Source organism: Silurus meridionalis, chromosome 12 (genome assembly GCF_014805685.1).
Source record: "Silurus meridionalis isolate SWU-2019-XX chromosome 12, ASM1480568v1, whole genome shotgun sequence".
Lineage (NCBI taxonomy): Eukaryota > Metazoa > Chordata > Actinopteri > Siluriformes > Siluridae > Silurus > Silurus meridionalis.
This window is the reverse complement of record NC_060895.1, coordinates 10,800,634-10,922,529: the sequence shown is the minus strand read 5'-3', so window position 1 is coordinate 10,922,529 and position 121,896 is coordinate 10,800,634. Positions and strand designations below refer to the sequence as shown.

The window sequence follows — 121,896 nt, the reverse complement described above, 5'->3', positions numbered from 1 at the left end:
GTAATTGAGATGGACATGTTCAGAGGAGGGACATGCTGAGGATGGAGGCAAATGTAGAGGACAGGGGGCGGAGACAGATGATCCGCTGTGGCGCCCCCTAATGGGAGAAGCCGAAAGAAGAAGAAGAAGATATATATTTATATATATATACTTGGATTTCCCTTTTGATTTTATGTATGAATTGTTTGGCCTGCGAGTGTGACAGTAATTAAGCTGTAATAAAACAAACAATCAACCGCAATTCATGAAATATTTTGAAGTATTGTATGTTCGCAAGCAACCAACAGAAAAAAAGGAAAAGGAAAAGGAAAGAAAAAAAGGTTCAACGAATCAAAGTGCTGTTTACATGGTTTTGTTTTGTAATCTATTCTAGACAAAGTCCCGCCTCTTACATTTTGGATTAGCTGGTTAAATGCATCCGTGTGGACTTCCTTGGCCAATGTTTGCACGCGAGGCGGGGTTTTGATGCACATGCGCGTGGCAGTGACGGCGGGGGGGGGGATGTGAAAGGTGGTGTGTGTTCGGCGCGAGAAGCATGTCAGGACTTGTTACGGGACACGCAGAGACACAAAGGGCGTGGCCAAAAAAAAAAAAAAACCCAAACACGAGCTTTTCGCGCGAGTGCGCGCGAGCTCATGTCATTATTTGAAGCTCGACTTTCGGCGCTCGACGCGACACCAGGCGCGCGGTCACGTCGCGGGACACGTCAGAAACCACTATTGCGCACCATGAACGGAGTTTAGTACGTAGTTCGAGCGGATCGCGAGGAGATATAAGGAATAAGCGTGGTGTTGATTTTTTTTTTTTACGCGGAAAGACCCGAGTGCAAAAAACAAACCACCGAAGTGTCCTGTCGACGACACACACGCACCAGCACTGGACTGATATCTACACACAGACACACTTTCACCGGTAAGAGTCACACATTTTATTGCAAGGGAAATGTTTTCAACGCTGTCCTCACGTGTCCTTGTTTGTCTTCGCGTGCACTTCTGCCTGAGTGTGTGAGGTGAAGGTGTACCTGTAGTTTATTAGTGTTTTGATCATGTTGTGGCGGTGTGTCTAACACGCAAACGCGCGCGCGTCACTGATCGTGTTAGTTAAAGCTGTCAGAGTCCTGACTTTGATGCTTATTTCCATACAGTCGGACACAGTGTGAAAGTTCAAAGCCTGCACCATTGCAAAACAATTCCCGCGCCCAGCGCGTGCATCCGTAGCGGAGCTCTTGTGTAGACGCACGCACGCGCTGGCCCCGGGAATTGTTTCGCAACAACCGTATCAGGAGATGAACGCACGTCAAAACAATTACAGCCAAAGTCTCGTTTGTATTTCCACTTGTAAAAGTTTCCTCAGTCCCGTCTCACTGTATATAATAACCATAATGCTCTACTTTTCCATCACTTCAGATTTTCCAGATCGGGCAATCTATAGGTAAAAAACGCTGATAAATATCTCAGGCAGTGTTGCAACTCGGAAATGTCTTATCTCAGATGATTTTACTTTCACAAGCGTGTAAAATGATATATTTTTGGTTGTTCATGTGTAAACGCACCGAAGCCGCGCGCGGTTCTGATTACCGCTACCTGCACGGATTTGTTTACAAACAAGCCGGTTCGCCACTCGCGCTCGCCCCCTAACGGCCATTCTGTGTACAGGGCTGGAGCCAACAGGAGGAAAAAAAATGTTGTTTTGAAATAGTGATGATGTATTCCTTCCTGCGTGTGTTTTTTTTTTTTTTTTTACATTGTAGTATTTTATTGTTCAGAGAAATAGTGGGTTAATTTTGGACTTTTAAGCATTAAATTCAATTAAACACGATTTACATTTTAATTACATTTTATTAGAAAAAGGGTAGGATTTTACAAAACAGATATTGCAAACTACTGTCCTCTAGTGTGAACGTAATATTTCTAAATCGACTTAGTTATGGCTTGATTTTCTTTGCAAATCCAAAAGGACCAGTAATTGAACTATCCTGAAAACAATACAAAATGTAAAAAGGGTTCTGTATAGTCACAATGCTTAATTATTATTATTATTATTATTATTATTATTATTATATTCACGCATATTGTTGTTTGCACATAAATGAACACTGTAATTGTTCCTTCATCTTTAATAAAGAGCCATGTGTTTAGGAAATGATTTTGTTTTTTCATCACTTGCTACAGCCGCTTTTCTTTGCCATGGCACGGCCACATCCGAATAGTAGGGTGGATGGTCAGAGCCCTGTGCAAACTCAGACCTGCAGAATGGAGGTACTTCGGCCCATCGGAAGCCAGATTCTGCCATCCAGACAACGACGCAGGACAGTGTCTACTCATACCAGCACTGCATCAGCACCTGTTATCCCTACACAGGACACCGTGAGCACGGAGTGTCCCCCCCAACAGGAAGGTCCACTAAGAGATAGCTCAGGTATTGTCAGCCTGCATCATATACAATTGACATACTAAAGTATGCTTAACAGTGTGTTTAATTGAGTAGAGTGTCTGTCATGAATTCCTAGATCCAGAAAACACTAGCGATAATAATTATGGTTGAGATTCCAGGAAGCGCTTTTTGCCACTCAGTGACAATGAGTTTGGAATAAAAGGACATGTTTCAACTTGCCCAGGGCAAATGGCTTCCTGCAGAGCACAACCCTACACATAGTGTCAGAATGCCAGTGCTGCACTGAGCAGCGTCCTTGCAGTGTGTTGGTCTGGCAGTTATTGTTCACGATGTCTTTCCAAAAATTTCCACACATCGTCATTCACTATCGTAGCCTTAGTTGAACCCTTGCGGCTCTGCTCTTTTGGCACCTCCTTTTAAAAGCTGCAGGCTTTTGGCCTGCCCCCCCGAACAAACACATAAATACTGTCCATCCAATCACCACACCGCTCTTGTTCATGTCCACCAATGGCTGCATTTCATCTCAGGCTGCATGGGCTTACAGTTACCCTGGCAACAAGCCAGAACACCACAGCTCTCCCAGTGTTACTCGCTCTGTTCAGTCACCTGCTTGAAGGATTAGCAGAGCTCAGCCCCACACACATAAAGTGCACACTAGTACAGAAAATGAAGAACTTTAACGTGAAACATATAATTAAGGCATCATCCTTTATGTGTAGTTACTATTTTATAATGCAGCTATTTCTAATTAAAGACTTTTAATTTCTAGACTTGGATTAAGAAGATTATGAGATAATCCACAAACCTTAAAGGAGAAAACTTTAAAGTGCCTGCTGAAATTCTTTGACTAGGGCTTGACCTTCTCATTCAGGCTGTTCATGTCCATGATTGTCAGAGATATGCCTGTTTAGTTGAGCTTGCGAAGTCCTGTCAGTTTCCTTTGGAGATAATGTCTTTACACTGTACAAATGTTTTATGTCAGAGTTTGTGGTCAGGGCAGCCAGTAACCTGAGGGAGCAAGGAGGCTTGTTCCTATCTACAAAATCATACTGGGTTTTATAGAATGAGATGGAACTCTCTGATAGTAATTTTATATCTTTTTCTTATCCTTCAGGAACTGAGCAGGAGAGGTCATGTCCCAGCAGGAGGCAGCAGCCCTTGCCCGATCTCCTTCCCGAAAGCAGTAGCTCCTCAGGACAATCAAGCCGGCGTGGATCTGGGGCTGTTGAGGAGTCTGTGGAGGAGGAACAAGTGGTGGGCAGAGTGGCTATCCAGTTGAGAACCATAGGAGATGAGATGAATGCTGTTTACCTGCATAGAATGGTGAGGAACCAGCTTGTTTTCAAATATCTGTAATGCTGTATAGCTCAGTCTTTGCCTTGTTTTGTAACAGTGATTGGTGTGACGTGTGTCAGCGACAGTGTTTGTGAAAATGTGCAAGTGTGTGCGTGCATTTAGCCTCCAGTGGGGTTTGTAGTAAATGGATCAATGTGGTATTCACCATGGCTAGTGTTTTGACTGGAGTCAGATTTCCTGTAGTGGTTGAACCTGATGCCTTCTCTCTCTTTCGTGCACTCGCTCTCCCCTGTTCTCGCTTTCTCCCCCTCTCTCTTTTCCTCCCTCCTTCCTTCCTGCCTCTGTCTTTCTGCTGCTCTCGATCTCCCTATCGTATCGCGTGAGGATTCTGCTCGTGGAGCAGGCAGGGAGTAAACACAGTCTAATCTCTCCCTCCCCCATGCAAACCAACTCCCCCTCCTCCCTTCTCTTCGCCTCTCAGACAAACACACATGATGTCACCGCACTATTCCAGCACTCTCAGAGTGCTCCAACCTACACACCCTTGTATGTACACACACACAGAAATACACAAACATACCCAGTAGACACACTTCGACACCCACCCACACACACACACACACTGGCACGTTCGTCATTCTCACAATCGTGTACCCAAAGTGCATTGTAGCCCTTTTGTGTAACACTTTCACTTGGTCTGTTACACAATCACAGAAGCAATGCTTTGTACAAAAAAAAAAAAAAAAGCAATAATACCGGTATGTTGTATGGTTAATCCTGCTGCTTGGGGAATCACATGCGCAGCATGTTTTGTTGCTTCGCCGAACTCTGATACCAGGATGCTTTCACGGCACACGACGCAAATCTTGTTTACTCAGGACCTGTCAAAAATTACAGGTACTTCCTCAAGCAATGGAACAACAACTTGGCTGTATGAGGGTGTGCATGTGGAGGGGAATAAGTGTATATACTGAACGCATGTTTCCTTTCACTCTCACTGCTCTTCTAACTTGTTCAGATTTTTCCTTTGTTTAGTTTGTTTCGCTCACCCGCATTGCATTTTCTCTTATCCTGTTTAATCACTACATCGAAAGATACACAGAACCGGGATACACCTCTAAGCAGTACATAAACACTTTATATATATATATTTTATAATTTTTTTTTTAACTACACTGATGCAATATAATAAACTGTACTGTCTGAGAAAGACAATACTCTATATAGACAACGATTATTTGTTTTAAATCCATGTAATTTTTCAAATAGATTATTAATTCTCTAATAGCCAACAATGCAGTAATGTGCACCACACTTACAGAATGTAACATTTTTGTGTCTATACAGGACTTTTGGTTTATTTCCATAGCTTCTATAATAGTCCTTTGCTGTGACTTTGTACAGCATCCTTTTCAGTGGGATGCTCAAAAGATCCCAGGTTTTACTCTGTGTTCTTCAAACGAATCTCAGTGTGGCAGTAGAGTAGTGCGTCTGTTTGGTCATTTCTTCCTGGACCTCTTGTTGCTTCCTGTAAACTTTTACAATTATACACAAAACAAAGCAGAGAAAGGAAGCTCACTGAAGCAAAGAGAAACCATTCACAGGTTGTTATGGTAAAAATAAGTGCAGAAATGATGAGGAATTAATATTTATAGGATATTGGAATAATATATTTTGTGGTTAGTCACGTTAAAAAAAAAAAAAAAAGATTTTTATTATATTACAATGAAATATTGTTGCTATACAGTTTTTTGTTGCACAAGTCATTATTGATTGAAGTTCCCATCAAGGTGGTTTAAGTCTTTAGCTTGCTCATAACACCGACAGATCAGAGGTCGCTCGTTGTAGAATCTGCAACTTAAAGAATCAATGACCAGGAGCTTGTTTACTTACTGCAGCCTGATTAAGGTTATAATGATAGGGTGGACTCTGTTGTGGCAACTGTGTTGTAGTAGCAGTTCATGACCTGTTGGTTGTCTTTTGATCCTGTGTACCCGTATAACCCCTGTGCTGACTGCTCACCGTGCAGTTACTTCTGCTCCCCTTCTGTACATGCCCTAGTGATTTCTTTGCCACTTTTTAGGGACTTTATAAGTGATCTGTCAGTTATTAACTAACTGTCTGACTCCTGATGTCTTTTCACTCAAGGCTATTTTTAGATGATGACTCACAGCAGTTGTTGAATAGCATCTCACCAGACTGTTGTTGCAGACATTGTCTAGCAGGGAATGCTTTGCAAAAAAAATTTCTAATACGTAGACATGCACGCACGCACGCACACAAACACACACAGATACGCATCACTTTCTTTGTTGTTGCTGTCTCATTGTCACCAGTGCACACACATAGAGATGGGAACATCACTGTTTTGTATTTGTGAGATATGTGTTTGTTGTGTCTAGCTGTCACTTAAGTGGAGAAAAGTTTGGTCTGTAAGCAGTTTTATTAGAATTTTGCTTTGCATATGATTTTACTTTAGAGTTGATGCTGAGGTTTATAATCTTAAATAAGCACACTGTAATGGGATGCTAACTATCCACTGTTATCACACTCTAGCATTACCTGACTTCACTGTGTCCAAGGTATTTGTGCTTAGTCAACTTCCACTTACTTCCACATTCTTTGCGTGTGTTTCAGAACGAAGGCGCACAGTGGCAGAACTGGAGAGGCCTGTACCGTGGCCTGGTCGCCTTCCTATCCGACACAATCAGCACCCTCTACCAGCTCAGATAAACGGACGGGTATTTGGCACTGCAGGGGGGGGTGCCGGCGCTCCCTAACACAGTCTCTAATCTACTGCACTGGCTCGGGGACATTTCTGCAGGCCCAGAATGCACTGTGGAGTTTTTTTTTTGCTTTCTTATATGTTTGTGTTGTTTCTCGGTTGTATATGTTGTATATTTTTTTCCTGTCTCTTTTGGGAGGAGCTTCATGTAGCAAGTGACTGAAGTGTGTGTCGGTGTGGGGGCATGGTAAAGGGGAGAAATGTTTGTGGCTGTAAAGATCTGTGACGCTGTAAAGCACAATCGGTTGGATATGTTTAATTTTTTCGGGAAATTAAGTTTTTGTTTTTGACCAACCTGAAGGCCTGGGTACTCAAAGAATCTGATGGGTCAACAAATGTGTCAAAAAAAAAAGCATATTTAGAGAGTGGCCAATTCATGAATATAGATCATTCATGGTTATGATCTAAAATACATTTGCGTTTTTTTTTTTACTCTAAGCCTTGTGTTTACACTAGCAAGAAACAGAACAATATGTGATTGTTTATTTTCTACATAAGCATGCAACACAGATGTGCGTGCTGAAACAGGGCAGCATTTAATGCAATATTTTTTTCAGTGCTATGCAAATAAGCAATTACAGTAAAGTGACAAAACAAAAAATGGATCAGAAGCATCCTGTGCCACATGCTTATTTGTCCTGCAAACCTCTCTTTTTTAAATTTCACTTCTTGTTTCCCTATTCAATCATTTTCCACTCGAAATATTAAGAAAAAGCACAAATTCAATTCTGGCGGTCTTAAATACAATATAAAATACACTCAAGGGAGATAAATGGGTGAGATGCATACATTTTAAAATTTTACAAACTGTACGCAACAACAGTGCCTTGCTAGTGTGAACACTGGGTACCAAGTATGACAACCGTTTTAAAACCAAATGCCAAAATTCAGTCTATCCAGGTCTTCAGAAAGCACTAATTGGAAGGATGGGTTGTACCTCAGGCACTGAAATGCTGTATCTGCTCTTAGCTGCCTTACAGAACAATACTGTGTTACAGCACAGGAAAAAAAGGCACTAGTAAATGAGATGGTCAGGTGACTGAGACAGACAGGCCTTTCAAAACCACACACTTCCTCAAAAGCGAACTCAGTGTGGTGAACATGCCTTACATCACCCTTTAAAAACCTACATGTGCTTGATTTAGCAGGGGCAGTCAGTGAACGGTGTTTTGGGTGGGGTGGGTGGCGGGGTAAAGGGTCAGTGCCTTGGTGCTCCCACCTGTACGTACACTTTGGAACACAACATTCACCACTCATTTCAAAGAATGATCACCTCCAATGGAGGCACTAGAATTGTGGCCGGAAGCCGCGTGGACCCACCAGACCACAGGCTATCCAAATGGCTGGGTAGCAGTGTTAATATTTGTAATGAACTTGTATGTACATAATTTGGGAGATAATGGCAACAAGCAAGAGATGGAAGGAACTGTCCGTTCTCATCCCGTTGTATCGTGTATATTTTGGGGAAACTAAAGTACTTAGCAGTTCCTTGTTTTTGTTTGAAAACTGTTTGCCAGATTCACATTTCCTTAAACGTTTTATGGACCAATGCAGGGAGGTTAACAAAATCCAAGAACTAGATCTAAATGTTCGCCGAATTATTTCGATTTGGACATTTTAATTGCGTCAAGATTTTAAAACAGGATTAGTGTATTAACATTCCCATTGAAAATACTATAAATACCTATTCTGAGAAACAAAGCAATTGATTTATTTTTGTCCCTTTTTTTTATGCTTGGTCCTTAGTGAGAAGTAGAGACATAGCTAATGTATTTGGTTAAAAATGATAAGCTACTGCTGTAAACTAAAGTTATTTTCATGAATTATTTGGAAGATTACTTTTATGTCCTATAAACAAGGCTTTTAAAGATCAACCAGATTGAACGAGCATGGAGATAAAGTTTAGTTCTCTGGGAAACACACTGTATGTATTTATATTACCATTTGTTTTGTAAAAAAAAAACTTTAAAAAACCCCAATAAAACTACAAAGAAGTATGAAGCAAAACATGCTATGTTTATTTCTGCTGTAATTTAAATTTTCATGTCTTTTGCTGCAATAAGATTATAGGAGAAACTGAGCCAGACCCCCAAACTTGAAGACAAAAGTTTTGATATGTAGGCTCATTAAAAGGTAATCCTCTGGGGCCTTCAGTTAGATTGCTTGCATGTTGCCATTGTTCTCACATGGAGATCATAGCCGTGTATCTAACAAACCGCATACGTGATGTCTGTGGGTAAACCATGTGAAAACTGTTAGCACTCTCCTTTTTTGGTCCTCTTTTTTTCACGTGGGTACTGTACTGTATTTCTGAGCATACTGAGTACCAGCGGTCTGTCTTGTGACTGCCTGTCTTATGATTTCCTGTGTAAAGCTGTGGCATATACCACTTCCTGTGGACAGTGTGTGTGGCTTCTTGTGGATAGGTGTATTCTCTGATGCACTCTCTCCCTAAGGGAAAGGCCTTAAGTGTGAACTGTGATCATCACACTATGCTCAAGCTTATGTCAATCTCATTTTCTAGCCTTGTATATTTGCTGTTTGGACTTTTTTCTATAAATTTTCTATATGAATTTTGGTATGTTTTTTCCCCTTTGCCTTTTTAAAATAAAGAGAAATATGACTATTTTCGAGTGATGTGTTTAAAAATATAGACAGTGTTTAAGATCACATAATAGCAACTAGGTACACTGCCCAAATTTAGTTTACTAGTTAATTTAGCATTGTCAGGATCACAATCACTAACCCGTTAGTATGATTTTATACCCGCCAGGCGTGTTAGCCCAATGAATATCTCAATGTATTAATATTCTGTTTGTGTCTTCTGTTACAGTGTAAGGCTTACGTGCAAAGAAGGACTAATTATTTTAAACAGGAAAGACGGGTTACTTTGCTCCATGATAAAATTGCTGGTCAAGAACCCGATCTGTTTTTTTAATGCAGTCGTTTCCTTATACGTGGACTTGTTTTTACCCGGTAGTGTTTGGTTTATGCACTGAATATCAGAGAGGGACAGTCTAAAAATAAGTGTTGTTTTGTTCTATGCTAATGAGTCATCATAATTGGTCCTAAACATGCAAATAATGAAGGGAAAAAAACAGCATTGTCATGGCTCATACAGAGGATCAATCAAGTCAAGTCAAGTAGCTTTTATTGTCATTTCAACCATATATAGCTGACACAGTACACAATTAAATAAACCAACGTTCCTCCAGAACCCTGGTGCTAAACAATAAAAAAACAAAGCTACATAACAGAAAAACACAGAGCAAAGGTTTCAAGTAAGTTTCCTCGCCAAATAAAGTGGCAACCTGGTGCAAACAGTGCAACACAAGACAGTGTAGGACAAATACACAAAACATGAAATAGTGCCACCAGTATACCTACAGTGTATTGTACAGTGCAGTGTGCAAGAGAGAACTGGACACAGGAGTGTACTTGTAATTAAACACAACATGTAAACATAGCAGGTTGTGCAAAACAACAATAGCAGCAGTCAAATGGATGTGCAAAAAAACCAGCATGTAAATAGTTGTAATAAAATTATATAATACGGGTGGTACTGAAGACATGGATGTGTGAAATTAGTGTGTGTGGGGGTTTGGGTTCAGAATTTAGCAGTTCAGTAACGCACGTGAGTGTGCGCACACGTGAGTTTCAGTTCAGTTTTTGTGTTGAGGAGCCTCAAGGAACTTGATTGTAGTTCGAGCTGTGCATTGCTACACAGTCAGCAGAGTTAACTGCAGTGGGCCAAGCACACAGCCCTGAGGGGTCCCAGTTTAGTCCCAGTAAGCTCAACTTCTCAATCAGATGCTAAGGGATGATTGTGTTAAATGTTGAACTAAAGTCTATGAACAGCATCCGTAAATATGAGTCCTTATTGTCCAGGTGGGTGAGGGCCAGATGGAGGGTCGTGGAGATGGCCTCGTCCGTGGAACGGTTTGGACGAATCAGAGCTTAGTTTTCCTTAAAATAGGTCTGGTGACAGCGTAATAACTGGCCACATTAAAGCCAGAGGAAATAGCAGGTAGCTATGAGCACTATGTGGAAAGGGGACATGACTCCTCAAAGGGGGCTTTGAGGGGCTATTTTGGTAATTAATCCTGCCTTCTATTAACTGGGTAAAGTGCAATCTACCTCTTACGGCATTGACTTTCCCCATTTAATGCGTCCTTTCACCTAAGGGAAAACATTTTGTTTATTTATCCAGCGGTCATAGTTGCCAAGCAGCCAGAATGCTGACGTTTTTTTTCAGCTCATCAGAATCTATCCTACAGTACAAAGACCAGTTCATAGCCATCATATCTATTCCCATGACACTGCTCCAGACACAACAGATCAAAGTCCACAGCAGAGGAAAATAAAGCAGTTAACACATGACAGCATTTAGCCTATAATACCTATAATTTTATTAAATGTCTTGTCTGTGTAAAGACAAAAGTGTTTTGTTTAAGGGCCACGCCTCCTCTGCACCTGTCTAACTGGTGTATCCTGTTCCAGTGTATCCTGTTCCAGTGTTGGCAACACTGAACCACAGACTGGTGGTATCTGGTGTCGAGGACTCCTTTCTGGCCAATTTATCAGCTAAATCGCTTGCTTTGCATGTCTCTAGCACAACTGGTTGCAATCGCTAACAATTGACAATTGTGTTGTTTTAACCATTTTGTTGGAATCTTAGCAGACCAGACTGGACAGACCTGATTCTCCAGCTGAGGAAAAAACTTCCAGATCAAAACATTTATTATTTCCCCTTCTGCTGCTGAGTCACTGAGAATGCTGTGCCAAAAAACGTCATTGTATATACACCTCTGCCAAGGTCATAAATGAGTTACCTGACCACAGATGTTCTTCTTGGTATATAAATGTGCTCACCTTGGCTTTTCTCTCACTTCACTTTTTAACATCAACTATAATAATTACTTATAAAGTTGAGAGCTACATTTCCTTCAGTTCAAATATTACACACAAGAATGTCCAGATAATAAAGCAGATCAATTTTATCTCATACAGAAAAGCACACACTGCCCAGGTAATCCAAAGAAATGTATTTATTTAAATCATGTCAATACAAAATGGGGAAATTGCTAAATTTTCCATGAAACTTCACAATCTTGTCATAATAGTAGGCAGAAATAAGTAAGTGTTTGCCTGTATAAACCCACCAAAAACAACAACAATGCTCTTTAAATGAAGACTTATTGTTCAAAGCATGTTTTGCAACACTGAAATGTGTTGTTCTTTCCATACTGCTTCAAGTGCCTACATTATGTCCCCTCCCCCTTGTCCCTTGGTCTTCACCATGATCATTTGGCTCCAAAATAGTCCACCACTCCACTGCCCTTCAGGCCATCAAAAAAGAAGAAGTTCCTGTGGGGGGCATCTCTCTGGGACAGCGCCTGTTTTTTATTTATTTTTAAAAACACACACACACACACACACACACACACACACACACACACACACACACACACACACACACACACACACCAAACATGACAAATGTACCCTTGGCATCACAGGGGCACGGCTGCTAATAGCTTTTCAGAGTTATGCATTGGGGTTGTTGTTTTCTATGGTACTTGTGGTTGATAGGTGAGGGACAGCAAAGGACCGTGCGTGAATTACAGCCCGTTTCATCATGCAAGGAGATGGCGAGACAGCCTGGCTTCTCTCCACCTCCACCATGTGGGTGTGAAGGCTTGCCCAGCCAGCACTGTACCCACTGCACTCACATGCTTCACTAAGCTTCTCTAGCTGACTCAAACAAAACGCAGAAAGTATGATGAGGTTGACCTTAAACAGGCACGTACATCTTTATATTACATCATTAATCTGACTTTGTAGTTTACCAGCTTTCAGTGTAAACATGAATACTAGCCACATTAAACACTACCCCAAGAATGACTAATAGGTAGGTAATAGTAGGTGGGGCTTCAAGGGCAGTTTATAACCATATATGGATTTTATGCCAACATTTCTGACAGGAATTGGATTCCAGTGACCGGAATATTACCTTTGAGATTCTGGCATTTAAAATGTTTCGGCAGCTAAAAGGTTTAACATATACTGCCAGATTCCAATGGGGAAGGCAGATGCCATATGCCTGAAACAGACCCTTATCAGGAAAACCACCTTCACAGCTCATGAATGTTCCACTGTATAGGAGCTTAGGATTTTTAAAAGTGAAAGCCTTTTTTTTTTCTTTACCAATTTACAAATTCTTAACCAAGGTAGTTAAAAAAAAAAACTAGTCCCAGTCCCATGAAAAAACAAGGTTATTTTTAAGTTTCGTTACATACATACATAACAGTCACTGGTCACAAACTAACCCTTATTTTCACATCAGTGCTTCTACCGAAACTCTATTCCTTCTTGTTACCAATTTGCATTTATAGAATGCCCTTACATTCCTCTTTAAACAAGTCTGGCTTTGATGTGACCTTGAACATGTTTGGATCAATTCTAGGGCTGTGACATCTAATCGATAAAATCGATAATAATCTATAATGAAAGTAGTCAACGAATGCCATTATCGATTAGTTGAGTTGCTCGAGTTACGGTTTTGCGTGACGGAAAGATAAAACAGCTGTGGGAAATGGCGGAGAGTTCAGGGTCAACCAGCAGCAGGAAAAAGTGTGCGTCCCAGGTCACAGATGAAGGCGAATCATCAGCACGATAAGCAAAAACTGTATAATCATCATGTAAAAATGGTACAATTTAATGAAGTGCAATTGTGTAAACCGTTTGTTTACTAACTTCGGGACAGTCGCACTGGATCTGTTTTGGTGTGAATCGTGAGCATCGGGTTGTGCGATCAGCTCGCTCACGACATATTGATGAATTAAAACAGTGCGAACAAACACTAAATCTCAAAGCAGCAAATAACAGCAGCAGTAAACAATTACATTTTTAGTCACTGTTGTATTTTCAGTGAATGATTATGCAATTGTACACCAGTGTATTTTTTTTTCTTTTGTTTAAATCAAGCCTGTTAACTTGCTGCGTTTCGTTCCACTCTCTTTTTAAAGCATTTGTCTACTACCTCAGTTAACTTCTGTTTTTGAACGTGACTTACTGCGGCTTTACTGCTTTCAAATGCTTGTTTTCAATGTTTGTATATTTAATTTATGCATTTATCATTTAAATAATATACAAAATTACATTTATTATATATTCTAGATGTTTATATCGTCACAAATGAACAAAATGTCTTTTATAAAAATTGGCAAAACAATGTATTATATTGTATATTGAGTCATCTGCAATTATCATTAAAAACAATACAAATGTTATGCAAATTACTTCACCTTGCATTCTCAAACGAATTATTTTCTTTTTATAAAACAACAACCCAGCATGAGTGAATTTGTTCCTGGAGAAATCCCCCATGCACTCTAACAAGCAGCTACTATAAACTTAAAAAAATGCAAAAGCCACATATTGAGTTTAGCCATCTCTAATTTGGACATTTTATAAAGTATACTTTAATACATAAATACCCTGAATTAAAAATTAGATTTTTTTTTATCTGATTAATCAAAAAAAGAAAAGAAAAGAAAAAATAAACGTCTGATTAATCAGAAATCAAAATAATCCTTAGTTGCAGCCCTAATCAATTCTAACATCTAATCTGTTCATCTGCTGGATACAGTGATGAATACAATCCAACATTCAACCACTTATTTTTGAGATATGGAGAAAAACTGTGATAGACATTGGACTGTGGAGTGGTGGTTATATAACGAACTGATGTTAAAATCTTTTAGGCAAACTGATTAGATGCAGGTTTACGTGTACACACGCCAAAGATAAAATTGCGTAACATGGAATATGTTGGTGGAATGTCTTTATGCTCGTTATGAAACACTCTCTGAGGATTAAAACATATAAAAAAATTAATGAAAGCCTACCTTGACTATTTCCTGACCAAGTACTCCTCCCACTACAGCACACACCGGAGCCATCTCAGAGAAACAGTAGCTGTTGAGACAGAGCATGTACACAATTGTTATTCCTGTAAGTCAGACCTTGAGATACAAGATATGACCATGTATAAGATAGGAGATGTGATTGAACAGTTGATATATTAGTTAGGACCTGAAAAAGTTGTCCGGCAGTAGCTCCGGATTCACCCCCATGGCTTCGAGGAGATCATCTCTAATCTGCAAGAGCAACTGCGAGTCCTCGGCAAAGCTACCTGGATGAGGGTCTCGACCTTTATCTGTGCGGAATTTAAGCAATACTGGAGGAGAAAAATAAAGAGATAAGTGAGAAGAGATGACGAGAAAACAACAGAGCATTTGCATGCAATTGTTTTGCTAAATAAAAAAATCTAAATCAATTTAAATGTGAATGCTTAAGGATCTTTGTCAGGTATTACATAATCATTCATTCACATGCACAATTGCTAAACACTGAAAAGTGTCTTTCTTGACCACCCACTCACCACACCATCAGCTGAGACACAATTTCCACCAGACACAAAGTAAACCACAAACACCATAAAGCACCGAGGAAACATTATTTCGGTTTTTAGACACGTCTCCATGAAATGTTTCCAGATAGATGTACTAATGTGTTTTCAGATAGGTGTGTAATTTTCTTCCTTGTCAAATGTATCTTATCTTTTAAAAACCCAAATTACAAAACTACTTAATTACAAAACAATTCCTGTGTTTGTCAGAAATCTTTATTTCATTATGTTTCCTTTCTAGTTTTATCATACTGTTCAGGCCATTAGTATTATACCTGAATCAAAATTAGCTATGAACAAACCAAACCAGTACATTGCATGCACTGTATTTCAGAGTGACTTTCATGTTACTGCTTCAGTTTAAAATAAAACTACTGAAATTGCTAAAAAGCCAGAATAGTAAAAATCAGTAAAAACCCTTGTTGTATGTTGAATGTCACTTTGCGTGCATCCATTTCTATGTCTAAAAAAACGTTCTTGTGTTATTGTGTGGGGGGAGTGGTAGCTCCAGCAGTTAAGTTGCTGGGTTACTGATCGGAAGGTCGGGGGTTCAAGCCCCAGTATCACCAAGCTGCCACTCTTGGGCCCTTGAGCAAGACCCTTAACCCTTTGTGCTCCAGGGGCGCTGTATCATGGCGGACCCTGCGCGCCGACCCCAGCTTCTAAGCAAGCTGGGATATGCGAAGAACAAATTTCACTGTGCTGTAATGTATGTGAGACAAATAAAGGCTATTCTCTTTCTTTCTTTCTTTCTTTATGTGTAGGACCTTTTCCCGGAGGAACACATCCAGTACATGCATACATTTCACCGTATACTGTATTGTATATGGCTGAAATGACAATAAAAGCCACTTGACTTGGTCCATTTCTTTTTCTAACCCATCTTTTTGTTACCGATGAAAATTAAATACTAAATTAGACTGATAAAATATAAAAATGCAGAGCAACATATAAAATGAACAAGATTTATACCAAATCAGCTGTTACATTTTGCTCCACACTGCATTGTGAAATTACATCAGACCTCACATGAAGGTTGAAAGGATTCAAATCAGTGGCACACCATCTGTCTCTGAACCCCATCAGTGAGCTGACATAACCTCAGATAAATCAGCGAGATAACATGAAGGAAACAGTTCTTCCTCAAAAGCCGCTCAGCCGTTGAATGTCATTTATAAGCACTCTAATGTACTTAACCTTTAAATGCTTCAACACACAAATAGGACTTGTTTTTGTTTCCATTAGTTCACAACTATGCATGAAGTACTGGAGCATGTAAAACCCTTTTTTAGTCATCTGTGTATTTTTTTTTTTAAAGAAAGGCGGACAGTGTTTTCAGTTTTAAAGTCACTGCACATGACTGGTCATGGACAGCCGGTCATGAAAAACGAGCTGTCTTCTATGAGAATGCCAGGTGACTTTATATAAAAAGAATCAGAGCAGACAATGTTGTCAATGAAACCAGCACAGCGTAACCACACACTAACCATTATTTTGATGGTTTCTAAAATTAGAAGAGTGTGAACACAATGTACAGAGAAACATGTTAAAAAAAATAAAGTTGATTCCATTCAATTTTTAGGCAATATCAGAATCGATTGCGTAATGCACGACCGAGCTGAAAAACAACAGCAAAACATTTTTACATTAAAAGGCTATTTATGGCATTTCAGAAAATTTAGAAAATGGATAGGTTGATATAGATACTCTAGGGGTGTAACAATGTTATTATCTCTTGTGTTTACTGCACAAAATATTTTTAACACTTGAAAATAACAGACAGGCTGGAATAATTACAATATCACATTTTTTAAAATTACATTCCATTATTCAACTCCTGAACCAAACAATTGTTTGAACCAAATGCAGTATTCTCAGTCGTAATTATCCACATTTGGTGCGTCTGTGGCTATGATAATCCCAGATTCTTGTTCTTCTTTTAGAGTGATTTAGTTACTTCTTCTAATGGACTTCTTATCAGCCCAGGCCAGTCTGTCTATTGTCCTCTGATCTCTCACATCAACAAGATGCTTCAACCTGCAGACCCTTTGCTCACAGGATGTTTTTGTTTTTCGCCCCATTCTGTTTAAACTCTAGAGACTATTGTGTGGAAAATCCCAGAAGGTCGGTAGTTTCTGAAATACTCAAACCAGCTCATTCAGCACCAACTTTCATTTATAGTCAATGCCAAAATCAGAAGTCAAAAAGATCACATTTGTCCCAATTCTGATATTTCATGTGAACAGCTACACTTCTTGACCCGTATCCGAGTTCTATAAACTGAACTTCTGCCAGGCGACCAAACGATTTCATATGTACATAAATAATCCGGTGTACAGGTGTTCCTATTAAACTGACCAATTACAATAACAATTTGACATTCTTGTGTAAACATTTGTATGAACATGATACAAATAAAACTGTTTGCATCATGCTTGTGTGTCTATTTTATTATGCTGTAATTACTTATCTGCCTAACTTCAGCTGCTGCTATTGATTATTTTAACGGTTATTCCACTGATTAATCGAGTAAATCAGATAAGAAGTACCTAATAATTAAAAAGCGATACTAAATAAGAGAAAGAAAATAGGACAGGTCTCTTAAAATAAAGTAATTTGTTTTTATTGCTAAAATTGCATACAAGAAAATCTGTGAAAACTAAACCCATTTAGTGCATTTGATTTGCCATATTACATTGAAATACAACTACAGTGCGTACAAAAAGTCCCTCTGCAGTGGCCGTGTATATTAGGTTATGGGAAAATATTTGTTTCATGAAACAACTATTCTCACTCTCGTATTTATTTAACTCTCGCACAGTATCGTGATGTGGTTTTCTCGTCTCCGGAAAAGCTACTTGAAATTTTCCACTTACTAATTTGGTGTATTTATTGCCAGCTTTACAAACGTGCTCCACTACTCTGCTCTACGTGGCCTTTTTGAACGCACGACATATAAATAAAAATACAAAAATCACTTTTAAATGACTTTCAAACCGGTAACCGCACTGTAGTGTGTTTTCTTTATGTTTTATTTTTCTTTGGCCTGAATCTTCTCCTTGCCCTCGCTGGTTTCTCCCTGTTCCCCCATTTTTCATTCTGCAGCATCATCTGTGTTACCTGTCCAGATCGCCCCAGAATTTAGCGGGTGATGCATTGGTAAAAATGGTCCGTGGGAAACAGTGCTCCTTGTTTAGTTAAATGGACTAAAGAAGCGAATAATTTGCCTCGATTAATTTTTGTAATCGAGTTACTTGAATCATTACAGCCCTAATATGTACATGTTTATTACCTTGTAGTAAGAAGTAATCTGATGGCGTCCGCTTGAGATTTCGTTTGGCCTCCTCACTCGTCCAGTCAACCTCTAGAGACTCTTTTAGAGAGCAGAAACTGGCCGTCTTCACACAAAAAAAGGAATAAAATGCTTAAAATAAAGGAAAACATGAAATGATTAATAATTTGCAACTTTGTTAACATAAGAGACAAACCTTTTTGACCATGGTAGTCTCATTGGGATTAATTTTAATTTTCTTCACTTCAGGGCCATCATTATTTTCTTCTGATGTTTTCACCACCTTCGGTTTCTCTCTGAGAAAAACAGACCACTTTAAAACTGCTATGCACAAAATCCTTTTTGTTATTGATGCCACTATAAGATAAAAAAAAAATTTGCCATAAATCTCGCACTCCACATAATGATGCTCCAAGCCAAGGTCAGAGAACATGTATCCATGGTAACCAAAGACGTCTCCACAGAAGACTTTAATGTTCCTGGTGGTGCAAAGCTGGTCAACACGCACCATTAGGTCTCTGGAGCATCTTGTCAGACACACCTGGGAGTAAGAGGAATGAGCAAATGATTTCAGTTTTCAGTTCTACTTTGAAATTCATGTGTCTGCTTTTTCAGAAATGTGTGAGATGTATGAAAATGACTGCGGCTTTCAAACAGAATGCCAGACTCAGACACGTCATCCTAATCATCCTAATCAGCTCATGTTTGACACGCTGACTACAGATTAGTTCATATAATTTAGGTCCAAATTTCTACTATAAATAGTTGATTAAATCAGGTTCATTGACTATAAATGCTACAATATATAATACTGTACTAATGTATAATCCCCTCCAAAACTATTGGAAAAGCAACAATTTTTTTTTTTTTGCTGTAGGCTAAAGACATTTGGGTTCAAAAAAATGAATGATCTTAGAAATTAAACTGTATTTTGAAATTCTGCTTCAGGTGCAGAAGCTGCTTCAAAATAAAAACAGACGCATGAGTGCTGCCAGCATTGCTTAGAGGTTGCAGAAGTGGAAGGTCCGCTTGTCAGTGCCCAGACCATACGCTGCAAACTGCAACAAGTTGGTTTGCATGACCATCATCCCAGAAGGAAGCCTCTTCTGAAGCTGGCTAAGAAAGCCCACAAACAGATTGCTGAAGACATCCTATCCAAATGCATAAATTACTGAAACCATGTCCTGTGGTCTGACAAGAAAATTGTGTCTTGCCGACAATCAAGCATGGTGGTGGTAACATCATGGTCTGGGGCTGCATCAGTGCTGCTGGTACTGGAGAGCTGCAGTTCATTTAAGGGATGTACTGTGACATTCTAAAGCAGAACATGATGCCCTCCTTTTAGAAACTGAGCCGAACGGCAGTTGTCTAATAAAACAACGACCCCATCACACCGCCAAGATGGCAACCGCCTTGCTGAGGAAGCTGAAGGTGATGGAGCGGCCAAGAATGTTTCCAGACCTGAACCCAATTAAGCACCTGGGGGCATCCTCGAGTGGAAGGTAGAGAAGCGACATGTGTAACATCCAGCATCTCCATGATGTCATTATGGAGGAGTGGAAAAGAATTCCAGCAACAACCTGTGCAGCTCTGGTGAATCCCATGCCCAGGAGTATTAAGGCAGTACTTGATAACAATGGTGCTCACACAAAATATTGACACTTTGGACACAGTTTTGACATGTTCACTTTCGTTGCCAGTTATTTTGACAATAATGGCTGTATGTTAAGTTATTTTTAGAGAACAGTGAAATATGTACTGCTATACAATGCACATTGACGACTATAAAATATATCGAGGAGAACATCTAATAAAATGGTTACTGAAATGTGAGTGGTGCACTCATGTTTGAAAGAGATTGTTCCCAACGTAATGTGGAGATTGTCTTGGTTTGGCTATTTTTTTAACCAAGAATTTCAATTCTGTCTTCAAAGATTGTGTTGAGTAAGAAGCCAGTTGGCAACACAGCGGTAAAAACAGTCAGTATGATTAATATCTAAAATCTGTTAGCTAAATGTGCTTTTCTCCCATGATGTCAGAAATCTTGCTATGCAAGTGTGCTTCTCTCACGCAATAAATTCAAGTCTCTGATACAGTTGCTGGATATTTACGATTCAAAGCAAAAAGGTAAAATGCTTAAATCAAGCAGATACCAGCCATCAAAAGCGTATCACGGTAAATGCACAGATAAATGCAGAATTGCTGTTTTCTTTAATTAAATTAGGCTAGATGAGTTTAGGCTGATAGTTTCTTATATTCATAATCTAGCAAACCAGTGTTGATTTATTCATTGATGGAGACTTAAAGCACTTTCGTCCATCGCTCTGGATAAGGGCGTCTGATAAATGCGGTAAATGTACATGTAATAAAATGTTCAGGCATGTAGGAGGAGGTGAAATATTCCTTTTCACTTTTCTGGGCAAACAGACTTACTGTGATTGATATACTGTATATGACTATGCGAAAAGCCTGTAACTAGAAAAGCTTGGGCATAATGTATTACATGTTTCTTATTCGTTTATTCTTTTACATTTTATAAAGTTGGTCATGTGAAGGGTTTTCCCCAAGCAGGCACATGTTTCACATTATTTTCATTACCAAACCAGCAGGCTTGGTCCATCTTATCCAGGACACCAACCCTTGCACACTCCCATTCTGGATAGATGATAAGCCTGTTTACATGAAATACCCACCATTTTAAATACTGCTTGGATATTGATATACACAGTGCCAGATTGAAGACACTGGGTGGCTCCTACAAGGGCATGGTGAATCGTCATTTTATCGGTTGACACTGAAGGTTGTTTACAGTTACACATTTGTCATTAACCTCCCTGGCTAGAACATCAGTACAGCACTATGTGCTGATAAGCACTGAACACTTAGAACATGGAATCTGCTTTGGTTCCAAAACACTAAGAAAGTTATATAACCCAATACTGAATATCAATAACACTTCTCAAAACACGAGTACGTGACCCAAGAGCTTTAAGGAAGGCTGCATTGTCACATTCTGCCACTGTCCAATCATCAAGTGTTTCTGTTCAATAAAAACAAGTATTTCCTCCTCTTTGCCATGATGTAACTAGTCTAAGGAAAAAGAAAAGGAATATTGATATGACCGGTTTAACAAGATGTCATGATTTTGTGTAAACATCAAAAACAGTGAAACTGATATGAACTATGCATTATGCATATGAACTCGCATTCTTGCTCACCAACACACCAAACGGAGTTTATCAACATAGTTAATATGCCCCTTGAGTTAAAGCTGTCAATCATTGGTCTCAGTGATGTACAGCAAGAGCCATCTGGTCAAAACACACTCCCGAGCACGCCAGTCTTTTCCCCTCATATTTCTTTGAAATATCAGTGGAGGCAGATAAAAGCGCTGCGCTGTCTGTAACGAACCCCCTCCTCACAACACTCCTCTCACCCTCCTTATAAACTCTCACTAGTACTCCCACTGGGAGAATTCAGAGACAAACACAGACAGGCTGGAAGGCAGATCATCTGAGCTTTGAACATTCATATGTGGACGGATTCGCTGATAAACAAGAATGAGCCAAGGTCCAGTTTTTAAACAAAACAGTAAAAATACTCCATTGATTGGGAAGCGTTATTTTTCCATCTCAGGACATTAATAAAGATTAATTTGTGTCACTTATACACTGTTTAACATGTTATAATTCGATTCACTATTACATACTGAATTATGAACCATAATAGAATGATCAAATATTTTATACCCAAGCATCTTTTACCATGTGCAAGTGCAATAATATGGCATTAATACACCATCTACTGGCCACTAAGAGAACGGTATTTTAATTACTTTTATTCTAATAAAATTATTCTAATCACATTCCTTCACTTCTCCTTCATAAGATTTTAACAAAAGGTTTTTCAAACTATTATACATTTGACTATTGGTTAAGGATCTGGTGAAAGTGAAGCCATGATGTACAAAAGAGCATGCTTATACTCATGAGTATTTATCTAAAACAAATTTCTTTACCAAAAGATGCTGAATTTTCAAATCTGATTAGTCAGTAAGTTAATTAAATAATTTTCTACAACATGCAGAGCACAGACATTAGTGCCAGCTCTTATTCAGATCATGACCGTATATAAACCACATTACAATTTGTAAACAAACAATCAAAGGCATGCATTTAGCACTAGTTCACTACAAACTTCAGCACCAAATTCATTTACAGATGACCCACAGCACCATACAAAACTATAAATGAATAAAGAGTAGAATATGTTCAAGCCCTTGAGTTTGATTCAATCTCATGATCATCTTATGATGATACACCTATCCACAGCCCAAAGGCAAGGGGGACAGATTTGCTATGCTTTCTAGGTAGGAATACACTTTATCCTGTCAAACTGTAAATCGCAGGTGTCTGTGAGCTCATAAATGTTTATAGCTTTCTTCGACAATAAACTTAGTGTAATGTTTTCACATTTATTAATTAATCAACACTAATGAAATGGTTAATGTACTGGGTTACTGATCAGAATGTCAGGGGTACAAGCACCGGTATCATCAATCAATCGTTGGGCCCTTGAGCAAGGCCCTTAATCCTTTCTGCTTCATGGGGTGCTGTAACCTGGCTGACCTACACTCTGACCCCAGCTTCCCAACATCGCTGGGATATGCGAAGAAAAAAATTCATTGTGTTATAAAGTTAATGTGACAAGTATAAAGCTTTCAATAAAACCCCAGAAACTTTAGCCTTTCAGTATTTAAACTAAGAAATATTCAACTGCTTTTTAAACACTTACTGCATCAAACTGAAGAAAGAAGTCATCTGGCTTGCTTTCCACTTGATCTGTGTCAGCCTTCACTTCTACCATTGGATTGAGGAACTGGGCTCGTTCCAGGGAAGCCTGAGCATGATTCTGACCATCTGCATCCACCGGGATGAGGAACTGAGCTCGTCTTGATTCCTCAGTAACCTGAATATGAATGTCATGATTAGTTTTTCATTGAAGGCACAATTTTTTCCAGTATGGATCACAGGATTTGGTTCTACTAATGAGCAGGAGGGGTTTGATGAATGTCATACCTGCTCATGGTCCAGAAGAGTGAGTGCTTTTACTCCAGCTAGTATGAGGTTCTTTGCCACTTCAGCACCCAGTCCTCTAAGTCCAACCAGTAGCACTCGAGACCCTCTCAGCCTGAGACACAGCACTGACATGTTAGTTAGCTGTGTGACCAATCGTTTCATCAGAATCAGGAAAAAAAAAAAAAAATAACGTTTTATTGCCAATAAAGCAAAGAGCACTTTACAGTACAAGGAATTTGTCTTAGTGTCAGGTGCAAACCTATACACAGATATGAAATGTGTACACAGTTTTTAAATAACTATAATTAATTAAATACTGTATACAGAAGGTGGCTTTGCATGAGAAATAGTGCAACTCAGAACGTAAAATTGACTGTCCAAACATATATACAGACATGAAGTATAGGTTAAGATAAACCTTTATTCGTCCCACAGTGGGGAAATTTCTGTTACAGCAGCATGAAAAAAAATAAAAAATAAATGCAAATATATAAAAGATATGTACATATATATATAAAATATATAAAAGGTATGTACATAATCTAGAATTAAATAAATATTGTATACAGTAATTAAATTACTATAAAAATTGTATACAGTGATTAAATAATTTAGAGTGTTAAAGTGACTGTCAGTTAGTTGTTTTTTTTTTGTAGGGTTGTAGGGGTGGGGAAGAATCTGTTCATGTGGTGTGAGGTCCTGGTCCTGGTGCTGCATGAAATACATCCTCAGAGGTGCTGAGGTGCAATGCTGTGGGGGTAATCCAGGTACGGAAATGTAGGAAAGGAGGGCTACTGCTGATCAATGGCTGGTGGGGGGAGGACTGGGGGAGGTCAGGTCTGTCCCGTTGTCTTTCAAAGCATCAGTAGTACTCATAGTAGTAGTAGTACCAGGTGCAGGTTGCAGAGTGGGGGCTCTAGACTTGTAATTGGTGATCGCCTCCCTTTCCAGACAGAAAGGTTTGGAATTGTTGTTCCATTCTCTCACCATGCTCTGTTTTAGCTCTTCTCACCTCCTCGCCAAATCTGTACTTAGCCTTCTTCTATTTTCCTTTGTCCCCACTTCTGATTGCGGCCTCTTAATCTTACCCAAGCTGTCTGAGTTTAGCTGTGAACCACGGTTTTTCATTGTTAGAACTTATGGTGCGTGATGGAATGACGCTGTCTTCAAAGAAAACAGTGTCTGTGTGCTCATCCAGACTGTTGGTGACAGACCTAAAAACATCCCAGTCTGTAAAGTCCAAAAACCCCTCAAGTTCCCCCAAAACCTCACTGATCCACTTCTTTGATGTCCTCACAACAGGTTTGCTGAGGTTTAATATCTGCCTGTATGCAGGAATTAAATGCACCATGATGTGGTCAGACTGGACCAGTGTGGCACGAGGGACAGCACGATAGGCACCGCTGATGGTGGTGTAGCAATAGTCCAGTACGTTCCCCTCTCTGGTCGGGCACTTAATAAACTGTTTGAGTTTGGGATTAAACCATAAATAAAAATCATACGATGTGTTTGCTTTATTGCATTTATTTGCTGTAATTTTACAACATCAACGGATTTATGTTCTCGTCAAAAAATGCACTGGACTCTAAATATTACATAAGAATGTATTACACTAAAATAATATAGTATTTGGGTTACCAGTCATTTTAAAACAACCTTAAATATATAATTTAGGAAAAGCATCCATAACACATGAATATAACATTTCTAATATGCACAGCGAACACTTAATCAAGAAACAAAAGCCAGAGAAACAAATTGATATATTGATTAGCAAATTAGCCGCTTAGCTAGCAGAGCTCAAACCTCTTTTGTGCGTCCAGACCCCAGAGCCGAATCTGCCGGTCATATTGAGCCGCTTCTTCCTCGCTTATGATATTCTCGTCTTTTTCGATTGTATCAATCATTTCAATGTGCTTCAAAAACAACACGATGTTGCAGATGCTCGGTTAATAAAATGTCGCTTTCGGTACAATTTTCCTGCTGCCCATTCAACGCGACAAAACTCCCGCTTGGTCTCAATCAATTGGGCGCATAATTATGACGTGAACGCCGGGGGGGGGGAGGGGGTTTAGTTGTGAGACACATTTAAAACCACTGCGACCTGTTCGAGCACATGTAATTAATAGCTAAATAAAACATAGAAATTCCCATTTAGAAAATTAGATTCGTGTGAATGCAAAACGTGTAGACAAGACACATTTTAATAAGTTAAATCACACGGATCAGTTGAGAACTCATGACTTTTTCCACCAAAAAGGAGAGACATTTTGATAATTGTTATTTTAAAATACTACAGTAAACAATGCTTTGTTCTTAATGTATCTGAGTAGTTGCATAAACAGTATGCATTACATTCAGTAAGTTCATTAATAAACATAGGAAGCATTCCTTCATGCAGTCTACTGACTATATATTAAAGTCCTCTGGAACAGTCTTCTTACGTTTCTTTTCAAATTAATGATCATTTATAATGAGAACTGTCAACTCACAAATATCCCTAATTATTATTATATAAAAACTAGTGCTCTTGTCCTGCTGCTGCATAAATATTTATTCTTTTTCTTCTTCTTTCGTCTGACCATCCTCAGCAAATGAGATGTTAAGTAAAAAAAGCAAACAAACAAATACAAATACAGTAACAGATGTCAAATATTAATTAGCCAGTGAATTAGGCTCAGTAGTGTTTCTAAGCTTTTTAAATCTCAAATTTAATTCAAAAACAATTACAAATCTGTTTTACAGAACTTGAGAATCTCACAAAGATTACACAAGGAACATCCAAAGGCAAGCCGTCCTCTTTTGGATTACACAGGATAGCAGAATTAGAAAATATACTACTACTTCCACAGTACTAAGATATAAATGTAAGCAGTACAGAGTGTACTGGCATGATGTTGAGCGGCAAAAATTCTTAGGTATTGGGGATCAAGTAGCTAAGTACTATCTATAGGATTGGACTACTGATCAGACAGTTGCAAGTAAAAAAAAAAAAAAAAAAAAATCAAACTTCATGGACTTGTAGGCCTGCTGTTGATGTTTCATTCATTCATATACATTATATATATATATATATATATATATATATATATATATATATATATATATATATATATATACACACACACACACACACACACACACACATACATATATACACACACACACACACAATACTTAGTAGGGGATCCTTTTGCTTTAATTACTTCAATTCGCCATGGCATGGATGTGACCAGTCTGTGGCACTGCTGGAGTGGTATGGAAGCCTAGGTTTCTTTGACAGTGGCCTTCGGCTCATCTGCACTTTATGGTCTCTTGTTTTTCATTTTTCTCTTGACAATAAAAGGGCTGGGGAGTTTGCCAGTCAGTCAAGCACACCAACACCATGGTTATTTTACCAACTTTTGGTGCTCTTGGGAGTGTGGGCAGGTGCCAATTCCTGCTGGAAAATGAAATCAGCATCTTTAAAAAGCTGGTCAGCAGAAGGAAGCATGAAGTGGTTTCTTGGTAAACTGATGCAGTAACTTTGGTTTTTAACAAACACAGTGGACCAACACCAGCAGATGACATTGCACCCCAAATCATCACAGACTGTGGAAACTTAACACTGTACTTCAAGCAACTTGGGCTATAAGCTTCTTCACCCTTACTCCAGACTCTAGAACCTTTTTTCCAAATAAAAAAAACAAAAACTTGCTTTCATCTGAAAAGAGGACTTTTGACCACTGGGCAACAATCCAGTTCTTCTCTTTAGCACAGGTAAGACGCCTCTGACATTGTCTGTGGTTCAGAAGCGGCTTAAAAAGAGGAGTACTGCAGCCAAATTCCCTGACGTGTGTGTGTGTGTGTGTGTGGTGGCTCTTGATGCCTTAGTCCATTGATTGTTAAGTTCTCCCAAATTCTTTTAAGGCTGCAGTTCTCTCGTTGATTGTGCATCTTTTCTTCCACACTTTTCCCTTCCACTCAATTTTCTGTTAACACGCTTGGATTCAGCACTCTGTGAACAGCCAGCTTATTTGGCAATGACTGTTTGTGGCTTACTCTCCTTGTGAGGGGTGTCAATGAGTGTCTTTAGCACAGCTGTCTTTCCCATGATTGTGTAGTCTAATGCACCAAACTGAGAGACCATTTTGAAGGCTCGGGAAAACATTGCAGGTGTTTTGAGTTGATTAGCTGATTGGCATGTTACTATATTCTAATTTTTGGAGATTGGTGGGTTTTTGTTAAATGTAAGCCAAAACCATCACAATTAAAGAAACCAAAGACTTAAACTACTTCAGTCTATGTGCACTTAATTTATTTAATACACAATTTGAGTTGAATTTCTGAACTTTTCCACGACATTCTCATTTATTGAAATGCAGCTGTATTTATGAACTTGTGTACTTGTGCTTGGTCTGCTGATTGTACTGAATGACTATTCAGTTTAACATGACTCCAATCTCTCACACACTCACTTACACACACATCTATTTCTGAATTTTTTGATTAAAAAAAACCACATCATTCACAATAATGTCACTTATTTTAGCGTTATATTAATGTAAATCCATTTAAAAACTCTAACATATTCTTATACGGCATTGGAAATGCTACAGGATGCGGAGAGACTCCGCCCCTCGACCGTCACCGCGTAGGAAAAGTCAGCAGTTGTCGTGAGAACGTCATCTTTGGTAGGCCCCGCCCCCTCCGCGTCGGAGAAGAACCGTCGCCATTTTGAGTGACTGAGTTTCATTTCACCTCGCAACTGTAAGGACGGAGAGACCTTCAGGAACGTTTCAGCATGTTTCTCTTTGAAACTGTAAATGGGAATTTAACTGCTATGAACTGAAACTCTTCCTAAAACCAATCAACAAGTAGATCAAAGTCAAGTAACGCATAAGCCAGTTGAATCCTGAGTCGATTTTTTTGCACTGAACTCTAGTCCGTTAGAGGAAATGGCTGTGGAAAGCATGACTGTCCATCCAAACTCCCCACCAGCCAACCACGAACACAACAGCCTTCTCACTGACGAAAGGTCGAGTAATATCATATTTCTCTCCAACTATTTATTTATCCTTTGCTTTTTAAGTACAAAAAGCATGGGTATTCTGCTTTTTTTTTCTTTCAAAGGGATTAAAGTCGCCTTTTTTTTCTGGGAACGAGCACAGAGGTAACGAAACGCCATCTTGAAAACGTTAACACGCCGCAAATCTGGAAGGTCATATATCCGAATCACGGACATATTCTGAAACGTATTTACAAATCCCGACAAATCTTTTTTTTCGACGCTCTTTTTTCATCACGGAAGGACCAAAATGGCCATAAAACAAAGAACATCGATCATGTATTACAGTCTTCCTCAAAGTAAAGGGAAAAAGGATCAAACTCAACATGGGCGAGCTTAAACACTTTATAATCTCTTATTAGCTGTCAGTAAGGATATATGTATATATATATAGCGTATCATTTTAAATCGCAGCCTGTGTATACTGCTCGGCGATCATAAAAACATCCAAAAACGGTCGCTGAAACAATTAGCTAGGACGTTAGCTGCCATGTATGTTAACACGGGTTAGCATCTTCTAACTAGGCCTTGAAGGAAGCTAATGCAAGTTGCTGCGTTTTTCAGTGCTCACATGAGCTAGCGCGCTAGGCTAGCGAACTTAATTCACTTCTTTAAATAGCTTCTAATGAGCTCGTTCCAGATAAAGCCCGCGTTAAAACCCCGTGTTATGCGTTTTTATATTCGATATAAAACAAGCATTAAATATAAATGTAACTATTTATAATCAATAAGCGCCTCGAGTCGCTAGCTTACTAGCCGGACTTGTCTGATTAGGCTAGGTGTTGCGCACTATTCTTTACACTTCCCTATTTTTCATTCAAGAACAGGAAGGTTGTATATAAAATACACATTTGAGTACGCATAGAAAACAAAGTTTTTTTTCAAACAGCTCACTATAGGCGGCTAGTCAATAAATTAATATGTATAGGCGGTTTTATTTCTATATAGGATTAAAATTGCCCCCCCCCCCCAAAAAAAAGGGACAAAGCGTGTTATTATAAGGATTAATAAACAAGTTCTTGCATATTAATATCAACCCAGACAGTGATAATTAAACCAGATAACCAAAGGATATTTATTAAACAAAGGACACCCCCCCCCCTTCTGAAAACTAATGCATCTTCAATACTTTTTTATTTTTGATTTATTTTTTGTTTCAACCCAAAGTCCCAAAAGCATTCAATATCCTAAATGTGAACTGAAACACAAGTTTTACTAATGTCACTCTTTCCCAAATCCAGTAAGGAACACCTCATGCAGACTTGACCAGCCCCTTTCTACCTATGCAGAGTCCAAAAATGATACATTTTCAGTACTTTTGCTTTTAGGTGGACCGTGTCACAACCCAGTAGTTTTATTTGCCTTGAGTGGTTTCAATGTTGATTCTTTTAGGTTGGCTGTAATCTACCGTTTATATCCACATTTGATATGAAGAAATGGCTCACAGTGTGCCGGATGGGATGTTTATAGCTTTTGCTAGAGGGTGACCTGATTTTTCAGCTGTCTTGTCACTCAGTGCATGGCCAAATAAGCTCAGATGTCCTCGTATTACTTGTGTTAAGACTATGATGAAATGTTTATGATGCATTACATTGTTAAAATGACCAGCCAGAATGGAATCCTATTCATTTTGCCACCTCCAACATAACTTTGGAAAGGTAACAATTAAACAGAGTTTATAGTATTTCCTTTTACATGCAGTTATGAAAGATGATGAGAATCATATGGCTGAAATTGGAGGTCAGCTCATGACCTGGCAGCTGAGCACCAAGCACTCACTATTATAGCAGGAGGCTAGTGGACACAGTGCAATGAGTCCACTTTATAGTCTATGTTTTGCAATTATCCAAAAGATCTGTTACACTTATTTGGTAAACCCAGACATATACAGTATGTAGTTGACATTAAGCAGGCGTCTCCCAGTTCAAGTTTAAGAAAGTGTCAGGAGCCTGATTTTGCATGCAAGTACACTATGTAAAACTTTCGAGCCTCAAGTTACGATGACGTGAATACTAAAGCACTTGTCACTAGATTTATTTGTTTTGTCACATTGTAAGTAAAATTGTTCAGAATATCCTTCATTAGGTTGCGGCATCTCATTTCCAGTAAGTCAGTAGATAGACGTTGTATAAATAGAGCACTTTCTTTGTTCAGTACCTAGTCCTGATCTGGTGCTAGCTGTGAATAGATTGTGTGGTTCATTAATCTCGGTAGACTCTAATCCTCATTTAGGGCAAATCTGTGCTACAACCAGTGTTAAGAACCTGTCAGCTGATATCCAGTTATTATTTTAGTTAGAAAGTATTTCCTCTAATTTATTTATATTTTTTTAACATGAACGCATGATTTATTATTTTTTTTTACAAAATATTTATATTATAAAACATTCTTATTGTGTTTACAATCTTTAAATAGTTTCTATTAAATTTATAGGTGTTTATATTTAAGGGACATTTTATTAATTAGCTCTGATATTTGAACTTTGCAGACGAGAAGATGAAGAGCTGGAAGAGGGGGAGCTGGAGGATGATGGAGGTGATGTGGAAATGCCCAGCACTGAGGGTCAAGAGCCAGAAGAGAAGCCCAAGAGTGGGAAGGAGAAGCATGGAAGCGAGTCAGATGACGAGAAAGCCCACCGTCGCAAGAAGAAAAGAAAGAAAGAGAGAGATAGAGACAGAGAGAGGGAGAAGGAAAAACGGAGAGCCAGAAAGAGGCGCAGGTCAAAACACAAGGTGTGTGTGCGCAAGAAAATAAGAATTTTATTTTTAAAGATGTTTAAGATTCTGACACAATTGATTTGTTGGTTTAGCGCCATGCATCATCCAGTGATGACCACTCAGACTTCAGTGATGAATCTGACTACAGTCCTAGTGAGAAGAGGAAATATCGGGAATATAGCCCCCAGTATCCACCCCCAGTGAGTGTAGTATTTTTTAAATCATTTTAATTTTAGGTCTTTCAGTAATTAAACACCTACAATTCCAGCATACAATTTGTGTAGTATACATTTAAATCATAAGACTAACATAAGGGTGTCATTAATTTCCAGTCTCATGGAGGCTATGGTCCTGCACCTCCTTCAGGACATGGAGGACCAATGCCGAAAAAAGGCAGCTACATGAAAATGGACAAACAGGGGTATGGTGGCTATGATGAATATGATGATGAAACCTATGAGGGTGAGGAGGAAGAGGACATAGTTGATGATGACTATGATGACTTTGCCAAGGAGCTTAACCAGTACCGCAAGGCCAAAGAAGGAGGTGGACCAGGCAACCAACGTGGCAGAGGTAAAATCTAATGCTCCCATTGGCAGAAATCAGACATGTCTCTTTTACAGATCAAAAAGTATCAGTACTTTGTCATTTTGATGTCATTTTTAATAACGTGTGCAGGTCTTAAAGGCCGGATGAAAAACCAGAGAGGCCGAGGTAGAGGAGGGATGAGGGGCCGTGGGGGAAGAGGCGGAATGAGAGGAAGAGGACGAGGTAAAATGGGTGGCGAGAATGATGATGGGGATGGCATGTATGGAGATGAGATGGAGGTTAGTTCCTGTTTTTCAATTATTTGTTTTTTGATAAAGTAATTGTGCACGAGTTGACAGATTTTTTTTTTGTAATTTGCATTATACAGTATGGAGAGGATGACTATGACATGGTCGAAGAAGATTATGATGATTACTCAAAAGAATTGAACCATTACCGCAAATCCAAAGACAGAGGGCGTGGTGAGTTCGAAACCGTACATAACCCTTTCAAATGTTAAATAATTGTAGGTTAGGCAGAATGTTTTAATTTTTAGGCTACCAAGGTTGCCGAGGTCGAGGACGGGGGAAAGGGGGCAGAGGCATGAACCGCGGCCGGGGAAGGAATCGAGGAAGGGGTCGTGGAGGAGACCAAGGCCATGATGATGACAACATTGGAGAGATGGACATGGGGGTAAGAAATAAAATCAGCACAGTGTCCAGTTTTGCTTTCACATAGCACAGTTTTACCAAAAAGTCTTTGTACACTTCTTACACTTTATGGTAATTGAAAGGCACAAAAAGTCTGGCAAGTTTTTTTGTTGTTGTTGTTGTTTTTTTTTTTTAAGTCATGAATAAATACTCTGATGTAATCCATAGTCAGGGCTGTGTCTTGCTGTTTAAATTGGCAGATGATTTGTACACAAGGTAGGCTCCAGCTGATTAGTAAATTTGGATGTGATAATTGGAACTTGGTCCTCTGCAATCCACGCTTCATAAAAGCTGCACACAGCTGAGAGTAAAATTAAGTTTTAATTAATCTTTTTTGTAGGATGGATCTGGTGGCCTGAGGAAGCATGAGCAGGAGAAGCATGGGCAGGACAAGAAGGGCAAGGCCATTTGCAAGTACTACATTGAAGGTCGTTGTACCTGGGTAAGAACTCTTAGTAATCTGTGATATTTAGGTTATTGAAAGATTTCATAATTATGAATGTACACATTTAAACATGTTACCAAAATATGATTTTTATAATTTTCAAAGTTACTTCTGTGCTTATTGATTTACAGGGAGAACATTGCAATTTCAGTCATGACATTGAACTGCCCAAGAAGAAAGAGCTCTGCAAGTTCTATATCACTGGATTCTGCGCTCGGGCTGAAAATTGTCCTTACATGCACGATATCCTTTACAGACTTTTATAGGTGAACTGACGATTGTAAATGTGGCAGTTGGTTAGAAACTAATCAACTCTGATGTTAGTGATTTAGAATGATTTAGAGTATGATGCTTAGGCTATTGCAGATTGTTCCTTAATTCAGCAGCACGTGACTTCCCCTGCAAGCTGTTCCACACCACAGGCAACTGCGTAAATGGAGATGACTGCATGTTCTCTCATGAGCCTCTATCAGAAGACACACAAGAACTGCTAGATAAAGTGAGCATATCTGTTGTTAATAGAAAATCAGGTATGTACTTGTTCTCACAAGAAACCTTTCTCAATCTGTAAGGTTAAATGTTATTACAGATGTTGGCTGAGGATGCTGAAGCCGGTGCTGAAGATGAGAAGGAAGTAGAGGAGCTGAAAAAACAAGGCATCAATCCCCTCCCCAAACCCCCACCTGGTGTGGGACTTCTACCAACACCCCCAAGGCCTGGCCCAACAGATTCCTCAACTCCTCTGGAGTTTGGGGCACCAGGGCCACAGCATTGCAGCATACCTTCTAATGGTTCCTCATGTCCAGGCACTGCACCGGTATCGGGGATTGAAGGACCACCTCCCCCGTGCCCCGAAGGAGGATCTTTCCAGGGTTCACCAACCCATGGTCCATCTCCACCAGCTGTTGGTCCACCACCTCCATGTGGGGGTAACTCAGGAAAGAAGATACCATCCTTGTTTGAGATTGTTGTAAAACCCACTGGACAACTAGCACAAAAATTGGGCGTCAGGTTTGAACCCTTTTCTTTTTTTTTCTCTCATGAACTATAAACATTTTATTACAAATCCCTGATGTCTTCAGAAAATGCTTATCAATGTATGTATCTGTTTTCAGAGGTCCAAATCCTGGCACTGCTGCTACAGGTGCGGCAGGAACACAAGGCCCACCTACATGTCCTCCAGGTGGACCTCCACCTCATTTCCCTAGCGGACCCCCACCTGGTCATTTGCCACCAAATGGGCCTCATGACCTGCCACCAAACATAGGACCTCCCAACATGAACCAAGGTCCCCCAGGAATGATGCAGAATTTTGGCCCAGGAGAAGGGCCTCCAACCCAGGCAATGATGCCCCCTGGGGGTGGTTCTGCTCGCAATTTTTATGACAATTTCTACCAGCAGCAGCAAAGCATAGGAAAAGAAGGTGGAGAGGGTGAGCTAAAGTCCAAATAGAACATTAAATGTCTAACTGTAAAAAAATGAGATTGTGTTGTGAGATTGTGGGAATTTTGCAGTAAATCAGACTTTTTTTCCTAATATAGATGATGGTTACATGCCTGGCTCTGGTGGAAACTTTAGTGAGCAGTGCTCAGGGATTCAAAATTCTGGCAATATGGAAGGCCCATCCAATGGAGGCTCATCTAATCAGACTGGAATAATGGTGCCAGACTTTTTGCCTCCAGCACAGCGTGTGCTATTTATGAGGATTCAACAAAAGCAGCAGGAAGAAGAGGAGAGGGCCAGGAGGCTAGCTGAAGGAGGACCTGAGCGAGACAATGAAGGTACTTCTCATTTTTCTGCCACACAGTATTATTTAAGCAACATAGGTAGACAAGCACAGAAGAGTTCCACTTCACAAGTTGGAAGTATGTGACCAAATTCTATGCTCAGCTGAAATATAGCTGTAGTACCTTTAGATCTGTTCATAGTAGATGTAAAAGTTCCATTTCCATTTTCTAACAAAGTCTTACCACAACTTTTAAAGTTCTGTTAATCCCAATTATGTAAATATATATGTAGAACCAGTTTTATGAACCAGCTAATATCAATCAGTTCCCTATATGTAAACATATGTGCTGTTTTTTTTTTAATGCTGGAGGGGCCAGTTCTGGACAGGAAATATTTCAAGGACACGTTTTTTTTTTTCTGACCCTGTTCAAGGCCTCTGAAGACTATAAACATCCTCTGTTTTTTAACCATTTCATCAGCTTCATTTACAGATTTGAATTGTTCTCTCACTAGATGGCAGTGTTGGTCGTCTTTGGAATTTTTAATATTAGGACATTTATCAGGCTCTGTATAAATGCTAGTGTTCATCTAGCAATTTGCACTCTAAAATTCAACATACATTTTATACATTCTATTGCCTTATTTTTAAGGAGATTCAGCAAATTGGTATTCTAGTGAAGACGAAGACGGTGGTGGCAGCGTCACATCAATCTTGAAAACCTTACGGCAGCAAAGCCAAGCCCAAGGTCCCACAAAAACGGAAAGTGCCCCCAGTGACCCTCGAATACAGAAGGCTCAGGCTGCTCCAGTGCCCAGCAGACCAGCTGACCCCAGGCTGGCCCGAGATCCTCGCTTATCACGTAATGCAGACTCTTCCCAGGTTCCAGAAACTAATCTCTCATCACCTCCATCCTCCTCTGCTCCCACCGACCCACGACTTGCACGTCAGGCTGCTGCACCCAAACCCGAGCCCGCTCTAGTGTATAAACCACCACCCCTTACATCTGCTGCTGCTGCTGAGGAAGAGGAGGGAGAGAGAATGCTGAGGGACAAGCCTGTCCCTATACCCTTGGATCCCTTAATGGGCATGGCTCTGCGTGACCCTCGCTCACAGCTCCAGCAGTTCAGCCATATCAAGAAAGATCTTGTGTTGAATAAACCTTCTTTTGCTAAGGCTGTGCTTTGGAGTCCTGAAGACCTAATTCCCATTCCCATCCCCAAGCAGGACTTTCTTCCACTCCCCCCAGGTATCCCTCCCGTTTCATCTATAGATCCGCGTCTCTCGTGCCCAGCAACAGCTCCATACAGCTGTTACTACGCCTTTGCCTGCTCCACCTCCCTCTGCTGAACCACCCAGCCAATCTTCGTCCTCTTCCTTACCAGACTTTGAGCTGCTTTCTCGTATACTTAAGACTGTTAATGCTTCTTCTTCTAGTCCCTCACAAACCTCTTCATCTGCGGTTCCTCCTGCATCCGTCCCGGTTGAAAAACCAGTAGACCCTCGCATGGCACGCAAAGTCACAGACCCTCGGCTTCAACCCCAGAAATCCGCTCTCAAGCAGCCCACAGAACCTGCAGCCTCACAAACATCATCTCCTGGACCTCCTGCTTCATCCTCACCCACGCACACTATTGCACCCTATGACCCACGATTGTTCTCAGTGGGTGGAGCAGGGCGAGGTGGTACAGGGGGTACTGCAGGTTCTGGCAGCAGTGTCCTCAGTAGCATCAGTCTGTATGACCCACGCACACAAAGTTCAGACAAACCAGAAAATTCAGAGGTCACCACTACAACAACTGAGTCAAAAGCCAGTGAAAGCGTGGCTTCTACAGCAAAGCCAAAGTCCAAAGAGCCGTTGTTTGTCCGAAAATCAGCCCTAGACCAACCCGAACCGGAGAAAAGCAGCAACGAGCAAACCACTGACCGCTACAACAGCTACAACCGACCTCGGCCTAAACCTTCACCCTCACCCAATGCAGGAGTTGGAGGAGCTCCCACAACAGGAGGTTCCTCCCAGAATCCTCAGGGCACTGCCGGAGCTACAGAACCACCAGCAGGAGTCCACAACCTTCCGGTTTCTTCTCTTTTTAGCATGGTGAAGCAAGCCAGCAAGCCCAGTGGCACCAGCAGTCCGTTTGGTGGCAACAGCCCAGCACAGTCAGACACTGCTGAACAGGACAATGCCTCCTTAAAGGACGTTTTCAAAGGCTTTGACCCTACTGCCTCACCATTCTGTCAGTGAACTTAAACCCTGCAGCTCTGATACTAAGCCAGCATGGGGCACCTTGACACCATGTCTCAGTATTCACAGGAATTTATATGGGCTGGGGTCTATGGTTGAGTGAGAATACATCAAAGATATGTGGTGAGGGAGGATTTAAACAAAATCTATATAAATATTGTCTATTTTAAAACCAAAAGGAATAAATATAAAAAAAAATTTCATTTTAAAACCTTCTCAAAGTGTAAGAAAAAACTTTGGGTGTTTGAAGAGATAGTTCCCTTAGCTAATACTCACTCTGTGCTTAAGCTGAAGGACAACCCATACGCCATTGTGAAATGCCTGTCCCTTCTGCCAGTCCCTTCTTTTCAGCAGTGTAGATTTCCAGATCTTGACTTTGAGTACAAGGTGTGGTACATCAGTAGATTCAAGCACTATATAATATTTCCTCTACTGCAAGACCAACGTGTGTGTGAGTGCACTGCCACACCCATGCTTTAACAGCATTCGGTTGCCTGTCAGTGCTTAAAATTATTTTAAATCTCTTTTTTAGCTTCCTCCTTGTATGCATTCAGTCAAAATTCGGGCTTTGCTTTGCTTTTCATCTTTAGTTTTTTTTATATTTGTTTATAGGCATGTTCCTTTTGCTTGGGACTATGAACCTCTCTTTGTGAATAACAGAACTGTATACTGAAACCAACATCTGTTAATAGTGTTTGTGAAAACTTTTAATTTATTTTTTTATACTTATGAGAAATGTTTGTTTTTCATGTGGCAGTAGAATATAATCATATAAATATATATATATATACACACACTGCATACAGTACATTTATATACATATATATATATATATATATATATTTTCCCACCTGTATTGTAAATGGACATGTGATGTGCATCATTTAACGGGCACAAACAATTAAGTAATGCTTCTGCCTTTCAGCAAAAAGAACTCTGTTCGTTCCGACTTACCTGGAAACACGTTTTTTTTTTTCTTTCTTAAGGACTGCTTTAAAGAATCAACTGTGTTTTGTTTTTGGTTTGCCCGTGAAAAGGACTCTGTATATTGATAAATGTCCATATTTGAAAACAGGTAACATTTTGTAATCATTCAGTGTAGGTAAGGTTGTAAAATATTTAATAAAGGAAATACAAGATTCAATGTGATAAAGGCTCAGGAATGGGATAAATGAGTTTATAATACAGTGCTGTTTAGTTCCTGAATTTGATGAGTCAGATGTTAAATTTGTCTCAACAGCATGGCTCAAACAATAGTACCGGCTACTTTTTACACGCATTTCTTTGTTAGACACTTCATGTATTATTCACATATAAATAGTGTTATTTCACAAAGAAAAACTTTTCCCCCCGCTGGATGTTTTCTGGTTGTGTGTTTGGTACTATAAATTAATGGAAGAAAAGAGATGCAGGCATGAGAACGAATGCTTGTAGCTGCTATAAGTGATAAAGGGAACTACAATGTCTCAAATGTTCTGCAAAGTCAAAGGTTACTTTAAAAGGTGAGCGTTTGAGATCCTGTTTATTAATAAAAGAAAACTGTTGGCAAACTGCTGTGGTTCAAGAGAAATGCAATCCTTCAGAATTTTCTGCTTTTGGAAAAGAATCTAACCCGTCACCCCATTGTTGATTAATTTTCTATTCTTGCAGCCAATTTCATCATTATTTTAAGAATGATTCAGTCTTTTCCCATATTTCTGCTCTTTTGGGCTCAGTTCAGGTCCATCACTGACTTAAGTGGGACTCGTCTCATTTACAAATACTCAGCCTTCATATTAAGCAAATCATCTGAGAAGTTTCTCAACATGATGGTAAAGCTAACAGAAATGTTATCCCACTGGGTTTCAAATTTGGCTGCTTCTAAATATAGTCATTTATTCAAAACATGTCCCCACCCATGGCAGATTTTGATGAGGGAACAATAAATTTTAAGAGGAACGTTTGGTATTCAATAGCATCTAAATTTAGTTAGTAGGTCTGTAAATTTGCTTAAGGATTATTTTCAGATTTTTAGTTTCCTTTTATTTAAACTTCATCCTTGTAGCTGCTCAGCATGCAACTCTGTATCTCAGAGCAGAGGCTTTCATAAGACTTGGGTGTTTATTTTTACCTGTAATCCTCTTTCCCCTCATTAAAAGGAGGAAGGCTTGAACAAATATAGCATTCTTGATCTTCTTTGAGGTGAAATGGGCCATTCACTTATAAGCAGTGCTTGCCACTGTGAACTGAGTAATGATCTGTCTATCTATAAATGCTACACGAGGCTGAAAACTGAGCAAAACAGCTTCAACTCTGTTTGTAAAATGCTTTTAAAGAAAATGCGGCTTGTTTAGACAAACTGCATGGTGATACTGAAAGATGAGCCACAACGAATGTGTGTATGACTTAACAAAATCCAAATATTTACAGTGTGTATGCAGTGTGAACTCTTGTACACATGGTGTTCATCAGCTCTAGTGTGGATTAGAAGGAAGAACCTGTGTGATTTGGACAAGAAGCAAATGCATCTGACCAGATTTTCATCAACATTCTGAGACCATTCTTGCTTTACAAAACTGTGTATGGCTGATCTTGAGATTTGGTCTTCACTATTTGGACAAAAGTTTGCGGACACCTGAACATAAGATTTATATAGGCCTTTTGATTTGGCATCCCATTCCACGTTGAGTCTCCATTTTCTGTTATATTAAACTCCAATCTTTTGGGAGATATGTGCTCATACAGCCACCAGTGTGTTAGTAAAATCAGGTGCTGATGTGGGGTGAGGAGGCCTGGGGTGCAGTCAGCAGAATTAAATTCTTTCACATCCAAATATGTGCAATTGTGTGCCTCCAACGTTTTTGGGGAAAAATTCATCTATAGCTGAAAATGTCAGGCGTCCCAATCCCTTTTTTTTCTCCAGATAGTGTATTTCCTTCCACTTTAATCCAACACTAGGCACTATGTGCGCCTGCAAAGCCGACCCTTGTGTCCTGCCAAATGTCTTTAACTATCCTGTCTGTAATTCCCATGCTATCTTGGCTTCAACCCTTCCTACCAGATCTCCCCATCCCATTTCCTGTAAAATTCTCTTTGAGGAATTCCACCTCATGCGCACTTTCTCCTATCTGTGCTGACTCGATTCTGCAGCCGGCACTGAAGCACAGACTTTGTGTCTGTCCAGGAGACTAAAAAACAAAACTGTGGCTTCCTCCAGTGGAAAAAAAAAATCAGCCCTTCCTTTCCACGCAGAAGTTGTTCTTTTTCGCTTTGTGGATACGAACTGACATGAATAAACAGAACAAAATAGTTTAAAATAGCTGTTATGTAATGTAATGTCATGGAGACGGTGAATAAAATGTATGCTGTGCTAAAAAAATGCTTTTCCTTTAAAGTTTTCAGTATCTCATACTGTCATCCCAAACCCCACACCCCCCACCCAGTGTTCAGTGAGTTTGTGTGCAGTTGATGCTCATCTGGGAGTTATCAGTGTTAAATGGGCCATATACTTTGTTTGCTCCTCTGTGCAATGAGCTGTGGCTTTTCTCAGGTCCTCTTTCATTATGTGAACCGTGATACCCATACATTAAAGTCAAGGTCCTTTCTATCCAATATTACACAGAGCTGTTGTCTGTCAAGAAACTGTACTTGGGATATAATATTAACTCTCCAATCGAACTCTATTTTTGCACACGTTGTGTATTGTACCCATATCCTGTGTGTGCAGGCTGAGTGTGTTCAGCGTAGAGAGGAAATGTGAAGGATGGCCTAGAATGAAAAATGGGCACATTCCCAGAAACAAACTGTTTTTGAAACAGCCGGCTATTTAGGGATCAAGAGCGTATGCGTCAGGAGTTGACCCATGTTCAACATAATGCCATCATATTTTACATCACACCACAGAAATACTGCATTTTTATAACAGATTTTGATTTATTTTCAGTAGCAGGATTGTTGATAGTAGTTACAGCTGCAAGGCAAATCACAGCTTTATACTCAAGCTGGTATATTATTATTTCTTACTTATGCAAGGAATGAGCGAGAGAACATTTTATATTGTAAATGATTACTTTGTTCCAGGGACATTCACAACATAAAATATAGTTAATGGTTGTTTATTAATAAAGAAATGTAACAAATTGCTGTTGCATAAGAGAAATTAAACACTTCTGTATTTGCTGTAATAGGAAAATGATAGTCTTTGGAGTGATAACAGTAATGCGCCAGTCTGTAGTTCATTATTTTCCTTTAACAGCATGTCCATTTGTGTTTTATTCCTTAATCCACCATTCTTTTTACAGTCCTTATTATTTGGTGTATTAAAAAAAAAAAAGAAAGAAAGAAATGCTTTGTTAAGACTGTCACACAATTCAAGTAAAAGATTGTAGATTTTCCTGACTATTATGGTTTGGAGGACTAAGTGCAGTGTGGTGTTGCAAATGTATACTGGTCTCCAGTACAACACATTCATTATAAAAACCCTTCACTCACAAAAACAATTTATATCTTTTAGTAGTCTGTGACTAGTTAGTGGAGAGTAGATTTTTATAAAGCTACAGTTTAATGGGGAAGCAGCAAGTATAAATAGAGAGACCCAACAAAATGATTTTACTGCTTTCATTTTCCACATCTGGTCAGAGTGTTATCCTCCCAGCATGATGCATGTAGGTTGCTCTGCAAAAACAGAACCCTAGACTTGATATAAACCATGCAGTCACATCAGTCGAATTCCTGTGATTCCTCCTGGCTAGGTCACTCTCACTCGGTACACTCAGTTGTCGTGCAAAGTTTCTGCTATTGTGTATTATGCGATTAAATTCACATTCACACAGTGAAATCTACAATGATCTTCCTGATGGATTTACAGCATGATGAAATTCTACAGGGAGTGGTGTTGGCTGAGCAGTGAATGAGGGTTTGTACAATACACTGGCTCATTGCGTCATGTTCGGACCCACGCTAGGAGTCATGACTCTAAACTCTGACCTACACATTCTCTCAGAGCAGGAAATGGACAACATCAATATGGTTTACTCATGTTCTTGAATAATGCTGTTTTGTAATGGGACATATTTTCTCTATGATTTTTACAGGCTTTTGTGTTCTACATTTATATTGGATTTTTAACTATAAATCTGTTTTAAACATTTATAGGCTACTGACTGCTACCGCATACAAATGAACTGAAATGCTGTATTTAACTTATAACCATCTCAACATACTCCAGAGAAATATAGTAAAGTGAAAATTCAAGTACTGATAACTGTGATGTGTCTCTCAATATGGTTAATCGTTACAACTAAAACTGACAGAATAATCTACCAATAGTCTACCAGCAAAGTCTGACTGATTTTTATCTATGTGGGATGTTGATATGTTGGTCTGATGAACTATAGGTATGTTCCTAATTAGCTCATTTACCCCTTATAATAAATGTAACTACAAAAACAGATGCAGTGGCTATGTGCCAAACAACTTAATAAGTATAACAAACAATTTATAAAGTATTATTACAACCAATTTTACATGACTATGATTACCTAGTTTGTTTAAAACACTCCAACTGAGTTATTGTAAGTCTTTGTATTGTAAGTTATTGTAAGCATTTTCTTTGTATTGCAAAAATGATATTCTTTCTTACAATGGTGCTGTGAGAGGAAGTAGGTCAGTCCTCTAATTAATACAAAACTTTTAAGCATATTTAAAAAAATATATATTTAATAATAATGTTGTGACTGTGGGAAAATAACAAGCAAAAATAAGTGTTTTTTTATTTATCAGAATGTATGTGTTATACCTAAATACATAAGAACATAGAAACATGATGATTATAAAGGACATAAGGTATTAAAATAATAATAAATGTTAATATTAAAATATCTTACATTTGCAGTAACTTGTACACCACCAACAACCTATGACATTGCAGTTACAGAAAAAACTGACTCAGAAAACGTATTCAGAGACCACAAATGATCATTAGTAGATTTTTTGCAAAACTGTTGTTGGCACAGATTTTAAACATTAGTAACAAGAAATAAGTAAATATTGTGTTTCAAGTTTGCTTTTGGTAAATCGCCTTCAGTTCTATGAGGATGTATACAAAACTGTATGAAATATTTTCAGTGGGAGAACATTTCCAGTCAGAGGGATTTGGATGTCTTTTTGAAATGTCCATCTTCTCCTTAGCTTGTTTTTTTTTTTTTTTTTGTGTGTGTGTGTGTGTGTGTGTGTGTGTGTGTGTGTGTGTGTGTGTGTGTCCAGATTTACTGCTTTATTCATGGTTTCTTCATAATGTGATGTGGATCATTTAAATTACATAACAAAAACAATAGCTCTCACTTTTCTTTATTGTTCTGGGAATAAAATGTATTAGTATATGTCAGTTCTAATTATTTGCACATTCAAGAAGTCTCACTGCTAGTAGCTTACATGCCTTTGACAAGGTACTTGACATGTGGCAAACTTTCTTAGGAATTGGATAATGAACCTAAATATACATCAGATAAGCTTTTATAACAACACAGTAATAACAAACATGTGTGCACTCGGCCACTGCTCCAGCTAATCAGTAGGAAAAGACAAACTAACAGGGCAGTTCATTTGCACCGGAGACAGGATTCTATGTGTACAAGCATTCCAAGTTCCCTTGCTTTGTCCCAGGATCATCTTGGCTCCAGTGTTTTCCCATGTAGTGATACATTTCCAGGCAGAAGCAGCCTCCCTTCATGGCGATTGGCTGACCGGTTTTGAGTGCAATTTATTAGCCAATCCAGGAAGGAAGAGGTGGGTTTAGTGCAAGGCATTCATCAAGAGGCATTCTTTCTCTCTCTCTCTCTCTCTCTCTCTCTCTCTCTCTCTCTCTCTCTCTCTCTCACACACACACTCTTTCTCTCTCTTCATCTGTTTAACCTCACAGTTAAGAGGTTTATAGTCATGCTCAGGGGACGAGTGCATGCAGGAGTTTACCTTCAAAAGAAAGGCAAGTAATTCATTTAATACTGTCCTTTATGGCATCCTTTTTCATTATCTATGAAGTGGATTACAATTCTGACAGCTTTCTGAGTCTAAGAGACATTGTCTATTAATTAACTGAACATCTTACAGTATTTCAGTTGCAATTCTAACCATAAAGTTTAGTGCAGGTGACATTTATTCTGTAGCATTCACAATTATTAGGAATTTCCATACTTCTATTTTCAGAAATAGGTTTATCTGGTACGCCAAACCCATTTTTATTTATTTATCAGAAATGTTAACACTGAACAATTATATTATGTTTGTTATTATTTAACTTATCTCATGTTTATATATTATTTAACCACTGTCTTTATTTTGGGGAAAAATGAACAGCATTGTGTGTTTATGGAAAATATCTAACCCTAAACACATTATGGTGATGGCACAATTTATAATATATATAAATTTTCCTATACACCCTGCATACTTCTATTCATTTACAGTTCAGACACACAAGTTTGTTTTCAATTCAGATTAATCAAGGCAAAGGATATGGGATGACTGTGCTAACTGTGGGGCTAAATGTTTGCATCAAGTGGAAATCTAGAAACTGGATCATCTCATAATAGAGGTGTGTTGGTGTAACAGGGAACAATCCATCTAAGAGCTAATCGTTAGATTTCACTTAAATAAATGACGTTTCTTTTTTTTTTTTTTGCCTATTTCAGTGCCAAACAGCCCTTTTTTTTTTTACCATGAATTATTTTTTGCCCACTTTTAAATGAAAGGTCTGGTCTACATTGGCTTGTTTTTTCTTCCCATCTTTTCATATATAAAGCCCTTTCCTTGAATATTTTTGCAGTGTGGCGTCGGACGTGAGTAAACCACACTCAGAGACCGTAAACACTCAGATGGAGAAAACATATGGCCTGCAGAAAGAAACATGCAACTGTGCTTTTGCACAATTTAACACATGTTATGCCAGAGATAATAGAATTATAAAAAAAAAAATGTCTAAGTTTACAAGCTTTGGGGTGTGCCTGGGCTTTTTGGTGACCACAAATTTGCCTCCTTTTTTTGCTTCAGCTGCCTGCTTTTCCTGAGCCAACCGAAGTGCTGCTTTTAAAAAACAGTGCAGCAGCTATTTGTCAGTCTGGATATTATGGACATTTTCACTTATACACTTTAGTTATTCTATAAGGACTATTTTGTGCATATACTTAAGATGAATGATGCTGATTCTAGACTACATATAAGACATATTAGATATGTCGTATATGTAGTCTAGAATCAGCTTCATTGCTGTATGAATAGTACTGCATGCATACCTTGCAGGTCAGTATGAAATAAGTCTTCAGATGCTTGCTGGTTCTCACATGCCAAAATATCACTCTTGTGAGGCAGTCTCGTTTATAATTATAAGTTAGAGTAAAAGGAAGAGCTTTGACATTAACAAGGCATGGAACAAACCATTTTATAATAATTTTAGGTGATTTAATTGAAGTTCTGCTTTCCCAATTTACAGGGATTATACTGTAGGGTTAGTTTAAAAGTGATTCTGTACCTATGTAGAGAATTTCAAAAATACATGAAACTAATATTTGCAAGATTGTAATATTTGGTCTGCAATGGATTGTGCAATTTTCATCATTCTATGATTCTGTTTACATTCTGTCCCAGCTGTTTATCTCTGCTATGTTTCCCTAAAATGCAATTAACAAGGCATACTCATTTTACTAGAGCTAGAGGTAGTTGGAAAAACGCAGTCAGTGTTTATTGTTGATGTTTTGATTGTAACTGTAACTCTCCAACAGGCTCCAAGGGACACTAAAATATCAACCTGCTTCTGTACCTCTTTTTGGTGGTTAATCAGTGCTGTTTTTTTCTGTATTTCCTTTAGACTACCAAAGATGCTAAGAGTTCCTGATCTCCAGTAATCTTATAACTCAGACAGACAGAAGATTGTAGAAAACATTCAGAAGTACAAAACAAGAACTCAGCTTGGAAATGTCTGCTTGTTTGGTGTAAACTAATGATTACTGAGCTCTACATCCTGTGATGTTATGGCTACCTAACCAAAAGAATGCGCTTGGTTTAGTAAAGGTAAGCCAATGATGAATTAGCCAGTGATAAAACCAGGAGCAAACTTTTCCTAGCTCTAGTTACATCATTACAACAGTCACTGGAATTCTGGGAAACAGGATGCCAGCCAAGACACCTATGTATCTAAAGACACCCACACCAAAGAATGGCAAAAAAATAAAACTGAGGGATGTTCTCTCAAGTGATATGATCAGCCCTCCTCTAGGAGACTTGCGTCACAGTGCCCACGTTGGACCAGAGGGGGAGAATGACATGTTCGGAGATGTTAGCTTCCTCCAAGGCAAAGTGGACATGTTACCTGTGTCAGCACACCCATCAAACCTCTCTTCAAACAACATGAACAGGCATGCTGATGACATGTTTGAGTAAAGGCCGACAGCACAGGTATGACCCTCGTCATAACTCAAATCACAACTCCATTCTTAAAAACACTATCTCAATGCCTGCCTTCATTGCGCCTGAGCAGCCACCTCCCAAACCTCCTCGTCTACACTTAGAGGAAAGCTCTAAACAGCAAAAGAACCACCATAATCAGCAGCAACACTCCATGCCTGTGTGCACAGAAGGGGTTGGACACTACATGGAGCTCTACCATGATTTCACCCTCATCCCCATCTTGAGACACCTTGTGCCCTCTGCTGGCTCTTTCTCTGAAGGCTCCTCAGATGAGTCTATATCTGAGAGCTGTGCTCCACCGGATCCTAAGCGAGGCCTGAGCTTGGACTCTGATGCTGGCCTGAGCAATGAGGACCTGAGAAGTGAACACAGCGAATCTTCCACATTTTCCCCCACCATGTCACGCTCAGAGTCTTTTGCTGGCCTCGACCTCGATCTGGGACCATCCATTCTGGAGGACGTTTTAAGAATAATGGATCGTTACAAGAGTGCAAAACAGGTGTGAGCTGTAAGCTAGCAAAGACTCTTTAAACATTGTATAGTGCATGTCTTTGCTTGGGCTTGTGCTTCCCATGCTCAGGGAATAGTTAAGACTCCCTGGACACAAAAGTGACCGATTGTGGCAATAAGACTAAAACTGATAACTGCATCTCTTACTGTGTAAATGTCCCTCTAAAAAGGAGAGGCAGAATGGAAAACTGCTTTTATGCATTGTTTATACTGTAAACTTACAATATTCATTGGAAATCTACTCACTGTTAATGGGCTGTGCTTTTTTTTTGCCGTCTTACTTCATAATTTAAAAGTATTTAAACATGGGACAAATACAGTGCAACATTCAGAAAATTAATCACTGATTTTTAACAATATCTATGATTTAATCCAATCTATCTTGACGCCCATATCTTGGCATGTGTTTGTTTTCCTATGTTTGTTGGGATCTATCACAAACATAGGTCGTTGTTCATATCTATCATAATATGAGATATTGGTTTAACATGGTCATGTAAATAAAATATTTCAAAACCAATTCAAGTATTTATTTTATATGCTTTTACGTTTTATTTTTATATAATTGTAAACAGATATAATCTAAGAAACCATCAATACAGGAAAATTATACAATTTATATTGCAACATACCTGGCTGTGTTATATGGTGCAAAACATTGCAGCACAAATACAAAATACACTCTAACTACAGGAGTGTGACTTGGATTATACACTGTTTGAGTATATAAGTATAACTGAGTGTATTGTTTTTTAATAAAAAGATGAATGAGGCTTATTCTGCTTCATCAGGAACCACCATTTTATTCAGTACAATTCATTTAACAAACATGACACATAATCACATGACACATAAACTTCACTTCCTGTTTCATTCAGCCCTCTAGAGCCTATATACACCAGGAACTGCATAACATATACATTTGTTATAAATCTATATTCAAAAATATAGATTCTGAATATTACACTCATACACTTATACTAATGTATAAAATCTTAAATAGCAGCAAATAAATGTACAAATGATTGTTATTCATGTATATATTTTATAGAGAGGTACTTCCTTCTTAATAAATAAAAAAAATTCTTTCGGCTTCTCCCATTAGGGGTCGCCACAGCGGATCATCCGTATTCATGGTCCGCATGTTCGATTTGGCATGTTTTTTTTTTTTTGGTGACGTATAAGAGTTGAGGAAGGTGAGAGAAGAGGTGAGCCACAGTATGGTTTCATGCCAAGGAAGAGCACCACAGACGAATTCTTTGCTTTAAGAATGTTGATGGAGAGGTATAGAGAAGGTCAGAAGGAGTTGCATTGTGTGTTAGTGGATTTAGAGAAATCGACAGGGTGCCGAGAGAGGAGTTGTGGTATTGTTTGTGGAAGTCTTGTTTGGCAGAGAAGTATGTGAGGGTGGTGCAGGACATGTATGAGGACAGTGTGACAGCAGTGAAGTGTGCAGTAGGTAAGACTGACTGGTTCAAGGTGGAGGTTGGACTGCATCAGGGATCGGCTCTGAGCCCTTTCCTGTTTGCAGTGGTGATGGACAGGTTGACAGACGAGGTCAGACAGGAGTCTCCGTGGACTATGATGTTTGCGAATGATATTGGGATTTGTGGTGAGAGTAGGGAGCAGGTTGAGAAGAGCATGGAGAGGTGGAGATATGTGCTGGAGAGAAGGGGAATGAAAGTCAGTAGGAGTAAGACAGAGTACATGTGTGTAAATGAGAGGGAGGGCAGTGGAGTGGTGTGATTGCAGGGAGAAGAGGTAGTGAAGGTGGAGTTCAAGTACCTGGGGTCAACAGTGCAAAATAATAGAGAGTGTGTTAGAGAAGTGAAGAAAAAAGTGCAGGCAGGGTGGAGTGGGTGGAGAAAGGTGATAGCAGGAGTGATTTGTGATAGAAGAGTATATCCAGGGGTGAAAGGGAAAGTTTGTAGTACTGTGGTCTGACCTGCAATGTTGTATGGTTTAGAGACAGTGCCATTAACTAAAAGACAGGAGATGGAGATGAAGATGAAGATGTTTTCATTAGAGTGATGAGGATGGACAGGATTATGTTTATTAGAGGAACAGGGCATGTAGGACGTTTTGGAGACAAGGTGAGGGAGGCGCGATTGAGGTTGTTTGGACATGTGCAGAGGAGGGAAATAGGGTATATCAGTAGGAGAATGTTGAGGATGGAGCCACCAGGAAGGAAGAAAAAAGGAAGGCCAAGGAGGAGGTTTATTGATGTGGTGAGTGAAGACATGCAGGTAGTTGTTTTGAAAGAGGCAGATGTAGAGGACAGGGGTGTATGGAGACGGATTACTGCTGTGGCGACCCCTAATGGGAGAAGCCGAAAGAAGAAGGAGATCTATTAATTATCTAACGGCCAAATTTTTGTGCTAAATAAATACATATAATGTATATGCATGTATAAGTAAATAATTATATTTATTAATTGGAGCCACGAGGTTAGAGATTTAATGCCTTTTATTATATCTTCTTCTCCTTTCGGCTTCTCCAATTAGGGGGCGCCACAGCGGATCATACGTCTCCACTGCCCTGTCCTCTACATCTGCCTCTTTTAAACCAACTACCTGTATGTCTTCCTTCACCACAACCATAAACCTCCTCCTTGGTCTTCCTCTTTTCCTCCTTCCTGGTGGCTCCATTCTCAGCATTCTCCTACCGATATACCCCATGTCCCTCCTCCGCACATGTCCAAACATAATAAACCAAATATATTTTATATAATAAAATTAAACACACATTATACAACAGATCTGATTAGAGTAGAGATAAGAGGGAATGTGATAATTCTGCTTTTTCCTCCCCACACGTTTCTTTTCTAATTCCCACTTTGATTAGTTTGGTCTGATTGTGTAAACTTTATACGATCCAATCAGACACCGAGTTTACACCAGATCAGCCAATCAGAATCGCGGACGATGATGACGCGTAAAGGAAGCGACACCGTGCGGCTCAAACAACAGAGTGAGGAACCTCCACGGTGATGCGCAGGTTTGACAAGAGTCGTTAATTCAGATGTGATGTAACCAAACCCTGATCGCTTTGTGGAATTCTGACACCGTATCTGTTGTCCAGCTGCAGAAAACACAGCAAAGGAAGTAAAACTACAAGTGTGATACAACAATCTGCCAACAACAACCATGAAGTAAGGACGCCAACTACTGGCTATTACAGCCTCAGTGCCTTCACTAAAGCATCACTATAATCCTCTTGATTGTGTTGATCTTCCTTGTAGGTTGAATATTGAAGGGTTGTTGGTTTATTTCCCGTATGACTACATCTACCCAGAACAGTACTCTTACATGCTGGAACTCAAAAGGACCCTGGATGCCAAGGTAGATCCTGTACATGTTCTTCATTTTCTACTGATTTACAGAACCACGTTCTCTTACCTGATGTTGTGTCTCACCACAGGGGCATGGTGTTCTGGAGATGCCCTCAGGGACTGGAAAAACTATATCTCTTCTGTCTTTGATTGTAGCTTATCAGAGGGTGAGGACTGGTGGAATCCTATATATATATATATATATATATATATATATATATATATATATATATATATATATATATATATATTTAAACTTTTAATTTTGTTGCTGTTGAGCAAGATGAACTTTATATAAATAATAAAGTGTTTGTGATTGTTTGTGACAGGTGTACCCTCTCGAAGTGACCAAGTTGATTTACTGCTCTCGAACTGTACCTGAGATAGAGAAGGTACATAAGGGATTGGTGTAATAGTGCACTCATTGCTCGTGCCATTGCAGGTTTGAATGATGCTCATCTTCTGTTTTTTAGGTGGTAGAGGAGCTGAGAAAACTAATGGAATACTATGCAAAGGAAGCAGGAGGGGAAAATCACTTCCTTGCTTTAGCACTTTCTTCAAGAAAGAATCTGTGCATTCATCCTGAAGTAAGTATATCATTGTGGTCATTAAACAAAAAAAAGGCTAACTGCATGTGGAAAAAAAAAATGTTTTTAGATCCAAGAGGCGGTTCAATCATTCTAGATGTTCTGAAGCTGATGGTGTTTCTGAGAGACTGATCCGTAATGCACATGCTTACAGGTGAGCTCTCTGCGCTTTGGAAAAGAGGTGGATGGAAAATGTCACAGTCTGACAGCATCGTACATTCGTGCGCAACGTCACAGTAACCCCAGCCAACCTGCCTGTCGCTTTTATGAGGTAAAGGGTTGGCAATGAATGCATAGTTCATGATTATGATTTGAGGTTGATCTTTTATTTAGTAAAACTTTTTGTAATCATTTTGATATACACTAATAGGATTTGTTTCATAAGTTATTTCTAATCATTGGCCACATTTATTGTTTATTTCTTTTTTCCTGCATTAAAAGGAGTTTGATGCTGTGGGCAGGCAGGTGCCAATTCCTCCTGGAATTTATAATCTAGACGACCTTAAAGACTTTGGACGGAGGAAAGGCTGGTGTCCGTACTACCTAGCACGCTACTCGGTATGTATTTTGTATGATGGATGTACTCCTATCTTGTTATCTTATTATAAACGGATATACATTTTAGATATTGTGGAGAGCAAGACTTGTCATGATTTGGCATTTGATACATTATGTTTAAAGCAAACACATATGAGTATACAGCCCCCACTGATAGTCCCCTCCCAGTTCTGCTGTATCCTAAAAACTATTGGGTTTGAGATCAAAAGATAAACAATTTCCTAATATTTACATTGAGATGTTTTAAACAGTTTCGAACAACGCACTTTCTAGGTGAGCCAAAGTATAAGAACCATTGATTTGAAAGAAAATAACATGCAATATTTGGTTTCTTATTCCTTGCTTGCAAAAAACTGCAGCAAGTCTGTGACTCACTGACATCACCAAACTGTATCTTAAATTATTATTATTATTATTAATTTATTTATTTTGCTTTTCTATACCTGAAAACTCTTCAGCATGTAACAGAAAATAAAAATAAATGGCCTTGCTGTTCCAATACTTTTGAAAAGGACTGTATATGTATTTGGATTTGATGTTGATTATAACTAATTTAAGAAGCTCACATACATCACGAAATAAAATGTTTTAGATATACTAATGCCTAAAATGTAATTACTTTTCAAATGCACTGCTTCATAATTAGATTGGTCAGTGTGGTCAGCATGGTCAATGTATGATCATTTCATCTGTTTCTTTATCAGCTGCTTCATGCTAATATAGTGGTTTACAGTTACCATTACCTTCTGGACCCGAAAATCGCAGACCTGGTCTCCAAAGAACTGGCAAAGAAATCTGTTGTAGTATTTGATGAAGCTCACAACATTGGTAAGTCGGGTTAAATCAAGTCAGTCTTTTTTATATATATTGTATACATTTAAAGGTATTCATGAGACTTTGGCAGAGAAGAAAGGCAACATAGTGTAAAAGCATGACAATGTAAAATGAGTGCAAACAAAAGAGTCACAGAACAGTGCACATCGACGAGATGTGTTGAGTGGAATAATTAGTGCAATGATTATCTGTAAACTGTAAACAAAGTTTCTCCTTCCTACCTATATACTCTTGTCCTCCCAGATAACGTGTGCATTGACTCGATGAGTGTCAACATCACCAGGAGGACACTGGACCGCAGTCAGGCCAACATGGACACGCTGCAGAATACAATCCAAAGGTGAATTTAGTTCATTTAGCTGGTGGTCAGTTTATTTCAGAACTGTTGGGTCTTGGCATTTATGTGCTTGTAGATGCAGCACATCATATGTGAAACAGTGTTAGGATACTTTTTTCCATTCAGTGGTATTTCTCTTGAAGGATAAAGGAAACTGATGCTGCTAAACTAAAAGAGGAGTACATGAGATTAGTGGAGGGACTAAAAGAAGCGAATGTTGCAAGAGAAACCGATGTCTACTTGTCTAATCCAGTACTCCCGGATGAAATCCTCCAAGGTCAGTTTGTCTTCATACAGTTTCTAAGGCAGAGGTGTCATACCCAGTTCCTACCCACACCTTATCTGCATTTTTATTCCACCCCAAACCACATTATTATTCATTTTACATTATAATAAATGCAACAATTCTCCAATCTGATTCTAATGTGATTTGTGTTTCCTAATGATAATTTTTTTATTAATTCCTATCACAGTTTCTTTACTCTGCCAGTCTGTTGGAAGACATATATTTTCTAAGATCATGCATGTTTATTCTTTCATCACTTGTTTTTGTAGATTTCTACACTGGGTGATTAAATGTGGCATTTGGAGTCAGTCAGTCATATCAAAGGCCAGTTAACAACAGATGCATTTCCAAAGTGTTTTAGACGTGTCACATGAAGCAGATACCTGAAGCTTTTTTTTTTTTGTTTTTTTTGTTTTATATATATATATATATATATATATATATATATATATATATATATATATATATATATATTATATAATTTACACACAACGTTTCCCAAAATCTGTTGCCATAAAGTGGGACACAATGTTTTTTCGTGTTTTGTACTACATAATTTAAAATTGAGTGGCCAAGTTCTAAGTACTTCACAGTACTAACCCAGCCTCACTACTCGACTTCACTAATGTTCTTGTGGCAGAAGGAGCACAAATCCACACAGCAAGGCTCCTAAATCTAGTGGAAAGCCTTCTCATTAGAGTGGAGGTTATTAAAACAGCAAAAAAGGGACAGGTTTTATGGCCATTTTTGTCAGTTCTTCCTAAATTTTGGCCATATAATGTACAAGACGTGAAGACATTGTATATAAATATAATATTTTTCCAATAAAGGCTCTTCCTTTATAAACGATGTAAATTGTAATATACTTCCATTAAATAAAACCTCTTTGTTTTGTGTCATGTTCTCTCACTGCAGAGGCTGTCCCAGGCAATATCCGCACAGCAGAGCACTTTATAGGCTTCATGAAGCGTTTCCTGGAGTACCTCAAGTCTCGGCTTCGCATCCATCACGTTGTGCAAGAGAGTTCTCCTCAGTTCCTAAAAGACATATTTGAAAAGGTCTGCATCGACCGGAAGCCCCTCAGGTGAGACGTGCCTCAGTACAGCATCTTGTTTCTCATGCGTGCTCCTGCAATCTCAGGGAAAAAGAAAGGATTCCTGTCCTTACACTAGCATAATACTCACTTTATCTGACTATACTTACAGTGAGGAAAATAAGTATTTGAACACCCTGCTATTTTGCAAGTTCTCCCACTTGTGGAGGGGTCTAAAATTGTCATCGTAGGTGCATGTCCACTGTGAGAGACATAATCTAAAAAAAAAATCCAGAAATCACAATATATGATTTTAAAACTATTTATTTGTATGATACAGCTGCAAATAAGTATTTGAACACCTGTCTATCAGCTAGAATTCTGACCCTCAAAGACCTGTTAGTCTGCCTTTAAAATGTCCACCTCCACTACATATATTATCCTAAATTAGATGCACCTGTTTGAGGTCGTTAGCTGCATAAAGACACCTGTCCACCCATACAATCAGTAAGAATCCAACTACTAACATGGCCAGGTCGAAAGAGCTGTCCAAAGACACTAGAGACAAAATTGTACACCTCCACAAGGCTGGAAAGGGCTATGGGGAAATTGCCAAGCAGCTTGCTGAAAAAAGGTCCACTGTTGGAGCAATCATTAGAAAATGGAAGAAGCTAAACATGACTGTCAATCTCCCTCGGACTGGGGCTCCATGCAAGATCTCACCTCGTGGGGTCTCAATGATCCTAAGGAAGGTGAGAAATCAGCCCAGAACTACACGGGAGGAGCTGGTCAATGACCTGAAAAGAGCTGGGACCACCGTTTCCAAGGTTACTGTTGGTAATACACTAAGACGTCATGGTTTGAAATCATGCATGGCATGGAAGGTTCCCCTGCTTAAACCAGCACATGTCCAGGCACGTCTTAAGTTTGCCAATGACTATTTGGATGATCCAGAGGAGTCATGGGAGAAAGTCATGTGGTCAGATGAGACAAAATAGAATTTTTTGGGTCATAATTCCACTAAACGTGTTTGGAGGAAGAAGAATGATGAGTACCATCCCAAGAACACCAATTCTACTGTGAAGCATGGGGGTGGTAGCATCATGCTTTGGGGGTGTTTTTCTGCACTGTATTAAGGAGAGGATGACCGGGGCCATGTATTACGAGATTTTGAGGAACAACCTCCTTCCCTCAGTTAGAGCATTGAAGATGGGTCGAGGCTGGGTCTTCCAACATGACAATGACCCGAAGCACACAGCCAGGATAACCAAGGAGTGGCTCTGTAAGAAGCATATCAAGGTTTTGGCGTGGCCTAGCCAGTCTCCAGACCTAAACCCAATAGAGAATCTTTGGAAGAAACCTGACTGATCTAGAGAAGATCTGTGTGGAGGAGTGGGCCAAAATCCCTCCTGCAGTGTGTGCAAACCTGGTGAAAAACTACAGGAAACGTTTGACCTCTGTAATTGCAAACAAAGGCGACTGTACCAAATATTAACATTGACTTTCTCAGGTGTTCAAATACTTATTTGCAGCTGTATCATACAAATAAATAGTAAAAATAATATATTGTGATTTCTGGATTTTTTTTTTTTTTAGATTATGTCTCTCACAGTGGACATGCACCTACGATGACAATTTCAGACCCCTCCATGATTTCTAAGTGGGAGAACTTGCAAAATAGCAGGGTGTTCAAATACTTATTTTCCTCACTGTATATACTCAATATTTAATAGAACCTGCATTATTACTTGATGCATGTGATTTTTATTTCCCTCTCTATAGATTCTGTGCAGAGAGGCTTCGCTCATTATTGAGAACTCTGGAGATTGCAGATATTGCTGACTTCTCTGCTATTACTCTGATCTCCCACTTTGCTACTCTTGTCAGCACCTATAGCAAAGGTAAAAAGAAAAAAATCTAACCTGTTTTCAGTTTGCAGTACTAACTATATATATATATATATATATATATATATATATATATATATATATATATATATATATATATATATATATATATATATTTTTTTTTTTTCCTAGCTGTCTTGAGTTTACTTCTTTTCTCCTTTTTTTCAGGCTTCACAATAATCATTGAACCATTTGAAGACAGAACACCCACAATCGCTAATCCCGTTCTACATTTTAGGTTGGTAACATTCATTCATTCAGACTCCTAAAAGATTGAGCATTTCTGCTTTACTGTGTTCAATAGATATGAATTAAGATTGGTATTAATTTCCATTGTAAATTAATAAAGTACTTTTTGGTTTTGTGTGAATAGATTTATATAATGTGATCTGTGTTTTCAACAGTTGCATGGACCCCTCTATCGCTATAAAGCCTGTGTTTGAGCGGTTCCAGTCAGTCATCATCACTTCAGGGGTAAATTGCCTTTTCTATATTATCTCTTCTCCTGAAAACCTTCTGACCTGCTGTAATAGAATGCAAGTGTAAATCCTGACAATTCCACAGCTATCTGTGAGAGCAAAACATGCAATGACAATTTTTGAGATACAAAACAAACTTCCACACCTGTGCAACTACTAAATACCATTTGATGATTGTGTTTTCACAAGATTTTTCTCAACAACCTCATGAAATAATATGATCCAGTATTTGCTATAATTACTGCCATCATTCAGCGATCATTTACCTTTTTCCAAGACTGTGAATAAAATACAGCAAATTATTAGCTTGTAGCTTAAGACATCTTATCTTTCAAAGATTGGGATGATATCCTCTTATTCATTTCTACTGGTGAATAAACTTTACTTCTTAAAACATTTATCTTTATTTGCTTCATAGAGGTTGGTGACTGCGGCACATACCACTCATTTTTCCTATGCAGTCGTTCCCCGCTCTGTGTTTACACATTTGAATACATTCCTCACCAACTAGTTGACCACTTGGGCTTGTGGCATTGCGCTGCTGTCATAAAATCGGTACTTTCCTACCCTGTAGTACTAAACCTTCTATTTTTAGTTTTTAGCATTTGTTTTTGATTGGGTATTAGCTCTGCAAAACCATCAGATTTTCTGCACTTGGGTTGGACTGCCCTCGTGTTCAGTGTTATGCTGAGTGGGTAGCCACTAATAACCATGCTACAGAATCCTGGCAGGTTTGGATCCTGGCTCAGACCTGAATGTGGCCTGAACCGGTCAGACTAAACAGCATGCTGGTTGCAGTTAAATGATGTATTAGCCAGCGATTGCCCATCTGTATGTCTGGCATGTTGGATTAGCCAAATGAGAAGTGACAACCCAGACATTTTTTCGAGTTTAAGAGATTCTAAATGTGACCATGTAAACCCTTAAGAATACATTACTCAAATGGTGTTCACCTCATCAGGCTGAACCCTGTACAGTGCCCTAACCAGTGGTCCCAGTTTTTACATTGTGTAAGACATTTCTTTAGGGTGTACCTTTGGTTGATTTCAGGTTTTCTGCTCAGGATAAAGATACCTTCTACATTACATAGTCTATTAATAACACCTGGATAAGCATAAAAAGCCTGTTGTATTTCTTTTAATTTTATAATGTGAGGACTCCTTTTTAGTGTTATGCCATGTACTGTATCATGTTCCCCACGGGTTACATATTACAATCAGTTTATTTTGATTGTTAATACACGATTAAAATTATCTGAATAATATATCTATTTAGTACAGCAAATACATTGTAGCAACAGCCGCTATCAGATTTATACAACTTTTTTTTAAACCTGTGTATTTGAACTACAAGTATCTGAAAAAACCTGGAATAACCTTGTCTTAATTTTCCTCTCACAAGACTCTTTCTCCACTGGAAATCTATCCCAGAATCTTGGACTTTCACCCAGTTACCATGGCATCCTTTACCATGACACTGGCACGCACCTGCCTTTGCCCTCTTGTGAGTAAGACTTTTGAAATGAATGTAGTTGTTTAAAGGATATTTCATGTCTTACAACTGAATATTCAAAAAATGTGTCTCAGATTGTTGGGCGTGGAAATGACCAAGTTGCTATGAGTTCCAAATTTGAGACCAGGGAAGATTTTGGTGAGTGTTTTTATTTTATTTTTTAAATTAATTATCGGAATGTAAAACATTGTGGTAATACACTGTGTGTCCCACAGCGGTGATCCGGAATTATGGGAACCTGCTTCTGGAAATGTCTGGCGTTGTACCTGATGGGATTGTTGCATTTTTCACCAGCTATGTTTACATGGAGAACATTGTAGCCTCATGGTATGAGCAGGTATGGAAACAACAAATTCAGCAATTAATTGTGTAATTTTCAGATACTTGTGCATTTTGAAAAATAGTTCTTGTCTTTGGCTGTAGGGAATTCTGGAAAACATCCAGAGGAACAAGCTTATTTTTATTGAAACACAAGATGCAGCAGAGACCAGTATGGCTCTAGAGAAGTACCAAGAGGTCAAGAGAAATTGTCTAAAGTGTCACTTAGTATGAAAATATTCACTGTATATAATCATATAAAATGTGTAGTGCTTCTGACTGCTCAAAATCTGGTGTTTCAGGCATGTGAAAATGGCAGAGGGGCCATCCTGCTGTCTGTGGCTAGAGGTAAAGTGTCTGAAGGGATAGATTTTGGTGAGTATCTTGCCAATATATCTTCGTTCTGACTTCTTGTCCTTTAGTTGAATAATACCTTTTTTTTACAGTGATACTGTATTTATGTTTCCTCTGATTGACCCCTAGTTCATCACTTTGGACGAGCTGTGATCATGTTTGGAGTGCCTTATGTCTACACTCAAAGTCGAATACTTAAGGTCAATCATTTTGTCACACTGCAGCCTGTATCATGTCCCAGTTTCTGACAATTTATGCTTGAAATCAGCTATGAAATGATTTATTCCTCTGTTACTGGCTCAATCAGGCACGTCTGGAGTATCTGCGAGACCAGTTTCAAATCCGCGAGAACGACTTCCTGACTTTTGATGCGATGCGACATGCAGCTCAGTGTGTAGGCAGAGCCATTCGAGGCAAGACCGACTATGGCCTCATGATCTTTGCAGACAAGGTGAACATTTCTTTGTTGTGTTAAATGTTTAAGTAAGGTTAGACTCCTCACTCAAATTATCTAAGCTCTCTGGTTCTCACCCTCAGCGTTACGCCAGAGCCGACAAGCGTGGCAAACTTCCCCGCTGGATACAGGAACACATCACAGACGGCAGCCTTAACCTGACCATTGATGAGACGGTGCAGCTTTCCAAGCACTTTCTGCGGCAGATGGCACAGCCATTTAAACGGGTAAGTCCAATTTCCTCTTTAAAACATCCAACCTGCTGTAAAGACACTGACCCAAAAAAGCAACACTAAAAGTCCAATTCTATGTACGATAACAAAATCTGATTTCTTTGGGAAATGAGTACATCTAAATGAGATGTATTGTTTGTTGGTTATGCTTACAGATGATGCTTTTCGGAAATGGTGATGGATCATTATTTACTTTGTATGTTTTACAGGAGGATCAGTTAGGCCTGTCTCTGCTGACCCTGGAACAGCTGCAGTCAGAGGAAATGCTGCAAAAGATCTCTCAGATTGCTCATCAGGCCTAATGTTTGTCATCAAAAATCACTTAACCTTTGACACTTGTACATATTTTAAAAATGTTTTTCATCAATGTCAGTAATAAATACTGATTATTTCTACAAACCGACTGGCATTACTGTTCACTTTATTACACGGAATAACTTACTGCATCTTATTTTATAATTTTTTTTAATTAATTTTTTTTTACCCAATTTTGTTAATTCCTATTCACTCTTTAGTTATTACAACACATCTTCAAAATGCCATTTGTGCTCAGGCACACCTCTACCACATACATGAGCTCAAAGCTGCCATGAATTGGTCACTGTCAGAGTGCTCAAAAACCACAACCAGATCTGTCTACATAAACCTCTGGCCAAAGAAAGCCGTGTCATCCCCAGGATTTTAACTTTTAATCTGTCAATAAAAGGTCAATGGCTGAAAGTCACTTCATTCCTACTGTCCTATAGAACTATCCAAACTGTAGCAGGTGAGACCCTGAGCAAATTTAAATGCGTGCAGCGATTTCCTCCTCTTTCCATTAAACAATGAACCAGTGAGCAGGTTCAAATTCCATTCGTGGTGCTCCAGCATTCATTGATTTTTAGCAGGCAGATTTATACTATAGCTTATCATAGCATTCGAATGAATTGATGAAGTATTGTGAATGATAAATAAAAGTTTATTTTGTTCTTCAGCATATGGAGTTTGTACATGAACTGTTCCAAGTAAATTAATGTATTAGATTAGACGATGATAAAATGTAAAACCAATTTGTAGCTCGGATGCTTGTACCATTAAAAAAATGTTTTAATACCATTTACAAAATTGCAACTAACTTTGAGTAACCTACATTGTATTCTGGTTTTCAAACACACTTGCAAAATCTAGCACAATCTCCCGTAAATTAATCAAACCCTATTTAAATCTGAAGTTTTTTGTATCGCAATGTTATATATTAGATTTAACAATACCATTTATTATTACTTTGGAATGCAAACCATAACAAAATTCTATATAAATAGAAAAAACTAATGCTTACCTGTAATAATTCAGTGAAATGAACATTTTAGGTACAGCAGTATGTAATAAGTTAAAATGTTACAGTGCAATAGATTCCCAGGCTCAGAAAGATAAGACTAGTATAGTCAACTTCATCAGAAATAAATACTATGTTGGTTATAAACGTACTTAGTGTTGTATTATGGACACAGGAGTTAGGACCTTGGCTAGAATGGATTAACCTTCTCCACTTAAAGAGCTCCGGCGAGCTAAACTCTGAGTGCTGGAGCTGAGAGCACGACTGTCTGTCAGCCTGTTGAGATTCTGGACATAGGAATAAAAGACAGGAAAACTGACTGATTACATGCTGTTAAAATACACTGTTCATGCATGCACTGCTTACAGGTGAACTGGCATAATTTAAACTCTTATGAAGTACTGATGTGGAAAAAGTTGCAGTGTATTGGTGAGTTCTTACCCTTATGGTGTCCTGACTCTCCCTTACTCCTACATTCAGGAAATTGAGGGAATTTGCTCTTTTCATTCTGTCACAAAAAAAAAAAGTATTTTTTTTTTACAAAAGCCCTGCACATACATAAGCTGAGCACTCAAAACTTGTAAAATGTACAAAATGTAAAAATTCCTCCGATTCTGGTTTGTGTGAACCTGACTAAGTGGTGCTGAATTGAGTTCACACCAGGCAAGTTTTTCCACTCGTCTGGTTGTGTGGAAAATGTCTGGTTTTGGTGAGCCTGTGTCCACTGCTACTTTAGATTTCTGTTATTGGCTAAAACAGGGCATAGTCTTCTATTGCTGTTGTAGCTAATCCACCTCAAAGTTTGATTTGTCCTACATTCTGAACTGCATTTCTGCTCCCCACACTTATAAAGAGTGGTTATCTGAGTAACTGTAGCCTTTCTGTCACCGCAAATCAGTCTGATCATTCTCTGTTGACCTCTCTCACCAACAAGATGTTACAATCTGCCACTTCCTGGATGTTTTTTGTGTATTTTACCATTTTGAGTAAATTTTAAAGACTCTTGTGCATTTAAATCCTAGGAGATCAGCAATTTTTTAAACAATTTAACCACTAACCAGTGGTGGACGAAGTCCACCAACCATGTACTTGAGTTAAAGTAGAAAAGTATTTTACTTGGTAAAATATTACTCCAGTAAAAGTAAAAGTGCTCCCTTTAAACTTTCACTTGAGTAAAAGTACAAACGTATTTGCCTTCAATTGTACGTAAGTATCCAAAGTACTATGATTTATTATGGCTATAATGTTCCTATTATTATTTTTGTTACAAGAGCCTTTGCTTAATCAACTTAGTTTATGTGGAAAGACTCTAATGTTACTCTCAGCACACCCATCTATTAATAGAATGATATTAATGAGCTGATCACTGATTGATATCTATTAAAATGATCATGAGCCCAAAACCTTCTTTTCAACTACTTTAAAATATTTTTGTAAATAAGGCCACAGGTGTTGTGGCAAGTTAGAGTCAAGAGTTTCTTCACTGTTTATTATTCTCAAAACTTTCTGCTTGCTGTTGAACTGACGTTGGACTGTATGTTGGTGCCACCACCAAGAGGCAATAAAAACAAGTTCAAAACAGAGCACGAGCTTGACCCTGATTGGTGGCTTGCTGTGCGCTCGACCAGTTAAGCTTTAATCCACTGATAAATAAAAAGGAACAACTAATTTTACGAAATGTAGTTGATGTAAAAAAAAATGTCAAAGTAAAAGCCTCCCCAAATGGAAACACTTCAGTAAAGTACAGATACATGAAAAAGCTACTTAAGTACAGTAATGGATTACATTTACTTCGTTACTGTCCACCACTAAACCCATTTGTCACTAGCAATGATTGGCAGATGAGATAACTGCATTGATGAGCATGTGTCGAGGTGCTTCTAATAAAGTGCACAATAAGTGTATTTAATATACAACATGCGCCAATGCCAATAATCTGTAGGCCAAATAATTGAACACACAAGTACCCAGGATTGCGAGGCACCGTTTCTTGTGTTCCAGCCCCTTTCAACTTCTGAACCAGCTTTTCACTGCTCCTCCTCAAAGATTCCCGAAGCTTTGTGAAAGAACCACTGCGCCTCAAACCTTCCTACAGCCAAAATAAAATAATATTAGAATTCTGGTTTGGAGGGGGCAAAGAGAGTACAAATTCTGAGTGTACCTGTCTAGGGCTTCCCTCTGGGGTGTGTCCCCAAGCTGGTCTTCCATCTCCTGCATGTATGAGAATAAATACTTAAGAATTTTAACACAAACATAAAACACTGAGGCCATAGTGCAACTACATAACTACATGTTTGACAACAGAGGAAAACAGTAGATTTTGAACTATTCCACTAGTGATTTAGCTTAGTTTTCCATTTAACAACCCCTCCATTGTGAAATGTGTGAATGTTAACCTCATAGTCATTATTGCATTAATACACAGTACAGTCTTAAACCCATCACTGACCTGTTACCTGTGCATAACATTAATTTAAAACCATATTTGACATTACTTGATGAAATTTACCCTCCACTGATCCGAACTCCTTCTCATGAGCACGTGTCAGGATCTCTTTATACAGAGCTTCAGCTTGTCTGTACTTTCCTTGCTTGAGGTAGCATGAGGCCTGTTAATTAAATACACACATTCTCTATATAACATACACATTTCTCCTCTCAAGCACCTTTTATTACAAGACTCTTAACCCAAAACTATCACTAGTCCTTACCAGGTTATTTTTGGTTTTGGCCACATTAGCATCATCTGGGCCCAACCGGTTCTGGTAAATTTGCAAGGCCCTTTTATAGTAATCCTCCACCTCCTGGTACTTTCCCTGGTTCTGGCACAGCAGAGCCAGATTATTGAGCTGCTTTGCTACATCAGGGTGGTCTTTCCCGAGGACCTACAGAAACAGCAATATTATCCTCCGATAGCAAGAAAGTTATGACAAACCTCTGAGATGTCTGTTGGAAGAAATGGCCTCATTTGGCTTATTTCATAAACGAAGGTCAGAGCGAAAGAAGACTACTAATAAATGGTTAAGAGTGAGGTGTATTCAAGACAAGAAGTGCAGACTTTGTTAATGGCAGATACACAGAGATGTAGATGTAGATGTAGATGAATGGTGTGTAAGAAGGAAAGCTAATATACCAAATGGGAGCAATGCTGCTTTTTAATTGCAAGTAGCTACTAGGCAGTTAACATTTTAACAATTGAGTTGTGTATTTTACTTTATTGACATACAATTTACACCCTATATTTGTAATCTTATGTTATTTATGTATCCTGTCATTTGATTTTAAACTCAGCTGATCTAAATATACTGATTTCAAATAATGACTCGAATCTCTTAACTAGTTTAGATATTACGACATGTTTGAAAATGACACATTATGCTGTTATTTTTAAAGCCGCTTTAAGCTAGGTAAAAGAAAGTAACGTTCTAATTTTCTGCTAATATAATTCTGCTACAGGGTGTTCCAAAAGTCTCCATACTAGAAGAAATAAGCACTTAAAAAAAAAAAAAAATTTTCTTTATAAATCTGGTGTTATGCAGTGTAATTGCATTTAGAATGCATTCCTCTAAATTATCCATGTGCTGTACACATGAACTTTTCTGTCAAAGGCTAAAAGCATATCGGAACTAAGTCTGAAAAAGTGTTTCCTTTATGCATAGAGACTTTCAAGACACGACGTACCGTTTACATGACTTAAAATTATTAACTTTCAAAATCAGACAGTACTCTAGTTATTAGTGTGCATCTCAGTTTTAGCAATTAAGTGTTAAAGTTCATCCGCAAAGACCCATTTGCCATCATGAGCTTTGCCCCTGTCCTATATATAAATACTGAGCTATCTATGTCCTACAAAAAAAAGAACATGACAGAACATTTTTAAAATTAACAAATTTTAAAGTGCAAAATCTATTTGATGTAGTGTTAACGGCAAAATAATATATAAATATATTTTTTGCCTTCAATGTATTACCTTTTCCCTTATCTCCAGTGCTCTCTTGCACAGAGGCTCTGCTTCTTTATACTTCCCTCTTTTACCATAGAGTACAGCCAGATTATTCAGAGTAGCTGCAACCTGTACACATTTGCACAAGCACACTTAGACAAATGATTTTCTAATTGTATGATATAATATCACTCAATGACAATGTAATAACAGGGGAAAATATAGAGGAACATACTGCTGGGTGGTCCATGCCAAGTGTCTCTTCACGTATTGTCAATGCATCATTCAGCAGAGTAGCAGCTTCTTTATATTTGTTCTGGTCCCTGTACATAGTGTAAAGAAGCCGCAAACCCATTGCTAAACACGCTGACAAGATGGGATAAGAATGAACAATAGAGACTGATGAGATTTTAGCCTGTCGATCACCTGTACACGAGAGCTAAGATGTTTAGCATAGTGGCCACATCTGGATGACTGTGTCCAGAGGTTTTTTCAAGGTCCTCCAAAGCCTGTTTGCAAAGAGGCACGGCTACCTCGTAGCGGCCCTGAGAGGCGTACTGAATCACCAGGTTGTGTAGGGTTCTAAGTCTAGCAGGATCTCGTAGCCTGCCTGGTTGGCTGCAGTTATGCCACTGCGGTGCGGCTGAGATACTGCAAACACAAAAGGACGAAAGTAATAGTAACAAAAACGGATAATGACCTGTGGTACAAGAGGTCTCTACTGCCACACTACATGTACTACATACTGCAATCTGTATAGCATTCAGGGAAATAATGGAGGACACATTATGCTGTGAGAATTTCACTACCATGGTTTTCATCTATTTGTCTCCTTAAAGATAAGGATCACTTTAATCAGTCCAAAGTTCTTCTAATTGTTGCCAATGAAACCTCTCTATCCGGATGAAATGTGGTCTTTTCCACAAGGGTTTGCTGAATGGTTTGATGAGCATATATAAAAGACCTGCTACGGCCTTCAAGTAACTAGATCTCAACCTGAATGTCTATGGGATGTTTTGGATTGATATAACTCTTTAACATCATTGATACAAACACATGAGTATATTTCTAGAACTATATTAATCCATGCAAAGACTCACTGAAGCGGTTTTAGTAACTCATAGTGGCCTTTAATTAGTCACATATTTATAAATGTTGCATATTACATTGTATTACATCATGTTATGTTTAATGTAATTAATTTTCATACTTCCGCCTTATTATTTTGAGATACACTGTTATGTATTGACCTTCAGTATAATATTCACCCTAGTTATTTATACCTTGTTAGTTATTGTATTGTGAACCATTTGAAATGTGCTCTCTTGCTTGTCAATTTTATATGTGTTTTTTATGGTGCATATACGATATCACATTTCATGCTTTTTTAAAGATGTGTGAAGAATCTGAGAAACACTTACTGTGTGTTTGCTCTTCTTCATCAGTGGGAAAGAGATCGTCAAGGGACTCCTTAACTGAGGAACTGTCTTTATCTTCCTTTTAGACAAAAGCAATCACATGTTCTTATACAAATCTACAGCCCAAAAAAGCATACTAGATACATACATCATTTATCAGCCACCAAAACTAATATTTAAATTCATTAATATGTATTAGCTGGTAATGTTCAGTAAAAATATGCACATTATTGTAGTGCTCCAATATACTTTCGTTTTCTTTGGTGTTCGATTCTCACCAGTAATAGTTCATCCTGGTCGTACTTGCGGATACTGCTCATGAACTGCAGGTGTTTGTTTTGCTCCTCGAGTGTCACCACTTCCTGTTCGCACTGTTGCAGCTTCAGCTGAGCTCCAGCCAGCTCGTCTCGCAGCCACTGGTTTTCCTGGCATAACCGCCTCACCTGAGCACGCAGTTTCTGCTTCTCTGCCTCTAGAGAACCCAGGTGTGCTGACAGAGCCATCATCATCTGAGGTAAGGAGTTAAGGGAAAAACATCAAAATGCTCTTTGACCGTAAGTATATTAAGTATTATATTACTATACTTTAGCAGTACAGTAAACAACAACTATTACAACTTATCCTACACTCAAGATTTTAATGGTAAATATGTGCAGTCTGATCCACACACATACTTTGGTAATGCGTGACCTTTCTTGAGCCTTAGATCTGAAAGGATGAACTGTATAAACAGTAAAAATAAAAAGCTGGTTTGAAAAACATCTTATCATATTCATTAATTAACTCATTAATTTATCTTTTGAATTAATGATTGTGTTAAACAATACATTTTTATTGGTTTGCATATTAATGCAATTAATTTAATATGAGTTACAAATAAGCAGGTTTTTTTTTATTCATTTCTCAACACAGGTAAATATTTACATTACTATTCCAGGTAACTTAGCTTGAAAAGTACTACAGTAAGACTTGAACATGACATAAACACATATAAATAGATGCATAAACATATCTAAAAATCTAAAATGTATTTAAACAACAAATATAGACATTATATATGTGTTATATGTTTGGCATATGAATTAAGTAAAGTATAGACTGCATGTCAGAATTCAGTGACTGTTCCTAAAGCCCACCTGTGCCTCCCCTAATCCCAGATCTATTTTGTCCAGGGACTGTAAAATGATGCCACTCTTTTCCTCCTCTAGGCTGTTGCTGTCACTGTTGTCACTAGATGTCTGACTCAGTAGTGTCCCCTGCAGGTTGTCCAGCAGAGTGCGATTCTCTCCACGCAGAGCCTCCAGTCCTGCAATCACCTGCTTTGTGCTGTTTAAGATCTCCTCGGCAGACAGCATGGCTCTGGGTTTACTCAGCCCTACAGAGGTAAAGCAATGTATGACACTCTACTTCACTTTATGCATTAAGATGCCTCTAGCACTTTGACACTATGGACATAAACTGTATATTTTTTCTGCAGAAACAGTAGGGTGACCATCAAAGTCTCATGAACAGTAGCAGGTTCTCCAGGATACTAACAAAAACTTGCCAACACCTGGTTAGTTTTTAGTTTATTGCTGTTTAGTAGCAACTTTGCTGTGCCTTTTGCACAGTGTAGTTGTAGTTTACAAACATACAATTAACAAATACAGGATAGCCTTAAAATCTACACTAGTTAAACAATGAGAACACGGCTGGATTTATTTATTTTAAAACTATTGTCAGTTTTAGTTCTTTGTTCAAGATAATACAATACAATACACAATTATTGGGACACCTACATTTTTGAAAGAGCATGTGGTTCTTCCAAAAACTGTAACCACAAAGTTAAAAGTACACAATTGTACAGGATGTCTTTGCATGCAGTGGCATTGCATTTCTCAAACCTTTTCCAGCATGGCAATCCCCCTGTGCACAAAATGAGCATCATGAACATATGGTTTATTTAATTTTGAATAGATCTTCAGTAGCCAGCTATAGAGCGCTAAACTCAACCCTATTGAACAACCCTGAAATGCATTGTACACTCCAGAATCTAATGGAATATCTTCCCAGAAGAGTTGATCTTATTATAACAGCAAATGGGGACTGAAACCGAACTGTGATGTTCAAAAAACACATTTGAATTTTATAGCCAGCATACATGGACAAAAACCTTTGCTCATATAGTACAAGATAGAAGGATAGGATGTTATATGTTTCTTAGTGCAACCAAGACCAGTCAAGTAGCAACTGATTAGTTACTATGAGCACAACCATTTATAGGAAGTGCCTCGGGGGATGAGAAGGTTGAGTGAATCGGAATACACGTTATTAAATTTCCGTTTAGTGATCACTGGGCATTTAGTTGAACAAAGTGAATTACTCATTCCTATTCCTCATAACTGCTGAAAATAAAAATGATCTTAACAATCATTTCAGTTAACAACACCTTATACCAACAGTCATATTCAGATTATATCAGCAATCATCCCGGTCAAATATAACTTTCCAGTTACAAAGTAAACACCAAAGTACAGTGATATTAAATCGGAGAACTGTATCATTGTGTGCTTTAAACAGAAAGTAAAAATGTACCATCAATAATGATGCTTTTTATTCTAGAACTCACAAAATACTTTGTATATTATTATATTGCTTATTATGTCTATTATATTTCTAAAGGAATGTGATAAATACCACACCCAACCCACACAAGAGTTTTTTCTTACAAAACATTTCACTAAGGCCTCAACTACAGCTGGCTAACATGAACCCACTTTCTTTCTTTTCATTCCACCCACAAAGACATTAAACTATGCGAGTTAGGTTTAGTTTGTTCAACTACGTTGTGCTGTTTACTGTATGTCCTGTTACCCACTGAGTCAGATATCAAAAATAGCAAAAATGTTTAATGAACTACAGCCAGCAAAATAATGTAACTCCTAAAAGTCTTTAATAGATTGTGAACAATTCTGGATCAGGATTGAATCAGGATTTTTTTTTTTTTTCTTCTCATTAGGAATGTATCATAATACATCTAAAAATCGCTCCTAGGTGTAGGAATGTGTGTGCTCTGAAATGGACTAAGGTTCTATTCAGGGTGTATTTCTACCTCATGCCCTGTATTCAAAGAATAGGCTCCAGATACACCAAAAACGATTAGTAAAGATAACAAAGATGAAGATTATGATATATAAGACAACCTAAGATGACTTTTGACGAGGCCAGAAGCATGTTATTCAGTTTAAAAAAGTCTTTTTTTTTTACACTTTGCTGAGATGTTGGTGGTGACGTTTTTCAGCCCTTAACAATAATATGAACACTGACTGTTCACCATTTTATTTAATTATATTACAATGATACCAGTTATGTCTAAAAGTCCTGTCCTTAGAGACTGTTTTGAATAATTTAGTATTTTTTTTAACCCTTCAACCAATATTTGTTCTTGAACAAACCCTATTTTAGGACATTGTGTTATTTTTTATTGTAATTAAATTATTTACATCAAAATACTCCTTAAAAAGAAAATAAGGCATATCGTAATTATTATTACAATACAAGTGTCAAATGGTTAAAAGTCAATTTTTGCTACAGAAGACCTAAATATATATATATATATATATATATATATATATATATATATATATATATATATATACAGTGTTCAACACTGTACTACAAAAAGTGTGCGCCATCTACAGGCATGAAATAGCATCTGCACCCATTTAAGGTGGAACAGAGGGATTCTATGAACAAACTGATGATTAAAAAAACAACTTTTGCTTTCTTTATTGCAAGTAAGCAGTAATGTTTAAAATAATTACAGTGTTATAATTAGTGAGCTTTTATTAAACATGTCTTTATCTACAGCTTTAGCTAGTAAAGATATGTCTCTGTAATCGTCTGTAATTACAGCAAATTACATAAACGTTATCACTTATTAGGATGCAAAGCTCCCTTATATATACTTAAATGAGCATTGTATAGAATAATAAATAAACACAAAATAAGTATTATTACTAAAATTAGAATTATGTCAGCATTCAGCATATTTCCCAAATGTTTTTATTTTGGTACAGTACACAAACATGCTCAGCATTGGTGTGTAAAATAAGATGGCTCTACTTACCTGACACAAACACGGAGGTGGAAAAACCTGAAGATTTAAAGGTAGCTGAGGCTCAAATATTTCGTCAACAGCTCAAAATCTCCATCGAATGCAGGTGATTAAACGCCAGGCATTCAGTAAGAGGGTTTGGTAATTATTCACCGGTGACCGAAGCTTTACCTGGTCTGCTTCTTCCCAGCATGCACAGCGGCAGTGATGCACACCATCCCCTCACACAGAGACAGAAACAAGCCGCTGACGCCGCCCTCTACACACCTGCAGCTTTCCCAGGCAGGACCTGCACAGTGCTGCTGCTGCTGCTGCTGCTGATTCACTACTGCACTACTTCACATTTATTTGACCTTTAATCCTAAAAAAATACAACTGTTCGTGTAATTGTGTCTAAAATTATTTTGGCTATGTACTAAAAGACATAGTGCCACAAAAATGTCTTTTATATTAATAAATTATTCACTGTGATGTATTGAGTTTGTAACAAGACTGACTTTCAAATATACACTGATCAGTCATAAGATTATGACATTTTAACATTATGACTGGTGAGTGAATTACACGAATCTCTTTATCGTGGCACCTGTTTGTGTGTGGGATATATTAGGCAGCGAGTGAACATTTTGTACTTAACGTTTATGTGTTAGAAGCGGGGAAAATGGGTAAGCATAAGGATTTCAGTGAGTTTAAAAAGGACCAAAGCTAGACGACTGGGACAGAAGGCTGGCTCGTGTGATCCGATCCAACAGACGAGCTGCTGTAGCTCAAATTGCTACATAAAACACAAAACTACACAAAACGAACTAGGACACTATATAAAGTGCATGTGTGCAACAGTTAATGAACGACAGAAGACACAGTAGCCAATACAGAATGAGTGAGTGCGAATGAATTGTCCATATGATAATAAACAATGTACATGTAAACCCTGAATTAATTTAGCAGCAAAGCTGCATTATTGTGCCAACTGTTTTCTGTTTGTGTTTGTCAGTCCAGTGCCTTTGTATTGAGTAGATTTATTGCTTTGTTTTTGGTCTATCAGAATATCCTTCAAATAATACCCAGGTAACTTGTCTATTATATAATGTAGACCAGTAAGACTAGTTTCCTGGGTTGCAGTCAAAATGGTAGGAGGTGTTTTTTTGATAATGTTAGGCGTGGAATGCCTCAGTGACGTCTCACTAGCAACACTCACCAAAGCAGCTTAAGGAGGGCCAGACGAGTGAATTGATCGGCATTAGCTTGTCCCTGTCAGATTTGCTTATCATGACAAGCCTTAGTGCTACTAGTCAAGACACACCACTGGTATCAACACTACCAGTGAGATGCTTGCTCTCAGGGGTAAGAGTACAGATAAGTCTAACTCATAATGGACATTTTTTTTAAAAACTACATGACAACAAGCAACAGGACATAAGCAAACATACGTGGTTTTGGGAACTAGAAACAGTATGGGTTTAAGTAATTGGCTGTGTCGACTCTGCTGAAAGAAAGAAGACAGAGCATTGACATGGCATATGTGCCGAACACTGTGGGAGACTATGATGGTAGAGAGCAGGTGTGGCTAAGGAGATATACAAGGCAGGGCTGATTGATGGTTCAGCTGCTTGGCACAGGGATTGTGAGAGATCATGCCATACAAGGACAGTCTGACAGTGGGAGGGAGTGATACAGCTCCAAAGGGCAGCCTGGGTCAAAAAAGCCACCGGTAACTTTCACTTATTCACCTATCTGACCAGAGAACAAAATCAAGGATCAAATATCAAATTTCAGTAGAATGGCAATAAAAAAAAACTGTATGGTCAAAAATGCAAATTCAAAACATATTTGTTATGTACCAATTTTTGTTGAGTGAATATCATTTAAACTGTGTAGATGGTAATGAATGAATCTGTCCAAGTTTAACGTTTATTTTTTAATTTTGTTTATATTTTGCATGTATTTTAGTTTTTTGTTGCATGCTTTTATTCGCACTGTGACTTTTCTAGTTCTGGGGGACTTTATTTACCTCTAAACACCCTTCAGTGTTTTATTTCATTTAGGTGATGAGAGAGAGCTGGGGGAAGAGCCATTATTTTCCATAGCACATGTGTTAGATGATGTGAAAGAGAGGTGCTAAGCATGGGGAATGTTTTAATGCATATGTGTCAAGCCTTACTGTGAACCAAGTATTTCTCAGTGCACAGCTGATAGTGTGCATACTGGCCAGCTCTGCTGAGCTCAATCTTTGGAAAGAGTGTATGAACAAAAAAAAACATGCATGTCTTGTACTATGTTCTGTACAGCATATGTGTAAGGATGTTACACTGCTATACAGTGTCTGGCAGCTTAGCACTTACATATGACTTTTAAATAGCCCAGGGTACTACTGATTCAAACACACAAAACTGTGAGCAGGCAGCTCAATTATAAAGGGAATTTCATTGCACTGTGAACATGATTAGCTGGTTACTCTGATCTGCAAGACCTGGGGTTACTGGAAGGTCCAATGAATAGGTGCATGGTCTGTACCAGAGCTGAGTCAAAGCAATTCAATCAGGGGGGACTGTCACGGGGAAATGGACGACTTTGCGACCCAGCACTAAACATAGCACTGGTAACACGACAAGGCATTGGGCAGACTCAAATTTCAATGGAAGATGCTTCCATGCCAAATGAAATGGTGTGTGCAGATACATGTTTGGACTATTTGGATACAATAACATGTAATAGACATGTAATAGTTCTTGTATCAACATATATTATTCAAGAAACAACCAGTATTGTATTTAATTGTAAAGCAAACTTGCTAATAATATTACATAATGTGCTCAAGCATACTTACGCAATACAGAGTTAAATAAAGAAGCAGCAGACTAAAAGCTATGTCTCTGGTTACTAGAAGTGTGTGTGTGAGACACGTTTATCAGTGGGTGCTAAATTGGATGCTGTTTTGGCAAACGTAGTTTCCAATGTTCTGAGTGCAGCACAGGCTTGAGACAACCTACATGTATATAAGTCACACACTGTATGTATTTGCCTCACACAGAATGACCTGCAAATGCAAGAGGACAGTACCAAACATAATAGGCTAAATATATCTCACATTATGCAATCATCTGAATTTTAAATGTTGTAAGAATCTAGGGCAAGGACAGAAGAAAAAAAAAACTAATGTCAGAAGATTTTGTCATCACAATCAAATGAGTTTTAAACTGATTTTACAGTTTCATTAACATTTGCAAATGTGTAGACAGATTTTCAGATTTTCATGTTTTTTTTTTTTTTTTTTACAGTTTTTCCTTTAATGTAAATGTGTGTAGTTTAAGAAGAAATCCAGATTTGAGTGCTTTGGAGCTCAGGTTCAGGTTTGTGAAAGCAAAAATGTGATTCTTCAGACCAGCACAAGTATGCACAGTATGCACTGAGAAGTCTTCTGGCCCGGAAAAGATCTCACAAATTCTCTATCAAGAGCTTTGTTGTATGAAAAGGGACAGTGGAATTCCTGCAGAGATGTCGACCCCCACAAATTCAGTCATCCCCTACAACTTATATCAGTATGCATCAATTCATCCTTAATGCCAGACAGATGAAACCTATTGGTTACTTATTTTAGATGCAAGCACTGGCACATAAGCATGTTTCAGCTTCATTACATCTCCTTCCTTTGCATAGAACTGTGGCCTCGAAGATCAAAAGTGCAAGTCAAGAATCTAAAAAAGAATGTATGTTGTTAGAACCGATTGTTTCCTCTAATAATTGCAGGCGTATATTCACTACTGTGCTGTGAACCATGCTATAAATTCGACAAATCACAGTTAATACAATACATAGCATAATGCAAACAGTTATTGAATTATTCCTCACAGTGGACCAAGTTACATGTTTTCCCTTTTGGCTCACTTGCAGGCTTTTTCAGCAATTGTAAATGCATGGAAATTGTTTGAAAAAAGCCCAATATTATGTACCTTAAAATGTGCACTATGCACACAGGTGTCCATGCATCATAGTATTTAAAAGTTGTAATTATAAATGTAGACATAAATGTTTCATTCCAAGTTTTATGGTAGCGACAGATTCTCATGAACTATTAATTTAAGAACAACTGTGACATAGTAAAAGTGTCACATATCTAAACCACTGATAGGGCAATATGCTCTGTTTTGCAAGCACATATAACAGTTGATGTTATAATACTTAATGGTATCCAGATTATTTTGGCAAAATTCCAACTTTCTTCTCACTACTACCATTGATAAAATGTATAGGTAATAAAAACAACAATAAACAAACAAACAAATAATAAAAAATGTACATTTATGTAGCACTAGTCTAGAAATTAATAAAAAAATATTTATAAGAAAATATTACAGGATTAAACAAAGTATTTATAATGAAGCACACTAATATACAATGATTACTAAGTAGGTCAAACATCTATGATAATGACTACAAGCTATGAATTTCTTCATTTGATTTTAATATTTGCTTTGTCCTAGACCATGACCCTGGTGATCCCTGAAGCCCTCAGCATAAGTGAGGAAATATGTTATGAGATGAGATTCCTGTCCATTGGTGGTCATCACACAGACTTTTGCCAATGCATTTACAATACAAATCATGAAAAATATTTTATTTTGGATATCAACACCTACTATATAGTGTTTGTATTATTACTGTTCTCTTTAACAGCATGTCAAAGTCTGGAAGAATATCAGAAAATAATTTGTCATTTTGCCTGAAATTAGCAAAAGTACTTTGGATAGCTTCTGCTGCTTCAGGAGATCAGCAAGATGTAGGGAATTAACATCACTTTTAAATTATAATTGTATAGGGGAAGGAAGTTCACATTCAGTCAAGCTTTTATGTTTAGAAAAGCTTTCCGGCTGCTGCAAACTCTGTCCAAACTGAGGTGCAGGGTATATAGTGTTTCCAAACATTTTTTTTTAGATCTGAAAATTCCTCATAGATGCTAACAAATCAAATGCATACATTAAAAGATTCAAGTAAAGGACAAATCAGGCAGCAAGTAATATTCTGATTTCAGAAGACCAAATTCTATGGACACCTGTGCTCCAACAGTTGACTATAGCTATGAAAACTATGTGATAGCTCATGCAAGGCTGAGCTAAGGTTGATCTAAGTTTTAGCTAACCCAATGTCAGGCCCTTATCCCTGAACTGATCAGCTACATGCTTGAAGTGCACTCTGCTTCAGTTCCAGGTCACTAAGAAGCATGTGTCAAATGAGAAAATGCTATAAATAAATGAGCCCCAGTTAGCCTCTACTGAGTAGAGGAAAAAAAAAAAAAGAGCCCAGAGTTACACTTTTAAGGTCATGCTGAACCTAGTAATAGTTGAATTTTAAAAAAATCAACACATGCCTTAACAGTTATAAAATCTTAAAGACAGGAAATGTTGGTTTTGTATTTCTCTGGGAATTTCTCCCACCAAGTTCCTTAGCCAAAGGGACAAGCAGAAAGAACATTGGTGGAAACAGCTGTCACCCTGTCTCTGGTGTTGTAATGTAGGTTCTTTCCTTTTAGAATACATGCCTCCTAACTGAGTGTGCAAATCTCCAATAGAATAAGAGCATGCATGGCCTGTGCAACCAATGGGCATTAAGCATTGGAGTATATAAACCAAGGTCTGACATTTTGAAGAGCTGGGCAACCCCTACATTGGCTTTGGTGAACAGGATCTGATCCCAAGGACTGTTACCTTGTTCTCTCCTGCAGGTAAAACAATGGTGACTCTACAGATTGAAGCATGTGGGAATTGGGGAATGTTTGTGCTCAAAGCAGTTTATAGTGAGTTTTTCAGCTTTCAACATTAACTGCTAAAAAGAAATATATAAATGATTTCCTGATGGAAAAAAAATATTTGGTTATATATTGAAACCAGTATTAGACCATTATTGTTCACAATATGAAATAGTCCAAGCATTTAACCCTTTAAACTCCCAAAGACAAACGTCTCACTCTTGTAACTAACACATTTCCCATTAATTTATCTAGATTAATTACTTGAATGATGTATAGATGTTAATAACTGATGTTTTAAGATAAATAACTGTATAATACACTGAATTTAAGGGGATAAAGTGTGCCACAGATAGTCCAATTCTTCTATATAAATATCTAAGAACAGCTGGAGTGGTCTTACCATCTACAGCTAGAATTAGGTGTGTGTGAGGGTGCGTGTGAGTGTGAGGGTGTGTGTGTGTGTGTGTGTGTGTGTGTGTGACACCTGTTATGCAAGGCTGGCTGTTATGGAGGAAGGGCAATAATGAATTATTGTGTATTTACTTTTACTTAAAAGTAATTGTGCTCTTGGGATATGATAATCTCTTCAACCATCAACAGTAGTTGGAATATTGTTTGTTAATGGTGAAAAATCTTGTTTTCTAATTTGGATAGAGTTCTAACCTTGGGCCATATATTTATACATACTATCCAGCACAGAAATAAGAGAAGTGTATGTGCTAGCTGGAGTTTGCACACATGCTAAAAATATCATCTGTGGTCCGATACATATAAGCATGTGGACCATGCCCCAACCACTTTTATGCAGTAATATGAAACGTTGGTTTCAGTTAACCAGAAATGTAGTTGCTGGAGCACACAGGTTAACACAAGGCACAAATATGTCACCACTGTCCACTACGTATAATTGTAGGTCTATGTTGGCAAAAACAAACAAAAAAAAAGTTTACAAATGTACATCAACTCTTACCCATGTGTTTTTTCCAGCTTATCTAAAAAAGTGCAATCATGACTAAGAACTGCCACAATGACTACAAGATGAAGTTTCCTATGTTGGAGGAGTACCCTGACCTCTCCCAGCACAACAACCATATGGCCAAGGTACTGAACAAGGAGATTTATGACAAGCTGAGAGGAAAGTCTACCCCAAGTGGCTTCACCCTTGATGACTGCATCCAGACTGGTGTGGACAACCCTGGTAAGAAGGCCTGTACAAATACAATTGGTCTAAACAATGCACCATTCCATCTCTTTTTACACTACCAGCATAATTTGGGTTACTACAATACGGCTTATAAAGATATGATATCCAATTAAATTAATTTAACATCAAATTATAGATCAATTGCATTGTAAGAGGAATCTAAATTCTTATAGTGTTTCATGAGTCATGCCATATTTTTTATTCTGTATTCAGGTCATCCTTTTATTATGACCGTCGGTTGTGTTGCTGGTGATGAGGAGTCCTATGAGGTCTTCAAAGATCTGTTTGACCCTATCATTTCTGACCGTCATGGTGGCTACAAGCCCACTGACAAGCACCACACTGATCTGAACTGGGAGAACCTGAAGGTGTGGAAAAATACACACAATAGTTTATTTAAAATCAATGTAATTTTTTTTGTTTTTTACATGATATCCTCTGCCCCATTTTTATGTAGGGTGGTGATGATCTTGACCCCAACTACGTGCTGAGCAGCCGTGTACGTACTGGCCGCAGCATCAAGGGTTACACCCTGCCCCCCCACAACAGCCGTGGTGAGCGTAGAGCTGTGGAGAAGCTGTCCATTGAGGGTGAGTCTCAGCCATGTCGACCACCAGCTATTTACAGGTCTGTGTGACTGGTAAAAAAAATGAACATTTGTTCCTCTTTCCTTTAACAGCTTTGACCAGCCTGGATGGTGAGTTCAAGGGCAAATACTACCCCCTGAAGGACATGACTGATCATGAGCAGGAACAGCTGATTGCTGACCACTTCCTGTTTGACAAGCCTGTATCTCCACTGCTGCTGGCTGCCGGTATGGCTCGTGACTGGCCTGATGCAAGAGGCATCTGGCACAATGACAACAAGACCTTCCTGGTCTGGGTAAATGAAGAGGACCATCTGCGTGTCATTTCCATGCAGAAGGGTGGCAACATGAAGGAGGTCTTCAAAAGGTTCTGCGTTGGTCTGCAGAGAGTAAGGCAACCAGAAATGTAAAAATATTAGCTTTATTTCCTTTGAATAGAACTCATTAATTCAAGATCTTTGTTCTGCACTTACACAGATTGAGGAGATCTTCAAGAAGCACAACCATGGATTCATGTGGAACGAACATCTTGGTTTCATCCTGACCTGCCCCTCTAACCTGGGTACTGGTCTGCGTGGTGGTGTGCACGTCAAGCTGCCCAAGCTCAGCACACATGCCAAATTTGAGGAGATTCTGACCAGACTCCGTCTGCAGAAACGTGGCACAGGTATACACTGTTATTATTGCAAACAGCTAAAACATCTCAACTAAATACTTCAAACTGATTGACCCTTTTTTTCCTTGTCCAGGTGGTGTGGACACCGCTTCCGTCGGTGGAGTGTTCGACATCTCCAATGCTGACCGTCTGGGTTCATCTGAAGTGCAGCAGGTACAGCTGGTGGTTGATGGTGTGAAGCTCATGGTTGAGATGGAGAAGAAGCTGGAGAAGGGCGAGTCCATCGATGACATGATCCCTGCCCAGAAGTAAACTGGAAGTAGTGTTCCTTTTTGTATATGTTCTTATGAGTAACCTTACCATCCAAGGAGCAAACAAGCAGGAGAAGTGCTGCTGATTGACATTTCTAAGAGACACTCCATCCTGCTCCCTCTCTTTCTTACTTTACATCGCTCATCTTTTCCCCATTAACCATTTACTTTTCTCTGCTATTTACCCTGCCATCTTTTCCATTCTTCCTGTAACATCTTGGGATCAAATTGCCGCATAGATCAGGAAACTCTGACTGTGCTGTATTCACCTTTGTTTTGGTTGTACAAAGTAATTAAAAGCCCCATGATACAATCAACTCTTTGTGTTGTGCCTCATAATTTTAGCTCATGTGTAGCTACAAACCTGGTATTAATAAAAATGGGAATTATTAACAGGATTTGTTCTAGATCTGAGCATATCTCAAACTGATCTCCTATTGCTATATATCTCATAAGAATTATAATATTAATATATTTTGAACTTTAATTACATTTGCAAGCGTTTAAAGCAAAGAATAATTCGAAGTGATCACCTTTATCCTGTAATAAAACATTTCTATTGATAGGCGTGGCATCCGGGTTGACCCCATTCCCCCCACCTATAGGGCGCAAGGCCTCACTCTTATAACAATAAAAAAATAACAGTCACTATATCTAAATAGAAATGAACCACAAACAGAAGTGCTCAGATGGTATAATTCCAAAACCATCACAATAATATAATTATTGCGTTTGGAAATGTTTACATTTATATTAAAACTTATCATTGTACTTAGATACAGACCAGCTTTACTTGGAGCTACGACTTCCTGAGCCTATGTTTTTTTTTCCTTTGTCATGCTACCATCCTATTCTGGAGTTACTTACTTAAAAATATTATTGCTTTATTTAATTCACATTTTTTTTTATACTGGCATTGATTTTGTACCAGTGTTAGCTGTGAACACAAAACACAGACAGGCTTTAAAGTCAACGAGTTTATTCCTCAGTCACATCAACTGTTCCCCTTTCTGTACATGTACAGGCAAGAAAAATAATCTAAAACTTTTAAAAAGAACAAAATGAAATCATAATTTACCTACACAATTTTACACATTTATACAGTCAGTTAGCCTTGCAGGAGGAGAAAAGACAGAAGGCGATGATAGACCTCAGGAGATAACTTATTTTTTAACCAGTACGATATTTTGTTGAACACAACCTGATTAAAATTGAATAAAACAAAAACCAAAGCAAAAAAAAACATGTCCTTGATACTGTGTGTAATTTAAAGGGGGGTATTTTTTGCTCAGGGTAAGTAAGGCTACTTCAGATTTTAATTTCATGACAAGCCATGTGACCAGCAGAGGCTATTATTTTTGTATTAGTCTACTGACATATATAGTGAAAATAGCACGTACTGTAGTGTTTACCAAACCAGTCCTCAGTTCACAGGTATTCAAGGTTCTCCAGGTGTACTGGGAGTTATGATGGAGCAAAATGTGGGGCATTAGGGATCCCCAAAAACTGGTTTGTGAAACAGTGACTTAATGTAACATTGTTGTGAGTACTTAACCCCTTAATCACATTTCTATATTGTAACTATTATGAATTATTTTGTGATTACTGTAAAACCAGAGGAAATGTAGGAACATACAGGAGTAAAGAATTTCTAGCTGGACCTGTTCACATAGCCTGCTAGTTTAAGGGGTTAAGACTACTTGTGTAATTTAACTACAGACCAAAAGCCACACAGTGTTTTATATTTCCATTCGGAATTTCAATTCTCCCATCACACAATCACATACATGTATACACACACACCCACACACATTCTGATAGAACAGAGATGATTCATATGCTTTCATGGACATGAGGGTTTTCACTATTGACTTCCATCATCACTTCTTGAGACAGTTCAAACTTTGAACAATTTAAAATCTTCGTTATGGATCCTTTATGAAGTCAAGGGCAAAGTTATTTCTATGTAATCCAAGGATTTTGGTGTTAACTAATTGTATCAGCAAGAAACCAAATCATTAAAGAGATGGACTGAGCTGTGAAATGTAAATGCACCTTGATTGTAAACATGAACTGGCACATTCTGGCATCCATGATAACCCACTGGTTATGTCATATAACCCATGGATCAACACCACCAGTACAGGGAACCAATAAAGAGCAAGCCTATGAAACCCGAGCCATTTTACACTAAAGCCTGTATCAAAGAAATGGGTTTTACATTGATTTTTAAATTTTTTATAAGCAAATGTATAAAATATTTTTTACTATGAGACAATAATTATAATTTATAGATATTTACTGACGGATTATTATAAGTTTAAAACGGTAGTATTCTATTAGAAGGTCAATTTAAGCATTTTATTAATGAAGCTAAATGATTTTTCCAACAGAATAAAACTATTTGCTAAAATAACCTCGAAAGAAATATTTAATTAATTTGAGTATATTTAATATGCATTCTCTCGCTAAAATGATGCAGTTTTGATAGATTAACAAGTAAGAAGTTTGTTAAACTGTGACGATTCTTTTAAAGGTTGCAGGAGGTCAGCGGAAATAATTATCTTGGTAGTCGATTGTGGTTCACAATATAATAGCTTTTTTTTTATGCAAATTGATAAATTAAATTTGAATAGTACTCTCTTTAGATAGCCCTTGTGCCTTAGTGAAACATTTCAGAACAGTGCTCATAGAAATTGTACAGCTAGAATCCCATAAAGAATAGCTGGTACTGGACGGTACATCTTTTCACACCCTAACTCACTACATCAGCCCAACTACAGCACACGGTTCTAATGACACTGACTCAAAGAAGCCTTTTTTGAGCTACGAATACAAAGTAATTTACGTCAAACATTACTAAAATTATAATCACAGGATAATTTGGCAGATGTTTTAGCACCCCAACACTTGTCACATTATCAAAAAATATAGTACATCCACAAAGGTTAGATGACTCCAAGGCTACAATTTGCACACTCCAGGGTTTCAAACAAATGCTGAACAATCAATCAATTTTGCACAGTGCATGTACTCGTTTCCTTGTTTAAAGTTCTACCAAATCGACAGAAAGCTGCCGTCTCATGTCCATTTAGCATTGACCCCTTTTGGCTGTGTAACAGAGGATTCCTGACAGCATAATACTTACGGAACAACAGAAGGAGTGTTGCGTCTTGACTTGGCTTGACGGGTGCAGTGTACCATTTATGGGGAAAAACAGTTTAATAATAATAATAAAAAAAAAAAACACGTGATGCTCACTCAACCCTAAAGTGCTACTGAACAACAAGAACAACAACAACAGAAGTTGCATTACTGAGAACAACTGCTGAAACGCAGAAAAAAAGCCATAAAGGCTACAATGTTAGTGGCTCAGAAGAGCAGCCATCACCTATCCCCACATCACACAGGCTTATAAAGCTTTTCATTCCTATTAGGCAGCTCTTTAAACCCGAGTTTAGGCTGTTTTTGATCCACAGAAATGTTCATATAAAATGCGCATAAAAGAACTGGTCTTCAGGACGTGTGTTATAATCAAAGTGTTCAGGATGGTGCACGGTTTAAAGGAATAAAAAGAACGTCCAACATGTATGAAATAGCAGCTGTTAAAAGGAAATGACATGAAGAGCCGAGGCGCCGTGGTGACGATAAATGTCTGTCAAAACTGGAATTGCAAATAGCTTGGCTAAGACACAGATTAGGAATCAGTGGGGAGGGTATTTCTTTCAGCAGGGGCTGGATGTGGCAGCCATAAAGTTCTCCATGTTTGTTTTAGAGTCTGTACGAGCCCACAGAAAGTGCAGGTGGCGTAGGGAGATTCCTAGTATTTTACCCCCCTGCTTTGCTCTCATACCCTCAAACCCCTACTTAGAGTTCTAGCTCTTTGGACACTTTGGTAGCAATGTCCCGGAAAGCAAGTGGCGCCCCCCATAGGCGCTTGAAGCGGACCCCGTTGACCTCTGTAGGGAGATGGCCTACTTCAGCCTCGAAAGCCACTCGGGAGCCGGCAGCACCGTGTGTACAGGAGAGGAGGAACGGACCCGCTTGATGCACCTGGCAACCGCAGCCCTGTGCCGCCTCACGAACTGCCAACACCACTTCGGCTGGGTCCCGCGCGCTCTGCACCTTCACATCCCAGCCGCATCGGGGGGGCCGGGGCTCTGGCGCTTTTTGATACCCAGATAGATGGCGACTGTTAGAGAGAAAAAGAGGAAGGGGATGTTTCGGGAGATGGGAGGATGAAGGGTGAACGGGGGAGGGGTGGTTGGGGGAGGTGGGAGATAAATGTTAGAAACCATGCAAGAGAATGAAGTAACATGTTCTGATATAGACAATTTCACAAACTCACTGTTTTACCTAGTAGTTTTTTGGAGCAAGTTGATATCGAAAACATTTTATGGTATTTCATGGTACAAATAAAATATTGAGTCAACTATGACTATCAATCAATCACACACACACACACACACACACACACACACACACACACACACACACACACACACACACACACACACACACAATTCCAAGAAAACTTTAAAGATCTGCACACGCTGTTCAGATTTAACAAGGCCGCAGACAGAGGGAGAAGAAAAAGAACGCCTGGCAGGCATGCATTGTGGGACCACGAGAAATACCTCTTTCTTCTGTGCAAAGTCCTCGTTGTTAGAAGACGTGTTCCGTACAGTATTTGTACAGTGTGTTGTGATTTTTGCGTTGTGAATTTAGTGTTTGCTAATTTCTTCCCACGGCAGAAAAACGCAAAAGTAGTGCTCAGCTGGTGGACATTAAGGTAAGTAAAATAATGATATACATCTTTGTAATATAGATTTAACATTGACTGCTTTTATCTTAAACAAATGTCAAATTTATCACTTGGTATAGCTATCTCCGGGTTCCTTGGAACGCATTATAGATTCTCACTCTTCTCGGCTTACGAATAATCGACCTACAAACATTTTTCCGGTCCCTAACTATTTCGTAAGTCGGGGGCTACCTGTACTTATTATTTATATTCTAATTATATATGTATCTCACTTTGAAAGTTCAACACACAAAAATCACGTATCAAAATTTACAATATAGATTCCTAATTTTATGGGGTTTTACTGAATTAATATTTTTGGGATTTGCCGGGCATACAGTGCCTGTCAAAAGATGCAAAACACCAGTCTTTTTCAGGTTTTGAGACACATACAAGAAGTAAAACACACAAAAATTGGACAGTCAATGAGTGGAAGAAAGATCTGTGAACAGAACTATGATATTTTTAGCTCCAAGAGAAGAATTATGCAAGATGGACAACCGGAGAAAAGATTTAACAGACTGCCTCATACCCACAGTCAAACATGTAGATGGAAGCGTAATAGTTTAGGGCTGATTTGGAGCAGGAAAAGTCGGAGACTTACTCTGGGTGAAAGGGATTCTAAACCAACATGGCTACCATTTCATACTTTAACACTATCCAATTAGGTCTTGACTCTGGCTAATTGGAAGCAACTTTACTGTAAAACAAGACAATGGTCCGAAGCGTATGTCCAAACTCTATAAGCATTATTTAGAGAGCAAACAGTCGGCTAGAGTGTTACATATAACCCAATGGCCTGCCCACCGGACCCAAATCCAATTGAACTGCTCTGGGATGAAATGGCTTGCTAAGTCAGAACGTAATATTTACCTAAACACCACCACCTTTGGTGAGTTTTACCTAAGGCATGGTAAAGCATTTCATCTGAAATATTTAACAGTCTGGATTTCTCCAATGGCATCTTCATAATGTTAAATGACCTAGTTTGTTGAATATAAACAAAAGGAACATGCATGTGTCTCTCAAAAACAATAAAAGACTAAGTGTTACCAAACTTCCAAACAGGTACTATATATATATATATATATCTTTATATACTCACTTCTTTGCACTCACTGAAAACTGGGATACTTACAGTTAGTCCCTTAATGCAATACAGGTTAAACATGTAATATAAACATATTATACAAAAGGTGATACGTTAGGTCTCCGAACTTGCATTTTAAACATGCTCAATATCAAGCACTGATACAGAACTGCGTTCACCCACAGCCATGGACTCTGTTGATGAACGTAGTTGGGTTTGTTCTTGGTCTTCCATGGCAACAACAACAAAAAAAATAAAACAGCAGGCATGTAGCAAAGTTCTACAAATGAACACCATAAATTCAAGCACACAGCATGACCTTCAAACCACACCAAGTTAATAGTAATGATTTCCTCAATGGCCTTTCAGTTAATGTCCAATTTATGGGTTCTCATTTCAAGCAATTGAAAATTTGCAGTTAGCATGTGTGTATGGGTCAAAGGGGATGGGGCAGATGGGAAAAAAAGGGAGTTTGGTCTAAAAGGCTAGGTCAATGTAACAGTTGGTGCACATCACACAAAGTGCACAGAATAGATGCTCGAAGTATATGCAAAGGTCACATATTTAAAAAAAAATTACCTGGTGTTCTTAACCTGACAGTTTGCTTCTGGGGCGTTTGAGGGGGAGGAGAGAGAATCAGTTTTAATGGTTAGAGTCGGTTTTGTGAACACAGATATGATCTAAGATAGCTGGAAACACATGACACACACAAATGGCCCTTTCAACATTTAATCTGTGTTCAGAAAAACGTCTCCCAAGTGCATTTTCAGCTACTTTGAAATCTTTACTTTGAGTAAAAGTGCACAGAAGGACTACAGGAAATAGTCTTGACCTGTTTAAAACTCAACGGATCATGTCCTATTTTTCTATCCTGAGCTAAGACAACGTGATTACTGTTTTGGCCTGGAATGATGTAAAACATTCAAACGAATTCTATGCACTCTTACCTTGTGACCGGAGATCTGCAGACTCTCTCAGGTTCGTCTGTGACCCTCAAGAACAACACAAAGTTTCAAGTTAGGATTCAGCTGATAGAGAGCATCACTCTACCCACCCTCTCCATTAACCCCATTTATCACTGCTAATAAGAAGTCAAGGTGGAGAAACCAACAAGAAACCACAATGATAACTAAAATAAAAGACTGCATATTATACTAAAAATATGTATCTTTACTGAAATAATATACTGCAATATACTAAAGTGTAACTACTGTATTGTACACTAAACTGTATACATTTTTCTTTGCTGCTGTAACATCTTATCTTATCTTAGTTTAGTTTAATGAGCATTATCATTCATACATTATCATTATTAACATTAAATGTGGATTTCTACATGGGCCAATTTGCTTTGGTTTGACTTAAATGTTTGCATCCCCACACATCTGGTGCGCAAAGCAGCCATTAGTAAACAATGCAGTAGAAACCTTTTAGAATGTATTGCCTGCAGACTTTTGCAGCTTCCAGACACTGTTGTGTGCAGTTCTTCCTGTCTGTTGCTATTAGCCATTAAAATCCCCATTAATCAGGTTACACAGCAAAGAGTGAAGAGGAAATGCTCTTACTACAAGATACCACAAATTCATTTTGTTGAGATGAATCAAATGAGCTCAAAAAAGCACCTGACTTTCATGGTTTCATGGGTCAAGAGAGCTTTTTTTTTTTTAATAAATGAGTCACATGGTGAATCATGATATGAACTGAACTAAGCATGCCACTGCACTGGTGGATGACTGGTGAGGAGGGGGGAAAAAAAAGAAACACACACAGCAAAGAGTCTATGTTTCAGTGCCCCTAGGAACCAAGCACATCCCTTCTGCTTCACCTGGAAGGTATTGTACTATAAATGCAGCCAAGTGTCATGTACAGTACTTTTCAATGTTTGACGTATTCTGAAATGCTAGTGTCAGCGGCCTCAAGGGGGTGCTCTACTCCTTAGTTCCGAAAAAAAGAGGCACTGAACATGGGTGTGGTGTGCAAAAAGAGGGAAAAGATGGCAAGGTGGAAAGATGGGAAAACTTACTAACTGTTTTCGATCCATGTGGCAGAGGGCAGCCCGAGACGGACTTGTTTGAGCTCTGACGCTTAGAGGGGTCAAGATTGACCCTAGGAGATGGAAAGGGAAAGGAAGGAAAGAGGACAGTATGGCAGAAAGAATTAGAAGAAATACAGAGAGAGAGGGAGAGAGAGAGAGAGAGAGAGAGAGAGAGAGAGAGAGAGAGAGAGAGAGAGAGCAGAAAAAGTTGACAGAGAAATAAGACCGCAGCTAACTGCTAAGGAAGAAAAGCAAAAAAGACAAACACCCGAATTCAGCCAAGACTAAGAAAGAGACAATAATGTGCACTGGGAGAGTTAGAAGCACTTGGTTAATAAAAGAGGGATAACTGAGGGAGCGTTAATGCAGTGTATGCATTATTGTTATTGCTGTATTGTGAGATTATCGTTAGTTGATTTCACACTACACCAAAACAAACAAAAAAGGGGATATTGGACTCAAATTCAGTTTTTAGGTCGTAATAGAGGTAGGAATTATGCATTTTTTTGAGAATATCTTTGATAGAAGAATCTACGTTTCCTTTAAGAGCATCTGAATTAAACATAATAACGGCATAATTCTTCTAGTTGAACGCATTTAACTTTTCAAACGCATACACACATCAGCAAAATGCATTTTCTTCATTCATGCCCAGAAAATAACATTCAAGGAACAAACAGTTCACCCAGTAAGGAGCTACTCATAAGTGTAGTTTGTGGACACTGGGGAACTCATCTACTGGTCTGTTTATTCAAATAGAATTTTCCAACATGATTAATTTGAACGTTCATTAGGTATATACACAAAAAGCTTGACTCATGAGGAAAAGCTGTTTGACAATTTTCTTAAAAATAACTACTGAAATGTAACCAGATGATGAGTTCGCCAGAGGCCACTTTAAAAACAACTTTTTTTTTTCAGTTCCACAGGTTCATGCTTGTCCTGCAGTTTCTTGTCTCGCCTTACCTTCGTGTAAGCTTGGACGTGAGTTTGCTAAAGAGGTTCGAGGTGGCACGGGTGCGGGCGTGAGGCAGCGGGCTGGCATCACGGGACAAGGTGGGGGAGGCTGGTGGAGCATGTACAGGCACCCTGCGCTCCCGGAGCTGGCCACCATGGAAAGTGCTGCGAACAGTTGAGCCTCGACTCAAGCGGGAACGTTCGGCTGAGGAGGATGTAGCCACCCCCGCCCCAGATATACTGTGTGTGGAGGGAGAGGCTGGAGGTAAACGGTGAGAATGTGAGCTGGGGAGAGAAAAAAAAACCAAAAATATTCAGTCATTGGTTGCACATGACAAACTGAGTGCAGTACTGAGAGTGGTATGAGAAGATATCAAGCAGATGAGGTCTTCAATGGCAAGGCAGCATCGTCAAAATTAATCAAGCGTGAATGCGCTGAGTCACCCGGCTATGAGCTTTCTCTCTCTCAGTCTCTCACTTGTTCTCTCTAAGGACAGACACAGGCATTTCTCCTGAGCAAAACACACACATGGCTGCGCATTTGATCATTAGACAACAAATACGGGGAACTGTGAGTACCAGGGAAACATGTGGAGGCACATGAGATGGAATGATAAGGTAGAGAAATAGAAGGAATGGTGATTGAGAGCAAAGACTAAAGAGGGATATATAGAGAGCTGTATACGAATGGCTGCTGAGATGCAGTAGTGCTATTTAGGGCTTTAATTATCAGATCTTGGCAACTGGACCAACCTGCTCTCTCCCCCCAACAGTGATGCTCACTTTGCACATTAACACTGCACTAACAGATCTCACACAGTGCCTCTGCCACGCCACTTGCCTTAGGCCACTTCATTTAATGCTCTAAATAACCCTGCACTAATAGAGCTGCCTCCACCCACACCCTGAAGCACAAATCTGACTCCAATGGAACCCCAGATATTCTTTTTTAAGCCTGGAAGAAGAGGCGAGTATATCTGCAGACCTTAAACAGAATATTATTTATCGATGCAAAAAACTAACATCACTGTGCAGCCAATTCATTTAATAAGTTTTTTAATAATGAGTGTACACACACACACACACAAACAAAAATCATGTTACCTGTTCTCCTTGCCGTTCTGCAATAAGGAGTGTCGATCAGTGCTGGCGCGGTCTGTACATACATATGTGTTTCTGCGAGTCATGGCACTTGCTGATACGTTGTTCTAAAGGGGACAAAAGGAAAAAATTGGTTTGAGGACATCGGTTGCATTAATATTTTAGTAAATTTTGTGAATACTTATGTCACAGCCTAAATGTTTTTCCAATTGATACATTTAACACTTGCACCTATATCTACCATACTGCACTGATTCTTAAATTTCAGCCTTTTTTCAATATGATCTACTTTAACAACAATAACTAAGGGCTTACATAATTTATAAAAAATTTATCAGACTTAAGATAAATTACATGACTCAGATTTGATTCTGTTGTAGATTCAGCTACAATTTAATAGCCTTTAATGCCATTCTTAACATGATTAAATTGTTTTGTTTACTGAGGCGACGACGGCTTCCTTGCGGCGGTCAGGGATCTCTGCTTTGTTGGGATTGTTAGCTGTGCTGACCATAGGGCTGGAGGGCGGGATGCTACGACTGCCCACCACACCGCAACCTGCTTTTCTCGTTGCCAAACGCTCCTCCTTTAAGTCTGACTCTCCTGTGCTGGTGGGGCTACGTTTAGGGTGAGCTGTTGTCACTGCAGGACCACCTGAAAAACAAAACAAAAAAAACAAAACAAAAACAAAGATCACCAGAGAGCTAACAAAAATTTGTGATATTCAACACATATGAATCTTATAAAAGATTAGTGAAAGTATATGCAAAAACATCGCGTCTTTAGTCAAGTCGAGGATTTACAGAAGTCACTGTGCCGTCTCTGACGTTGATAGGTGGAGGCACTGCGTTGGGGTTTGTTGTGGGTGGTGGAAGCAGAGCTGGATGAGGAGGTGGAGGAGTGCTTACTGGTACCATTGGTTATTGGACTGGGTCGAGCACGTGCTAAAGACAGAGTACTACTTGATCTGGAGTCACTGCCATCCTATAAAGAATAACAGGAAAGTTGAGTTAAGAGTCTATCTCACACACACACACACACACACACACACACACACACACACACACGCACGCACACACGGGAATTACAGGAGACTCACCTCGCTCCTGCGACTCAACAGCAGGTAAGTAGCAGTGATCTCGTTGTACTTCTGAGTGGTCAGTGCTTCCTTGATCTCATCCCGGGAAAAGCCCATCCCTATCATTACATCTGGAAAGGGAAGAACAAGGAGACTCAGGTTAACATATAAAGACAAAGTTAAAGACAAAGGCAAAGATAGAGTCAAGCAGTAAAAACAATCCCAGCTCCTATTGATCCACCATATTTGTTTGAGTTAAACTCAGGCCTGATTAAATACAGAGAAAACTTTATAAAACTGCACACACTAAATAAATGTCTGACGAATTTGTAGGTATCAATTACTGTTTTAAATGAAAGGAGAATAAGATCGAGAGTGAAATTTGAGCTTGTGGCTGCTTGCGGGATTTTCTACCCACCACCTGCTTTCCATTATGATATATTTTGAAAAGCCTGATTTAACCCCAAATGATAACACATTATATTATGATTCTTTCTCATTGAGGACACTGAGAACTTCACTGCAAGCCAAAACCTTTTTAAAAATCAGTCACCAAGGAAATGAACACTTTCAGAAGAATCTAAAGATCAAAATGCTAAATCAGGGTCAGTAGAAGCATGCTTTCTGCTTTTTTTCAGCTTTCTGCATTGGCAAAAAAAAAAAAAAAAACCAAATGTAAAAACGGACAACTTTTACCTATCCTGTCCGGGTCATTGTAGTCCTCCACAGGCTCTACATGTGGCTTCAGCTCATCTGCCTCGTAGCCAACATTCATCCACTTATCTTTCATGATTTGCTAAAGGGGAGAAGCAGACAGCACTAAATTACACCACACAGACAAAAATGCATCTAGCCGTTGGCTTGAAACTTGTTAGAAACTGGTTAAGGGATTAGTTTTATTTGCCAACAGCAATTTAACAAATTAAATCAGACAAAACAGTCCCATTTGCACACTGTTATGCTGAGCGCATTAACTTCAAATAACTTGCTGATAAGAGTAACCAATAGTGCTTTGTCCACCTAAATTCCTCTATCATCAAGGTCTATGTTCTATTTTTATCCTGTGGTCAGAGTCAATAGTGCCTGTTGAAGCTTTAAAAACAGTTTCTTCACAGAGGTGAAATATTTCATCCCCTCTTATTAATCTGCACATTTCCTCACAGATTGATAAAGCCCACAGATACACACATGTATTTTAAATACATTGTTAGAAACCTTGTCATAAACATCTAGTCCTCCTGTAATCTTCAGTACTTAATGTTCCATTGACTATTTAACTGAAAAATCTATCATCAACGTAATAAGCAAAGTTTACTTAAATGGTACTTGTAGTCTAGTAGTATAAAAGATCTTCCTTCCTTCTTTCCTTCCTTCCTTCCTTCTTTTACACTTTTATGTTAGTACATTATTCTATACCAAAGAATATTCAACCAAATAATCAGTAGTTCCATTGTAACTAAATTCCACACTATTGCACTTGTTACGTAATGTAAAACATTACATTATTTGTTGTGTGATATGCAGCAGTGAGTTTCTCCCTTTTTTATTTTGTATATCATTGAGTTTGCTAGATGCTAACAAACACAACACTAACTCAAAGCTCTACATTTATTTACATTCACGTTTATAGCATTTGGCAGATGCCCATATTCAGAGCGACTTACAACTGAGCAGTTCAGGGGTAGCAGGGCCAGCAGTGGTAGCTTGGTGGTGCTGGAATTTGAAACCTTGATGACAAGTCCAATGTCTTAACGACTGAGCTACCACCTCCCACCGCTACCGCCTCTAGCTGCAGTGTGCCCTCCTTACCTCTAGGGTACAGCGCTTGGCAGGGTTGAGCACCAAGAACCTGCGTAGAATGCTTTCACAATCAGTGGACATATAGAATGGCACTCGATACTTTCCCCTCAACACCCTCTCACGCAGCTCCTATCGGAAAAAGAACAGAGTCCAGACTTTAACACATCATCTGACCAAACTTGCTGCTGCATGCCCTAAGGCATGGCAAAAAAAAAAGATAAATAAATACAAATAAAAAAATTTAAGATTCACATTCTTGACCTATATAAAAAAAATACTCTCCAGACAAAAGCAGTTCACAGGTCTACATACGTTGTAAAGAGTAATTTATGACCATAAAAAAAGGTTTTACAATGCTTTATTTATCATTTTAGAGAGGAATTCTTTGAACTATTCTAGCAGGTAAGGTTAAGCAAGGGCAAACAACAGCCCCAAGGCAGCCAGGTGGTCAGATTGCTCTGCATAAACATGTACAAATAAATCATGATCCACAAACAGATCAAACGTGGGCAGAAAAATCAAGGAGAAAACTTGCTCACCTTGAGGTTCTGGCCATCAAAAGGCAGTGATCCGCTGACCAGTGTGTACAGAATGACCCCCAGGCTCCAGATATCCACTTCCGGCCCGTCATACTTCTTACCCTGAAAAAGCTCAGGGGCGGCGTAAGGTGGGCTGCCGCAAAACGTGTCTAGCTTACTGCCCAGTGTAAACTCGTTGCTGAAGCCGAAGTCTGCGATTTTAATGTTGGAATCTGCATCGAGCAGAAGGTTTTCTGCCTAAAACATGGCAATGAAAAGAAAAAGAAAAAAAGGAGGGAGAAAGAGAGAGAGAACAAGTATGAATAGATAAAATAGCAGAAATAATGTGATGCAAGACCTGAAAGTATGTGTAACATGATAACATGCAACTTTCAAAGAAACAGACGGCACCAGAAACAATAATAACCTTCAGATCCCTATGAACAATCTTCTTCTGATGACAATAGTGGACTGCAGATACAATCTGAAACAGACAATACAAAGATCAAACTAAAAGAATATTAAAATAACCATTACCATTCCATTCAGTTGTCTTTTGGTATGACAAGAAAAAAAGAAAAATATATACAAACAATATACTATATACTATATAACAATATACCGAATAAGCAAAAAGTAGTCGGTCAGTCTACTTTAAAAAAAAAGGTAAAAAAAAAAAAAAAAAAAACACTCCAGGGTTTTGTGCAAAGCCTTGCTTTTATGGCAGCGTAATTTACCTGTCGAAATTTAGCCCGTGCCTCTTTTTCCTTCATTCTCCCATGGGCCACGAGGTAGTCAAACACTTCACCTGTCACATAGTAGGAGAAAAAATGATTTATTAAGACATCATATTTCTACACATGACACATATACAACCCCCAGTTGAAAATAAATAAATACAAATAAATTGCAACTATCTACATATGCCTCTGTATGTAAATCTCCCTTGTAAATGTAAATAGATACGCATATAAAATATTCTTAAAATATTTGTATATTCTCAATAATATAAATGATAAATATGACATCTTAAGATATTAAACATCAACACCCAGTGGCGTGCAAACAAAAAGAGCTGAGCTTAGGGCATGAGTAATATGACGCACACGTTATTTTGTTATGCGTGTGTCTTGGCCAGGAGAAATATAGTCCGACTACGTGTTCGAGCTTGTAAATGACACAGCTGGAGGTGGTACAAAATGATGATAATGTAATGCTGTATACACAATACATGTACATGTGAGAGCAAGTTTTTCAGATTTTGGTTAAATATTTAAAACAGGGGTGAGAGTGAAAATCAGAGATCTGAACTTTTAAAAGTGTTAAACATCAAGACAAAGTCGAAATACTGAGTATAGTAATACATTTTGAACATTCATTTCAAATATATGTGATGTCATTTTAATACCGAACCTTAAAATATTATTTTATACCACACCATGCAATCTCATACAAATAGCATCAGTTTTAAATGCCCTGTTGACTTTAAATACCTTCCTAAATTAATGTAATTTAATTCAAATTTCAAGTAATTATCCACAGCGTCGCCTGGAGAGGTTCTTCACCTTCACATTGTGCATTAAAATCATATAAAGATTGATATCCCTTATGCATTACACCGAACTATCTAACTATGCTCCCTAATATTGCTCTGTAAATTGCCTTGTCGTTAAGGATTGTAAAAAATTGTGAACGTGTATTAATTGTGCAAATGTAAATAAACCCTAATATTCTTATATGTTTTCATAACAACTGATGTAAAGGTTTTATTCCTACAGTGTCTGTTTTTCTGTCTGTTCTTGATTTCAAGGTATGAGTAAATTGTGTTCCTTACCACCGCTTGCATACTCCATAATAAGGTACAGTGTCTTCTCCGTTTCAATCACTTCAAAGAGCTGAACTGTGGGGTGAAAAACGAACAAACATTGATTTAGAATCAATACAGAAAAGCATTTTTCATTGCATGCTTCTAGACTATTCATTAATTGGAGCTCTTTATTAAGAAGCTAGTCACGATTCTTCCTGTAATCAGGTATTCTTTTAAGTATGATGGTATGCACACTTCATTCATAAAGTGTGCACACCATTCATAAAAAAAAAAAAAAAAGAATCCTACTGTACTATAAACAGCCGACAGCGCAGTGTGCTGAATCGGGTTAAACAAAAAAACAGGTTCAGCATATGCACATTATTTAGAGGTACACCATCATGGACAGTATGATTATTTCCTGCTATTTCAAACCACTTTTGAATTTACAGCTTGGAAGTCACAGTATGAAAAGTGGCTGATGCATATTGTAATTAATTGTTAATATTACGCTGTTTGTGTACCACAGGGATTTATACAGTCCCTTTTTGTGAGTTACTAAAGCAATACAATTTACCAAGACCCTGTTGAGGGTCTCTGAAAATCTGTGTGTGTGTGTACTTCTGTTAGTTTGTGTAAGCATCATGTTTCAAATAAGAAGAGGAAACCATATACCCTGAGCATACTGCATAGTCCACCCATGCTGAGAATAAAACTGCTCAAAAAAGATCAGCTTATTTTGAGACAGGCTAAAGACCTGAGACAAAGGAGAATGTCCAGATCTCACAGTCATGCCATCTTTCTCACGTACACAGAACCTCAGCTGTTGTAGGGCTAGCGATAAATCACTTCAGCCTTCAATGCGTGGATGAAATGAGGAGTGAGGATGAATTGAAGAGTGGGGTTGCACATGCTTAAAAAGACTCACCTATGTTTGGGTGGTTAAGGCTCTTCATAATCCGTACCTCACGAAAAAGCTGCAAGAGAAAGCAAAAAGTGTTTTGAGGATTTGAAAAGATTTTTGATTCAATTTAGTACCATGTATTATCATATGTAAATATATATATATATATATATATATATATATATATATATATATATATATATATATATATATATATATATATATATATATATATACATACACACACACACACACACACACACACACACACACACACACACACACACACACACACACACACACACTGCAAATAATGATAACTTTTTTATGCCTCATTATTACTTTATTCTTTTTTTTCTTCTGGCTGTTTGATATTGTTTAATGTTTAATAATAAATATTTAAAATTTGCTGTAGCATACACATACCCTCACTTAGGATTTACATTGTACAAACTGTCACTGACATCTGTACATATATCAAACTAAACTTGAAATTAGACACCAGATATTTTTTATTTATTTCCAGACCTTTACACAGGATGCTACACAAAGTGCACGTGTGCAAACAACATTTGGTGCAACTATTCAATAATGAAGCATCAGCCAGTGCATGAAGTGCATAAAAGTGCACATAAATTATCCATATATAATAAATGTCTGGTAATGGTTCAACAGAAGCTATTTGCGCAAAAATATTTGTGTTGTATAAGTGTGAGTGTGTGTGTGTATTAATCCAGCCACTTATTGAGGAGTAAAATGGCTTATGCAAGTGCCCAAATGAAAACAAATTCAAAATGGAACCCTTCTTCTCTTTGGTAAAAGGATTTTCAGTTTGAGCAGGTAGAAATGCTGGGATAAAGTCACTACAACGTGTGATTACCAGCAGTTCTGGGGTCTTCTGTATAAGAATGCTAATGCTGGGTCAAACCACAGTGGAAATCTCTCAAAGACAGCACTATAAGCAGTGGGAAAAAATGTATGCGGTGGCAGTGGGGGCAATGCTTGCTTTGCACTCCTAAGTATTGAACCTCAGTCTTGTTTCGCTTAAGATTATTCAATTCTGTAGTATATTGCAGTACAAAAAGAAAGGAAAAATCACAAATGAGAAGAAAAAAAAAAAAAGCAAAATGTATACCACTTTTGAAAATACAAATAAAAATTACTCTACAGGTAATTACATAAAAACTTAGAGTCAAGACTATATATATATATATATATATATATATATATATATATATATATATATATATATATATATATATAGAGAGAGAGAGAGAGAGAGAGAGAGAGAGAGAGAGAGAGAGAGAGAGAGAGACAGAGACAGAGAGACAGAGAGACAGAGAGACTGAAAGGAATGTGAAGATAGCTGAAAGGCCATTTGGTTTTTTAGTGCTCATTCTTTCCAAAAACACAAAGTCACCCAGGGAGCGAGATAGCAAGAATAAGAAGAGAAACAAATAAGTGTCTATGTTACCGAGAAGAGAAACAAAGAATTACACTAATTATTTGCACACTTTCAAAAAGCAAATTTCATGAAAGCTTCCATAATAATGAGGGCATTTGTTGTGGAAGATTTCATTAAAGTGAAGCCTTTTGTGGTGATTGATTTCCATAACAAATAAATATGTAGTGAATTTGGTATACAGTAATCTACACTACAGAGAAGGTAGAAAGATTCTTGAGAACTTCTTCAAATAATTACTAATAATAGTCAGTATAACAGCTGGAAAGTCAGCACCAAGATGTCCACCTAAAGTACCTTCACAAAGTATCTTTGATTACAGGGTGGCAGAAAAACATAAAGACCATTAGAATGAGGAAGAGCTCATGAGCTCACATGACTAAAAGCTTAGCATTCATGCCTGGTGAAAGCCCAAAGAAGAACAAAAGGTCTCATGAATTGTTGTAAATATGAATGCTTTATCGCTTCACCATCTGCACTCTTAAAATATTAAAGAACTGCTTTTTGATGTCCAGCCATGGATTACATTACTTTGTCCATGATGAAATATTTTCCTCCTGGAAGCAGAAGCTTTTCTTTACATGCTTAAATCATGAATGATTCCATGCATCTTCACTGCTTAGATCCTATAATAATCTTCTCTGCTCTTTATGTCAACATACTCTAACCTGAAAAAACTGGTATTTGAGCAGGTCTGTTCCTTATTTATGTCTTCTAGGGATAAAAGATTATAATAGTCCTTACACTTCACTCCTGTTTAAAAAAAAAGAGCTGAAAATAGCACTTCAGTATAAAGTTTGGAAGACTACACCTACTTGTACACAGCTTGCAATGAACTTGTGTGTGTGTGTGTGTGTGTGTGTGTGTGTGTGTGTGTGTGTGTGTGTGTGTGTATATATATATATATATATATATATATATATATATATATATATATATATATATATATGGATGAGAGAGAGAGAGAGAGAGAGAGAGAGAGAGAGAGAGAGAGAGAGAGAGAGAGAGAGAGAGATTGGTCATGCATTGGCAAGTGTAAAAAAAACAAAAAACAAAAAAAAGACAATCATAAACATCACTGTGTGCTCTTACAGGAAACCCACAACCGTTTATAGTTATATATGATGTTATAGAACGTCCATGTGACACATCCTGTTTTCACTTACATTATAGCAGCTATAAACAATTATTCCCTCACCAGTTGTCAGTTTTTCTAGCTCTGGATGTTTTGGCTGCCGATAGTCAGAAGGTCAAGTCATGAATAGTTTAGTATTAAACTGTAGCTTGCAATTGCATGCTAGAGCCTCCGTACGAGTCTCGGTTAATGAGTTGTTACCACAGAAATTATAACATTAACACAAATCATAGATATATTTGAATGTGTTATAGTCAATACTACTGTCAAAGCTGCTGAGCTAAACTGAATCAACCTCTGACCAATCAGATTCGACAGATTCAAATTTTGTATAACATTTCGGATGCAGAAATGTTAAGCCTCTGCAGTGTTGGAACTCAATGACCAACACTGTGATCTGTGCCAAATATCAGTTTAGTGCTTTGACCTCAACCCTATTAAACATCCTTATTTCAATCCAGGCTTCTACATTCTACATCAGTGTCAACTTCACTAACACCCTGTGGCTGAATGAGCAGAAATCTCCAAAAGCATACTCAAAAAATCTAGTAGAACTACTTCCCAGAAGAGTAGAAGTTGTTATAACAGCAAAATGGGGCTATTTTATGGTCAAATGTTCACAGATTTTGTCCCATTTCTAGAAATATGTACTCATGCTTTATAGGATAATGCAGCTCATTTCCAACATTTACTTCCATATTCTGTATTCCACATCAACCTTTATTGACTAAGTATTAACCAAAAGACTTATCGGTCACACATTCACACATTACTGTGAGAGACAAGGTGCATTAGATAATGTTAAGAGGATTAGCAGCATACACAGGGCTTACACATGTACACAAGCCTGTACACAAGCAGAGCTCACACATGTACACACACATAACAAAAATGAATAATGTCTGTTCGAAACATCTGTCAAGTTCAGAGTCAGGTGGTGATGCTAACTCAGGACAACACCAACTCCATGTCCTTATGATGCCTGCCACACCCTTTCCCTACAAACACTTGCAGACACACATCATCTACAGGGACTGAATTACTGAGACAAGCTCATCAGCTGGTCACCTGAGCACTAAAGATAATAAACCTGCTAGGCCACAACTCCTCCCTCTATTTCTCTCTTTGTACAGCCCTCCCTCCTTTTATGTCTCTTAAAGATAGGACTTCCTGGTTCACTTCCCAGACACTAGCCATACGTCACTGTTACTATGGTGATCCAAGATTACAGCCAGCCCAGTCCCTCTCTGTTGTCGCTCTCTTTCCCTGTTCCACAATCTCTCAATTTCATTATACTTCACTAGCATGAGGCAGTTCTACTTCTATCGCTCTCGTCTTTGTCAGACAATTTCCCCCAAACCCAGGTTACAGCAAGACATTACTAATCGAGCCCTTAGCCGAATTCCATTGTTGTGTTTTTCCTCTTTCACAATCCAGTAGGATTAAGGATTTACACAAAGCAGCTTATAAAGTTGTATCAGTTTCTCTCTCTCTCTCTCTCTCTCTCTCTCTCTCTCTCAGGTCTATGCCCTTTCATCCACAATATTGCTGTTAAATAAAGAAACCTGGCATTCAATCAACATTCCAGTTTGTTCCAAAGATGTTGAGTTCAGGATTGTGAGAGGAATACTAGAGTTCTACAGAACCGAGCAATTGAGGGTTAAGGATTGTGCTCAAGGGCCCAACAATTGTGCTCAGGAGCCCAATGATTTGAACTCATGACCTTGTTATGAGAAGTCCAATGTCTTTCACCTCCCAATACATCTGTATGCTGTCAACTCTGAAATGACGTAATAAGGGTGTGATGGTCAGGTGTCCACATAGTGGATAAATTATGGACTAGGAAAGAACTGGCACTGTTTAAGTGACAGTTGCTTAGTTACAACCAACATGATTATAAATATTTTCATAGATATTATTGTGTTCCCTGACACAGCTGCTAATGTTGAAACTGTAGTTACAACTAATTTATAGATTAAAAGTTTCTGACTGTGTAGCTACTTTAATTACATCAAGAGTCTAATTCAGACTAATTGTGTCACACAATAAGCGCCGCTTTAATAAGAACGCCTACACACCGGCTCATTCAGGTTGAATTAGCCAGCACTACAATGCCAAATACAATGCCAAATACATGCGATTTGAAAGCACTACAATACCGAACTCGTACATATGCAGCTTAAAAACTTTAATTTAATTTACATGTCAAACATCTGTGCAACTGGACACCTGAACAAGTTATTCCAGCCCTCAAAGATTTAGTTTATGTGACTTTGTTCCTATTACAGCTCTAGATTTCTGTTCCTGGTTGATTTACAGCTCTTGTTTGTTTTGAAGTGCTTTTCTGCTCACCATTTATTAAGAGTGCTTATTTCAGCTACTGTAAATGGTAAATTCTCAACATGTCTGCCTTGGTGTTGCTTAAAGCAATTTTTTATGTGAATATTCCTGCATGAATATGTATTGTGTATTACATTTTTTTTTTTTTTTGAGTTTAGAAATTATATTTATATTAATATATTTATATATGCACAAATTCAAAACTACACTAACATCAAATCATATTGATTTTTTTTGCTGAACTCTGATATCTAGAACAGAAATAACACCAAATAGAGCTGTACAGCATATTTCTAGCTTCTCTATCCCTAACACTCTCTAACACTCTTCCTGTTCTGGAGAATTAGGCTAAATACACATAAAACCGGGAGGCACATTCTGCTCTTAAGCTTGACGTACTGTAGTACATGGTGTGTGTATTTTAAATAGACAAATAATATTTTTCCAAGGAAATAATTGGGTGACATGACTCACAAAGCAATACAATGACTTCATTTTGTAGTGCATCTGTGCCTGGCTCTGTATACTAGCAATCTGTTAATAATCATAAAAGGAAATAAATCTCAACCTGTTTTCCAGTTTCTCCAACATTTTACATACTTTAAAGAGATGAGACACCATTAAATTAACAGAACCCAACAAGAAGCAAGTCCAGTCCATCAAAATTCAAATGGATTCATAATCGTTATCATGTTTATACGCTTAATAAACAAATAGTACGTTTGGTGTCTTGTTGCCTTCCATGGTTGCTTGCTTTCTCAATATCTTGTTTCTATATCACATCTCCTTGGAGGTCCCCACCCCCCTGAGTTCTGATACCCCCATTGTCTGTCTGGAATGTAGCTCCTGCTGCAGGAACTTGAATGAAGGATACCCAACCCCCTATCGCCCTTCACCCTAGTGGCCTCCCAAAGCGCCCCACCCACCCACCCACCCTTAATTTTATTAAAGCAGCACTCCTATGGTCCAAAAAACAGCATCATCTCCAACCCCTTATAGTATGTAACAATCTAAGACTTAGCAGAAATCTGACTATTTGGAAAAAGACTATGATCAGCTGATTGGGTCTTATGCCTAAAATGGGATGAAAGGTCTAATGGAGAAAGGGAAGAGAGAATGAAGCTCCTGGCTCACATCCAGTCCTGTGTTTGAGGCACCTCTCAGATTACACAGTATTCTATTGCCTGGTCAGTTCAATGGGGCTTAGTCTTAATCGATACACTTTGACAGTGAAGAGCATTATCTACAGCAGTGGCCATGTGAGTAAGGGATGGCACATATAAATCCTCAAAGCAAAAGGCCCACCATGGTACTTTGCTTAATTTATTTATTAGGCATTAGTGTGTAAAACTGGTCGTCAATCGTAGTTCGTTAAAAAAAAGCCATTAGTTAAATAGCCTGTTTTGGGATGGGGCTGGGCAGAGAATGTTTATGAGAACAAAACATCCACATAGTTTGCTGTAGCTGCTTCCGATCTGGTATTCTGGTTTTCACAAGAGACAGTAGACTTTTACAGTTGGTTAAAAAAAATAAGATAAAAAATACAGCAGCTCTGTAGAGACGAATGCACACACTGCCCTGTTTTTAGTCGTTCAATACTTTCTACAGAAGCAGCACTAACTCTGTTGCATAAGTGGCAATGAAAGCAAATAACCAATTGATGGGGAGTGGAAAAATAATGGGGGGCAGTGGAAAATGGAGAGAGAGAAATGTGCAATAATGTTTTCTGTTTTGGGGATTTGTAAACCATAAATATGTTTAGAATGGTGAGCTCTCTGAGAGCGGAGTAAAACAAGATGAATTAAAAGTGCTACCACTCAGTCAACTGATCACGAGAACACTGGGTATTTCAAATGCTACACAAATAAGACTGTTATACTGCTATATAAACAGGGTACAACACGTGTTAATCCATGACTATTACTATCTGAAGCACATGAAATGTCTCTATATTGGTATATTTGGAATGTGCTTAGTAACTGTGAAGCTCATTTGTTTGTGGGTGCTGTATTTTGTTATTCTTCTGTGAAGTTAGCAGTTTTCTGCCACAGTGACACCACAAGGGACATTGCTAATGCAATGACAATGTTGCTTAATAGAGGACAAACATCAACACTCTGAAACACAAGTGATAACGGTCACAAAAAAAAAGAAAAGAAAAAAAAAGGAGCACTTTTTTCAGTCATTTTAGACAAATTGTCAGAATATGTTCAGTAGTATAGACAACAAACACAATGCAGCTATATGATGCACTAAATTATGGCAAAAACAAGACTTGACTAGTACACAATATGCAAAATGACAAGCATAATGGCACCGATGATGGTGTTAGCTTGCAAGTTGACATTTGCGCTTAAACAGAATGCACAGATGACGTGAGAGAATGAGACTAAAGGACTTAAACATTGCTACATCGCTCTCAATAGCCATTAGCAAAGATAAATTCCCACTAGTGCAGCAGTCAGCAGGCGGTCTGACGGCCTTGTGGGTAATGTAAAAAAACGTCAAAGTAAAAAGAGAACAACTTTTTATTAAACAAAATTCAAAGCAGAAAGAGTAAATTAAATCAAATTTCCCAATAAAATATCATTTGCATTAACATAAATCATATTTTGATTGTTGTGATCACTGATATGAAAGGCTAGATATTTCCATCAAGTTCAAATCGAGTAGGAAAAGGTATAAATGAAGAGAAAAATTAGTCTGAGACAAAGAAGAGGAAGTGAGAGATCTAACTAGCTGACTAGCTACAAGAAAAGGGAGTGGAACACTGGTTATCTGGTGCACTCTGAACAAGAGATATAGTGCTGATGAGACAGTGAAACTGTAATACTGCAGTACACTGGACTACATCTCTCTGCAGGGGCTCCAAACTCCACCACCCACCCAAGCACCACCATGCACCAGGACACACATACATACATACATACATACATACATACATACATACATACATACATACACACACACACACACACACACACACACATACATACATATATATATATATATATATATATATATATATATATATATATATATATATATATATATATACACACACACACACATATATATATATATATATATATATATATATATATATATATATATATATATATATATATATATATATATATATATATATATATATATATATATATATATATATATATATATATATATATATATATAGCCAAGTAACTCGTTTAAAATTAACAATTAAAAAGTAGGCTGTGAATTTAAAAGGGTAATAAAAGGTTCCAGCATGACTGAGTAATATTTAGCACCACATACTCGCTTAAATGAAGTCGTTACCCTGCCAAGATGTTAGACATGAATATCTTAATGTGCTTTTAAATTTCACTAGTGCTGGTCTTCCATCAGAACATGTCAATGTAATCTTCGTGCCTTTTATGCAAATCTAACCACTGTTGGACCTTTCCATGCACACCCTAAGATTACAAAAAAAGAAAGAATGAGCAAACACATTTGCTTATTATAAAATGTACAGCTCACCAGATCCATGCTGACATTTAGCCATGGATTCATTTCGTTATGTAGCTTCAATGAAAGAAATCATAACAACAGACTGGATCAGTCCAGATTTCATGCAAACTGCTGAGATTAACAATGCAAACGATGGTGAGCTTGGGCTGTTCTCATCAGTTCAAAAGACACCAGGGCACAAGAGCTTCCAATCACAACACACAGGTCAAGGTTCAAGTTTTTTCCAGTTTTTATTCAAGTATAAACCTCTGGAGTGGACCTCTTTGTGAATTATACTCGACCATTTCCAGACCTAGTTATATGTAAACTACAATCAAATCAAATAGGCAGGTTCTGATTCTTACCTTTTGCAGGCTGGTTGGGTTGAGTTGGGTTTTGTCAATTATCTTTATCGCGACCTGAAAATAATATGCAAAGGTCATAAGTGACTTGAAAGGGATGACACAGTAATTAACATATGCCTTGCATATAAAAAGGTCACATACTTTCCATATAGCAGAATGCAAACACTATCTGTCTCACTTGAGAGAGAAAAAACCCTAGATATTACGTCTTCTATATCAGGGATGTCCGTATCCAGTCTTGAAGCCCTGTTACACTCTTACTATTCATTCATAGAATTGTATGTAATGATAAGGACATTGGTAGCTGAAAAACTCATTACAAAAAAACCTGTCAGCATATCAATGAATATCAGGTGGTTATAATGTTGTAACTTGGGTCTCAAGTAATGGGTAAAAGCACAGGTCAGGTTCAAATACCTATAAATAACACTGTAAGGCAGACAGCACATGGGAGACACAGACGTTTTGATGCCCGCTGGAGAAAATGCCAACTGCAATAAAATGGTGAGAATTTGTGTCTCCTATCAATTTTAGCTTAAAGCTATCTGGGTATTGAGCTATTTGCGAGGTGATGTTATCTTCCTTAATACGGTACAACAAACATTAGGCTCATTTATCTTGATAATAATGAAATATGGCAATAATAAATGAACAGCCTATCTTAACGATGGGAAGCGAATTCATGGCGGTTGCTAATACTCTAATGGAATTCCGCAAGCTGCTGTAGAGTACGGAGGCTGGACGTTGTGTACACTGGCGAGATCGAGGAACGGGCTCAAAAGGAAAAATGATCGTTCAAAGTGTTTTGAATTTCACACATCAGGTTTTTAACAAATCTTGACTAATATAGTTGTGTGCCTTACAATTAACCTGGCTCTTTAACCTGTTTTCTTTTTTTTCCACAAAGTGAATTTGATTTAATAAATAGAAACATGGAAAAGAGCCAGGTGTTTAAGACCGAGCCAAATTCAAGACAGAAATTGGACATCCCTGTTATGGATCTACCGTAAGACTGAACACATAATATAAAACATTACCTCTCTGCCAGTCAGGATGTGGCGTGCCAGCTTCACTTTTGCAAAATTGCCTTTGCCAATAGTTTTGAGCAGCCGGTAGTTGCCGATGTGAGGATGTTCGTCCGATAGGGAGGCGATGGAGTTGCGGCAGCGTGCACCCAGCGAGCGATTCGACCAGGCTGAGCCCTTGTCCGAGCGACTGGCAGACAGTGATGCATGCTACAGAAGGAACAAAAACAGTACAAATCACAAAATTGTTTCTCTGGATATAATGGATCAATGTAACTGGTTTATGAAGTGTTCTTTGCTGGGCAAAACATGAAGAACATTAGACATTTGACTAGCACTTCTCCAAGGTGTGTAAATGATCTCTCCTGCTCTAGCTGCTTATAGTTCCTGAGGTTTGAGGTTCAGTCCTGCATCTTGGTGCCTGCTATCATTTAAGATCTAATCTACTCTGGAATGTCTAATTCCATTAAACCGGGCTTGCACTTTGATGCTAAGTGTCAGAGCAACATTCTTTCCACTGTGTTGAATTTTCTCATGTTGGCCCACGTGAACGTATAGTAAATATTGGGGTGACGTATGCATTCAATTAGTCCTAGCCCAGTACCCATTATACTTGCAACATAGTAAAGAGATAAGATATCTCAGCACATAGTCAGCTCCAGAATTACACCTGTACATTATTTGAACATACCGAAGCTCTTCCAAACACCTTGTCAGTAAGAATATAGTCTAATAGAGTTTGATTTTATCTCAATGTCCTCAATAATCTGCAATAACTTTAAATTTTCTCTTTAGCTACCAATTTTGTGACATTTTCTCTTTTATAAAGCTTTACACAAATTTCACTTTTATTGCTAAAAAGGTGCCTGTGGCTTTGACTATGACAGTAAATATCAAGTCTTTGACAATGGTATAAATATAATCAGGAAGTGGTGAGTAAAAACGGATCTTGCTTAAATACTCGAATACATTCCAAGGCTTCTTTTGCATTACATATGGCTCATAAATACCTGAATAGAATGGCTTTAAACCTGTGCTCACAATAGCAAGAGTCAAAGTGACAGGCAACAATTTATTTATGTAAATGTACGTGCACGAAGTGATGCCATGATTTCAGTGACGGAGGTAAGCGACAACGCAAAAATGGATTTTCTCAAGTCTATGCAAATCAGGTACGAGTCAGTAGGTGGGGGGAAATATAAACAAGTGGTTTGAATACTTCCTCGGACTAATTATGAAGCTGCTGTGGGCAGACATTTCTTCAGTTCCCCATTAACTCAACTTTTCTATTAAGCTATTAGTTCCCATGCACAGCACATTACTGCATTACTGTGGCTACTCAAAATACTTATTGCTTCAATCAACTAACCATCAGCTGATAATGATAAAAGTTTAGAATATTACACAGCACTGCAAAAATTGTGTGATTTAGAAGTGTATAATTTATTTGGTGCTTAATTATTTCGCTTTACAGACCACCACAGTTTACTGAACTGAAAAAAGAGAAATATTTAACAAAAAAACCACGAAGGAAAAGCTGGACCGCATACCCGAAAGCAACAACAGTAACACTGGCTACACACTCACAAGAGAAAACCCCCCACAAATGACTGAAGGTTTACTGGCCCATGAATATCCGACACCATTTCCATTAGTCCAATCATTGTGAAATGGATTGAACTCCTCCACCGCCCACCAGGGCCGATCTCTTTACTACTGTGTCACTTCCTGTCTTCCAGAATGAGTATCACCTCCAGTCCTATACTTATTTCTTATTAAACAGGAAGACCAGGTGCCTTTACAACACTTCATGTTCTCACAGGTTTAAACACGTTTCACACACAAACTGTACCTCTCTTCAATCACATTGGCATACTTTTCCATCTATTGAGTGTACCCTTCCACCAGCCCACCCCCTTTTATTTTCCCTTTCAAGAAGAGCACATCGATTCTCTCACAGCCTGCCTTTTTGATTGCCACACCAATTTATTCTGGATTGTGGGGGTAGGGTGATGGATGATGGGCTTGGGATCAACTGCAAGCAGAGCTCCATTTGTAAAAGCAAATTGGGAGGAGGGGAAAGGATCTCCACACCCAGAGCCACACCTTGTACATATCAAAAAGATGCCAAATTGACGGTGCATTTCAATTCTTCATTATTAACCCCATTGTGCTCAGAAAAAGTGATCTGGGAATTAGCCTACAAAGCAAGGAGGAACAACCAGAAAAACAACAACCAGTTTTCTGTTGCTAGAACGGCTCAATGTGGCAGAAATCTGAATTCAAACAAGAGGATAAACATCTTTAAATGGAAAAGATGTTTGCCGATTGTGTGGAAACAAAAGGCGTTCTAGGCGGAGCGGACGTGACGTTAAACCCAAATAAAGTTTCTTTATTCTCCGCCGCCATTTCTACATAAGGAACTCTAAATCTTTCCAAAGTAACTTGTCTCATAAAACACATTGAAACGTCTGATTTAAACATGCCATTAACAACATTATGCTTATTCGCTCTCATTCTCTCGAGCGAGCTTTGGCTATCACTAGGTGGAACGTCATCGTGTTCTAAACCACATCAATCTTTTCTCGCCACAAATGAAGCTCGACTGTAGTCCTCTGGTGCTTCGGTCCACACCCTGATGTTGGACAATAGACCTTTGCTTTGAGCATCATCCTGTGTGGTGTAGGACACGAAGACCCATGAGGGTGTCAGGACAGGTCAGGGTTTGCACATCCATGCATCCTGCTTCTCAACCACTTCAATCAACCCTTCTCCCTCCATTTCATGTCCTGTTTTTCATGTTGGCATTGCAGTTAAAACTTGCACAGGCCAGTTCCTCATTCTCAACTCTTCTAGCTTCATATATCTGAAAGTGGTGACTTGACAACATACACCAGCGATGCTACAGGACAGGATGTCATGGGTATCCACTTTTAGAACTACAAGGGTGTGGGTGTGACCTAAAGAGACATTATTATTTTTATGTCCTATTCTGTTGATGTATATTGAATCTGTTTTATGTATTCACAGCCACGTACATTTTCTCTTGCACATGACTTCAATTCTGTGAATTTTTTTTACATTTGTGTGAATTGAACCCCTTTTCCATGTATATAAAGGGTTGATCAGTACTTCGTAGCCAGTATAATAAAAAATAATGCCCGAGTACAGCTTTATTTCATGGTCACTATTTAAAAGTGTACAATGATAATTTGTCTATTTGGAGCCTCTTTCCTAAAGTTTCCACTCATAGAACCTGCTAAAGTTAAGTTGATATTATTGACTGGGAACCCTGCAATAAATATGTTTTTATAAAACATTTTTAATGGAAAAAATTATGTTGATTATGGTCAAATGTAATAATTGATTTTCACCACTTTAATCAAACCCCTTGGCCACACGTAATGTACCCCACATTGAGAACCACCGTCTTAGATTAACCTAAAAAACAGCCAAACAGCAAAGCTACTGATTCCGTCCTGATTGTACAACTAAAATGTCCGGGTCTAAATGAAACCCAGAACTGTTCGGTTTCCACTATCGACGTGACAAAACATCCCTGCAAAGTAATACCCTGCTCCGACAGACTAACTGCCTGAAAGTCTGTGACAGGGAGTACTCAGATGGCTTGGGAAGTCTCACCTTGGCATGTGATCACAGAGCCAAACAAAAAGCCCCAGCTGAGACCCATCTGGTAAGTGTACGGTGCACAGAGAACCCATCCCCCTACTTCATCGCTCTCTCCGAATACACAAAGGGACGCCACCAGCATCAGCTGTCAATCGCCACAATCGGCACAGCAAACAAAATCATGATGCAGTCCCTGGACAGGCAAAAGCAGTAAATCATGCTGTTTACAGTCAGCCGTCCTTTTAATCTACTCAAAGGTTTGTGGTTTTGATAATGCTGGAAGAAGCAAGGTAGAACATGTGCAGCATCAAATCAAGCCGGTTCATCAGGGTTGTTGCTGTTGCAGCAAATCAATACTAAGTGCAATAACAATTTTATTAACATGCTCCTGGTGCAGAACTGGAATTCAGGAAATCACTCGTGTCATGTTCATTGTAACTGGAAAAACACAAACACTAGCGGATATACACCACATAGACAAACGTACTGGGACCCTGATTTTTACAGCTAGGTGGTTCTTCTGTTACCATAAAGTTGGAGGCACACAATTGTATAGTATTTCTTTGGAATTATATTTTCCCTTGAGTTGAACTAGGAGACCCAAACCTGTTCCAGCATCTGGTTAACATGGGTTGGAGTGGAACATTTGGGATGAAAGGAAACGCTGACTGCACCCCAGGCTTTCTCACTCTACATCAGTACCTATACTACTATAACTATACTATGGCTATTGTGGCTGAATAACCACAGATCTTCAAGCACACTCTAAAATCTAGAGGAACACCTTCCCAGAAGAGTGGAGGTTATTACAACAGCGAATAGGAACTGAATGTGAAATGGGATGTTAAAAAAGCACATAAATCTTATGGTCTGGTGTCCACAAACATTTTGCACTGTTACTGATTGGGGGTGATTTACTTTTGACAGCAGCAGTCTCACTACACTTTCAGCAGGCAGCATTTTTTCAGATGCATGCTGTGAATGTGGGCAGCACCCATAACACCCATAACTGTGTGCAATGAAACGTGACACTACGACACTGCTATAATCAGCTTTTCTTCATCTTGTATTTCCTAAAGAGGTCATACTGTGACTTATCGGTCTCCTATCGGTCACTCGTCTTCACGTGAAATAAAGGTCAGAGTTCACCAAACATGAACTTTGTGGAGCAGCTGAATGTAAAACGTTACTGCACTGAGCTGGTGCTTCTGGACTCCGCCGTTCATATGTTGAAGAGGAGTCAATGGAAGGAGAAGCGTAGTGTGACCACAGCTTTAGGGAATAAACTAAGACATGCTTCTATAGCACAGATATCTCCCGAAGCTTACAATGGTTTATTAATTTTACAGAGAAATGTCACACTTTAATCTGGATAGATCAGTAAACTGCGGTCTCTATATGTAAAATATAAGAAGCTATACTACTCCATACTACTCTACATCTGCCTCTGTCAAACCAACTACCTGCATGTCTTCCCTGACCACATCCATAAACCTCCTCCTTGGTCTTCCTCTTTTCCTTCTCCCTTGCAGCTCCATTCTCAGCATTCTTTTTCCTTTTTCTTCACATGTCCAAACCATCTCAATCGCACCTCCCTCACCTTGTCCCCAAAATGTCGTAAATGCGCTGTCCCTTTACTTAACTAGTTTTCTAATCCTGTCCGTCCTCGTCACTCACAATGAAAATCTCCACATCTTCAGCTCTGCTACCTCTAGCTCCACCTCCTGTCTTTTACTCAATGCCACTGTCTCTAAATCATACAACATTGCAGGTCTCACCACAGTCCTATACACTTTTCCTTTCACTCTTGGAGATACTCTTCTATCACAAATCATTCCCCTTCTCTCCAGCACATATTTCCACCTCTCCAGGCTCTTCTCAACCTACTCCCTACTCTCACCACAAATCACAAGATCATCCCCAAACATCATAGTCCATGGAGACTTCTGTCCGTCAACCTGTCCATCACCACTGCAAACAGGAAAGGGCTCAGAGCCAATCCTTGATGCAGTCCAACCTCCACCTTGAACCAGTCTGTCCTTCCTACTGCACACTTCACTGCTGTCACACTGTCCTCATACATGTCCTGCACCACCCTCACATACTTCTCTAACACACGACTTCCTCATCTAATACCACAACTCCTCTCTCAGCACCCTGTTGTATACCTTCTTTAAATCCAAAAACACACAATGAAACTCCTTCTGACCTTCTCTATACTTCTCCATCAACATTCTCAAAGCAAATAATGCGTCTGTGGTGCTTTTCCTCGGCATAAAAAAAAACTGTTGCTCACAGATGGTCAACTCTTCTCTCAGCGTGGCTTCCACCACTCTTTCCCATAACTTCATGGTGTGACTGATCAACTTAATTCCCCTGTAGTTACTGCAGGTCTGCACATCTCCCTTATTCTTAAAACCTGGTACCAGCACACTCCTCCTCCATTCCTCAGGCATCCTCTCACCTTCCAAAATCTTGTTAAACAATTAAAATCTCTCCTAAACATCTCCATGCTTCTACCATTATGCCATCTGGTCCTATCTACTTTCCACTCTTCATCCTCTTAATAGCTGCTCTCACTTCCTCCTTACTAATCCTATCTACATCCTGCTTCATCATCTCCACATCAACCACCCCTCTCTTTCGTTCTATATCTCTCTCTCTCTTTATCTCTCTCGCTCTTTAATTATCAAGCTATAGCCTGCATCATTTCCATTATTATTTTACTGATTATTTGTGATGCAGCAATGCCAAGTAAAAGCTTCCTCTGTTTTTGTTTAAACAGAGGAAGAGAAGGAGTTGTTGCTGCATGTAACCCAAGACAATAAAACTTTATTATATAAAGCTTGTTTCAAGACGAATGGTCACATGACAAAATATGTTACTAAATATTTTTCAGTTTCTCAGTTCACACAACAAAGACTAAAAATGACTTTGTATCTATTTACCTGTGAGTGTGAAAAACTTAATCTCAGTCCTAATCTTGGAGAAAAAGGTGTGTTTTTCAAATGTATCCAGAATAATGTGAAAATATCCATATACCCATGTTTAATGTTGTGCTTTAAAACAGCTATGAGCACAGCAATCATTTATCATGAGGCTGTTATATATAATAGTTGTGAACAGGACATATCTCTGTCGCAATCTGGCTCAGCTGTTTAGATGCATATCATTTTAATATATGACGTGCTCATGATTTCAAACAACACAACGAACAAATTCAAATACCTGGGAGTCTTTAAATGTAAATATTTTGTCAACGGTTCCATGCCACCTCTTATTTACTTAATTACAGAACAGGGCTTGCTCACATTCAGTGTGTTTCAAGAAACATGGCTGTAGTTTTTCCACAGTCTGAACTCTGGGTTAGATTAAGCTGTGGTATGCAGCTAATGGCAGGTTGTCTGGCTTTTTTTTTTTTTTTTCAGAGGAACCCTAAGTGGACACAACATGTCCAGTCTGAACACCCTGAGGCTCAAATTCCCTGTTTGCTGTTAATTTGGGGGGGAGGAAAAAAAAAAAACTAGGTCAGGAAAAATCCAAGCAGACATCAGGAACCTCTAAATGTACACACGTATAAAATCAATACAAAAGGCTCTGACTCAGTGCTGCTCACGGCACTGTTTATTGTTCACAACACTTTATACTTTAACTGTCCTGTGTTCTATATCTCCCTGATTATCGAGAGTATGTACTAAAAGTTTATACGGATCAGCAAAAAATATAAAAGTTTTTGGGGAATATTAACTACGGCCAGAATAATATATAATCCAACAATAGGTTTCTTTTGGAATGGGTGAAAGTACATCCTGCGCCATACATATTTACAATTCAAATTTTGTCGAGAAGAGCTCGTTGAGGCTGCACTATTTGATGACAGTGAGCGTTTAGTAGTACATGTATCGTTAACATAAAAAAACAAAAAACTAACGCTGAAATGCTTAAACTGCTTCCTATTGCCACAAAAACCACATGTACAGTAATGAGAAGTGGTATTGCACAAGTTATAAGTGACTTCTCTTTAATACTGATACCATCTTGAGTTGAAGAACCCAAAACATCTGATGCAAAGAGACAAAGAAACTTCTTTGCTTTTAAGCATGTAACTGGTCATGAAATGGCGGCTGTTGTTGCTGATATCTCCATTAACCTGTTTTTATTCGCGACAGATAAGCCAGTCAGTGCAAGACCGATGAGCCTGTAGCTTTTGATTGCCGCATCATGTCGTTCTTAGGAAGCTCGCAGAAGATAACTGGATTGTCACCTGACTGACATGACCTGTGTACATTCGCTCAGTTTTTGCTCTGTGGTCAGGCGAAAACATTGTGTAATCTGTCAGACTGGTTTCCGTGCATTGACATACTTCCTAGCGTGTTTGCTAATGCGCTATCAATTCCTCTGTCTCACCCTCAGCCTCGAGTCACATCTATTGCAATCTCCATGGAGTCACGATACGGCTTGTGCCATTATTGCTTTGGGTAAAAGTAATACCGGGAGCAAGACGTGCACTTTTTACGTCATCTTTTCTGGATAATATATAGCTATTGTTACAGTCTGAACTACAGGTAATATGAAGCGACTTTACTTAGTGCTATAACAAGGATTTTATTGTGATCTCGCCTCATTTTCATTTGTAAGACCATTAGGAGCTCTCAATAATATATGGCAGCAAGTCATTGAAATGGAGGAAGAACAGATGGTAGGAGTTTATATATACAAAGAATTAAGTAATCATTATAAATCAGATGCTATATTTAACTAACTGTACTTATGAACACAGACAGTGGCTTCTGAAGTAGGAGTGTTACACAACAAACAGCAGAACTGTAAATGAGTGGGTCTGGAGTCTGACAACACATTTAAACCTCAGGGGTCATTTACAAATATTTGTCTACAAACAAGCTCTTCAAAACAAGATTAGATGTTTAGTTAGTCAAATACCACAAAGTACACATTATATTTATAAAAAAAGAAAGAGCACAGAAGTAACAGGAATATAAAATGTTTGGAAGCAGGGGAAAGTACTGTACAGTTACATCCATTTGTGTTCCATATAAAAAGTCTGTCACCAGTAAAGAAGTGTTTTAGGTCCAGTTAGTATGTACCTTTAAAAATTGAACCTCTGGATATTCAGGGTGTACAACCATGTCTTGGACAGTTCTTCCTTATTCTGATGTTGGATACAAATATTAACCAAAAGCCCTAAATCTGCATGATTCTATGCACTGCTGTCACATGACTGGCATGAGTTTGGGTGTAAAAGTGTTCCTAATCAAGTGGACAATAAGTATATCTATACAGAGTATTTTCACTACTGCCAACATCACCGGCCTGAAATGTTCGTAACATCATGCAATGTAGACAGACATGAGACAGATCTCAAACACACGAACACAGGACTCGTCTTTAAATCCGGCTCCAATCACTTTTCTAAGGCTTTTGCTCAACTCCATTAGGCTGCATTCAGAAGGCTCAGTTACTTGCGAAGATGTGAGCATCAGATCAGTATCAGGTATCAGCTGATAATTAAAACCCAAATGCTGTGGAAAAAGTGGGACCGGTTCATCCCTGAGGTTACAGAGAATATCTCAAAGAATGTTGAGCTCTTTCTCCTATTTTTCAGTATAAATAAAAAAAAATAATTGGTTCAATATGCTTGTTTTAAGCAATTGCATATGTGACATCATTAAACCTACAGGCAAGTGGTATTAAAACAGAAATATACCCTCACCCGGCACTTTATTAGAAACCTGTGCACCTACTCACTCATGCAATCACTCAATCAATCATGTAGGAGAAGTGCATTTCATATGCCTCATGTCTGGTTGTTGAAACCAGACATGGTGATATGAGTATTAATGTGCAGCAGTACAGAAAAGCAGCTAGTTGATGAGAGTTGTCAGGGGAGAACTGCCAGACGGGTCCCTCAGTAGAATCGTGATGAACCGAAAAGCATCTCAGAATGTACAACAATGTCAAACCTGGAGGTGGACTGCCTACAAAAGCCTCCCACCACTCAAGTCTTTCACCCAAGAGCAGAAAGTTGTAGCTGCAGTTAATATTGAAATCGCAATAAACAAAGTAAGAGTCATTAGCTTAAAAAAATTTAAAAAACGCATTTGCACTTTGTTAAACCTGCACATTTGCAGCAAATCTACATTATTATTATCTATAAATGTAAGAGAACACAGCATGGGCCTAAGCCTGTAGTTTATAACTGTAATACGAAACAAAACAAGGGTGCACAAGACTCCTAGTTACAAATATACATTGAAATTGTAAATCATACAAATCCAGATTGTTATATATTTATGGCTGTTGCCAGGTTTTCACTACCATGCAGGTCTGTAACCTTTATAAACTGAAAATGTGTATAGATGGTTGACGTCCATCCGTACCCAGACTTTCCACAAGGGTAGTAGTACATTTACATGAAGTAGGGTACCTAGGAAGGAGTATACCACTGGAATAAATACTACACCAAGTCTACAAGACTAGTTACTCCCCCAGTGTGTAGTTTGGACCAGTTTTTAAGCTAAAACCCATCATTTCCGCAGTGTCTCGGGCCTGTATGTGTCTGGACCTTTCTGACTGACCAAATATAGCTTCCTACATCTATACAAAATGATAATTGTTAAAAAAAATAATGCTTGTTTTCATTACGGTGTTGCCCTTTAGCAAAGCGGAAACTATTCGCGATATGCAGGCCGGTGGAAAAGCTTCAACTTACGTGGTCTGAATTCCTGTCGCTCTGCAGCGTTGCCCGAGAAGACATGGTCCCTGAGCTCTTTCTTCCGGCAGCGACTTGTTTTTTTGTTTGTTTTTTTTATTATCAAATTTCCTTTTTTTTTTAGCCTGGCTAAGAAAATCCTGGTGTCATTTGGACCTCTGCATCTCCGCTCCTCTTCTTCATGAAGGAGAAATCAATCACAATCCCAGATCTTCAGCCCAGACTGGGCTTGGCTCCTTCTGTCTCGTTCTCTCGGTCTCTCCTGTAACACAGCACCTATTCCCCCCCACCCCTCCTTTTTCAAATCCGCCACATGTTTACTTCTTAACCTGATAATAGTAGATTCAAGAATAAATACATATATAAATTATATAAAGACGAAAGTTTTGTTGTCCGCATCAGTCTGACTGTAGAAGCTGTTTTTTTGTTAAGAAAAGCTGAAATGTCCAGAGCAGCGTTTCCATTCTCACATAACCTCACCGCCTCCCATGACACAAGAGCAGTTCACACTCTTCCTCTTCTCAACGCTTCTACCATACAAGAGACATACAATTATCAAATATAAACCAGTGTCTTAGGTTGAATAATCAGATCTCGTGTAAACACTATCATGCTGGACTTCTCCTTCTTTTTGCATTTTACATTTCCAGCAAAATCAATGAATCAGCATTTACAAAATCCAGATCTAAGAGCCTCCAGGCGCAAGTCAGACGGATACTGCTCACTCTTTCAGTCCCTCGCAGTCGTGAAAAAGCGGAAAGGGTGTTAAAACAAAGGAGGAAAAAAAGGGGAAATAAATGACGGGGGGATATAGATTTCCATTTCCATCATCCCTCTTTCTTTCATCGGAGTGCAAAAAAAAGGATCAGGCAGCCGCTCATGCAATGTTCCTCTTTAGAAAAGCAGCGTGTCACAGCAGCATCGAGGAAGGACGTCAGGGCGGAGAATGGGCTGGGCTGCGGTTTTACACACACACACACACACACACACACACACACACACACACACACACATATACACAGCTTCTTAAAGAGACAATCCGCTCTTTCATTCACACACACACACACTCTCTCGGGTACAAGCCTGACTAGGCCGCTCCATGAGCCTAGCAATACAGCACCCCTGGACATATCATGTTCCATGTCTACATTGCCCAGGAAATGATGTGAAAAACATCTTAACATGTCAACCCTCATAATAAAAAACTACCCTGATATATAATACAAAAAAAATAGGCGTTATTTTTTTAAAGCCCCCCAAAATCCCCCATTCCAGTTCTAATAAATTGCTAACTAGCTAACTCGGCTAAACGGTCACAAATTCATCCCTGAATGAGATGAGCGATGATTTCTTATGTAGTGATATTCTTCTGTCATATTATACTACTAAATTATACTATATTTATAGCAGTTTTATTCATTAGTAAGCCAGTCCGGTCTAAATCTGCTATCGATCCAAATGATTTTGTTGTATTAGCTATGCTAGCTTGATCAATATACAGGGTTTGTAGATACTGGGTGTTAAATCACACTCCTGTGCTGGGTTAACATGTCACTACAGATTTTGCCTGCATTTTACTCCATTCTTCTAAGAAGGCTTTTCACTAGATTTTGGTATCTGGTATATATGTGTGGATTTGTGATGTTAGGTTCTGATATTGGGTGAGGAGGCCCAGGGCACAAGTCAGACTTTCAGGTGATTGCAAAGGTGTTAGGTGCGGTTAAAGTCAGGGCTCTGTGCAAGGCAGCTCAAGATCTTCCACTCCGACCTTCACAAACCATGTCTTCATGTACCTTACTCATGCTGGTACATGTCTTCCTTACTTCCAGGAAAGGACATTATAATGCTACAACATGCAAACACACACTTTACAACTGTGTGCTTCCAACATTTTGGCAACTGTTTGGAGAAGGTGTACATTTGGGTGAAAAAATATAAAGTGTACATAATGCTCCCCAAATCACTTTTTATTATTATAAATCATTGTATTAAATAAAAAAATATTTTGGTTTAACACACAATATCTAATGTGGTGGCGTACAGAGAAAAAACTACAAAAATTGCATCACCATGGGTTCCAGACTTTCCAGACAAAGGATTTGCATTCGAAAATTCTCAAATTTAAAATTATGAACATTTGTAAAAATGTAAAAATGGACAGACTATGTAAAATGGTTAAAGGAATATTTTTTTATTAAACCTCTTGCATTAAAGATGAAAGGCTACACTTCTGATTAAAGGCAAAAATACTAAATATTTAAATTTTTAATGTGCTGCTGTCCAAATACTTATGGATATTAATTGATAGTTAACAAAAAACTAATACATTTTAAAGAATAAAAAAAAAAAAATCAACTACAAAGATCTGGAAAACATATTGCTGCATTCTGTACAAAGAAGTGCACACATTTTTCCACATTCATAAATTATCTAACTTTTATTAATACTGTATGTATGCAACACAAAATATAAGACTATAAGACTAAAAAAATAAAATAATGCAATGGCTTTATGGGAGTAAATGGTTTAATTTAAAATTATTCTAATGGCTGTAAATCATATAACATTTATTAGTTCACATTATTCCCACAGTTAATTCAGTATAAAGCAAGCATGACTTCTGCACAGCAAAATCCAATGTCTTCTTCTCTCGGCTTCTCCCATTAGGGGTCTCCACAGCAGATCATCCGTCTCCACACCCCCCTGTCCACTACATCTGCTGCTTTCAACCCAACTACCTGCATGTCTTCCTTCACCACATCCATGAACCTCCTCCTTGGCCTTCCTCTTTTCCTCCATCCTGGTGGCTCCATCCTCAGCATTCTTCTACCAATATAACTCATGTCCCTCCTCTGCACATGTCCAAACCATCTCAATCACGCCTTCCTCACCTCCCACGTTTTCAAAACATCCTACATGTGTTGTCCCTCTAATAAACTGGTTCTGTTTCAAGGACTGTCGATCCTTGTCACTCTCAACGAAAACCTCAACATCTTCAGCTCTGCTACCACCAGCTTCGCCTTCTGTCTTTTACTCAATGCCACTGTCTCTAAACCAAACAACATAGCAGGTCTCACCACAGTCCTAAAAACTTTCCCTTTCACTCTTGCAGACACTCTTCTATTACAAATCACTCGTGCCACTCTTTCCCACCCACTCCACCCTGCCTGCACCTGAAGGTACCTGAACAGTGCAAAGTAATGGGGAGTGTGTTAGAGAAGTGAAGAAAAGAGTGCAGGCAGGGTGGAGTGGGTGGAGAAGAGTGGCAGGAGTGATTTGTGACAGCAAAATCCAATGTAGTTGACAAAAAAGTGATCACTTTTAGTCCTCAGTCTTATCTACTGTGATCTGTGGCTGAGAAAAAAGGTCTGTGCCATTAAGTTAATTAAATAGTAGTTTAATTAACTACAAATGAAGTGCACTAGGTTACCGGTAGAGGGCAGTGTTGGATCTGTTTGGTTTTCCTCTTCTCCCACTTCCACTGTTTATCCAGTGTTGTTTAACATGGCATACATGATTTGAGTGACATTATTTGATTTACCATTTCCAAATGAGCAATCTCAATAAGCAGCCGTGGACAGCTTAATTTGTTACACAACCACTGGTAAAACTGGGAAACAGTTGTTTCTAATCATAAGAAAAAGACAAATAACTAGAATTTTAGAAATGTAACGTTTATGTAGGCAACCTGTACAGCTGATAAAATTCCAGTACGACTCTTTATTATTTATTATTAATTAGTTAAAATAAACCATATATCTATATACAGTTTACACGAAAATGCCTGTTTCTAACTCTAGATTACTCTGGATTTATAATGTCTCTGCAATTTTTTTTTAAACATTATTACAACCTTTCTGCTTATTTATATCAGCTGAATTTATTTTTGTGTACAAAAACTGTGCATTAAAAAACAAAAAAGGGTATCACATGATTACTATCAGTAATGTTCAACAAGAAATTAATTGCAATTCTGAAATAGATTGCATTTCATACATATATTTAAAACTTTATGTACCCTGGCAGCAATTATAACTTCAAGCAGGTTTTGACAAGCTTTACACACCTATATTTGGACATTTTTCCTTACAAATTCTTCCCAGCTCATTCATATTAAATCTGTAAAAGTCTTTAAATTGCCTTTTTCAGGTCCCTGCACAGAGGCAAATATTGGTTTTGACCTGGTTAATTAAAGAAATAAAAAAAAATCTTCAGAGGCTACTCCAGCATTGTCTTGGTCATCTTTGAAACAAGTTTTCTACAATAAATATTTTTTTATTTTGCTGCAGGAAGCAGTATACCTGTTTCCATTCAAAGTTTATTTGTTAAATGGATTTCTACCTTTGCTCAGATACATGTCCATTTACTGGCTGGATGACAAATATAGTTAAGTAGATAGATTAGGGTTAAGATTAGAGTTATTGGAACCAATGGATCAGGTCCAGCCTCACCCTCTTAACCTTTTGGTTCTGTTTTAAGGACTGTATCTTAGGTGTGGTTTCATTTTGGCTCGATTCCTTCGGAGATGAGGTGGAAAATCACTAGTCTTAAGAAATCTAAATACACAAAGTGGAGTATCAGGGCAATGGAGCAACAGCAGAACGTCTCAATCACACCATCTTCTGGTAAGTAATAGCAATACAATACTAATGAAGAACCATTTTCCCTGGTGGTCTAGTGGTTAGGATGCGGCGCTCTCATCGCTGCGGCCCGGGTTCGAGCCATTAAGGTTGCACAAGCCTTAGTGCTGGTCCCAAGCCCGGATAAATGGGGAGGGTTGCGTTAGGAAGGGCATCCAGCGTAAAAACATGTGCCACATCAAACATGCGGATTGGTCCGCTGTGGCGACCCCTAACGGGAGAAGCCGATAGAAAGAACTAATGAAGAAACATTTGTTAATATGCACGTTCATTTATTTGCAATAACTGACCTGTCCTAGTCAGGGTCCAGACATTATCCTGGGAAACTGGATGTGAGGTGGGAATATACCTAGGATGTGAACCTGGCAATACATATCCACACTATGTGGACAAAAATTGGCACCTGACATTTCCAGTCATGTGATTCTACTGTTACCACCAAGCTGGAGGTACACACAATTATGTGTGCATGTATATATAATATAATATAATATAATATAATATAATATAATATAATATAATATAATATAATATAATTTGTCCAGTGTCCCAACTTTTTTGGAATCGGGTTTGTGTATATATATATATATATATATATATATATATATATATATATATATATATATATATATATATATTGATGCAGTATGTGGTCTGGCATGGTCATGTTGGAAAATGCAAGGTCTTCCATGAAAAAAGCAACGTCTAAATGGGAGCATATGTTGTTCTAGAACTTTGATATACCTTTCAGCATTGTTGGTGCTTTTCCAGATGTGTAAGCTGCCCATGCCACACACAGTCATGCAACCCCATACCATCAGAGATGCAGGCTTCTGAACTGAGCGCTGATAACAACTTGGGTTGTCCTTATCCTCTTTAGTCCGGATGACATAGCATCCCAGTTTTCCAAAAAGAACTTCAAATTTTAAATCGTCTGACCACAGAACAGTTTTCCACTTTGCCATAGTCTATTTAAAATGAGCCTTAGCCAGAGAAAACGCCTGCGCTTCTGAATCATGTTTAGATATGGCTTCTTTTTTGACTTATAGAGTTTTAGCCGGCAGCGGCGAATGGCATGGTGGATTGTGTTCACTGACAATGATTTCTGGAAGTATTCCTGAGCCCATGTTGTGATTTTCATTACAGTAGCATTCCTGTATGTGATGCAGTGCCGTCTAAGGGCCCGAAGATCACGGGCATCCAGTATGGTTTTCCGACCTTGACCCTTACGCACAGAGATTGTTCCAGAGTCTCTGAAACTTTGAATGATATTATGCACTGTAGATGATGAAAACTTCAAACTTTTTGCAATTTTTTTGAGAAATTCCTTTTTGATATTGCTCCACTATTTTTTGCCGCAGCATTGGTGGAATTAGTGATCCTCTGCTAATTTCTTTATTTTTAATTTTTTTAATTCCTCCCCATCTTCCCTTTCAAAACTGTTCCAGCATGATAGTGTCCCTGTGTAGAAAGCAATCTGCTTTACATGGTTTAAAGTTGAAGATCTTCAATGGCCTGCTTTAGAGCTCTGACCTCTAACCTTTTAAACATGTTTTGGATGTACTGCAATGCCGACTATACCACAGGCCTCCTCAACCTACATCAGCACCTGACTGTACTAATGCCCTTGTGGCTGAATGAGCAAAAATCTCCACAAGCACACTCAATAATCTAGTTAAAACATCTTCCCAAAAAACTGAAGGTCATAATAATAGCAAATGGAGACTAAATGTGGAATGGGATATTCGAAACGCACATATGTATCTTATGGTCATATGTACACAAACATTTGTCTATCTAATATATCTAAAGAAAGATTTCCTATCGTAAAGGTTCCTAATACAAACCCAATTCCAAAAAAGTTGGGACACTGTGTAAAATGTAAATAAAAACAGAATGCAATTATTTGCAAATCTCATAAACCCATATTTTATTCACAATACAACATAGAAAACATGTAAAATATGTAAACTAATATTTACCATTTTAAGGAAAAAATTATGTAATTTTAAAATTGTTGGCTGCAACAAGTCTCAAAAATGTTGGGACAGGGCCAAGTTTACCACTATGTAGCATTAGGTCTTCTGTCCATATACATCTGGGAACTAAAGGAGACCAGCAGTGGTGGACAGTAATGAAGTAAATGTAATTCGTTACTGTACTGTACTGAAGTATTGGCATTTGGGGAGTCAAATGTCAAAAGTCAAAGTAAGTCAAATTTCTTACTTTTTACTCAACTTCATTTAAAAAAAATCAGTCGTTCCCTTTTATTAATTAGTGAATAAAAACTTAACTAGTCAAGCACGCTGCAATCCACCAATCAGGATCAAGCAATACACTCTGTTTTGAACTTGTTTTGATTGCTGCTTGGTGGTATCTGCATAACACAAACATACAAACAGCAAGCAGAACATTTTTAGATTAATAAATGATAGAAAAAACTTCTGACTCCAACTTGCCACGACACCTGTGGCCTTATTTTCATAATTTTATTTGAAGTAGTTGAAAGTTGTTTTTGGGCTCATCATAATTTTAATAGATATCGATCAGTTTTTGACTCATTAATATCATTCTATTAAGAAAGTGGTGTGCTAAGAGTAACATTAAGCTTTTATATTAACTAAGCAAGAGTCTTGTGACAAAATTATAATAGGAACATTATAGCCATAATAAATCATAATAATTTGGATACTCTGTATTTTTTGTTTCATGATGTGCCAAAAGTTTTCAAATGTAAAAGGCCTAGACTGCAGGCTCTTCTACTTTGCTATTTTAATACCATATTTTTCGGACTATAAGCCTCTACTTTTTTCCTACGTTTTGAACCTTGCGGCTTAAACAATG

The 121,896-nt window shown here is 38.4% G+C and overlaps 8 protein-coding genes across 14 annotated transcripts; 5 read left to right on the top strand and 3 right to left on the bottom strand.

The window, feature by feature from the left end:
- Positions 1-544: 544 nt before the first annotated feature.
- bbc3 (BCL2 binding component 3) lies at positions 545-9,101 on the top strand. The gene is made up of 4 exons (XM_046863388.1): positions 545-912; positions 2,172-2,418; positions 3,509-3,717; positions 6,328-9,101. The coding sequence occupies exons 2-4, from the start codon at positions 2,187-2,189 to the stop codon at positions 6,421-6,423; spliced, it is 537 nt and encodes a 178-aa protein (XP_046719344.1). The 5' UTR covers positions 545-912; positions 2,172-2,186; the 3' UTR covers positions 6,424-9,101.
- A 2,404-nt stretch (positions 9,102-11,505) lies between these two features.
- On the bottom strand, positions 11,506-25,368 carry sae1 (SUMO1 activating enzyme subunit 1). Its single transcript, XM_046863274.1, has 9 exons — positions 25,125-25,368; positions 23,319-23,430; positions 23,035-23,208; positions 18,636-18,781; positions 18,437-18,536; positions 18,241-18,346; positions 14,573-14,717; positions 14,386-14,455; positions 11,506-11,871 (listed from the first exon to the last, which is right to left on the bottom strand). The coding sequence occupies exons 1-9, from the start codon at positions 25,223-25,225 to the stop codon at positions 11,779-11,781; spliced, it is 1,047 nt and encodes a 348-aa protein (XP_046719230.1). The 5' UTR covers positions 25,226-25,368; the 3' UTR covers positions 11,506-11,778.
- A 2,646-nt stretch (positions 25,369-28,014) lies between these two features.
- On the top strand, positions 28,015-38,286 carry zc3h4 (zinc finger CCCH-type containing 4). Its single transcript, XM_046862932.1, is given in 15 exon segments — positions 28,015-28,335; positions 30,854-31,097; positions 31,175-31,282; positions 31,415-31,655; positions 31,761-31,909; positions 31,999-32,092; positions 32,167-32,303; positions 32,661-32,762; positions 32,897-33,008; positions 33,155-33,264; positions 33,355-33,776; positions 33,881-34,197; positions 34,307-34,546; positions 35,144-35,765; positions 35,767-38,286. Coding segments are annotated over 15 exon segments (3,948 nt in total). The 5' UTR covers positions 28,015-28,255; the 3' UTR covers positions 36,737-38,286.
- A 7,289-nt stretch (positions 38,287-45,575) lies between these two features.
- zgc:154093 (uncharacterized protein LOC777623 homolog) lies at positions 45,576-47,204 on the top strand. The gene is given in 2 exon segments (XM_046862145.1): positions 45,576-46,143; positions 46,145-47,204. Coding segments are annotated over 2 exon segments (801 nt in total). The 5' UTR covers positions 45,576-45,877; the 3' UTR covers positions 46,680-47,204.
- Positions 47,205-49,572: 2,368 nt separating this feature from the next.
- Positions 49,573-59,306, top strand: ercc2 (excision repair cross-complementation group 2). Its single transcript, XM_046862809.1, has 24 exons — positions 49,573-49,681; positions 49,766-49,835; positions 49,926-50,025; positions 50,105-50,182; positions 50,345-50,407; positions 50,489-50,602; positions 50,757-50,873; positions 51,044-51,160; positions 51,865-51,988; positions 52,238-52,334; positions 52,475-52,608; positions 53,533-53,701; positions 55,433-55,551; positions 55,726-55,795; positions 55,962-56,031; positions 57,438-57,539; positions 57,623-57,686; positions 57,764-57,885; positions 57,972-58,064; positions 58,169-58,241; positions 58,350-58,420; positions 58,528-58,671; positions 58,758-58,901; positions 59,117-59,306. Exons 2-24 carry the CDS (start codon positions 49,831-49,833, stop codon positions 59,207-59,209), a joined length of 2,283 nt encoding a protein of 760 aa, XP_046718765.1. The 5' UTR covers positions 49,573-49,681; positions 49,766-49,830; the 3' UTR covers positions 59,210-59,306.
- Positions 59,307-59,844: 538 nt separating this feature from the next.
- Positions 59,845-66,938, bottom strand: klc3 (kinesin light chain 3). Its single transcript, XM_046862810.1, is given in 13 exon segments — positions 59,845-60,509; positions 60,664-60,730; positions 62,190-62,311; positions 62,384-62,433; positions 62,732-62,831; positions 62,934-63,107; positions 64,193-64,294; positions 64,401-64,488; positions 64,592-64,763; positions 64,766-64,816; positions 65,587-65,662; positions 65,862-66,092; positions 66,720-66,938. Coding segments are annotated over 13 exon segments (1,539 nt in total). The 3' UTR covers positions 59,845-60,422.
- An 8,308-nt stretch (positions 66,939-75,246) lies between these two features.
- ckmb (creatine kinase, muscle b) lies at positions 75,247-78,459 on the top strand. Its single transcript, XM_046862811.1, has 7 exons — positions 75,247-75,398; positions 76,413-76,623; positions 76,843-76,997; positions 77,087-77,219; positions 77,309-77,604; positions 77,693-77,882; positions 77,965-78,459. The coding sequence occupies exons 2-7, from the start codon at positions 76,434-76,436 to the stop codon at positions 78,141-78,143; spliced, it is 1,143 nt and encodes a 380-aa protein (XP_046718767.1). The 5' UTR covers positions 75,247-75,398; positions 76,413-76,433; the 3' UTR covers positions 78,144-78,459.
- Positions 78,460-79,104: 645 nt separating this feature from the next.
- On the bottom strand, positions 79,105-115,372 carry mark4b (MAP/microtubule affinity-regulating kinase 4b). 7 transcript variants are annotated; one of them, XM_046862599.1, is made up of 19 exons: positions 114,413-115,372; positions 104,065-104,262; positions 103,028-103,081; positions 94,261-94,309; positions 93,360-93,425; positions 92,263-92,333; positions 91,953-92,009; positions 91,547-91,783; positions 91,017-91,136; positions 89,904-90,003; positions 89,229-89,338; positions 88,933-89,113; positions 88,572-88,783; positions 88,133-88,236; positions 87,038-87,313; positions 86,060-86,142; positions 84,984-85,028; positions 84,616-84,643; positions 79,105-82,334 (listed from the first exon to the last, which is right to left on the bottom strand). In XM_046862599.1, the coding sequence occupies exons 1-19, from the start codon at positions 114,455-114,457 to the stop codon at positions 82,010-82,012; spliced, it is 2,361 nt and encodes a 786-aa protein (XP_046718555.1). In that variant the 5' UTR covers positions 114,458-115,372; the 3' UTR covers positions 79,105-82,009. The 7 variants fall into 7 exon arrangements, with proteins under 7 accessions (XP_046718555.1, XP_046718556.1, XP_046718557.1 ...); XM_046862601.1 differs by lacking the exon at positions 84,616-84,643 and having other exon boundaries at positions 82,134-82,334; XM_046862603.1 differs by lacking the exon at positions 86,060-86,142 and having other exon boundaries at positions 82,209-82,334.
- Positions 115,373-121,896: the final 6,524 nt, after the last annotated feature.

What these genes read in the sequence shown, in the direction of transcription:
- bbc3 (XM_046863388.1), top strand. Translation starts at nt 2,187, where the DNA reads ATGGCACGGCCACATCCGAATAGTAGGGTGGATGGTCAGAGCCCTGTG. An exon ending in TCCACTAAGAGATAGCTCAG is followed by an intron (nt 2,419 to 3,508) that starts GTATTGTCAGCC and finishes CTTATCCTTCAG; the next exon opens with GAACTGAGCAGGAGAGGTCA. An exon ending in CTGTTTACCTGCATAGAATG is followed by an intron (nt 3,718 to 6,327) that starts GTGAGGAACCAG and finishes CGTGTGTTTCAG; the next exon opens with AACGAAGGCGCACAGTGGCA.
- sae1 (XM_046863274.1), bottom strand. Translation starts at nt 25,225, where the DNA reads ATGATTGATACAATCGAAAAAGACGAGAATATCATAAGCGAGGAAGAA. An exon ending in TTGGAGCATCATTATGTGGA is followed by an intron (nt 18,537 to 18,635) that starts GTGCGAGATTTA and finishes TGTTTTTCTCAG; the next exon opens with AGAGAAACCGAAGGTGGTGA. An exon ending in AGATTACTTCTTACTACAAG is followed by an intron (nt 14,718 to 18,240) that starts GTAATAAACATG and finishes TTTCTCCTCCAG; the next exon opens with TATTGCTTAAATTCCGCACA.
- ercc2 (XM_046862809.1), top strand. An exon ending in TGATGAAGCTCACAACATTG is followed by an intron (nt 51,989 to 52,237) that starts GTAAGTCGGGTT and finishes TTGTCCTCCCAG; the next exon opens with ATAACGTGTGCATTGACTCG. An exon ending in TGAGACCAGGGAAGATTTTG is followed by an intron (nt 57,687 to 57,763) that starts GTGAGTGTTTTT and finishes TGTGTCCCACAG; the next exon opens with CGGTGATCCGGAATTATGGG.
- ckmb (XM_046862811.1), top strand. Translation starts at nt 76,434, where the DNA reads ATGACTAAGAACTGCCACAATGACTACAAGATGAAGTTTCCTATGTTG. An exon ending in GACTGGTGTGGACAACCCTG is followed by an intron (nt 76,624 to 76,842) that starts GTAAGAAGGCCT and finishes TTCTGTATTCAG; the next exon opens with GTCATCCTTTTATTATGACC. An exon ending in TCTGCAGAAACGTGGCACAG is followed by an intron (nt 77,883 to 77,964) that starts GTATACACTGTT and finishes TTCCTTGTCCAG; the next exon opens with GTGGTGTGGACACCGCTTCC.
- mark4b (XM_046862599.1), bottom strand. Translation starts at nt 114,457, where the DNA reads ATGTCTTCTCGGGCAACGCTGCAGAGCGACAGGAATTCAGACCAC. An exon ending in GCGACAGGAATTCAGACCAC is followed by an intron (nt 104,263 to 114,412) that starts GTAAGTTGAAGC and finishes TTCCTTCTGTAG; the next exon opens with CATGCATCACTGTCTGCCAG. An exon ending in CCTTAACCACCCAAACATAG is followed by an intron (nt 93,426 to 94,260) that starts GTGAGTCTTTTT and finishes TTCACCCCACAG; the next exon opens with TTCAGCTCTTTGAAGTGATT.